This window comes from Scyliorhinus canicula, chromosome 21 (assembly GCF_902713615.1).
Source record: "Scyliorhinus canicula chromosome 21, sScyCan1.1, whole genome shotgun sequence".
Taxonomy (NCBI): Eukaryota; Metazoa; Chordata; class Chondrichthyes; order Carcharhiniformes; family Scyliorhinidae; genus Scyliorhinus; species Scyliorhinus canicula.
The window spans coordinates 16,693,162-16,837,340 of NC_052166.1; the positions used below are offsets into that span (position 1 = coordinate 16,693,162).

At 48.8% G+C, this 144,179-nt stretch overlaps 2 protein-coding genes across 6 annotated transcripts in view; both read right to left on the bottom strand.

Annotated features, from left to right (window-relative positions):
• Positions 1-2,443: 2,443 nt before the first annotated feature.
• On the bottom strand, positions 2,444-80,427 carry alad (aminolevulinate dehydratase). The gene is made up of 12 exons (XM_038782232.1): positions 80,277-80,427; positions 69,420-69,563; positions 69,152-69,202; positions 58,528-58,624; positions 52,689-52,824; positions 51,579-51,662; positions 48,469-48,557; positions 43,908-43,963; positions 39,022-39,109; positions 29,834-29,920; positions 16,813-16,942; positions 2,444-3,119 (listed from the first exon to the last, which is right to left on the bottom strand). Exons 2-12 carry the CDS (start codon positions 69,533-69,535, stop codon positions 3,058-3,060), a joined length of 996 nt encoding a protein of 331 aa, XP_038638160.1. The 5' UTR covers positions 69,536-69,563; positions 80,277-80,427; the 3' UTR covers positions 2,444-3,057.
• A 14,271-nt stretch (positions 80,428-94,698) lies between these two features.
• Positions 94,699-144,179, bottom strand: part of ndor1 (NADPH dependent diflavin oxidoreductase 1) — a 67,875-nt gene continuing 18,394 nt past the window's right edge. For 4 of the 5 annotated variants that reach the window (XM_038781614.1, XM_038781617.1, XM_038781615.1 and 1 more), the window contains 10 exons: positions 142,693-142,794; positions 136,459-136,668; positions 130,998-131,119; positions 127,304-127,524; positions 126,066-126,173; positions 111,989-112,103; positions 103,535-103,681; positions 101,809-101,927; positions 100,325-100,419; positions 94,699-95,122 (listed from right to left, as the gene is read on the bottom strand). In XM_038781614.1, the coding sequence (XP_038637542.1) occupies positions 94,978-95,122; positions 100,325-100,419; positions 101,809-101,927; positions 103,535-103,681; positions 111,989-112,103; positions 126,066-126,173; positions 127,304-127,524; positions 130,998-131,119; positions 136,459-136,668; positions 142,693-142,794 (1,384 nt within the window). In that variant the 3' untranslated portion in view covers positions 94,699-94,977. The remainder of the gene's footprint in view (positions 95,123-100,324; positions 100,420-101,808; positions 101,928-103,534; positions 103,682-111,988; positions 112,104-126,065; positions 126,174-127,303; positions 127,525-130,997; positions 131,120-136,458; positions 136,669-142,692; positions 142,795-144,179) is intronic. The other variant, XM_038781618.1, reaches the window with a different exon arrangement.

Below are 144,179 nucleotides of genomic sequence, written 5' to 3' on the forward strand. Positions count from 1 at the left end.
TTCATTTCTTTCTATTATTATTAGGGCAGTACGGTAGCATTGTGGATAGCACAATTGCTTCACAGCTCCAGGGTCCCAGGTTCCATTCCGGCTTGGGTCACTGTCTGTGCGGAGTCTGCACATCCTCCCCGTGTGTGCGTGGGTTTCCTCCGGGTGCTCCGATTTCCTCCCACAGTCCAAAGGTGTGCAGGTTAGGTGGATGGCCATGATAAATTGCCCTTAGTGTCCAAAATTGCCCTTAGTGTTGGGTGGGGTTACTGGGTTATGGGGATAGGGTGGAGGTGTTGACCTTGGGTAGGGTGCTCTTTCCAAGAGCCGGTGCAGATTTGATGGGCCGAATGGCCTCCTTCTGCACTGTAAATTCTGTAAATTACATCTTTAATGTAGTCAGTATGGTTGGGCAAGCATAACCTTTCCCTTTGAAATCCATGTTTTATTATATTTTCAGTTTTTAGATATTTTTTCTATTACATTGTCTCCTACCATCAACTGGAAGCCTCATGGTCTTTATCACCTGGACATGTTCTATCTCCCATTTTATAGACATGAATTACATTAGCTGTCTACCAGTCTTCTGGCAGTATTCTATTTTCTATTAAATTTATATGGAGCAATACCTTTCTTACCTGTTTACTATTTTTTTTAATACGCAGGGACGCAATCCGTCCTGACTGAGGTATTTTTTCCTTTCCAGTTATCAACTAGCTTTCCCTTTCCATCTTAAATGTCATTCTCTCTTTTTTGATATCTTCTTGTAATGTCATATTCGCCCAGTTAAGTTTTCAGTAAATACTGAAATAAGAAATATTTCTGAAAATACTTGTCAGTCAGGCAGCATCTATGGAGAAAGAGACAGAATTAACATTCCAGGCCCACGACTTTTTGGCAGAACTGGAAAATGTTAGAGGTGTGACAGGTTTTTAGCACTGATCCAAAGTGGATGAAGTAGAAGGAAGGTCTGTAACTGGGGTCAAAGCAGAAGATTATATGACAGAACCAAGGCAAAGGGGGTTAAAACATAAAAGGATTCAAGGAGTTTTAAATGTAAAAAACAGAATTGTTACCATCAACTACTCCAACTGTGCAGTGGATAGTTATGATTTGTTGAACTCAATATTCAGTCCAGAAGGCTGTAAAGTGTCTAATTGAGAGAGAAGGTACTGTTCCACAAGCTTACATTCAGCTTAACTGGAAGAGTGAAGGAGACCAAGGGCAGAGTGTGAGAGTGGGGCTGATAATGGGAAGAGAGGACATAGAAAGGAATTTATCCCTCTCCCACTTTTGCTCCACTCCTACAGCCATGAGGACTGAAAAAAATGTCATCAGTCTCTGCAATTTGCACCCTTACTTCCTTCATAAACTTCGATGGAACCTATTTGGACGAGGTGAATTCTGCTTTTGAGCCCTGCCAACCTTCACTGTACCTCCCCTCTATCTATTTTTGTCCAACACTGTCTTCTCCTTTACAACTACATTGGCAGCATTCTTTTCTCTCGTGAAAAAATATCTCCTCATTGATGCCTAATCCTTTGACTTCCCTTTTATGATTGGTGCATTGATAAGACTTTTGTGTTTCAATTTATGTTACCCACTAATCTGTTCTCATACACTCTGTCTCCCCTTATTGCCATTTTTTAAAATCACCTCTGTACCTTCTTTATTTTGGTATATTTTCCCTGCCTTTTTGGCAAATTAGCTAGTCCCATTCCCTGCCCCATTCGCTGTAGTCCTGCAAAGGCTTTTGAAAACTATGATTGAATCTGACGCCGCCACACTCTCAGGCAGCACATTCTGGGTCTCGTCATTCGCTGCATAAAAAAGGTTTACCTCATTTCACTTTTGGAAATCACCTGAAATCTTTGTTTTCCAGTTCTCACCCATTCACCATTGACAACAGTTTCTCTCTGTCGATATATCCAGGCCCCTCTTGATTTTGAACACCTCAATCAAATCTCCTTCTCGAAGGGGAACAACCACAGCTTCTCTAACCTATCCATGTCTCTTATCTATTGAATCCCAACAATGCCGAAGGAGGCCATTCAGCCCATCAAGTCTACACTGACTGTCTGAAACCTAGGCCCACTCCCTTGCCCTATTCCCGCAACCCACCTAACTTGCAACCATTATCCCTGGAACGAATCTCATAAATCTTTTCTGCACCTTCTCCAAATCCATCCGAAGGCGTGGTCCAGAATTGGACACTATTCCACTCGAGGCCAAACCAATATTTTATAAAGATTCATTGTAAAAGCTGGCTGTAGTGTAACTAATCTGGGAGTGCATAATAATCCCATTGGATGATAAAATTGGTCACACTGTTTCCCTCCCCAAACATCCTAAAGAACTTTAAAAGGTTCCTCCCACACAAAAAATTACAGTTTCATGAATCGATAAGTTAACACAATGAAACTCAAAATAAGTGACTCATCCCAGCTCTACGAGGCAGAGTAAAAATAGCATTTATAGTTTCTTTTATTAAAACAGAAAATTCTATTTAATTTGCAATTGTTTATCGGGTTTTGCATTTCGATCACACGTACTATTGGTAATGTGTATTATAACACATCAAAAAGGCACATGGCAGCAGTGGTTACATTAAAATCCCTGTCGCATGATTTAATCACAAAGCTGTCAATTCATTCAGTTTAAGATCCCTGATGTTCTGTGTGTTTTCAATGCACAACAGATCCTTCACAACAATCAAACACTAAACAGAAATGCAGTTAATCAGCCGAAAAACTTTCAACCGCTCACTTCATTGACTTTCTCACTTTCTCTTCCACTCATACACATTATGGATCAAAATATCAGAAAGGTGCTAAATACTTCTGCATTTTTGGTCTAACACAGGAGTTCAGGTTTAAAAGCATGTATTTGGATTAATATCAGCTATGGTACCGGTTAAAAACATGAGAGCAAGAGGGGGTGGGGAGCAGAATGAACAGGAATGGGGTGAATTGGAGGGGGGGAATGGGCCCAACAGGAGAAGGGAGATCTACCGAATTGGTTTAAAATTCTTCATCACCCTGCGTGTTGTGTGTCCCAAATGGAACGGCATCAAATATCCTTCAGCCATTTCAGGATCTGTGGCACATAGTACGTGATGATTATATCAGCACCTGCAAGCAAAATAAACATTACACAAGCATATTACTATTATATTTAAATAAACACTGAATTGGGGGACAAAATTCTCCAAAAAGAGCCACTTGCCAGCGCACATCTACCTGTGCTCAATCTTCCTTGCACTGGCAATAATTTTCATTTCCTCACAGGAGAGGTGCCGGAGGACTGGAGATTAGCCAATGTGGTCTCATTATTCAAGAAGGGAGGAGGGGATGAACCAGGAAACTACAGGCCAGTCAGTCTAACCTCAATGGTGGGGAAAGTATTGGAAGCAATTCTGAGAGACAGAATTAATCTGCATTTGGAGCGGCAGGGATTAATCAAGAACAGTCAGCATGGTTTTGTTAAGGGGAGGTCATATCTGACCAATTTGATTGAATTTTTCGAAGAGGTGACCAGGCGTGTAGATGAGGTAAACGCATTTGACGTGGCCTTCCTTCAGCAAGACTTTTGATAATTTTATTTATTTTTTAATAATCTTTATTGTCACAAGGCTTAATTAACAGTACAGTGTTAAATGAAGTTACTGTGAAAAGCCCCTCATCGCCAAATTCCGGCGCCTGTTCGGGGACACAGAGGGAGGGCAGCACGGTAGCATGGTGGAGCAGCACGGTAGCATGGTGGTTAGCATAAATGCTTCACAGCTCCAGGGTCCCAGGTTCAATTCCCGGCTGGGTCACTGTCTGTGCGGAGTCTGCACGTCCTCCCCGTGTGTGCGTGTGTTTCCTCCGGGTGCTCCGGTTTCCTCCCACAGTCCAAAGATGTGCGGGTTAGGTGGATTGGCCATGCTAAATTGCCCTTAGTGTCCTAAAATTAAGGTTAATTTAGGGGGGGGTTACTGGTATAGGGTGGATATGTTAGGCTTGAGTAGGGTGATCATTGCTCGGCACAACATCGAGGGCCGAAGGGCCTGTTCTGTGCTGTACTGTTCTATGTTCTATGTTCTAATTCAGAATGTCCAATTCACCTAACAGCACGTCTTTCGAGACTTATGGGAGGAAACCGGACTCCACGTTGACAGTGACCCAAGCCGGGAATCAAACCTGTGACCCTGGTGCTGTGAAGCAAAAATGCTAACCACTGTGCGACCATGTCACCCATATGGTTCTACAAGGGAGAGTGATAGCGGAGGAAAGAGCCCATGGGATCCAGGAAATTTGGCAAATTGGATCCAGAATTGGCAGGAAGCAGAGCGTGATGGTCGAGGGGATCTTTTCTGTCTGGAAGTCTGTACCCAGTGGGGAACTGCAGGGATCAGTGTAGGGGCCCTCGCTGTTTGTAGTTTATATAAATAAACCATGGCTCAGGGACACTGTGGTTAGCACTGCTGCCTCCCAGCACCAGGGACCCGGGTTCAATTCCAGCCTTGAGTGATTGTTTGGAGTTTGCACTTTCTCCCCGTGTCTGCGTAGGTTTCCTCTGGGTGCTCCGGTTTCCTCCCACATTCTAAAGATGTGCAGGTTAGGCGATTGGCCATGCTAAATTGGCCATAGCGTCCAAAGATATGCAAGTCAGATGGGGTTATGGGGTTACAGGGATAGAACGTGGGTGTGGGCCTAGGTAGGGTGCTCTTTCAGAGGGTCGGTGCAGACTCAATGGGCCGAAAGGCCTCCTTCTGCACTGTAGGAATTCTATGGTTCTCGGGAACTAATTAGAACCTCCATAAAATATCCTCAAGAAAGAGCAAATACAAATGCCCTACAGATGGTCATACCTGAGCTAGTTCCTATTGCAATATCCACCTGGGTCAGTCCCCAATAGAATGTCCCACCTGGGCCAGTCCCCAATAGAATGTCCCCCTGGGCCAGTCCCCAATAGAATGTCCCCCCGGGCCAGTCCCCAATAGAATGTCCCACCTGGGCCAGTCCCCAATCGAATGTCCCACCGGGGCCAGTCCCCAATAGAATTTCCCACCTGGGCCAGTCCCCAATAGAATGTCCCACCTGGACCAGTCCCCAATAGAATGTCCCACCTGGGCCAGTCCCCAATAGAATGTCCCCCTGGGCCAGTCCCCAATAGAATGTCCCACCTGGGCCAGTCCCCAATAGAATGTCCCACCTGAGCCAGTCCCCAATAGAATGTCCCACCTGGGCCAGTCCCTAATAGAATGTCCCACCTGGGCCAGTCCCCAATAGGATGTCCCACCTGGGCCAGTCCCCAATAGGATGTCCCACCTGGGCCAGTCCCCAGTAGAATGTCCCACCTGGGCCAGTCCCCAATAGAATGTCCCGCCTGGGTCAGTCCCCAATCGAATGTCCCACCTGGGCCAGTCCCCAATAGAATGTCCTCCTGGGCCAGTCCCCAATAGAATTTCCCTCCTGGGCCAGTCCCCAATAGAATTTCCCACCTGGGCCAGTCCCCAATAGAATGTCCCCCTGGGCCAGTCCCCAATAGAATGTCCCACCTGGGCCAGTCCCCAATAGAATGTCCCCCTGGGCCAGTCCCCAATAGAATGTCCCCCTGGGCCAGTCCCCAATAGAATTTCCCACCTGGGCCAGTCCCCAATAGAATTTCCCACCTGGGCCAATCCCCAATAGAATGTTCCACCTGGGCCAGTCCCCAATAGAATTTCCCACCTGGGCCAGTCCCCAATAGAATGTCCCCCTGGGCCAGTCCCCAATAGAATGTCCCACCTGGACCAGTCCCCAATAGAAATTCCCACCTGGGCCAGTCCCCAATAGAATTTCCCACCTGGGCCAGTCCCCAATAAAATGTCCCACCTAGATCATAGAATTTACAATGCAGAAGGAGGCCATTCGACCCATCAAGTCTGCCCGGCTCTTGAAAAGAGCACCCTACCCAAGGTTAACATCTCCACCCTATCCCCATAACCCAGTAACCCCACCCAACACTAAGGGCAATTTTGGACACTAAGGGCAATTTATCATGGCCAATCCACCTAACCTGCACATCTTTGGACTGTGGGAGGAAACCGGAGCTCCCGGAGGAAACCCACGCACACACGGGGAAGATGTGCAGACTCCACACAGACAGTGACCCAAGCTGGAATCGAACCTGGGACCCTGGAGCTGTGACGCAATTGCGCTATCCACAATGCTACCATGCTGCCCAGTCCCCAATAGAATGTCCCCCTGGGCCAGTCCCCAATAGAATTTCCCACCTGGGCCAGTCCCCAATAGAATGTCCCCCTGGGCCAGTCCCCAATAGAATGTCCCACCTGGGTCAGTCCCCAATAGAATGTCCCCCTGGGCCAGTCCCCAATAGAATGTCCCACCTGGGTCAGTCCCCAATAGAATGTCCCCCTGGGCCAGTCCCCAATAGAATGTCCCACCTGGGCCAGTCCCCAATAGAATGTCCCACCTGGGCCAGTCCCCAATAGAATGTCCCCCTGGGCCAGTCCCCAATAGAATGTCCCCCTGGGCCAGTCCTCAATTGAATTTCCCACCTGGGCCAGTCCCCAGTAGAATGTCCCCCTGGGCCAGTCCCCAATAGAATGTACCACCTGGGTCAGTCCCCAATAGAATGTCCCCCTGGGCCAGTCCTTAATAGAATGTCCCACCTGGACCAGTCCCCAATAGAATGTCCCACCTGGGCCAGTCCCCAATAGAATGTCCCACCTGGGCCAGTCCCCAATAGAATTTCCCACCTGGGCCAGCCCCCAATAGAATTTCCCATCTGGGCCAGCCCCCAATAGAATGTCCCACCTGGGCCAGTCCCCAATAGAATTTCCCACCTGGGCCAGTCCCCAATAGAATGTCCCACCTGGGCCAGTCCCTAATAGAATGTCCCACCTGGACCAGTCCCTAATAGAATGTCCCCCTGGGCCAGTCCCCAATAGAATTTCCCACCTGGGCCAGTCCCCAATAGAATGTCCCACCTGGGCCTGTCCCTAATAGAATGTCCCACCTGGGCCAGTCCCCAATAGAATGTCCCCCTGGGCCAGTCCCCAATAGAATGTCCTACCTGGGCCAGTCCCCAATAGAATGTCCCCCTGGGCCAGTCCCCAATAGAATGTCCCGACTGGGCAAGTGCCCAATAGAATGTCCCCCTGGGCCAGTCCCCAATAGAATGTCCCCCTGGGTCAGTCCCCAGTAGAATGTCCCACCTGGGCCAGTCCCCAATAGAATATGTCCCTGGGCCAGTCCCCAATAGAATGTCCCCCTGGGCCAGTCCCCAATAGAATGTCCCCCTGGGCCAGTCCCCAATCGAATGTCCCACATCGGCCAGTCCCCAATAGAATGTCCCACCTGGGCCAGTCCCCAATAGAATGTCCCACCTGGGCCAGTCCCCAATAGAATTTCCCACCTGGGTCAGTCCCCAATAGAATTTCCCACCTGGACCAGTCCCCAATAGAATGTCCCACCTGGGCCAGTCCCCAATAGAATGTCCCCCTGGGCCAGTCCCCAATAGAATGTCCCACCTGAGCCAGTCCCCAATAGAATGTCCCACCTGGGCCAGTCCCCAATAGAATGTCCCACCTGGGCCAGTCCCCAATAGGATGTCCCACCTGGGCCACTCCCCAATAGGATGTCCCACCTGGGCCAGTCCCCAATAGAATGCCCCCCTGGGCCAGTCCCCAATAGAATGTCCCCCTGGGCCAGTCCCCAATAGAATGTCCCCCTGGGCCAGTCCCCAATAGAATGTCCCACCTGGGCCAGTCCCCAATAGAATGTCCCACCTGGGCCAGTCTCCAATAGAATATTCCACCTGGGCCAGACCCCAATAGAATGTCCTCCTGGGCCAGTCCCCAATAGAATGTACTCCTGGGCCAGTCCCCAATAGAATGTCCCCCTGGGCCAGTCCCCAATAGAATTTCCCACCTGGGCCAGTCCCCAATAGAATTTCCCACCTGGGCCAGTCCCCAATAGAATGTCCCACCTGGGTCAGTCCCCAATCGAATGTCCCACCTGGGCCAGTCCCCAATACAATTTCCCACCTGGGCCAGTCCCCAATAGAATGTCCACCTGGGCCAGTCCCCAATAGAATGTCCCACCTGGGCCAGTCCCCAATAGAATGTCCCCCTGGGCCAGTCCCCAATAGAATGTCCTCCTGGGCCAGTCCCCAATAGAATGTCCCCCTGGGCCAGTCCCCAATAGAATTTCCCACCTGGGCCAGTCCCCAATAGAATTTCCCACCTGGGCCAATCCCCAATAGAATGTTCCACCTGGGCCAGTCCCCAATAGAATGTCCTCCTGGGCCAGTCCCCAATAGAATGTCCCAACTGGGCCAGTCCCCAATAGAATTTCCCACCTGGGCCAATCCCCAATAGAATGTTCCACCTGGGCCAGTCCCCAATAGAATTTCCCACCTGGGCCAGTCCCCAATAAAATGTCCCACCTAGATCATAGAATTTACAATGCAGAAGGAGGCCATTCGACCCATCAAGTCTGCCCGGCTCTTGAAAAGAGCACCCTACCCAAGGTTAACATCTCCACCCTATCCCCATAACCCAGTAACCCCACCCAACACTAAGGGCAATTTTGGACACTAAGGGCAATTTATCATGGCCAATCCACCTAACCTGCACATCTTTGGACTGTGGGAGGAAACCGGAGCTCCCGGAGGAAACCCACGCACACACGGGGAAGATGTGCAGACTCCACACAGACAGTGACCCAAGCTGGAATCGAACCTGGGACCCTGGAGCTGTGACGCAATTGCGCTATCCACAATGCTACCATGCTGGCCAGTCCCCAATAGAATGTCCCCCTGGGCCAGTCCCCAATAGAATTTCCCACCTGGGCCAGTCCCCAGTAGAATGTCCCCCTGGGCCAGTCCCCAATAGAATGTACCACCTGGGTCAGTCCCCAATAGAATGTCCCCCTGGGCCAGTCCTTAATAGAATGTCCCACCTGGACCAGTCCCCAATAGAATGTCCCACCTGGGCCAGTCCCCAATAGAATGTCCCACCTGGGCCAGTCCCCAATAGAATTTCCCACCTGGGCCAGACCCCAATAGAATTTCCCACCTGGGCCAGCCCCCAATAGAATTTCCCACCTGGGCCAGTCCCCAATAGAATGTCCCACCTGGGCCAGTCCCTAATAGAATGTCCCACCTGGGCCAGTCCCCAATAGAATGTCCCCCTGGGCCAGTCCCCAATAGAATGTCCCGACTGGGCAAGTCCCCAATAGAATGTCCCCCTGGGTCAGTCCCCAGTAGAATGTCCCACCTGGGCCAGTCCCCAATAGAATGTCCCACCTGGGCCAGTCCCCAATAGAATGTCCCACCTGGGCCAGTCCCCAATAGAATGTCCACCTGGGCCAGTCCCCAATAGGATGTCCCACCTGGGCCAGTCCCCAATAGGATGTCCCACCTGGGCCAGTCCCCAATAGAATGTCCCACCTGGGTCAGTCCCCAATCGAATGTCCCACCTGGGCCAGTCCCCAATAGAATGTCCCACCTGGGCAGGTCCCCAATAGAATGTCCCCCTGGGCCAGTCCCCAATAGAATGTCCCACCTGGGCCAGTCCCCAATAGAATGTCCCCCTGGGCCAGTCCCCAATAGAATGTCCCACCTGGGCCAGTCTCCAATAGAATGTCCCCCTGGGCCAGTCCCCAATAGAATGTCCCACCTGGGTCAGTCCCCAATAGGATGTCCCACCTGGGCCAGTCCCCAATAGGATGTCCCACCTGGGCCAGTCCCCAATAGAATGTCCCCCGGGGCCAGTCCCCAATAGAATGTCCCACCTGGGCCAGTCTCCAATAGAATGTCCCCCTGGGCCAGTCCCCAATAGAATATCCCACCTGGGCCAGTCCCCAATAGGATGTCCCACCTGGGCCAGTCCCCAATAGAATGTCCCACCTGGGCCAGTCTCCAATAGAATGTCCCCCTGGGCCAGTCCCCAATAGAATGTCCCACCTGGGCCAGTCCCCAATAGAATGTCCCACCTGGGCCAGTCCCCAATAGAATGTCCCCCTGGGCCAGTCCCCAATAGGATGTCCCACCTGGGCCAGTCTCCAATAGAATGTCCCCCTGGGCCAGTCCCCAATAGAATGTCCCACCTGGGCCAGTCCCCAATAGAATGTCCCCCTGGGCCAGTCCCCAATAGGATGTCCCACCTGGGCCAGTCCCCAATAGAATGTCCCACCTGGGTCAGTCCCCAATCGAATGTCCCACCTGGGCCAGTCCCCAATAGAATGTCCCACCTGGGCCAGTCCCCAATAGAATGTCCCCCTGGGCCAGTCCCCAATAGAATGTCCGCCTGGGCCAGTCCCCAATAGAATGTCCTCCTGGGCCAGTCCCCAATAGAATGTCCCCCTGGGCCAGACCCCAATAGAATTTCCCACCTGGGCCAGTCCCCAATAGAATTTCCCACCTGGGCCAGTCCCCAATAGAATGTCCCCCTGGGCCAGTCCCCAATAGAATGTCCCACCTGGGCCAGTCCCCAATAGAATGTCCCCCTGGGCCAGTCCCCAATAGAATGTCCCCCTGGGCCAGTCCCCAATAGAATTTCCCACCTGGGCCAGTCCCCAATAGAATTTCCCACCTGGGCCAGTCCCCAATAGAATGTTCCACCTGGGCCAGTCCCCAATAGAATGTCCCCCTGGGCCAGTCCCCAATAGAATGTCCCACCTGGGCCAGTCCCCAATAGAATTTCCCACCTGGGCCAGTCCCCAATAGAATGTCCCACCTAGATCATAGAATTTACAGTGCAGAAGGAGGCCATTCGGCCCATCAAGTCTGCCCGGCTCTTGGAAAGAGCACCCTAACCAAGGTTAACACCTCCACCCTATCCCCATAACCCAGTAACCCCACCCAACATTAAGGGCAATTTTGGACACTAAGGGCTATTTATCATGGCCAATCCACCTAACCTGCACATCATTGGACTGTGGGAGGAAACCGGAGCTCCCGGAGGAAACCCACGCACACACGGGGAAGATGTGCAGACTCCACACAGACAATGACCCAAGCTGGAATCGAACCTGGGACCCTGGAGCTGTGAAGCAATTGCGCTATCCACAATGCTACCATGCTGCCAGTCCCCAATAGAATGTCCCCCTGGGCCAGTCCCCAATAAAATGTCCCACCTGGGCATGTCGCTAATAGAATGTCCCACCTGGGTCAGTCCCCAATAGAATGTCCCCCTGGGCCAGTCCTCAATAGAATTTCCCACCTGGGCCAGTCCCCAGTAGAATGTCCCCCTGGGCCAGTCCCCAATAGAATGTCCCACCTGGGTCAGTCCCCAATAGAATGTCCCCCTGGGCCAGTCCTCAATAGAATGTCCCACCTGGACCAGTCCCCAATAGAATGTCCCACCTGGGTCAGTCCCCAATAGAATGTCCCCGTGGGCCAGTCCCCAATAGAATGTCCCACCTGGGCCAGTCCCCAATAGAATTTCCCACCTGGGCCAGTCCCCAATAGAATGTCCCCCTGGGCCAGTCCCCAATAGAATGTCCCACCTGGGCCAGTCCCCAATAGAATGTCCCACCTGGGCCAGTCCCCAATAGAATTTCCCACCTGGGCCAGTCCCCAATAGAATTTCCCACCTGGGCCAGTCCCCAATAGAATGTCCCCCTGGGCCAGTCCCCAATAGAATGTCCCACCTGGGCCAGTCCCCAATAGAATGTCCCACCTGGGCCAGTCCCCAATAGAATGTCCCACCTGGGCCAGTCCCCAATAGAATGTCCCACCTGGGCCAGTCCCTAATAGAATGTCCCACCTGGGCCAGTCCCCAATAGAATGTCCCACCTGGGCCAGTCCCCAATAGAATGTCCCACCTGGGCCAGTCCCCAATAGAATTTCCCACCTGGGCCAGTCCCCAATAGAATGTCCTACCTGGGCCAGTCCCCAATAGAATGTCCTACCTGGGCCAGTCCCCAATAGAATGTTCCCCTGGGCCAGTCCCCAATAGAATTTCCCACATGGACCAGTCCCCAATAGAATGTCCCCCTGGGCCAGTCCCCAATAGAATGTCCCCCTGGGCCAGTCCCCAATAGAATGTCCCCCTGGGCCAGTCCCCAATAAAATGTCCCACCTAGATCATAGAATTTACAGTGCAGAAGGAGGCCATTCGGCCCATCAAGTCTGCCCGGCTCTGGGAAAGAGCACCCTACCCAAGGTTAACACCTCCACCCTATCCCCATAACCCAGTAACCCCACCCAACACTAAGGGCAATTTTGGACACTAAGGGCAATTTATCATGGCCAATCCACCTAACCTGCACATCTTTGGACTGTGGGAGGAAACCGGAGCTCCCGGAGGAAACCCACGCACACACGGGGAAGATGTGCAGACTCCACACAGACAGTGACCCAAGCTGGAATCGAACCTGGGACCCTGGAGCTGTGAAGCAATTGCGCTATCCACAATGCTACCATGCTGCCCAGTCCCCAATAGAATGTCCCCCTGGGCCAGTCCCCAATAGAATTTCCCACCTGGGCCAGTCCCCAATAGAATGTCCCCCTGGGCCAGTCCCCAATAGAATGTCCCACCTGGGTCAGTCCCCAATAGAATGTCCCCCTGGGCCAGCCCCCAATAGAATGTCCCCCTAGGCCAGTCCTCAATAGAATTTCCCACCTGGGCCAGTCCCCAATAGAATGTCCCACCTGTGCCAGTCCCCAATAGAATTTCCCACCTGGGCCAGTCCCCAATAGAATGTCCCCCTGGGCCAGTCCCCAATAGAATGTCCCACCTGGGCCAGTCCCCAATAGAATGTCCCCCTGGGCCAGTCCCCAATAGAATGTCGCACCTAGATCATAGAATTTACAGTGCAGAAGGAGGCCATTCGGCCCATCAAGTCTGCCCAGCTCTTGGAAAGAGCACCCTACCCAAGGTTAACACCTCCACCCTATCCCCATAACCCAGTAACCCCACCCAACACTAAGGGCAATTTTGGACACTAAGGGCAATTTATCATGGCCAATCCACCTAACCTGCACATCTTTGGACTGTGGGAGGAAACCGGAGCTCCCGGAAGAAACCCACGCACACACGGGTAAGATGTGCAGACTCCGCACAGACCGTGACCCAAGCTGGAATCGAACCTGGGACTCTGGAGCTGTGAAGCAATTGCGCTATCCACAATGCTACCTTGCTGCCCGGTCCCCAATAGAATTTCCCACCTGAGCCAGTCCCCAATAGAATTTCCAACCTGGGCCAGTCCCCAATAGAATGTCCCACCTGGGCCAGTCCCCAATAGAATGTCCCACCTGGGCCAGTCCCCAATAGAATGTCCTCCTGGGCCAGTCCCCAATAGAATGTCCCACCTGGGCCAGTCCCCAATAGAATGTCCCACCTGGGCCAGTCCCCAATAGAATGTCCCACCTGGGCCAGTCCCCAATAGAATGTCCCACCTGGGTCAGTCCCCAATAGAATGTCCCACCTGGGCCAGTCCCCAATAGAATTTCCCACCTGGGCCAGTCCCCAATAGAATTTCCCACCTGGGCCAGTCCCCAATAGAATGTCCTCCTGGGCCAGTCCCCAATAGAATGTCCTCCTGGGCCAGTCCCCAATAGAATGTCCCCCTGGGCCAGTTCCCTGAGGAATGTATCGCCTGGAGCACCAGTGGCGGCTATATGCTGATCAGTCGCACAGAGGGTGGCTCCTGCTTGAAGGTGTTAGTCCTTTCTGCCCCTCTTTGGTTGGAAATTATGTGAAATAGGTGGTGGGAATTGAATTTTCTTCTGAGGTGGAATGTCGAAGGGTGCTGGAGACACAGGTGCGGCAGATGGTTTACTGGGCAAAGGCAGGGCAGACGGGAGTGGGTGGCCATTTTGGGTGGGCTGGATAGTACGGGAAAATGGGGACAGAGATAGTTTTTTGATGGATTGGGATGGCGGATTCAAATAGTACGAGGGGTGGTGGGTCAGAAACCCGCGGTGAGGACAGTGACTTGGAACATGCGGCTTTGAATGGGCCAGTGATGCTACTTAGCTTGTTTGCACATTTGAAAAGTTTGACAGCAGAGGTACTGTTTCTTCAGGAGACACACTTGCAGGTTAAAGACCAGGTGAGGTTGAGAAAGGGGTGGGTGAGACAGAAATTTCATTCAGATTCGATTCGAAGTTGAGAGGGGTTGTTATTCTATTTACTAAAAGATTGACGTTTGTGATGGCTATGGAGGTCTGGGGACCAGGGGGTCAGTTTGTGATGGTCAGCAGGGGGAATCGATAGTTCTAGTAAATGTTTATGCTGTTATGGGCCAGGGTTTAGAGAACCCGAAACTGTATGGAGTTCACCTGACCCACAACCTTTATTAGATTGTGGTATGGGGAGCACACAACCTACTCTACAGGTGTGGTACAGCAGAAATGGAAAAGTATTTTTTAAAGCAAAACAATGTTTATTCTATGAACTCAAGTTAACCTTTTTAAAACATAGTGACCATCTTAGCAACTATTAATTCAAATACAACTCCCAAAGACTACAATGCTAAGTAATCCTTAATAAATTCCCAAACAACATTCAGAAGATAAAAGACCCTTTTAACACAGAGATCAGGTTTAAATTCACTACTGAGAGCAGTTACCACTTTGAAAACCCCAAAAGAACATTCATAAGCTTGCAGAGATTCATACACATCCTGCTGTGGTTTCAGCTTTTCCAAAACTAAAATGAAACCAAACCCACCCTGCATCAAAAAGCCTAAAACAAAGTCAAAAGTTGACAGACAGCCCAGCTCCACCCACTCTCTGACATCACTGCAGTAATAAATACCCATTTCTTAAAGGTACTGTCACATGACAATGCACCTAATTGGGATGGCATTGAGTTTGTTAAGTGGATGCTGGCAGACATGGCAGATCTGGACTCACATAAATTAATAATGGCGGGGGAGGGCGGGATTTCAACTACATTTTAGATCCCCAGTTGGACTGGTCGAGCCCAAGGACACTGGGTAGGTCAGGAATGGCGACGAAACTGGGGGTGTTTGTGGAACATGAGGGGCTGGATCCTTGGAGGTTTAGGCATCCGGTCGGGAGGGAGTTTTCCTACTTCTCCCATGTGCATCAGGTGTACTCCCGTATAGATTATTTTGTGGTGGGAAATTCAATTCTCCCGAGGATAGCAGGCAGAATATGAAGCAATCGTGGTTTCAGACCACACACCACATTTCTGGATATGAAGCTTGGCGTGGGCCAGACACAGGGACCCTCATGGAGGATGGACTTGGCGTTACGAACAGTTTTATAGAAAGATTACTTTAGTAATTAAGGAGTATATAGAGTTTAACCAGAATGGGGAGGTCTCGCCCTCCACATTTTGGGAGGCGTTGAAGGCAGTGGTATGGGGATGAAGTGATCTCGTACAAGGTCCACAGAGATAAGGTGTCGAGGACAGAGAGGCAGCGATTGGTGGGTGCAATTTTGGAAGTTGACAGCAGCACTCTACGGCCCTGACCAACAACCAAAGAGCTCTTAGCGGAGCAGAAGAAGTTGCAAGGGGTATTTGATTTGTTGACGATAAAGATAGTGGTCCAGCTTCGGGAGCGAGGGGGTTTCTGTATGAGTATGGGGAGAAGACCAGCTGCCTGTTGGTACACCAATTGAGACAACAAGCGGTTGGGTGGGAGATAGTACAAGTGAGGGATGAGGGGGTTGAATTGGTGACAATGCCGAAGAGAATTAATAAAACATTTGAGACATTTTATAGGAAACTGTATAAGTCTGAGCCTTGGGGGAAGGGGGGCAGAGATGGGGCGGTTTTTGGATGGGCTGGCTTTCCCGGAGGTTGTGAAGGAGAAGGGGCAGGGATTGGAGGTGTCTTTGAGGCTACAGGAAGTTATGGAAGTGATTGGGTTGATGCAGTTAGGGAAGCTGCCTGGGCCAGATGGCTTCCCAATCGACTTTTAGAAACAGTTTGCGGTAGAATTGGCCCTGCATCTCCAAGAGATGTTTTCCGACTCTTTGGCGTGGGGGGAGCTGCCAGCCATGTTGACTCAGACATCGATTTAGTTCATCCTCAAGAAGGTTGAGGACCCGGTGGAGTGTGGGTCATATAGGCCCATTCTCCCTATTAAACACAGATGTGGCTAAGGTATTGGCGAGGCGGTTGGAGGGGTGTCTGCTGGAGGTGGTGTCAGAGGATCAGACATATTTTGTGAAGGGAAGGCAGCTGTCGAGCAATATTAGCCGATTATTGAATGTGGTTCTGACAGCGAGGGGTCAGGTGCCGAAGGTTATTGTGTCCATGGATGCGGAGAAGGCGTTTGATAGGGTAGAGTGGATCAATATGTTTCAGGTTCTGGGGAGATTCAGGTTTTGGCCCAAGTTTATTTAATAGGTGCGATTGTTACATGCGGCCCCTCCGGCTAGCATTAGGCCAAATTCAATTAGTTTGGGAGATTTCGAGTTACACAGGGGTACAAGGCAGGGGTGCCCATTATCCACACTTCAGTTTGTGCTGGCTATCAAACCCTTGGCTATTGCATCCCAGGCATTCGGGGAGTGTTCAGCTTTTGTAAGGGGGGGGGGGGGGGGCAGGGAGTATGGTCTCGCTGTATTCAGATGACTTGTTGCTGTACTTTTCCAATCCAGATGCAGAAGCAGAGCCACAAGGGGGTCCCAACATCCACACTGGGTGACCAAAGATCAGGGGTGTCAAAGGCAACGGCAAAATTACTCACTCTCCCTATACACCCAGTGTATAGTCTTCTTCAGGACTTGGTGCTGCAGGCTGCTTGCTGTGAATTGCAGGATCTACGGACAGAATGCTGGAACCTGGTTTCATGCAAGGGATTAACAGACTGGAAAAAGGGCTGGTTGTTTGGTTAAGAGTGTTACCTGCTCTCCTGAAGCTGGTCAGAGCTTCCATGACAGCTGTCCTAAGGTCAAACGCTCCAGCCTGGGCCCCATGCCACAGCATCGCAAACTCTCCTGAGACATGGTAAATTGCCAGCGGATGTGAGGGGTGCTGAAAGGAGAGAGAGTAGAGAGAGAGTTGACAAACTGCTGAACACAAAGCATTCAGTAACGGCCCTAAATTATTAAATTAGAACATAGAACAGTACAGCACAGAACAGGCCCTTCGGCCCTCGATGTTGTGCCGAGCAATGATCACCCTACTCAAACCCACGTATCCACCCTATACCCGTAACCCAACAACCCCACCCCCTCCTTAACCTTACTTTTTAGGACACTACGGGTAATTTATCATGGCCAATCCACCTAACCCGCACATCTTTGGACTGTGGGAGGAAACCGGAGCACCCGGAGGAAACCCACGCACACACGGGGAGGACGTGCAGACTCCACACAGACAGTGACCCAGCCGGAAACCGAACCTGGGACCCTGGAGCTGTGAAGTATTTATGCTAACCACCATGCTACCGTGCTGCCCCTTTATAAATTCTTATAAAGTCTCTCGACATTCTGATGCATTGTGCGCTTCATATCTCAGGAGTCGTACTGAACCTCACTAACAGTCAGTGATATTGTTTTGGGGTAGAGATGACGGAAGACCATTAGAATACGTAGGCAGGAGATTGGGAATATAACTCCAATGACACCTCACCATGATAGGAAGACTCCCTCTTTCAGTGAGCTGACATAACACGTCACACAGAAACCAAATCCAAATATACTCTTCTGCTCCAATAAGATCCAAGAAAACAAGACCCAATATTTCACAGCCAGCAAGGTAACAGCCATTGAAGATGAGCCCTTCCTTGCTGTATCCAAACCATTGTGCCACGCAGCTTGTAAAAAATTAAAGTCAAAATATCTTGGCACATCTGCATCAAAGATTTGAAGATGCTTTCAATATCAGTGATGCAAGAGTTTGTCAACCAGATAGCTGTGGCCTTAACACATACAATCCTTTGTATATAATATGTAGAGCATAGAATTTTGAATCACTCATGCACCAGCGGCTTAATATACGATTGTTGGCGCCTGTGGTACCAGCACCTCACACGTTTAGTTCCACAGCATGGGTCCATTGTCAACAGAGAGGCCCAAAATCCTATAAACACAGCCCACTGTCAACAGTAAGAAGTCTTACAACACCAGGTTAAAGTCCAACAGGTTTGTTTCAAACACGAGCTTTCGGAGCACGGCTCCTTCTTCAGGTGAATGGAAAGGCTTGTTCCAGAAATGTTTATATAGACACAGTCAGAGATGCCCCGGAATGCGAGCACCTGCAGGCAATCAAATCATCAAAGATGCAGAGAGAGAGGTAACTCCAGGTTAAAGAGGTGTGAATTGTCCCAAGCCAGTTCAGTCGGTAGGCCTCTGCAAGTCCAGGCTTGTTGGTGGGGGCCGAATGTAATGCGACATGAATCCCAGATCCCGGTTGAGTCCGCATTCATGCGTGCGGAACTTAGCTATAAGTTTTTGCTCAGCAATTTTGCGTTGTCGCGTCTCCTGAAGGCCTCCTTGTAGAATGCTGACCCGGAGATCAGAGGCTGAATGTCCTTGACTGCTGAAGTGTTCCCCAACTGGAAGGGAACAGTCCTGCCTGTTGATAGTCGCACGATGCCCGTTTATTCGTTGTCGCAGTGTCTGCATGGTCTCGCCAATGTACCACGCTTCGGGACATCCTTTCCTGCAGCGTATGAGGTAGACTACATTGGTCGAGTCGCACGAGTATGCGCCGCGTACCTGGTGGGTGGTGTTTCCACGTGTAATGGTGGTGTCCATGTCGATGATCTGGCATGTCTTGCAGAGATTACCCTGGCAGGGTTTTGTGGTGTTGTGGTTGCTGTTCTGAAGGCTGGGTAATTTGCTGCAAACAATGGTTTGTTTGAGGTTGCGCGGTTGTTTGAAGGCCAGTAGTGGGGGTGTGGGGATGACCTTGGCAAGATGTCCATCCTCGCTGATGATGTGTTGGAGGCTGCGAAGAAGATGTCGTAGTTTCTCCGCCCCAGGAAAGTACTGGACGACGAAGGGTACTCTGTCAGTGGTGTCCCGTGTTTGTCTTCTGAGGAGGTCGGTGCGGTTTTTTGCTGTGGCGCGGTGGAACTGTCGATCAATGAGTCGAGCGCCATATCCCGTTCGTACGAGGGCATCTTTCAGCATCTGTAGGTGTCTGTTGCGCTCCTCCTTGTCTGAGCAGATCCTGTGTATACGGAGGGCTTGTCCATAGGGGATGGCTTCTTTAATGTGTTTCGGGTGAAAGCTGGAGAAGTGGAGCATCGTGAGATTATCTGTGGGCTTGCGGTAAAGCGAGGTGCTGAGGTGACCGTCCTTGATGGAGACGAGTGTGTCCAAGAATGGAACTGAATTTGGAGAATAGTCCATGGTGAGTTTGATGGTGGGATGGAACTTATTGATGTCATCGTGTAGTCGTTTCAGTGATGTCTCGCCGTGGGTCCAAAGGAAAAAAATGTCATCGATGTATCTGGTGTATAGCATCGGTTGAAAGTCCTGTGTGGTGAGGAAAGCCTGTTCAACAGAGCAACTCCAAACCCTATAAACTCAGCCCACTGTTAACAGAGCAACTCCAAACCCTATAAACTCAGCCCACAGTCAATGGAAAGGCCCCAAACCCAATAAATGCATCCCACTGTCAACTGAGCAAGCCCAAACCCTATAAACCCAGCCCACTGACAGCAGAGTGACCACAAACCCTATAAACCCAGCCCACTGTCAATGGAGAGGCCCCAAACCCAATAAATGCAGCCCACTGTCAACTGAGCAACTCCAAACCCTATAAACCCAGCCCAGTCAGCAGAGTGACCACAAACCCTACAAACACAGCCCACTGTCAATGGAGAGGCCCCAAACCCAATAAATGCACCCCACTGTCAACAGAACAACCCCAAATCAGATAAACTCAGCCCACTGTCAACAGAAAGGCTCCAAACCCTATAAACCCAGCCCACTGACAATGGAGAGGCCCCAAACCCAATAAATGCCGTCCACTGTCAACAGAGCAAGCCCAAACCCTATAAACACAGCCCACTGTCAACAGAAAGGCCCAAACCCTATAAATACAGCCCACTGTCAACAGAGAGGCCCCAAACCCTATAAACGCAGCCCACTGTCAACAGTGACCAAACCCTATAAACACAGCCAACTGTCAATGGAGAGGCCCCAAACCCTATAAACACAACCCACTGTCAACAGAGAGGCCCCAAACCCTATAAACACAGCCCACTGTCAACAGAGAGGCCCCAAACCCTATAAACACAGCCCACTGTCAACAGAGAGGCCCCAAACCCTATAAACACAGCCCACTGTCAACAGAGCAACACCAAACCCTATACAATGCAGCCCCACTGTGAACAAAGAGGCCCCAAACCCTATAAACTCAGCCCACAGTCAATAGGGCAACTCCAAACCCTATAAACACAGCCCACTGTCAACGGAGGGACCCGAAACCCTATAAACTCAGCCCACAGTCGATAGGGCAACTCCAAACCCTATAAACACAGCCCCACTGTCACCAGAGCAACCCCAAACCCTAGAAATGCAGCCCACTGTCAACAGAGCAACCCCAAATCAGATAAACTCAGCCCACTGTCAACAGAGTGACCAAACCCTATTAACACAGCCCACTGTCAACAGAGCAACTTCAAACCCTATAAACCCAGCCCACTGTCAACAGAGAGGCCCCAAACCCTATAAACGCAGCCCACTGTCAACAGCGAGGCCCCAAACCCTATAAACGCAGCCTACTGTCAACAGAGAGGCCCCAAACCCTATAAACACAGCCCACTGTCAACGGAGGGGCCCCAAACCCTATAAACACAGCGCACAGTCGATAGGGCAACTCCAAACCCTATAAACACAGCCTACTGTCAACAGAGAGGCCCCAAACCCTATAAACACAGCCCACTGTCAACAGAGAGGCCCCAACCCCTATAAACACAGCCCACTGTCAACGGTGGGGCCCCAAACCCTATAAACGCAGCCCACAGTCGATAGGGCAACTCCAAACCCTATAAACACAACCCACTGTCAACAGAGAGGCCCCAAACCCTATAAACACAGTCCACTGTCAACAGAGAGGCCCCAAACCCTATAAACACAGCCCACTGTCAACAGAAAGGCCCCAAACCCTATAAACACAGCCCACTGTCAACAGAGAGGCCCCAAACCCTATAAACACAGACTACTGTCAACAGAGAGGCCCCAAACCCTATAAACTCAGCCCACTGTCAATGGAGAGGCCCCAAACCCTATAAACACAGCCCACTGTCAATGGAGAGGCCCCAAACCCTATAAACACAGCCCACTGTCAACAGAGAGGCCCCAAACCCTATAAACTCAGCCCACTGTCAACAGAGAGGCCCCAAACCCTATAAACACAGCCCACTGTCACCAGAGCAACCCCAAACCCTATAAATGCAGCCCACTGTCAACGGAGGGGCCCCAAACCCTATAAACGCAGCCCACTGTCACCAGAGCAACCCCAAATCAGATAAACTCAGCCCACTGTCAACAGAGTGACCAAACCCTAGAAACACAGCCCACTGTCAACAGAGCAACTTCAAACCCTATAAACCCAGCCCACTGTCAACAGAGAGGCCCCAAACCCTATAAACGCAGCCTACTGTCAACAGAGAGGCCCCAAACCCTATAAACACAGCCCACTGTCAACGGAGGGGCCCCAGACCCCATAAACTCAGCGCACAGTCGATAGGGCAACTCCAAACCCTATAAACACAGCCCACTGTCAACAGAGAGGCCCCAAACCCGATCAACACAGCCCACTGTCAACGGAGGGGCCCCAACCCCTATAAACACAGCCCACTGTCAACAGAGAGGCCCCAAACCCTATAAACACAACCCACTGTCAACAGAGAGGCCCCAAACCCTATAAACACAGCCCACTGTCAACAGAGAGGCCCCAAACCCTATAAACTCAGCCCACTGTCAACAGAAAGGCCCCAAACCCTATAAACACAGCCCACTGTCAACAGAGAGGCCCCAAACCCTATAAACACAGACCACTGTCAACAGAGAGGCCCCAAACCCTATAAACACAGACTACTGTCAACAGAGAGGCCCCAAACCCAATAAACTCAGCCCACTGTCAATGGAGAGGCCCCAAACCCTATAAACACAGCCCACTGTCAATGGAGAGGCCCCAAACCCTATAAACTCAGCCCACTGTCAACAGAGAGGCCCCAAACCCTATAAACTCAGCCCACTGTCAACAGAGAGGCCCCAATCCCTATAAACACAGCCCACTGTCACCAGAGCAACCCCAAACCCTATAAATGCAGCCCACTGTCAACGGAGGGGCCCCAAAACCTATAAACGCAGCCCACTGTCAACGGAGGGGCCCCAAACCCTATAAACGCAGCCCACTGTCAACAGAGCAACCCCAAATCAGATAAACTCAGCCCACTGTCAACAGAGTGACCAAACCCTAGAAACACAGCCCACTGTCAACAGAGCAACTTCAAACCCTATAAACCCAGCCCACTGTCAACAGAGAGGCCCCAAACCCTATAAACGCAGCCTACTGTCAACAGAGAGGCCCCAAACCCTATAAACACAGCCCACTGTCAACGGAGGGGCCCCAGACCCCATAAACTCAGCGCACAGTCGATAGGGCAACTCCAAACCCTATAAACACAGCCCACTGTCAACAGAGGCCCCAAACCCTATCAACACAGCCCACTGTCAACGGAGGGGCCCCAAACCCTATAAACGCAGCCCACAGTCGATAGGGCAACTCCAAACCCAATAAACACAGCCCACTGTCAACAGAAAGGCCCCAAACCCTATAAACACAGCCCACTGTCAACAGAGAGGCCCCAAACCCTATAAACACAGCCCACTGTCAACAGAGAGGCCCCAAACCCTATAAACACAGCCCACTGTCAACAGAGAGGCCCCAAACCCTATAAACTCAGCCCACTGTCAACAGAAAGGCCCCAAATCCTATAAACACAGCCCACTGTCAACAGAGAGGCCCCAACCCCTATAAACACAGCCCACTGTCAACAGAGAGGCCCCGGGACTTCCGGTGTGCAGCATGACGTGAGTGAGCACACAGTGGCAGCTCCTGCCCAAGGTTACAGAAAAGAGCTCTTTTTTGGGCGGCATGGGTTGGAATTTCGATGAAAAGCCGTTGGTGAATGTTCAAGGAGTACTTTCCCCCAGGAATAGTATGTTTCTGGGTTATCAGACCCTCAGAAACAGAGCAAGATTGGGTGGAAGCAGCAGCAAACAAGAGCCTCTACAAGCAGGCAGGCGGGGGAAGGGCCAGCTCAGATTTCTCAAGCTGACTTGAGGGCCTTTATGAAAGCTGAATTCTAGCAGCAGTCGACGCTGTCCCGACGAATCCCGGTGGGGGAAGGTGTCTAGAGGAGCATTCCCCATAATTTATGGTGCTCACCCGGAGGGGGGCAAAGGAAAAAGCTGCAGCAGCTCCCCAAGAAAAGCAGGGGAAGAAAGACAAAATGGCGGCCGGCGGAACACCCGAGGACTGGTGGAAGTGGGCGCAGGAGCCTCTCTTCTGCGCTGTTTTGCGGAGCTGAAGGCTGAGTTGCTGGACTCCCTGAATGCGACTACCAACAAGCTGCTTGAGACCCAGACGGCCCAGGGAGTGTCCATTCGGGAGTTGCAGCAGCAGGCCGCTGAGAGGGAGGAGGAGGCCGTGGTCCTCGTGGGGAAAGTGGAGTTGCACGAGGCACTTCACAAAAAGTGGCAAGACCGCTTGGAGGAGCTGGACGTTCGCACGAGGCGAAAGAATTTGAGGATCCTGGGCCTGGCGGAGGGGTTGGAGGGGTCGGATCTCCCGTCGTATGTGACCACAATGTTGAGCTCGTTGATGGGAGCGGGGTCCTTTCATTTGCCCCTGGAGCTTGAGGGAGCTCACAGAGTGCTGGCCAGGAGGCCTAAGGCAAATGAGCCCCCACGGGCGGTGCTGGTGCGGTTCCATCGGTTTAGTGACCGGGAGTGTGTGCTGCGCTGGGCCAAGAAAGAGAGGAGCAGCAAGTGGGAGAATTCGGTGGTGCGAATCTACCAGGACTGGAGTGCGGAGGTGGCAAAGCGGCGGGCCGGGTTCAACCGGACGAAGGCGGTGCTTCATGCAAAGCAGGTCAGATTTGGAATGCTGCAGCCTGTGCGTCTGTGGGTGACATATAAGGACCGGCACCACTACTTCGAGTCCCCGGAGGAGACGTGGGCCTTTGTACAGGCGGAGAAGCTGGACTCGAACTAGGGTCTGGGGACACACTATAGCCGTTGCTGTTTTCTCTGTTGCTGTTCTTCAATTTTGACAGGTGTTATTCTTATGCTGGTTTTCTTTTTGCTCTGTTTCCGGGTGGGTTTGTCTGTTGGGTATGGGTGTGGGGTATGTGGGGAACGTTGGGGGTATGTGCTTTATATGTTCTCTTCTGTACGGGGCTGGGGGTTGGGGTGAAAATGGCGGGAGCTGCCGGGTCAGCAGAAGTCAGCTGACTCACGGAAGTACCATGGAGGGTGCGTCGCGGCTAGGAGGGGTCCTAGCCTGGGGGGGTGGGGGGGATACCGGGTTGCTGCTGGAATGGCCAGGAAGGAGCTGGTGTGGGCTGGGGGGGTAGAGGAGAGGCGTTATCGCCATGGGGAACGGGTCAGGCGGGGCGAGCTGGCCTGGGGCGAGCAGTCGATAAGCTATGGCTAGCCGGCAGGGGAGAGGGGCAGGTTGCCCTCTGATCCGGCTGATTACCTGGAACGTGAGGGGACTGAATGGGCCGGTTAAGAGAACTAGGGTATTTTCTCATCTGAAGGGGCTGAAGGCGGACGTGGCTATGCTCCAGGAGACCCACTTGAAGGTGGCGGACCAGGTTCGTCTGAGGAAGGGGTGGGTGGGGCAGGTTTTTCACTCAGGATTGGATGCGAAGAACCGGGGGGTGGCGATTCTGGTGGGGAAGAGGGTGGCGTTCGAGGCGGCTGAGGTGGTGTCGGACAAGGAGGGCAGATATATTATGGTGAAGGGTAGGCTGCAAGGAGAGAAGGTGGTGCTGGTTAATGTATATGCCCCGAATTGGGATGATGCCGGCTTCATGAGGCGCTTGTTGGGCCGCATTCCGGACCTGGAGGCGGGGGGCCTGATCATGGGGGGAGACTTTAACACAGTGCTGGATCCCCCACTGGACCGGTCCAGTTCAAGGACGGGTAGGAGACCGGCGGCGGCCAAAGTGCTGAGGGGGTTTATGAACCAGATGGGAGGGGTGGATCCCTGGAGGTTTGGGAGGCCGAGAGCGCGGGAGTATTCCTTTTTCTCCCATGTCCATAGGGTTTATTCCCGAATAGATTTTTTCGTCCTGAGCAGGGGATTGATCCCGAAGGTGCAGGATGCCGAGTATTCGGCCATAGCGATTTCAGACCATGCTCCGCACTGGGTTGATCTGGAGATGGGGGAGGCACGGGACCAGCGCCCGCTCTGGCGCCTGGATGTGGGGATGCTGGCTGATGAGGTGGTGTGTAGGAGGGTCCGGGGAAGTATTGAGGGGTATCTGGATACCAACGACACGGGGGAGGTCCGGGTGGGGATGGTCTGGGAGGCTCTGAAAGCAGTGATCCGGGGGGAGCTGATCTCCATCCGGGCCCATAGGGAAAGGAGGGAGAGGAAGGAGAGGGAGAGACTGGTGAGGGAGCTCCTGGATGTGGACAGGAGATACGCAGAGGCACCGAAGGAGGGGTTGCTGGGGGAACGGCGTAGTTTTCAGGCCAAATTTGACTTGTTGACCACCAGAAAGGCGGAGACACAGTGTAGGAGTGCACAGGGCGCGGTATACGAGTATGGGGAGAAGGCGAGCAGGATGTTGGCGCATCAGCTCCGCAGGCGAGATGCGGCTAGGGAAATTGGTGGAGTGACGGATAGGGGTGGGAATGTAGTGCAGAAGGGGACAGAAGTAAATGGGGTCTTTAGGGACTTCTACGAGGAACTGTACCGGTCAGAACCTCCGATGGGGAGAGGGGGGATGGAGAGCTTCATGAACAGGCTATGTTTCCCAAGGGTTCAAGAGGAGCTGGTAGAGGGGCTGGGGGCGCCGATAGAGTTGGAGGAGCTAGTCAGGGGGATTGGACAAATGCAGTCAGGTAAGGCGCCGGGGCCGGACGGGTTCCCGGTGGAATTTTATAAAAAGTATGCGGATCTGGTGGGCCCCGTGTTGGTGCGAGCCTTCAATGAGGCATGGGAGGGGGGGGCTTTGCCCCCGACGATGTCGCGGGCACTGATCTCTCTGATCCTGAAGCGGGATAAGGACCCCTTGCAGTGTGGATCATACAGGCCTATCTCACTCCTCAATGTTGACGCTAAGTTGCTGGCGAAGATCATGGCCACCAGGATAGAGGACTGTGTGCCAGGGGTGATACACGAGGATCAGACAGGATTTGTCAAGGGACGGCAGCTCAACACGAATGTGCGGAGACTGCTAAATGTTATTATGATGCCGGCAGTGGAGGGGGAGGCGGAGATAGTGGTGGCGCTGGATGCGGAGAAAGCATTTGATAGAGTTGAGTGGGGGTACCTGTGGGAGGTGCTGGAGCGGTTTGGATTCGGGGAGGGATTCATCAAATGGGTGAGGCTGCTCTACGCGGCTCCGATGGCAAGTGTAGTTACCAATGGAAGGAGATCGGAGTACTTTAGGCTCTACCGTGGGACCAGGCAGGGGTGCCCCCTGTCCACCTTGCTCTTTGCACTGGCGATTGAACCTTTGGCTATGGCGTTGAGGGAGTCAGGGAGATGGAGGGGTCTGGTGCGGGGTGGGGAGGAACATCGTGTATCGCTGTATGCGGACGACCTGCTGTTGTATGTGGCGGATCCAGAAGGGGGAATGCCGGGGGTGATGGAGCTGTTAGCGGAATTTGGGGGCTTCTCGGGCTATAAGTTAAATTTAGGCAAGAGTGAGGTATTTGTAGTACACCCAGGTGATCAGGAGGAGGGAATTGGGAGACTCCCATTTAAGAGGGCAGTGAAGAGTTTCAGATACCTGGGGGTGCAGGTGGCCAGGAGTTGGGGGACTCTCCATAAGCTTAATTTTACCAGGCTGGTGGAGCAGATGGAGGAGGAATTTAAAAGGTGGGACATGGTACCGCTATCGTTGGCGGGTAGAGTGCAGTCCGTCAAAATGACGGTTCTCCCGAGGTTCTTGTTCCTTTTTCAGTGTTTGCCCATCTTTATCCCTAGGGCCTTTTTTAGAAGGGTGACTAGCAGCATCATGAGCTTTGTTTGGGCGCATGGGACCCCGAGGGTGAAGAGGGTCTTCTTGGAGCGGGGTAGAGATGGGGGGGGGGGGGCTGGCGTTACCCAATCTCTCGGGGTATTATTGGGCGGCCAATGTGTCGATGGTGCGCAAGTGGATAATGGAGGGGGAGGGGGCAGCATGGAAACGGATGGAGAGGGCGTCCTGTGGAGATACAAGCCTGGGGGCCCTGGTAACGGCGCCGTGGCCGCTCCCTCCTACGAGGTATACCACGAGTCCGGTGGTGGCGGCTACCCTCAAGATTTGGGGGCAGTGGAGGCGACATAGGGGAGAAGTGGGGGGCTCGATGGAGGCTCCGTTAAGGGGGAACCATAGGTTCGTCCCGGGGAACATTGATGGGGGATTTCAGGGTTGGCACAGAGCGGGCATCAGACAGCTGAGGGACCTGTTTATTGATGGGAGGTTTGCGAGCCTGGGGGAGTTGGAGGAGAAATTTGGGCTCCCCCCGGGGAACATGTTCAGGTATCTGCAGGTAAAGGCATTTGCTAGACTGCAGGTGGAGGGATTCCCTTCGCTTCCCGCGAGGGGGGTGAGTGACAGGGTGCTTTCGGGGGTTTGGGTCGGAGAGGGGAAGATATCTGATATCTATAAGGTTATGCAGGAGGTGGAGGAGGCGTCAGTAGAGGAGCTGAAAGCTAAGTGGGAGGGGGAACTGGGGGAACAGATCGAAGACGGGACATGGGCTGATGCCCTGGAGAGGGTTAATTCTTCCTCCTCGTGTGCGCGGCTTAGCCTCATCCAATTCAAGGTGCTGCACCGGGCCCACATGACTGGGACGAGGATGAGTAGGTTCTCTGGGGGTGAAGACAGGTGTGTCAGGTGCTCGGGGAGTCCAGCGAACCATGCCCATATGTTCTGGGCATGCCCGGCACTGGAGGAGTTCTGGAGGATGGTGTCGAGGGTGGTGGGATCCAGGGTCAAGCCAGGATGGGGACTCGCGATTTTTGGGGTTGGGGTGGAGCCGGGAGTGCAGGAGGCGAAAGAGGCCGGTGTGCTGTCCTTTGCGTCCCTAGTAGCCCGGCGAAGGATCTTGCTACAGTGGAAGGACGCGAGGCCCCCAAGCGTGGAGACCTGGATCAATGACATGGCGGGTTTCATTAAGCTCGAGAAGGTCAAATTCGCCCTGAGAGGGTCGGTACAAGGGTTCTTTAGGCGGTGGCAACCTTTTCTCGACTTTCTGGCTCAACGATAGGGTACAGGGACAGTAGCAGCAGCAACCCAGGGGGGAAAAGGGGGGAGGGGGGAGGGGGGAGGGGGGAGGGGGGGAGGGAAAAGGGGGGAGGGGGGAGGGAAAAGGGGGGAGGGGGGAGGGAAAAGGGGGGAGGGGGGAGGGAAAAGGGGGGAGGGAAAAGGGGGGGAGGGAAAAGGGGGGAGGGAAAAGGGGGGAGGGAAAAGGGGGGAGGGAAAAGGGGGGGGGCGGACAATGACTATGTTTGTTTATTTAATTTTAATTTATTTTTAAGTTCTTTTGTTGTTCATTGGGGTTGGGGGGTGGGGGGATGTGATACATACGGTCTGGGGGTGTTACAGTTATTATGGGTTATTTTGTTGCATTTCATTGTTTGTCGTTATGTTTTATATTTTCTGTAAAAAATTCCAATAAAAATTATATTTTAAAAAATTTTTAAAAACAGAGAGGCCCCAAACCCTATAAACTCAGCCCACTGTCAATGGAGAGGCCCCAAACCCTATAAACACAGCCCACTGTCAATGGAGAGGCCCCAAACCCTATAAACACAGCCCACTGTCAACAGAGAGGCCCCAAACCCTATAAACTCAGCCCACTGTCAACAGAGAGGCCCCAAACCCTATAAACTCAGCCCACTGTCAACAGAGAGGCCCCAAACCCTATAAACACAGCCCACTGTCAATGGAGAGGCCCCAAACCCTATAAACTCAGCCCACTGTCAACAGAGAGGCCCCAAACCCTATAAATGCAGCCCACTGTCAATGGAGAGGCCCCAAACCCTATAAACACAGCCGACTGTCAACAGAACAACTTCAAACCCTATAAACTCAGCCCACTGTCAACAGGGGATCCCAAATCCTATAAACTCAGCCCACTGTCAACAGGGGATCCCAAATCCTATAAACTCAGCCCACTGTCAATGGAGAGGCCCCAAACCCTATAAATACAGCCCACTGTCAACAGAGAGGCCCCAAACCCTATAAACACAGCCCACTGTCAATGGAGAGGCCCCAAACCCTATAAACACAGCCCACTGTCAATGGAGAGGCCCCAAACCCTATAAATACTGCCCACTGTCAATGGAGAGGCCCCAAACCCTATAAACACAGCCCACTGTCAACAGAGAGGCCCCAAACCCTATAAATACAGCCCACTGTCAACAGAGAGGCCCCCAAACCCTATAAACACAGCCCACTGTTAACAGAGAGGCCCTAAACCCTATAAATACAGCCCACTGTCAACAGAACAACTTCAAACCCTATAAACTCAGCCCACTGTCAACAGGGGATCCCAAATCCTATAAACACAGCCCACTGTCAACAGGGGATCCCAAATCCTATAAACAGAAACCACCGTCAGCAAGGTGTTTTCAAAGCCTATAAACACAGTTTTCAGACTGCACAAAGTACGGCCACCAGTCACCTGCACCACAGCTAACAGGAAGAGGGAGTGTTCACAAACTTACTTTGTTTTTCACTTCGCGGACAAGGTCCAGATATGGCATTCCCGGTTTTACCATCAGCATGTCCGCTCCCTCACGCACATCACGGTCCTACACCAAGAGAGCAATCAGTTAATTTCAACAATGTACTGACACACAGAGAGACTCACACCTTTTAGGTAAACAAAGGCAGTTTTAATGGATTTATATTTGCATTGATAAACATTAGAAATAATGTATAGTTTAAGTGGGTTTAATTTAATGTGTCTGTGCTTGGAAGGATAAAACCCATCATTAGATTCATGCTGTACAAAGGTGTTTATACTCATGGGGGTTGGTTTCTATTGTGCTTAGAAAGGGTTACGACATGAAGATTAAATAGAACAGGCAGGGGTTGCTTAGCAACTAGAGGTCTCTCTCTCTCTCTCTCTCTCTCTCTCTGAACCTACATAGTGAATGAGTCTACAACCTGGATCTGATAGCTTAGTTTGAAGGAAGGCCTCCTTAAAGACAACCAGCTGAAACAGACTCTTTTTCATTTGACTTATTACTTTCACTCCTCTTCGTTTGTCTGTCTCGTGTGTTTTTTGCGTGCATGTGTAGAGGGTGAGAGCAAGTTAAAGTGGGGAATTAGGAATCAGTTAATAGTTAACCAGTTATATATGCTGCACATTTCATTATGTTCCTTGCTATAAATTAAAAGTAATTGTCAATGCCAGATTCATCAGTCACATTCACAAGACAGCCCCGAACGTCACCCAAGCACAACGCAATGCCATTCGCACTCTCAAGACCAACCGCAACATCGTAATCAAACCAGCAGACAAAAGAGGGGCCACCGTCATACTGAACAGAACAGACTACTGCAAAGAAGTGTACCGACAACTCAACAACCAGGAACACTACAGACAGTTACCCTCAGATCCGACCAAGGAACACACTCGCCAACTCAATAGACTGATCAAGACCTTGGATCCAGACCTTCGGAGCACCCTACGTGCTCTCATCCCACGCATTCCCCGCGTTGGAGATCTTTACTGCCTCCCGAAAATACACAAGGCCAACACACCAGGCCGTCCTATCGCATCAGGCAATGGGACCCTGTGTGAGAACCTCTCTGGCTGTATCGATGGCACCTTGAAACCCATTGTACAAGGAATGCCCAGCTTCTGTCACGACACAATGGACTTCCTACAGAAACTCAGCACCCATGGACCAGTTGAACCAGGAACATTCCTCGTCACAATAGACGTCTCGGCACTCTACACCAGCAACCCCCATGACAACGGCAACAGCCTCAGTACTCAACACCGAAAACGCAATTCTGCAACTCATCCGCTTTGTTCTGGATCACAACATCTTCACCTTCGACAACAAGTTCTTCATCCAGACGCACGGAACAGCCATGGGGACCACATTCGCACCCCAATATGCCAACATCTTCATGCACAAGTTTGAACAAGACCTCCTCACCGCACAACCAACGTTATATACCAGATACATCAATGACATTTTTTTCTATTGGATCCACGGCGAAGAATCACTGAAACGACTACACAATGACATCAATAATCCATCCCACCATCAGACTCACCATGGACTACTTTCTAAAATAGGTTGCATTCTTGGACACACTCATCTCCATCAAGGACGGTCACCTCGGGACTTCGCTTTACCGCAAGCCCACGGATAACCTCACGATGCTCCACTTCTCCAGCTTTCACCCGAAACACATTAAAGAAGCCATCCCCTGAGGACAAGCCCTCCGTATACACAGCATCTGCTCAGACGAGGAGGAGCGTAACAGATATCTATAGATGCTGAAAGATGCCCTTGTACGAACGGGATATGGCGCTCAACTCATCGATCGGCAGTTCCAATGCGCCACAGCAAAACACCGCACCGACCTCCTCAGAAGACAAACACGGGACACAACCGACTGAGTACCCTTCGTCGTCCAGTATTTCCCCGGAGCGGAGAAACTACGACATCTTCTTCGCAGCCTTCAACACTTCATCAATGAAGATGAACATCTTGCCAAGGTCATCCCCACACCCCCACTACTTGCCTTCAAACAACCGCGCAACCTCAAACAAACCATTGTTTGCAACAAACTACCCAGCCTTCAGAACAACGACCTCAACACCACACAACCATGCCATGGCAATCTCTGCAAGACGTGCCAGATCATCGATATGGGTATCAACATTACACGTGAGATACCACCCACCAGATACACGGTACATACTCGTGCGACTCGGCCAATGGTGTCTACCTAATACGCTACAGGAAAGGATGTCCCGAAGCGTGGTACATTGGCAAAACCATGCAGACGCTGCGACAACGGATGAACAGACATCTTGCCAAGGTCATCCAGAAACGTTCCCTTCCAATCGGGGAACACTTCAGCGTTCCCTTCCAATCGGGGAACACTTCAGCAGTCAAGGGCATTCAGCCTCTGATCTCCGGGTAAGCGTTCTCCAAGGTGGCCTTCAGGACACGCGACAACGGAAAATCGCCAGGCAGAAACGTATAGCCAAGTTCCGCACACATGAGTACTGACTCAACCGGGACCTTGGATTCATGTCGTATTACATTCATCCCCCACCATCTGGCCTGGGCTTGCGAAATCCTACCAACTGTCCTGGCTTGAGACAATTCACACCTCTTTAACCTGGGGTTACCCCTATCTCTGGATCTGTAAAGACTTAATCACCTGCAAATGTTCACATTCTAAGCATCGTCTTGCATCTTTGACTTTGTCTATATATATGTTTCTGGAACATACCTCTTCATTCACCTGAGGAAGGAGCAGTGCTCCGAAAGCTAGTGTTTGAAACAAACCTGTTGGATTTTAACCTGGTGTTGTAAGACTTCTTACTATGTTTTAATCGACTGGGTTTAAGGGAACAGAGACCAAGGTATTGTTCCGAAGAATTCAAGGAAGAATATGCAAAGTGTTCTGTTAAAGAGAAAATTGCAGTAACCAGATTTAAAGTGGGACAGCAGCCGTCAAAAGTCAATCAAACATTTGATGCCATTTAAATACAGTCTGGGGATTGAGAGTTACAGCAATTGTGAGCAGTTTGCATAGCAGTTAAGACAAAGAAATCCGGTCGGTGCTAAATCCTGGACTGGATTTACTGTTAAAAGTGGAGCGGAAGTTTTGTTTAAAAGTGTCACTCTGAGCTTGTACCAGTCCCACTTGACCCGGAGGCGCAACACAGGTGAAATTATATTTAATTTAAAATGCCCAATAAACTACAGTCACTATGTAACTTTCACACAAGTAACCTTTTATTATTGTTACACCACCCTGTGAAAGTGGGCAGTCAATTCCAGTCATCTTGTGTGCCTAAAAGGGATTTTGTGATAATGAGACCATTGTAGATTAAGATGTACTTTGTAATCCGTGTTAATCCTAAAACCTGTGTAATTGTAAAGCTAAGGGGGAGTAATTAGATATTGCATCATAATCCAATTTTATCATGTTTAATAAAATGTTTTTTTTTCTTGTTGTTAAAACTAATTAGCAGTCCCATGACTCTGTTCCCTGATGTTTTATTTACAAAAAGTAGAAGTTAGTCTCTTGAGCCAGGGTTCCATTCTAGGATCGTCCTGCCCAGTTATAACATCAACTGGGGTCCGTAACACACCCCAACTGTGCACAATCCCAATAACCAGCGTGAGCCATGGATTACTGCCCTATCCGCAATAACCTTTAACATCACCATGACACTCAGCATCAACAGCACTCTATCCTAGAAGGCCCTCAGCTAGCTCAGCACAACGTTATATATCCATTTCGACAGCCTGGTCTATTGATCCTCTCATTTATTTGTTCCCGGGGGAGATCTTGGCAGGATTGGCATTGCCTATCCTAAGCTGCCCTGAAAGGGGATGGTGGTCTTTGTTTGTATAGCAGAATGGTTTCAGAGGGTATGACGAGACACTGTGCTGAAAACTCCAGATTTCTTTCATTCGTAAATAATTGCTTTTGTGCACATTCCTTTCCCCAGGCTCGGTCTACAACCTGCCATGGTGGAATCTAAAAACAAAGTCCAAGCGACGACACCAGAAGACCCGTTAACATGTGTGTAACTTGACAAAAATACAGAAACCATGACTACAATTCACACAGTAACCTTCCCCAACTGCACCCTGCGCACTAACATTCTTCCCCACCGCCCCCCACCCCAGCACAAACTCCCTGCAACTAATTTAAATATTAATTGTAAGGATGTTTGTGTTACTGACAAGGCTGCCATATGTTGCAAAACTGTATTTAACCGCAGAGAGGGTATTGGGACCTTGTTCACGCAGCCCTGCTTTGTGTGGTGAAGGTGCTCCTCCCACAACGTCAACTGGCCAGTGTTGGCACAGACGTGGCACAGACGTGGCACAGATGTGGCAGGGCTCTTCTCATACCGTCTGAGATTGTACCATTGCCTAAAAAGGGAGGAATTGTTAATCAAAGTAATCACAGGCCAGTTAGCTTAACTTTGGTTGTGGACAAGTTAGAATTATAGAATCCATACAGTGCAGACAGGGGAATGGGACAACTCATCGCCGCCGACTCGTCGCCAGCCCAACTCATCGCCAGCCCAACTCATCGCCAGCCCAACTCATCGCCAGCCCAACTCATCGCCAGCCCAACTCATCGCCAGCCCAACTCATCGCCAGCCCAACTCATCGCCAGCCCAACTCATCGCCAGCCCAACTCATCGCCAGCCCAACTCATCGCCAGCCCAACTCATCGCCAGCCCAACTCATCGCCAGCCCAGAGGCTTTTTCAGCCCATCGAGTCTGCACCGGCCCTCTGAAAGAGACCCTACCTAAGCTCACGCCCCCACCCTATACTCATAACCCAGTAACCCCAACTAAACCTTTTGGGCACTAAGGGGTAATTTAGCATGGCCAGTCCACCTAACGTTCACATCTTTGGACTGTGGGAGGAAACCGGAGGAAACCCACACAGACACAGGGAAAACGTGCAAACTCCACACAGACAGTCACCAAAGGTCGGAATTGAACCAGGGTCCCTGGCGCAGTGAGGAACCAACTCTGAGGAATAGTATAAACCTTCATTAATCAGGCAAAGTCAGTATGGATTTATTCAGGTCGCCCTACTCAAACTTGCTTGAATTGTTTGAAGTGGTGACAAGTGGGGCTGATGCAAAGTAAATGGCTTCTGCATTTTTTAATTCATTCATGGGATGTGGGCGTCGCTGGCTGGACCAGCATTTATTGCATTTAGGAGTCAGCCGGGTAGGGATGACAGATTTCCTTTCCTAAAGGACATTTGTAATGTTTACATTTGTAAACCGGATGTTTTTTACAACAATCGACAATGGTTTTTATGGCCATCATTGGACTTTTAATTCCAGATTTTTATTGAATTCAAATTTCACCATCTGCCGTGGAGGGATTTGAACCTGCGTCCCCAGAGATTTACCCTGAGTGTCTGGATTACTAGTCCAGTGGCAATGCAGGTCAACAAAATAAAAGCCCTCGGGACCCAAGGAAAGGGGTAAATTAAATGCAAAATTGGCTTTGTGGCAAAAAGCAACGGCTAGACGGATGTGTTTGCCACTGGAAGGCTCTTTCCAGTGGGGTTCTGCAGCACTCAGTAACTTGCTTTTAGTGATGATTTTAACTCAAATGTAGGGGACAAGCTTCAGACTGCAGGAAGAATAGACATTGGACTACTGGAAAATGTGGCTGGAGAAGTAATAATAGGAAACAAAGAAATGGCAAAGGAACTAAATAGTTACTTTGCATCAGTCTTCACGGTGGAAGACACCAGTGGGATGCTCGAGCTCCAGGAGAATCATGGGGCAGAGGTGAGTGCAGTGGCCATCACTAAGGAGAAGGTCTGGGGAAAACTGAAAGGTGGACTATACCCCAGGGTTCTTAAAGAGATGGCTGAGGAGATCGTGGAGGCATTGGTGGTGATTTTTCAGGAATCACTAGAGTCAAGAAGGGTCCCAGAGGACTGGAAAGTGGCTAGTGTAACACCGCTGTTTAAGAAGGGAGGGAGGCAGAAGACTGGCAATTATAGGCCGGTTAGCCTGACTTTGGTCACTGGTAAGATTTTAGAGTCTGTTATTAAAGATGAGATCGCGAGTACTTCGAAGTGCGTAATAAAATGGGACTGAGTCAGCACGGCTTTGTCAAAGGGAGGTCATGTCTGAAAAATCTGTTAGAGTTCTTTGAAGAAGTAACAAGGAAGTTAGACAAAGGAGGACCAGTGGATGTGATTTATTTAGATTTCCAGAAGACCTTCAACAAGGTGCCGCATAGGAGACTGTTAAATAAGTTAAGAGCCCATGGTGTTAAGGGTCAGATCCTGGCATGGATAGAGGATTGGCTGACTGGCAGAAAGTGGGGATAAAGGGGTCTTTGTCAGGATGGCAGCCGGTGACTAGTGGTGTGCGTCTGGGGGTCTGCGCTGGGACCGCAACTTTTCACAATATACATGAATGATCTGGAAGAAGGAACTGAAGGCACTGTTGCTAAGTTTTCAGATGATACAAAGATCTGTAGATGGGCAGGTAGTATTGAGGAAGCAGGGGGGCTGTAGAAGGATTTGGACAGGCTAGGAGAGTGGGCAAAGAAGTGGCAGATGGAATACAATGTGGAATAGTGTGAGGTTATGCATTTTGGAAGGAGAAATGTAGGCATAGACTATTTTCTAAATGGGGAAATGTTTAGGAAATCAGAAGCACAAAGGGACTTGGGAGTCCTTGGGCGCGATTCTCCGCAAATGCGGCGAATCGTAAAGGCTGCCGTGAAACGTGGGACCCGATTCTCCCCCCCCGGGCGGGGCTAGCAGGGGGGCCCCGTGAAGCACGGCATCGCGGACTTAGCGACCGTCGCTAAGTCCGCACGGCAAGCGTCACGCCGGCTGACGCGCATGATGATGTCAGCCGCGCATGCGCGGGTTGGACGGCTCCAACTCGCGCATGCGCGGGGGGGTCATCTCCAGTTTTGGGCCCATATCCAAGGATGGATGTGATGGCCTTAGAAAGAGTCCAGAGGAGGTTTATAAGAATGATCCCTGGAATGAAGAGCTTGTCGTATGAGGAACAGTTGAGGACTCTGGGTCTGTACGGGCGGCACGGTAGCACAGTGGTTAGCACTATTGCTTCACAGTGCCAGGGTCCCTGGTTCGATGCCAGGCTTGGGTCATTGTCTTTGTGGAGTATGTACGTTCTCCCCGTGTCTGGGTGGGTTTCCTCCGGGTGCTCCGGTTTCCTCCCACAAGTTCCGAAAGACGTGCTGTCTGGTAATTTGGACATAAAATGCTGGGTTGTTCATGGGGATGGGGCGAATGTATATGATTGTTAATATTATTGTTATTTTCGGTATTTTACTAAGGTGCGTTATTGTTGTATAAAATCAAAATTTCTCAATAAAAATTATTTAAAAAAAGAAAAAGGTAATTTGGACATTCTGAATTCTCCCTATGTGTACCCAAACAGGCGCCGGAATGTGGCAACAAGGGGCTTTTCACAGTAACTTAATTGCAGTGTTATTGTAAGCCTGCTTGTGACAATAAAGATTATTGTATTATTATATACTCGTTGGAGTTTAGAAGGATAAGGGGGGATCTTATTGAAACTTACAAGTTACTGCGAGGCCTGGATAGAGTGGACGTGGAGAGGATGTTTCCACTTGGAGGAAAAACTAGAAGCAGAGGACACAATCTCAGACTAAAGGGACGATCCTTTAAAACAGAGATGAGAAGGAATTTCTTCAGCCAGAGGATGGTGGAATCTGTGGAACTCTTTACCTCACAAGGCTGTGGAGGCCAAATCACCGAGTGTCTTTCAGACAGAGATAGATAGATTCTTGATTAATAAGGGGATCAGGGGTTATGGGGAAAAGGCAGGAGAATGGGGATGAGAAAAATATCAGCCACGATTGAATGGCGGAGCAGACTCGATGGGCCGAGTGGCCTAATTCTGCTCCCATGTCATATGGTCTCAGATACAGATGGGCTGATCAGTTGGGCAGAAAGTGAAAAATGGGATTCAATCTGGAGAATTGCGAAGTAATGCACTTTGGAAGATGCTGCACAGCAATTGGAAGACACAATATAAAAGGGGAGGATACAGAGTCACGTGGAGGAATAGAGGAAGCTTGGAGTGCATGTCCACAGAGCCTCACAAGTAGCAGGATATGTCAATTAGGAGGTTATCATAGAATTTACAGTGCAGAAGGAGGCCATTCAGCCCATCGAGTCTGCACCGGCTCCTGGAAAGAGCACCCTACCCAAGGTCAACACCTCCCCCTATCCCAACAACCCAGCAACCCCACCCAACACTAAGGGCAATTTTGGACGCTAAGGGCAAATTATCATGGCCAACCCACCTAACCTGCACATCTTTGGACTGTGGGAGGAAACCGGAGCACCCGGAGGAAACCCACGCAGACAGGGGGAGGATGTGCAGACTCCGCACAGACAGTGACCCAAGCCGGAATCGAACCTGGGACCCTGGAGCTGTGAAGCCATTGTGCTAGCCACAATGCTACCGTGCTGCCCACGGTTAAGAAGGCATATGGTGTGATTTCCTTTGTTTCTTGAGGCATAGACTATAAGAGCAGGGAGACCACACTTGAAGTGTACAAAACACCAGTTAGATCACAGCTGGAGTACTGCGTACAGTTCTGGTCACCTCATTTTGGGGTTGCATCAGAGAGAATACGGAGATTACTGAGGATATTTGCCAGGTCTGGAAAGCTTTAGTTACGAAGATCAATTGGATAGACTGAGATTTTCTTTAGAACAGAGGGGGTTGAAGAGTGACTTAACTGAAATGGACAGAATTATGAGGGGTCTGGACAGAGTAAATAGGGGCAAACCTTAGCAGAGAAACAACAGGACAGCAATTTACAGCATTGGGTTGAAGAATTGGAGGAGAGATGAGGGAACATTTTCCACCAGAGGGTGGAATCTGAAATTCACTGCTTGAAAGAAGCTGAAACTCTCGCCAGATTTAAAATATACTTGGGTGCGTCCTTACTTGAAGAGCTGTGAGCCGCAGGGCTCGGGATTTGAGTGCAGGACGGTAGGATTGGATTGGGAAAGTTTTCATCGACTGACACAGATTCAATGGGCTGAATGCCATAAATTTTCAATGATTCTGCTCCAACTTCGAAACTCAGCTTGTGCTATGGCTGCTCGAACTACATGGACACAGACTTACCACAGCTCGTATCGCCAACCCTCTGGCACCTGGCGGCAGTTGGTAACATCTCCGATCTCCAAAGGCCGGCTTTGACTGGGCTGCATCACTGATGGAAAAGGACATTGAATTAAACAGCGTCTACAGCAAAATAATAGGCCATTCAAACCAATTGTCAATGTCTGCACAAAGCTCCTCGAACACTCATCGCGCCTTCCCATACGTTCCTCACATCCCTGTATTCCCGGTATGCCCTGTATTCCCTGTGCTCCTTGAGTGCATCAACCGAACCATCAATGTGGAAATGCTAACCTGCTTCATTCAGTCCATGTGCCAGCAGCTCCCACACACACATCCTTACTGTGAAACCCCCCCCCCCCCCCCGCAGCACCCAGACCTCGCCGCGGCACCCTGACCTCCCCGCAGCACCCTAACCTCCCCGCAGCACCCTGACCCCCCCCAGCACCCTGACCTCCCCGCAGCACCCTGACCTCCCCGCAGCACCCTGACCCCCCCCCCCGCAGCACCCTGACCCCCCCGCAGCAGCCTGACCCCCCCCCCCCACGGCACCCTCATCCCCCCAGCACCCTGACCTCCCCGCAGCACCCTAACCTCCCCGCAGCACCCTGACCCCCCCCAGCACCCTGACCTCCCCGCAGCACCCTGACCTCCCCGCAGCACCCTGACCCCCCCCCGCAGCACCCTGACCCCCCCCCGCAGCAACCTGACCCCACCCCCCCCCCCGCGGCACCCTGACCCCCCCAGCACCCTGACCTCCCCGCAGCACCCTGACCTCCCCGCAGCACCCTGACCACCCCCCCGCAGCACCCTGACCACTCCCCCGCAGCACCCTGACCCTCCCCCGCAGCACCCTGACCTCCCCGCAGCACCCTGACCTCCCCGCAGCACCCTGACCACCCCGCAGCACCCTGACCACCCCCCCGCAGCACCCTGACCTCCCCGCAGCACCCTGACCTCCCCGCAGCACCCTGACCTCCCCGCAGCACCCTGACCCCCCCCCGCAGCACCCTGACCACCCCCCCGCAGCACCCTGACCCCTCCCCCCCCCGCGGCACCCTGACCCCCCCAGCACCCTGACCTCCCCGCAGCACCCTGACCACCCCCCCGCAGCACCCTGACCACTCCCCCGCAGCACCCTGACCCCTCCCCCCGCAGCACCCTGACCACTCCCCCGCAGCACCCTGACCCCCCCAGCACCCTGACCTCCCGCAGCACCCTGACCACCCCCCCGCAGCACCCTGACCACTCCCCCGCAGCACCCTGACCCTCCCCCTCAGCAGCCTGACCCCCCCGCAGCACCCTGACCCTCCCCCGCAGCACCCTGACCCTCCCCCTCAGCACCCTGACCCCCCTGCAGCACCCTGACCCTCCCCCGCAGCACCCTGACCCTCCCCCGCAGCACCCTGACCTCCCCGCAGCACCCTGACCTCCCCGCAGCACCCTGACCCCCCCTCCCCGCAGCACCCTGACCCCCCTGCAGCACCCTGACCCCACCCACAGCACCCTGACCCCCCCCCGCAGCACCCTGACCCCCCCCGCAGCACCCTGACCCTCCCTGCAGCACCCTGACCTCCCCGCAGCACCCTGACCCCCCCTCCCCGCAGCACCCTGACCCTCCCCCGCAGCACCCTGACCCCACCCACAGCACCCTGACCCCACCCACAGCACCCTGACCCCCCCCACAGCACCCTGACCCTTCCTGCAGCACACTGACCCCCCCACAGCACCCTGACCCTCCCCCTCAGCAGCCTGACCCCCCCGCAGCACCCTGACCCCCCCGCAGCACCCTGACCACCCCACCACAGCACCCTGACCTCCCCCCGCAGCACCCTGACCCCCCCCCCCCCCCCCCCCCGCAGCACCCTGACCCCCCCCGCAGCACCCTGACCCCCCCCGCAGCACCCTGACCCCCCCCGCAGCACCCTGACCCCCCGCAGCACCCTGACCCCTCCCGCAGCACCCTGACCCCTCCCGCAGCACCCTGACCCCCCCCGCAGCACCCTGACCCCCCGCAGCACCCTGACCACTCCCGCAGCACCCTGACCCCTCCCCCCGCAGCACCCTGACCCCTCCCCCCGCAGCACCCTGACCCCTCCCGCAGCACCCTGACCCCTCCCGCAGCACCCTGACCCCCCCCGCAGCACCCTGACCCCCCGCAGCACCCTGACCACTCCCGCAGCACCCTGACCCCTCCCCCCGCAGCACCCTGACCCCTCCCCCCGCAGCACCCTGACCCTCCCCGCAGCACCCTGACCCTCCCCCGCAGCACCCTGACCTTCCCCCGCAGCACGCTGACCCTCTCCCGCAGCACCCTGACCCTCCCCGCAGCACCCTGACCCTCCCTGCAGCACCCTGACCCTCCCTGCAGCACCCTGACCCTCCCTGCAGCACCCTGACCCTCCCCCGCAGCACCCTGACCCTCCCCCTCAGCAGCCTGACCCCCCCGCAGCACCCTGACCCTCCCCCGCAGCACCCTGACCCTCCCCCTCAGCACCCTGACCCCCCTGCAGCACCCTGACCCTCCCCCGCAGCACCCTGACCCTCCCCCTCAGCACCCTGACCCCCCCGCAGCACCCTGACCCCCCCGCAGCATCCTGACCCTCCCCCTCAGCACCCTGACCCCCCTGCAGCACACTGACCCCCCCCAGCACCCTGACCACTCCCACAGCACCCTGACCCCTCCCCCCGCAGCACCCTGACCCTCCCCGCAGCACCCTGACCCCCCCCGCAGCACCCTGACCCCCCGCAGCACCCTGACCCCCCCCCGCAGCACCCTGACCCCCCCCGCAGCACCCTGACCCTCCCCGCAGCAGCCTGACCCTCCCCTCAGCACCCTGACCCTCCCCGCAGCACCCTGACCCGCCCGCAGCACCCTGACCCCCCCCCCGCAGCACCCTGACCCCCCCCGCAGCACCCTGACCCTCCCCGCAGCAGCCTGACCCTCCCCTCAGCACCCTGACCCTCCCCGCAGCACCCTGACCGCCCGCAGCACCCTGACCACTCCCGCAGCACCCTGACCCCTCCCCCCACAGCACCCTGACCCTCCCCGCAGCACCCTGACCCTCCCCGCAGCACCCTGACCCTCCCCGCAGCACCCTGACCCTCCCCGCAGCACCCTGACCCTCCCCGCAGCACCCTGTCCCCCCCGCAGCACCCTGACCTCCCCGCAGCACCCTGACCCTCCCGCAGCACCCTGACCTCCCCGCAGCACCCTGACCCTCTCCTGCAGCACCCTGACTCTCCCCGCAGCACCCTGACCCTCTCCTGCAGCACCCTGACCCTCCCCGCAGCACCCTGACCCTCCCCGCAGCACCCTGTCCCCCCCGCAGCACCCTGACCCTCTCCTGCAGCACCCTGACTCTCCCCTCAGCACCCTGACCCCCCCGCAGCACCCTGACCCTCCCCCCGCAGTACCCTGACCCCCCCCCGCAGCCCCCTGACCCCCCCGCAGCCCCCTGACCCTCCCCTCAGCACCCTGACCCTCCCCCCGCAGTACCCTGACCCCCGCAGAACCCTGACCCCCTCCCCTGCAGCACCCTGACCCTCCCCACTGCACCCTGACCCCTCCCCACTACACCCAGACGCTCCCCGCAGCACCCTGATCCCCCCCGCAGACCCCTGTCCCTCCTCGCAGCACCCTGACCCTCCCCGCAGCACCCTGATCCCCCCCCGCAGACCCCTGTCCCTCCTCGCAGCACCCTGACCCTCCCCGCAGCACCCTGACCCCCCTGCAGCACCCTGACCATCCCTGCAGCACCCTGACCCTCCCCGCAGCACTCTGACCCCCCCCCCCGCAGCACCCTGACCCCCCCCCCGCAGCCCCCTGACCCCCCCGCAGCCCCCTGTACCTCCCTGCAGCACCCTGACACCCCCGCAGCATCCTGACTCCCCCCCGCAGCACCCTGACCCTCCCCGCAGCACCCTGACACCGCCCCCCCGCAGCACCCTGACCCCCCCGCAGCACCCTGACCCTCCCCGCAGCACCCTGACACCGCCCCCCCGCAGCACCCTGACACCCCCGCAGCACCCTGACCCCCCCGCCGCCCCGACCCCCCCCGCAGCCCCCTGTCCCTCCCTGCAGCACCCTGACCCCCCCCCCCCCCCCCCCCCCCCCCGCAAAGCACAGACTCTCCCAGACCCACATTGCAATACAGACCTGTGCAGATCCACACTGCAGCACACAGACCTACGCAGGCCTGCATTGCAGCACACAGACCTACGCAGGCCCGCATTGCAGCACACAGACCTACAACGGCCTGCATTGCAGCACACAGACCTACGCAGGCCCGCATTGCAGCACACAGACCTACGCAGGCCCGCATTGCAGCACACAGACCTACGCAGGCCCGCATTGCAGCACACAGACCTACGCAGGCCCGCATTGCAGCACACAGACCTACACAGGCCCGCATTGCAGCACACAGACCTATGCAGGCCCGCATTGCAACACACAGACCTACACAGACCTGCACTGCAGCGCACAAATCTACACAGACCCGCACTGCAGCGCACAGACCTACACAGACCCGCACTGCAGCGCACAGATCTACACAGACCCGCACTGCAGCACACAGATCTACACAGACCCGCACTGCAGCGCACAGACCTACACAGACCCGCACTGCAGCGCACAGACCCACACTGCAGCGCACAGATCTACACAGACCCGCACTGCAGCGCACAGACCTACACAGACCCGCACTGCAGCGCACAGATCTACACAGACCCGCACTGCAGCACACAGATCTACACAGACCCACACTGCAGCGCACACACCTACACATACCCGCACTGCAGCGCACACACCTACACATACCCGCACTGCAGCGCACAGATACACATCAACCTGCAGTAAACCACACAGATTTGAACATGCTGAAACTCACCGGAAAGGTCCGTAGAAACAGGAAGCAAATTTTGCGCTGTAGCTCAGCAATGCAACCTACAGGGGCAACACAACAGTGTTAAAGATCCATCCCCATTCACACAGCTTATAAACCCCAACACCTCACCTCAACTGAACCCCTTCTCACCTGACCTCCCCCCTCGTTCCCACCCTCATTATAGGCACATGGTAGCACAGTGGTTAGCACAGTTGCTTCACAGCACCAGGGTCCCGGGTTCAATGCCCGGCATGAGTCACTGTCTGTGCAGAGTCTGCACATTTTCCCCGTGTCTGCGTGGGTTTCCTCCGGACGCTCCGGTTTTCTCCCACAAGTTCCGAAAGTCATGCTTGTTAAGTGAATTGGACATTCTGAGTTGTCCCTCAGTGTTCTCCAACAGTCGCCTGAATGTGGCGACTAATGGATTTTCACAGTGGCTTCATTGCAGTGTTAATGTAAGCCTACTTGTGACACTAATAAAGATCATTATTGATATGTCTTGATCAGTGTACTAAATCTGACACAAACCAGAAGGCTGGAGTTTCGAACCTCGGTCTGTGCTGAGCTGTGTTGTCAGCCGGGGACACATTTGGGCATTAACACTCGGTTCAGTGTTCGGAAGAGGACACATTGGCCAGAATTACCGTCTCTCAGCCAATCAGATTTTGCAGGAACAAGCCCAGATGGGAACAATGGTTTCATCCCAATATCATAGCCAAACTGTATGCTTGAGAATCCATGATTACTTTCTGACATACTGGAGGGCTATTTTATTACAATCCCAGACCAGGCACAACAGTTGCTAGTGTAGAAGTCAATATTTTTCCTGCTTCTTGCCTGTGGTAGAAAGACTCAACAAAGTTTGTTCCGACAAAATAACTAGTCTTTATTTACGAAAAGACTGCATGCAGTATTGGCTGCAACTTGAGTTTAGAGAGCAGTTGTTACAAACTGCTCATTCCTCCTCAAGTCCGCGCTTACACAAAGAATCAGTTCAGTATTTATGCATTATCATTATTGCGTGGCTAGAGCTTATTCAGGAAATCGATCAGTAGTAGAAACATAAGCAATGTCAAAAATCATGGCTCAACCTGCTGACCTCCTCGAACTCTTTGTCTCATCACTCATACCGTTATCTTGTCCTTTGATAGAACATTAAAACGTTGGTGACTCCTTCATCCCTGACCTTATCTTGTCTTACCCATACAGCCCTGGGTCATGAGGAGTTAATCTTATCAGAATTTACAGAGGTCAGGCATTTTGGAATAGCTTGACCTTCTCTGATCTTATTCATGCTTTAAGTTATGCGGAGTCAGCCTTATCAGGTCTTACAGGGGTCTGGCATATTGGAATAGCTTGGTCAGCTTTTCTTACATTGTACCAAGTAGTTGACCAATTTTCCCATCATGCCATTACTTAATTCGTACAACTTCACACGAGGATACCGAACAGAAACCCCAATATTTTATTTCACTTGTAAGACAGTGAGGAAAGGATACCTCGCCCAAGGAGTGATTCCATGCACACACATAGGGATTATGGTACATTGAAACAAACTTTATTATCAACACAGAGTTACTCTAGCTTTAACAAGAAAATAGTTTACAATTACCAGTTAAACAATGCTTAAGAGTGAAATGAAACACACCTATCTTTTATCGCCACTCAAGCAAAACCCATCTCGGCTCAGAATCCACTTTTAAATACAGTTAACCAAACCGGGAATACTTGCTGTAAAGAGATGTCATGGATAAACTGCTTTAAGAGAGAGGTCCTTCAGGAACCAGCTTGCAAATTCTTGCCTGTGTCAAACTACTGTTTAACTTCCCAGCATTTGGCAAAAAGCTGCTTGCCTGTTCACGTCCCCAATCTAAACTGAACTGAAACTCAGCACTTGGCCGCCTCAGCCCCTGGCTCCTCCCATTAATTACATCATCCTACTAAAGCTAAACACAATGTCTCTAATTATCTACTCCCCAGGGTACCTTCTTTAAATAAACAAAATTCCATTCGCCCAACTTTTATGATGCTTTAACTATCCCTTTTGTAGTCACAAAGCCTGGCTCTCTTTCAAACCAGAACTTTTAAACACATGACTGCAGCAGTCACACACTAACCCAGACTTTTGACCCTTAATGCACGAAATACATATCATACAATATATCTGAAATTCCTACATTCATCACAGTGAATCTACCTCAATAAAAAGTATTGTGCTCAGGAGAGGAGACAACGACTTCCAGTGGCAGCCATGAGCTGAGTGGTCACATGAAAGGTGGCTCTTGTCTAAGAACTTTGACTGCGGCCTTTTAACCCAACAAACAGGCACCAAAAGTATCTATAATCCCTCGCTTTAACCCTGCATCGACCGGGCTTACAAGCAGGATGGGAAAGAACCGCACAGCCAAAAAGCCAGTAGAGACGAGGGGAGGGAAACCTCAACCTCGGAGCAGGGAACCACACGGAAAGACACAGAACCGGTGAGGGTTGACCCCGCAGAGCTCCCAGCGCAGACCCAGGCGCTGAGGGACAAGTTGGCAAGTTTCATCAGCTCCCAGCTCCAGGGACAGAGGGAGGAGATGAGAAAAGACCTCCTGGCAGCGGGCGAGAGGGCAGTGGAAGCTGCTATGCCCCCATACAGGAGGCAATGGGCGATATGGAGCAGAGGCTAGAGGTTCATGAAAATACAACAGCGGAACCCGAAAAAGCTGCCACCGACCAAGGGGACTGGAAACCAAGGGAACCGGATGCCAGCACTCGACACCAAGTTAGCGAGCCTGGCCAGAATCGACAACCAGGAGAACATATCAGGTCGGCAGAATCTGATAATGGTGGGGCTGACTGAGGGAATGGAGGAGGGAAACCCCACAGGACGCTGATCCGCGAGGATGGCTTCGTCAAGTGAGGGAGGTGGATCGCGCCCACAGGTCACCTCGGCAGTGGCCCAGCGCTGAGGAACCGCCGCGGGCGATAATCGTGCAGCTGCACAGGTGTCAAGACAAAGAGCAGATTCTGAGGAGGGTGAAGAGTGCGAGGGGGAGTAAGTGGGACGGACATTCCATCCGCTTGTGCCAGGACATTGGTGTCAACCTGGCCAAGCACCGGGTAGAACTCAATGGTGCCAACTCCGCACTGTACAAAAGTGGGGTACGGTTTAACCCTGCAAAGCTATGCGTCACATATCAGTGTAAAGAACACTACTTTGACGCCCCGGAGGAAGCCAACAAATTTGTCCAGAAAAATGGACTGGGCAAACAATAATAGCAGGCAAAGGACAGGACACGACAGAAAGAGATCAAGAGTGGCAGGGGAAAACACAAACAGAGATGCGAAGAGAGCAGGATGGGGGGGGGGGGGGGTGAGGTAATCAAGGGTTAAATAGGGGAAACCGACTGTTGGGGGAGCTGCTACACTAGCAAACAGGCTGGTGTATGGGAGTACAGCGAAGGAGGAGGCCACTGTGCGTCTTTCTGGAGGGAGGGAGTGCCTGGCAAAGGGCAAGGTAAATCAGAGCTTCAGGGGAAACAAAGGGTGAAAAGGCGGGTGGGGCGGTCGGGGAGGTAGAACTAGGAGGGGGGGGCACAAGGGTAGGGGGAGTTCAGGGGGAGAAGCAGAGGCGGGTAGGGGGAGCGGGGAGGGGAGCGGGTAGAGTGTTGGTTGCAACAGGTCAGAGGTGACGATGGCGAAAATGAGGAAGTAGTCAGGGACCATCTTGAATTGCCCATGAACAAGGGCAGGCCCAGATGAACAGGGCCCGGCTCACAGGGCGAGTATGGTTAACCCCACAAGAGGCGGGGTGGTGGGGGATCCATGGAGAAGACACCAGAGTCGATCGTCCCTCTGGACACTGAGAAAGCCTTCGATCGTGTAGAATGGAGATACCTCAGGAGGAACCGTACGGGGATGCTCCTGTACAGCACTCCTGCAGCAAGAGTATGGACGAATGCCAGAGCTCCGCGTACTTTCAGCTGCACAGAGGATCGAAGCAGTGATGCTCACTTTCCCCGCTCCTGTTTGCACTGGCAATCGAACCACTAGCCATCGCCCTCAGATCGGCGGAGTGTTGGACAGGCATTCGAAGAGGGGCAGAGAGCTTAGAATATCACTCTCTGTGGAAGACCTGAGAGGATAGACGCCACATTTGGGACATGGCGGGAGGACATAGGTGCACTGAGAGTGAAGAACATGTATGTGGACAACAGACTGGTAATCCTGGGGAAACTCTCAGAGAGGCTCCAACTCCCCAAAGAGAGCAAGCTCAGGTACCTGCCACTGCTCAACTTTCTCCCCAAGGAGACAAAAACATTTGATAACTTTGTTGATGTTGTCCCGGTGTGGATTATTCTTGTTATTTCTGTAGTGTTCTGCAAAGTTTGGACGTTAAGTGCAAAATGTCGATAAAAATATGTTTTTTTTAAAAAAGGACATTGAAGAAACAGCAGCGCAGATGGACAGACGTGAATCGTGTTTGGAACCTGCAACTCGCCAGGAGAGAAATCTCAGGAGAAATGTGTATACACAGATTAGATCTTACTCCAGTGCTCGTTGCCGAGGACAGTCTGACCTTGTTTCCCAGCTCATTGGCGATGAGAGCCTGTTTTATGGATCGAACTCTGCCATCCATCATATCTGAGGGAGCCACAATATGACATCCTGAAACAAAAACAAACGTATATTCTAAGTCACACGCAATGAGGAACGTTCCCATCGGAGGGTAGACTCAAAGAGAGACTTATCCATCCTTAGACTAACTGTTCAAAAAAAACAGGGATATCGAGGCTGCCTTGGGCAATCAGAAAGGAATGCGTAGACAATTGGAGGATTAGATCTTTATCCGAGTTCAGACAATCGAATTAAAATGTTTTAACAACTGGGCTTCTTTGTCCAATGAGACACAAGTTGAGTTCACTGGTGCTCATTGTGAACGAGGAATTTGGGCAACAGATTTACTTCCATTGAGATCCATCCAATCTCATTACATTGATGACCTTCAGCCATCTGGGAATGATCCTTGCCTGGTTTCCAGTACATTCTCTTAGAATTCAACCTCAATCCCTCCTCCCTACAGGAGGCAGGCTCAGTTCCAAATGTCAAATGATGCGGTCTAAAGACATTTGTGATGTCCAGTCTTCATTAGAGAGGGGAGACCCTGGCCTCTGCTTGTCTGGGCTGGACAAGCAGACAAGTGTGACGTTAATCAGACGTCCACACAGAAATGGGATGTTTAGGTTGTGGTCATGTGAACACGTAAAGCTCTCAGTAGCTTTATGTTCCTTCACTCGTTTAACTACAAAACCCTTTCCCTTTGCTTGGGACGATATTTTTTATTTCTCTCAGAGGATCGGGAGTCTGTGGAATTCCCTTTCCCAGAAAGCAGTGGAGGCCGGGTCTGTCAAATCCCCACAATGCAGGAGGCCATTCGGTGCCAGAGGTTTGGAGAATGGAAACTTTCAAGATGGTTGTAAGGATGAAACCACTGGCCAGACAGTTTAACCTCACTGGGAAAGCTTTGAGAAACAATCATCTGGGCAAAATTACCCACTGGAGTGGAGTTCCCACCACCAGGAGCTGTTGGCCAATCAAACAGCCTCAATTGTCGCACCAATGTGTGAGCCTCCTGGCACCTGCCCTGCTTTGGTAAAATTCCAGCAGGGATACAGGGATAGGAATGGTCCCACTGGCATGAGGCCCAATTTTCAGTCAACCTCCACCCCCATCGGCCTGGAAGTGCGCCCCCAGAGGGTTGGAACAATTACGGTCCGTGTGGTCCTTGGAACGTATCATTCTTTCAAACCTTTTAGTCCCTCGTTACTGTAATTTTACTGATCGGTTTTGGTGAGTCCCTGTCCCCGATATGTTTCCTTCGAACGTCTGACATGCTGATGTCTCCCTCTACAGCAAAAATGACGTTAATTAATCTTTCAGTCGGTCGGCCATTTCCTTATTTTCATGGGCAATGTCTCAGCTACCAGATTTCAAGAGGCCCACATTATTCCTGAACACTTTTCCGCATGTAATTGTGAAAATATTATGTTGAGTTTGATATCCTTTGCAAGTTTCTTTACATGGCCCTATTTTGTAGCCCTTGCTATCTCCTTTGTCACCCTCTGCTATTCTCTGTTTCTTTCTCAGTTTACTGTGGGTAGTCTCTATCTCACTGCATTAATGTCAGACTTACCGAAATCTAGAATCTTGGTGATTTTTATTTCTTTCAAGTACACACTGAATCTAATCATGTTATGAAGGCTGGCAGACATCATCCGAGTTTCGAGGGACTGATGACAATTATTCTCATTATTAGATAAACGTTCACACACTGTTAGGCAGCTAACTAAATCTGACTTGTTAGTCAGTACTAAATCTAATATGGCATTTTCCGCTTGTTGGCTTTCGGTATATATTGATGTGGTGAATCAAATAATTCCTCATCCGGGAATTACACCAGCCACTGAAACAGCAAAAACAACGTGGCACATTCAGGAGGATCAAAATATCCTTCAGTCTTGTGCCTGCCGTACCTGTGCATTAGAATCAGGCACAGGGCTCTCCAATGTACTTAGATCTGGCAGCAGGCAGATAGGCTGAACATGGTCTCTACAATGGGACCATGTTTAATATCGTTCAGATAGGGAATTTTGATATGGTTGAAGTCAGCGTTTGGGCGACTGCTTGTGTTTTTCTGGTTTGGCATCGTTGTCAGTATCCAGCACAAAGTAAACGGCTGACTAGACTCAGGTAGAATCCCCTTTTGAACCAACTCAACATGAGCTTCATTCGCTCTCTGATGCCCGCCCTGCCAATTCCATTCCCCATGCCAGTCACTGGCTCTTTACATTCGCAGACAGGCTGAACTTTCACCCCCCCCCCCCTCGCCATGCACTTGGCCCATTTCATGTCCAGCAGACAGAGGTGAAGGGTCGTGTTTGATCACATTGTATTTGAATGATTGTTTTTATTTTGGTTGTGAATAGATTAACATCCGTGTGGTAGAGGAGGGATTTCCCGATTCCCCCATTCAATAGGAACGCAGGAGTCCAAACCGAGTGAAAGTAAGAACCAGTTTTATTTACAAACATTATATCTACACTCCCCAGTAAACCTCTGCCGGGTTCCCCTCTGGTCGGTGTCTTACTGGCCGACCTTATATACCCTAGGTAATTGAGATACCCCACCCCTAGCAGGGGAGCTCGTACTCCGCAAGGAGCACAGGGAAGGCAAGCATTCCTACCCCATAGACCCAGTGCGGGATATTATACCCCACACTCTAAACTTACCCTTCTTATAAAAGTATAAGGCAGCACGGTAGCATAGTGATTAGCACTCTTGCTTCACAGCTCCAGGGTCCCAGGTTCGATTCCCGGCTTGGGTCACTGTCTGTGCAGAGTCTGCACGTTCTCTGCGTGGGTTTCCTCCGGGTGCTCCGGTTTCCTCCCACAGACCAAAGATGTGTGGGTTCGGTGGATTGGCCATGCTAAATTGCCCTTAGTGTCCAGAAAGGTAGGTGGAGTTACTGGGTGCAGGGTTAGGGTGGAGGCATGGGCTTAAGTAGGGTGCTCTTTCCAAGGGCCGGTGCAGACTCGATGGGCCGAATGGCCTCCTTTTGCACTGTAAATTCTATAATTCATTGATTCTATAGCTGATGGAGAGCTTTCTGCCCCCAGTTTCTGCACTCACCTGCCTTGGCATAGGCCAGTGCCACCTCCATCAGTCTCTGGCAGCTCGCTTCAACGTTGACTGTCTCATCCTCCCGGAGTATTCCTAGAAAAAAAATACAGACATTACCCCCAAGTCCAGTGCCCATTTATTGGTTGTTACCCCCAGGTCCAATGCCCATTACCTGTTGTTACCCCCCAGGTCCAGTGCCCGTTATCTGTTGTTACCCCCTAGGTCTAGTGCCCATTACCTGTTGTTACCCCCTAGGTCCAGTGCCCATTACCTGTTGTTACCCCCTAGGTCCAGTGCCCATTATCTGTTCTTACCCCCCCAGATCCAGAGCCCATTACCTGTTGTTCCCTACCCCCCCCCCCCCCCCCCCCCCCCCCAAATAGGTCCAGTGCCCATTATCTGTTCTTACCCCCCCAGATCCAGAGCCCATTACCTGTTGTTCCCCCCCCCCCCCCCCCCCCCCAATAGTGCCCATTACCTGCCTGTTTCCCGTGGTGGCCAGTTGGAGCCTAGAATCTGCTTTCATAAGGGGTCCACAGAGGCCTTGTCAGGCAAAGTTGACAATTTAATCTGAGGTTTCATTAAAGAGCAGAAGGTGCAGGAGTTGCTCCTCTCGGTTTCAGAGGGAAACCTTCAGGCCACACACCCACTCCTCAACGCTGTACAACTGCAGCCACTCTCTGACCCACGCACATCTCCAACCTTCACCGCCAAGGAGGACAATGTTGCATAGAAACCCCACCAGCTTCATATTCCCTCCAAGCCCCTAACCATCCTGACTTGGAAACATATTGGCCATTCCTTCACTGTAACTGGGTCAAAATCCTGAAATTCCCTCCCTAACAGCACTATGGGTGTATCTACTCCTCAGGGAGCGCAGCAGTTAAAGAAGCAGCTCACCACAGCCCTCTCAAGGGCAATTAGAGATGGGTAATAAATCCCCTCACCACCCACCCCTCACCCTCTCATCCAACCTTCTGTCTCTGGACACTTGAAACATCCCATTTTATAAACTAGAAACTAGAGATGGGATGTAGGAGGGGCTTGTGGAGGGTGGGGGGGGGGGGGGGGGGGAGGGGTCAGCGCTACCGACAGTTTTAACCTTCCATGTTTGCTTACCACAGTGTCCATGGGAAGTGTATGGGCAGAGGCAGACATCGCAGGCAATTAGTAATGTTGGGAACGTCTTTCGCAGCTTTTTAATGGCCAGGATGGCTGGATTATCCTCCGAGTCTGCTCCAGACCCTCTCTCATCCTGTCAGAGAAAACACAGCCGTTTGAGACCAACTGTGAGCAAATCACTCGCTTCAATTGATTGCCCAGTGCCCTCAATCATTGTATTCCCAATTCAGCACAAAATTGCTGTTGAATTAAATGATCCATAAGACGTAGGAGAAGAAGGAGGCCGTTCGGCCCATCGAGTCTGCTCTGCCATTCAATGAGATCATGACTGATCTGATATAGGCCGACTCTACTTTCCCGCCTTATACCCCCTCATTCTCGATTCCCTTACTAATTAGAAACCTGTCTATCTCAGCCTTGAACACACTCAACAACCCGTCTCTACAACCCTCTGCTGTAAAGAATTCCACAGATTCACTACGGTCTGAGAGAAGAAATTCCTCTTCATCTCTGTCTTAAATGGGAAATCCCTTACTCTCATACTTTTTCTCACCCACACACACCCATACACAGCCGAGCTCCCTCTACATTGTCCTACAGAATCACTGAACTGTTACCCCACAGACGGAGGCCATTCGGCCCATCGTGTTTGCTCCGAATGAGCATTTCTCCGAACGAGCAACTCACCTGGTTCCATTCCCTCGCCTTCCCCCCATAACCCTGCACATTCTTCCTTTTCAGAAAACTGTCTCATTCCCTTTGGAATGCCTCGACTGAACCTGCCTCCACCACACTCAGCAATGTATTCCAGAACTTAACCATTCACTCCCTGAAAATGTTTTTCTCTCAATTCGCTTTTGCTTCTTTTGCAAATTACTTCAAACCTCTGCCCTCGCGTTCGTGAGCACAAACTATTCTATTCTGTCCAGCCCCTTCATGCTTTTGAACATCTCTATCAAATCCCAACTTAGCCTTCTTCGATCCAAGGAAAACAGTTCCATCCTCTCAAATCTATCCTCATAACTGAAATTTCTCATCCCTGGAACCATCCTTGTAAATCTCTTCTGGGTGGGCAGCACGGCGGCACAGTGGTTAGCACTGCTGCCTCACAGTGCCAGGGACCCTGATTTAATTCTGCCCTTGGGTCACTGTCTATGCGGAATCAGCACATTGGCTTCCGGTGGCGGCCATAGAGTGGGTGGTCGCATATTTGGCAGCTCCCGCTCGTGGTGGTCTTTCTGTGGCCTTTACGACGGTCTGCCGCAGGAATTTGTAGGAAAAAGGTGCAGAAGTGAGAGCAGAAGAGAGTGACCCCTAGTTTATGGAACTGTGGCCCAGAAGTGACCGGAAAAAAGCGAGCCTGTTGGTTGAGGCAAGTGAAGTGCGGACAACGCAGGCAGAGATGGCGGGTGTGCAGGGTCTGACCCTGCCGGCCCAGTGGTCGATGGACCAGTTGGTGAGCTTCCTGAATGAGAAGTTCACCCAACAGCGGAAGGAAAGTGCGGAGGACCCAGCCCGGTCGGTGGACTTGCTTAAGGCAGCACAGGGGGCAGCAGGATAGCATAGTGGTTAGCACAGTTGCTTCACAGCTCCAGGGTCCCAGGTTCGATTTCCAGCTAGGGGTGCTAGAGGAGAAATTTGGGTTACCTCCCGGGAATACTTTTAGGTACATGCAAGTGAGGGCGTTTGTGAGACGGCAGGTGAGGGAATTTCCACGGTGCTATGTCTTTTCGTCCGACGTCATTTCGTCCAACGACACTTCGTCCACGTCTTTTGGTCCAACGTCTTTTGGTTCTACGTCTTTTTGTCCGATGATTTTTTTCGTCAAAGACTTTTTGTGACTTGTTACGTTTTTTTGTCGGATGATTTTTTTTGTCAAAGACTTTTTGTAACTTGACTTTTTGTAACTTGCTTATTAGTACTCCACTCCACTCCCCACATTAACTTTTTGTAAATAGAAATCTTCTCTAATGCACATAGCAAGGTATAATATGCAATAAAGGATTTTACTTGCATTTTATCAATTTCTTGCATTTTAGCAATTAAATTCACTTGCTGTATTGTACTTGCATTTTATCAATTAAATGGTTTTATACGGAGTTAATTTGTAATTGGATAATTGGACAAAAAGACGTTGGACCAAAAGACGTGGACGAAGTGTCGTTGGACGAAGTGACGTCGGACGAAAAGACGCGACATGATTTCCGCTGCTCCCAGCACGAAGGATTCAGGACAAGGTGATTTTGGGCGTATGGGTAGGAGAAGGCAAGGTCTCGGTGATCTATCAGGAACTGCAGGAAGTGGAGGAGGCCTCAGTGGAGGAGTTAAAGGGCAAGTGGGAGGAGGAGGTCGGGGAGGAGCTCGATAAGGATCTGTGGGCTGATGCCCTCAGTAGGGTTAATTCCTCCTCCTCTTGCGCCACGCTCAGCCTAATACAGTTCAAAGTTGTTCATAGGGCGCATATGACGGGGGCGAGGATGAGTAGGTTTTTTGGGGTGGAGGACAGGTGTGGGAGGTGCTCGGGGAGCCCAGCAAATGACGCCCATATGTTCTGGACTTGCAAGGCGCTGGAGTAGTTCTGGAGGGGCTTTGTGAGGACTGTGTCCAAAGTGGTGAACACCCGGGTCAAGCCGAGCTGGGGGATAGCATTATTCTGGGTATCGGACGAGCCGGCAGTGCAGGAGCCGAAAGGGGCCGGTGTTCTGGCCTTTGCCTGGTAGCCCGGCGGAGGATCCTACTAATGTGGAGGGATGCGAAGCCCCCAAGCGTGGAAGCTTGGATTAACGATATGGCAGGGTTCATCAAGCTGGAAAGGATAAAGTTTGCCTTGCGAGGGTCTGTGCAGGGGTTCTCCAGGCGGCGGCAACCGTTCCTAAACTTTCCCGCGGAACGTTAGGTGGAGGTCAACAGCAGCAGCAACCCGGGGGGGGGGGGGGGGGGGGGGGGGGGGGGGGGGGGGCATGTTTACTGGCATGTTTATTTGTTAAATGGGGGTTATTGTATTTAGAGAACCTGCCTCTGGGGCCTCCGCATACCTCCTATCGATCTGTAGTATCTCTTTTACCAGCTGGTCCATCTCTGCCCTGTCCACCGTATCGAGATCAGCTCCCCTCTAACCACCGCCTTCAATGCCTCCCAGACCACCGCTGCTAAAATTTCCCCTGTGTCATTGACCTCCAGGTAATTCTGAATACATTTCCTCAACCGCCCGCACACCTCTTCGCCCGCTAAGAGTCCCATGCCTAACCTCCAGTGCGGGCGCTGATTACTGTCTTTACTAAGCTGTAGGTCAACCCAGGGCAGAGCATGGTCTGAGATTGTGATCGCCAAGTACCCCGTGTCCACCACCCCCGTCAGTAAAGCCCTGCTCAGAATGAAGAAATCGATCCGGGAGTACACTTTATGCACGTGTGAGTAGAGGAGAACTCCTTCACCCTTGGCTGCCCAAATCTCCATGGGTCCACCCCTGCATCTGCTCCATGAACCCTTTTAACTCCTTAGCCATTGGCACCTGCCCGTTTTTGAGCTTGACCGGTCTAAACCAGGGTCAATAACTGTATTGAAGTCCCCTCCCATGACCAGCTTATCCAAATCCAGGTCCGGTATCTTCCCCAACATCCTCTTTATAAACTCCACATCGTCCCAGTTTGGCGTGTATACATTTACCAATACCACCTGCACCCCCTCCAATTTCCCACTGACCATAATGTACCGGCTATCCGCATCTGAAACTATTCTACCTGCCTCAAACACCACTCACTTGTTGATCAGGGTCGTGACCCCTCTGGTCTTTTGAGTTCAGTCCCGAGTGGAAATCCTGTCCGCCCCAACCTTTCCTTAACCTAATCTGATTAGCTACTCTAAGGTGCGTCTCCTGCAGCATTACCACATCCGCCTTCAGTCCTCTCATTTGCGAACACACGTGCCCTCTTCACCGGCCCATTGAGCCTTCTGACATTCCAGGTGATCAGTCTAGTTGGGGCGCTCATCGACCCCCCCCCCCCCCTCGCCGATCAGTCATCCCCTCTCTTGGGCCAGTCACCAGCCCGCGTCTCCACCGGCCCACCCCCAGGCAGCCTCCCCCCCTCCCCCGATCTCCTCTCTGTCCCTCAGCAACAGTCCCTCCCTCGTCAGCAGAACATCCACCCACCCCAGTAACAGCACTAAATAAATCAACCCGTTGAACATCCCCCACTACGCTTCCGTAAGCTAGCCCGCCCAGCTAGCTTGGTAGCCCTCACCCCTGGCGCCAGACAATCTCCCACCTATTATCCCTTCCCCACCCCCACCCCACCCAGCTCATACATACATATTCAAATGAAAAACAATCCCAACACAATTGTCCGACAGAGATGGAAAAAAAACCCTAGTTGAACTGAAACAAAGGAAAAGGTCAAGCAAAAGATCCAGCATCTGAAAGCCTCCATCCCCCAACAGTGCAAATACAAACTTTTACCTCACTCAGCTCTGCAGCTGGTCCCAGATCCATACAGCAGGCATTACAAATAATGTCCGGGGAAAAAAAACAAGAAACAAAAAACTTTTTCTTTGCAAAATATAAACGCTACAGCCAAATTCCAAGTTCAAAGTTCTCAGTCCAACACCAGTCCTTTCCTTTTCACGAAGTCCAGCACTTCCTCTGGCGACTTGAAATAGGAATGTTGTTCCTCGTACGTGACCCAGAGGCGGGCCGGGTATAACAGCCCAAACTTCACCTTTTTCTTGAAAAGGGTCCGCCTGATCTGATTGAATCCCGCTCTTCTCCAGGCCACCTCCGCACGCAGGTCTTGATAGATCCGTAGGATGCTGTTGTCCCATTTGCAGCTCCGTGTCATTTGCAGCTCCGGGGGGGGGGGGGGGGGGGGGGGGGGGGGGGGGGGGGGGTCTCCCATTCACGGCATCCTCGCGAGTGCTCTGTGAGCCCTGTCCACCTCCAAGGGCCGGGAGAATGCCCAATCCCCAGCAGCTTCTCTAACATGGCCGCTATATATGCCCCAGCGTCCGCTCCTTCGGATCCCTCCGGGAGCCCAACGATCCTCAGGCTCTGCCGGCGGGACCTATTCTCTAGGTCCTCCACCTTCTCCAGGAGCCTTTTCTGCTGGTCTCTCAGCATCCCCACCTCCAACTCCACCACAGTTTGATGTTCCTCCTGCTCAGCCAGCGCCTTCTCCACCTTCTGGATCACCCGATCTTGGGCATCCAATCCACGTTCCTGCCGCGAAATTGCCTTTTAATCGGGTTCAAGCAGTCCTTGGCAAAGCCCTCCTGGATAACGTGCATCAACTGCTCCGACAGAGATGAGGGGTCGACAAGCCAGAGGTCCGATCCTCCGCCATACTTCTTCCCAGTGCAGCTTCAACCCAAGCCTTCACTGTCTTGCTGTTTCTGCCTTTACGAACACTTCTAGTCCTCCTCTCCATGCACCAATGTGGGAATTCAGTACACAATCGCCTCTGTCATCAATTTTTCAAGTTAAATCTGGTAGTTATGCTGTTTTTGATGCCTCCAGTTGCCCGTAGTAAATTACTTATGAATTATTTGTTGTAAAACACTTAAAAGAATGCATTGGTCTATGGAACAGCACTCAAATTATGTTTATTTAAGTTTTTATCGGGATGAAAGGTCTGTTGTCAGTGTTGTGACTGGGATCTTACTGTGTACCAATTGGCTACCACACAAACAGTGTTCTTTCTTTCTGGCTTCAGCAAGCTCTCAACAGGTCAAACTGTGATGTTAATAAAGAATTGCAGGTACACCGTACACAATGCAGTGTAAATCCGAGAGGTGCTTCCCCATCGCTACCTCAGCCTTAGTGGGTGGTTCTATAGAATCGTACCTTAGGGAGTTTGGCTGGAACTCCAAAGATCAACACGCAACCAAGGCCTTCATCCACAAGGGGTTTCAGCATCTCCTCCAGTTTATTGACACCGTACCTGGGAGACGAGCACACAGCGAAACTGAGAAAAATACCTTCTAGCACACCAGGCCCACACCCAACACACCAGCCCTCAAACAAAGTGGGAAATGGATACATAGAAACACAGAATTCCAGTTTAATCCCGGCCCAGGTCACTGTCTGTGTAGAGTTTGCACATTCTCCCTGTGTGTCTCACCCCCACAACCCAAAAGATGATGTGCAGGGTAGCTGAATTGGCCACTCAAAATTGCCCCTTAATTTGAAAAAAAGAATTGGTACACTAAATGTATAAAAATACGAAACCACAGAACCGAAGGAGGCCATGCAACCCATCGACTCTGCACCAACCCTCGGAAAGAGCACACTACCTAGGTTCGTTCCCCAAATCCACATAACATCTTTGGACTGTTGGAGGAAACCAGAGCATCCGAGGGAACCTTCATAGTCATGAGTAGAAAGTGCAAACTCCACACAGACAGTCACCCTAGGCCAGAATTGAACCCGGGTCCCTGGATCTGTGAGGTAGCAGTGCTAACCACTGTGCCGAACCATACTGGACAGCCATCCCACTTAAGGTGAAGGAACCTAGACATAATTAATATTAGTGAAACAGACGTCCGGTGGCTTTCGCGAGCAAGTCGCCGCATTGAGAGGAGTTCCCACTGGTGGCCACTGTTTGTGGCGCTTTTTGGGGTTTCCCCGTTTTTTCGCTCTCCCCTCCGATTTTCGTCGGCCTTTGGGGTGTCAAGCCCGGCCAGTTTAAGGACCGGCGAGGAACCCCGCGTGATTGTCGGGCAGTCGGAGCTGAGGCGTCGGAACCGGGGCGTGTGACATTTGGAGCAGCGGGGTAGAGCCAAACGGAGGGGAATTTTTTTATTAAACAAAAAAATGTTTTTTTTTTGAAGGAAAGTTTTTATTTAAAGAAAAAAGAAAAATAATAAGTCGTTAAAGAATGCAAAAAGCAGCGGTGAAGGGATGAAACACGGGTTTGCCGTCGAATGAGAGGACCCGCAAAAGCGCTGACAGGATGGCGGATGCCGGACTGCATGTTGGGGCCGCACTGCTTACGGTGGAGAAGATGACCGAGGTGATGGCTGTGGAGCTGGAAAAGCTGTTTGCGAGGCACATGGAGGCGTTGAGGAAGGAGATGGCGGTCGCATTGAAGTCATTATTGGAGGACGCAATCGTCCTGGTGCGGGCGTATGTAGCAAAAACATTGGCCGAGGTGAGAGAGCTGGGCGAGAAGATGAAGGAAGTGGAGGTGGCCGTGACGCAGCCCAGCGACCAGCTCACCTCGATGGCGAGGTCAACAGAGGACGCCGAGCAAAGCTCGAGGACTTGGAGGAGGCACAATCTGAGAATTGTGGGCTTGCCTGAAGGGACAGAGGGCTCGAGGCCAACAGAGTACTTCACTAAGATGCTGGTGGAGTTGATGGGCAGGGTGAGAACCCCTCCCGGTATGAGCTGGACCGAGCTCATCGGTCGTTAAGGCTGAAGCCCAAAGTAATGAACCGCCAAGAGCAGTAATTATCTGCTTCCATAAATACCGCATGAAGAAGAAGGTGTTAAGCTGGGCGAAGCAGAAGCGTGAGGTGCAGTGGAATGGTCCTAGAGTTCGGATTTACCAGCTCTTGACGGTGGAGTTGGCAAAGAGTCGAGCGGCGCTCGGCCGAGTGAAGGCGGCACTGTACGACAATTTGGTATGGTATACGCGAGAAGCTGAGGGTGACATATAATGCCAAAGATTTTTATTTTGAAACAGTGGAGGTGGCTGTAGCGTTCGTGAAGGCAGAAAGCTGTGGACAGACGTGAGGAGTGGAGCTGGGAGACTGTGGACTATGATTGGGGAGCTGGAAAGTGGATAAATGTTATAACTTTTGTTTCATTGACATGTATTGTAATTTACTTCACTTCACTTTGTTATAGAGTTCAAGTTATTGTTTGGGTTGATTGGCATTCTTTGTTGTGACGGTTATATGTTATTTACGTGAATTGTATGGGTTGGATTATTGTCTTTTCTTTGGGACTGGGTGGGAGGGGATGGTATGCCTTTGGTGGGGGGGGCGGCGCTAGCTAACTAACTAAAGTCAGCTAGTGAACCAAGTTGAGGTGAGAGGAGGGCTGTGGACATTGGAGTCTGGTTAGCACGTTTCGATGGGCCTACGAGGCGAACAAAGCCGGGGGGGGGCATGGGGCAGGGCCCGGTGTTATGATGATGGTGGATAAGAAGGGGGCGGGGTGAGAGAACCCCAGTTAGGATAGTCACGTGGAACGTGAGGGGGTTAGGAGGTGCAGTCAAGAGGTCAAGGGTGCTTGCGCATCTTATAAATTTGAAAGCTGATGTAGCAATGCTGCAGGAGACTCACTTGAGGGTGAAAGACGAGGTGAGACTTAATAAGGGCTGGGTTAGTCAGGTGTTTCACTCTGGATTTGACGGAATGGCTCGAAGTGTTGCGGTAATGGTCAGCAAAAGAGTATGGTTCCAGATGGAGAATGTGGTTGCAGATCAGGGGGGTAGATATTGTGATTGTGACAGGGGTGCTAGGGGGAGGCTAGTGGCGCATTTAAGTATATATGGTCCCAATTGGAACGATACGGGATTCGCAAAGAGGGTGTTTGGGGCCACTTGGCTTGGACACTGGGGGGGGGCCCTCCACTGGTGCAATATTTCTAGTTTAGTGGGGAGAGTGAAAGCTGATCTGGCAAGGTGGGATGGTCTCCCTCTGTCACTGGCAGGTCGGGTACAGGCGGTTAAAATGAATGTGTTGCCGCGATTCCTGTTTATTTTCCAATGCCTGCCAATTTTCCTGCCAAAGGTATTTTTTAGAGAGATTGAAACAATGATTACCTCGTTCATATGGGGAGGGAAGGTGGCCAAGTTAGAAAGGTGCTGCTTCTGTAGGCAGGCAGGGAGTTTGGGTCTCCCGATCTTGATGTATTATTACTGGGCGGCGAATGTGGAGAAGGTGCGGAGCTGGGTCAGAGGGACTGATTCCCAGTGGGTCAGGATGGAGGAGAGTTTGTGCAGGGGGTCGGGACTGAGGGCGCTAGCGACAACGCCGCTCCCGATGGCCCCGGGGAAATACTCAGGGAGTCCGGTAATAATAGCTTCATTGAGAATTTGGAGGCAGTTTCGCCAACACTTCGGGTTGGGTGCAGGGTCAAGGGAAATGCCGATTCGGGGGAAACCACAGATTTGAGCCAGAGAAGTGGGATGGAAATTTTTGGAAATGGGAGGAGAAGGGGATTAAAACACTGAAAGATTTGTTTCTTAGGGGTCAGTTTGCAGGATTGAAGGAGCTGGGAGTGAGGTATGGGCTGGAGCAGGAGGAAATGTTTAGATACATGCAGGTTCGAGATTTTGCCAGGAAGGAGATACCAAGCTTCCCGGAGGAACTGGCTTCCACATTGCTGAAGGAGGTGCTGACGACAAGGGGACTGGAGAAGGGGGTAGTGTCAGCGGTTTACGGAGCTATTTTGGAAGAGGAGAAGGTACCACTGGAAGGGATCAAAGCAAAGTGGGAGGAAGAGTTGGGAGAGGGTATGGAGGAGGGGTTCTGGTGTGAGGTCCTCCGGAGAGTGAACGCCTCCACCTCGTGCGCGAGGTGTTATATATATCCATATACATAGATACATAGCAGATAGGAGCAGGAGGAGGCCTTTTGGCCCTTCGAGCCTGCTCCGCCATTCATCACGATCATGGCTGATCATCCAACTCAATAGCCTAATCCTGCTTCCTCCCCATAGCCTTTGATCCCATTCTCCACAAGTGCTACATCCAGCCACCTCTTGAATATATTCAAAGTTTTAGCATCAACTACTTCCTGTGGTAATGAATTCCACAGGCTCACCATTTTTTGTGAGAAGAAATGTCTCCTTATCGCTGTCCAAAATGGTTTACCCTGAATCCTCAGGCTGTGGCCCCCTGGTTCTGGACACACCCATCATTGGTAACATATCTTCCCTGCATCTACCCTGTCTAGTCCTGTAAGAATTTTATAAGTCTCTCTGAGATCCCCCCTCATTCTTCTGAACTCCAGCGAGAACAATCCCAACCTAGTCAATCTCTCCTTATATGACAGTCCCGCCATCCCTGGAATAATTCTGGTAAACCTTCGCTGCACTCCCTCGAGAGCAAGAACATCCTTCCTCAGAGAAAGAGACCAAAACTGCACACAATACTCCCAAGTGTGGGCTCACCAAGGCCCTGTACAATTGCAGCAACACATCCCTGCTTCTATACTCAACACCTCTTGCAATGAAGGCCAACAAAGGCCTTCTTTACCGCCTGCTGCACCTGCATGCTTACCTTCAGCGAATGGTGCACAAGGACATCCAGGTCCCGCTGCACACTCCCCTCTCCCAATTTACAACCATTCAGGTAGTAATCTGCATTCCTGTTTTTGCTTCCAAAATTAATAACCTCACACTTCTCCAAATTATACTGCATCTGCCATTGATTTGCCCACTCGCCCAACCTGTCCAGATCTTGCTGTAGGATCCCTGCATCCTCGTCACAATTCACCCTCCCACCTAATTATGGTCATCTGCAAACTTTGAGATGTTACATTTTATTCCCTCATCCAAATCATTAATATATATTGTGAATAGCTGGGGTCCCAGCACCAATCCCTGTGGTACCCCACTGGTTACTGCCTGCCAATTTGAAAAAGGACCCATTAATCCTTAATGGGGCAGCACGGTAGCATGGTGGTTAGCATAAATGCTTCACAGCTCCAGGGTCCCAGGTTCGATTCCCGGCTGGGTCACTGTCTGTGCGGAGTCTGCATGTCCTCCCCGTGTGTGCGTGGGTTTCCTCCGGGTGCTCCGGTTTCCTCCCACAGTCCAAAGATGTGCGGGTTAGGTGGATTGGCCATGCTAAATTGCCCGTAGTGTCCTAAAAAGTAAGGTTAGGGGGAGGTTGTTGGGTTACGGGTATAGGGTGGATACGTGGGTTTGAGTAGGGTGATCATTGCTCGGCACAACATCGTGGGCCGAAGGGCCTGTTCTGTGCTGTACTGTTCTATGTTCTATGTTCTAATCCCTACTCTTTGTTTCCTCTCTGCCAACCAGTTTTCTATCCACCTCAATACATTTCCCCCAATCTCATGCACTTTAGTTTTGCACAATAATCTCTTATGCTGGACTTTGTCAAACGCCTTCTGAAAGTCCAAATATACCACATCGACTGGCTCCCCCTTATCGACTGTACTGGTTATCTCTTCAAAGAGGTTGGGGCTGATATAGCTAAAGGTGGGATACAGAGCACACCTCACAAGGGCGAGGATTAGCTGGCTTTTTGAAGGAGTAGAAGATGCGTGTGAACATTGCTGGGCGGGGGGAGGTCATATCACGTTCACATGTTTTGGTCCTGTCCAAAGCTGGAGGATTACTGGAAGGAGGTTTTTAGGGTCATCTCTAAAGTGATGCATGTGAAACTGGACCCGGGCCCTCGGGAGGCCATATTCGGGGTGTCGGACCAGCCGGGGTTGGAAACAGGTACGGAGGCAGATGTTGTAGCCTTCGCCTCGTTGATTGCCCGAAGGCAGATCCTGTTGGGATGGAGAGCAGCCACTCCACCCAGTGCTCTGGTGTGGTGGGGGGACCTGTTGGAATTCTTGACTCTTGAGAAGGTTAAGTTTGAACTGAGGGGAGGATGGAGGGGTTCTACAATTCGTGGGGGTTATTCATTATGCGCTTTCAAGAACTGGATAACATCGAACATTAGTTGGGGGGGGAGGGGGACTGTCTGTGTTAATGGTGACTAGGGGTGATTCCTGATTCCTTCTTGTTAACATGCGGACCAATGTTTGGGGGTTTGCTGGGAGGATGGGATCATTGTTGTTGATATGGGGATTGGCATTATATTCGTTACTGGTTATTGTTTATTGTTGGTAGGCGCAAATTTGGGAGAAAATGTGAAAAAGGAGGAGAATAAAAATATTTTGAAAAAAAAAATTAGTAAAACCAAACTATGAGAGAAATAAATGGGATTAAAAGCTGAAAAATTCCTTGGGCTTGATGATCTAAATCCACGGATTCTGTGGAGTGAATGCACCGTTTGTAATCCGCCCAAACTCCTGGGTTTCTGGAATGGTCCCAGTGCATTGGAAGGTAGCAAATGTACCACATTTCAAAAGGGAAACCAGCGAACTAAAGGCCAGTTCACCAAAGGCTGGAATTCATCTAGTTTTATTCATTCATGGGACGTGGGTGCCACCGGCTGGGCCAGAGCATTTATTGCCAATCGCTAATTCCCCTTGAACAGAGTGGAAAGTTCAGCCATTTCAGAGGGTATTTAACAGTGAACCACATTGCTGTGGGTTTAGAGTTACATGTCGTCCAGACCAGGTCAAGATGGCAGATTAGAGTTTAGAAGTTTAGAAGGGTCAGAGGCAACTTGATCGAAACACAAGATCCTGAGGGGTATTGACAGGGTGAATGTGGAGAGGATGGTTCCTCTTGTGAAAGAATCTAGAACTCGGGGATCACTGTTTAAGCTGGGATTCTCCAACCGCCGTTTTTCAGCGCTGGTAGGATTTCCGCCACGCCGGTCGGGAGCCGTTGACAGCGGTAATCCTCCGGGACCCGATGGGCCGAATGGCCGACGGGTTTGGCCCAGTCCCGTCAACGTGGATGGGGAGGGGGGGGGGGGGGGAGATCCAACCCCGGGGTGAGGCCCCCACGGTGGCCTGGCCCGCAATTGGGGCCTACCGATTGGCGGGCGGGCTGGTTCCGTAGGGGCCTACTTTACGCCGCGCCGGACCCATGTAGAGCTCCTCCATATTGCCCGGGGGCCGGCGCGGAGAATGGAACCCCCGCGCATACACAGAAATACACCGGCCGAGATCACGCCGGCCGTTCCGCGCATGCGCAGACTCGCGTGGGCCATGCCCCGCTGGCTGGAGCTGCGGGGACCAGTCTGGCGGCAACCTAGCCCCCTAGAAAGGTGAGAAATGCTCACTTTCGGGGGCCATTGACTCCGGAGTCGTTGCCACCGATTTTCCCGCTGGCGTGGGGACATAGCCCCATTTTTAGAGAATCCCTCCCAAGGGGTGACTCATTTAAGATAGAACATAGGACAGTACAGCACAGAACAGGCCCTTCGGCCCTCGATGTCGTGCCGGGCAATGATCACCCCACTCAAACCCACGTATCCACCCTATACCCCCCCCCCCTTAACCTAACCTTTTTTTTAGGGCACTACGGGCAATTTAGCATGGCCAATCCACCTAACCCGCACATCTTTGGACTGTGGGAGGAAACCGGAGCACCCGGAGGAAATCCACGCACACACGGGGAGGACGTGCAGACTCCGCACAGACAGTGACTCATGCCGGGAATCGAACCTGGGACCCTGGAGCTGTGAAGCATTCATGCTAACCACCATACTACCGTGCCGCCCACCTTTCTTTTCGAAGAGCCGGTGCAGACTCGATGGGCCGAATGGCCTCCTTCTGCACTGTAGTTTCTATGATTCTCTCAAAATTGATTTAGGTTACTGAACTACCCAGAAATGGAGATGAAAAGAATTTCTTTCTTTCAGAGGATTGTGAGTCTCTGGAACTCTGTTCCTCAAAAGGGAGTGGAAGCAGAACCTTTGAATATTTTAAGGTAAGGGTGGATAGATTCTTGATAAACAAAGGGGTGACAGGTTTGCTGCACCAGAATATTCAATTGGCTATGAGCTGCGAGGTTGCGGCAATGGGTTCAGGTTGGTATTGTATTTTTTGTAATATAAATTTAGAGTACCCAATTATTTTTTTCTAATTAAGGGGCAATTTAGCGCGGCCAATCCACCTACCCTGCACATCTTTGGGTTGTGGGGGTGAGACCCACACAGACATGGGGAGAATATGCAAACTCCACACGGACAGTGACCCAGGACTAGGATCCTAACAGGGTCCTCGGCGCCGTGAGGCCGCAGTGAGGTTGATATTGAAAGCTTGTCACTAAAAGGGGCAGGTTGTTACTCAAACACTTCACTTTTACCCTTCTGGCCAGACTTTCCCCAGGAGAGGAAGGTGGAGTTCCCCAGGAATAGCAAGGGAGAGGAGTTTACCTGGGATATTGAGGGGGGGCTAACACTAACAGGAATAGAGGGAGGGGGGGGGGGGGGGGGGGAGGGGGGGGAATCATCCAGCTCTGTGCAAAGAACAATTGAAATATTGAAACTATTTCACCGTAAGTTTCAATCTCTCACGGTAGCACAGCGGTTAGCACAGTTGCTTCACAGCTCCACCGTCCCAGGTTTGATTCCCGGCTTGGGTCACTGTCTGTGCGGAGGCTGCACATTCTCCCCGTGTGTGCGTGGGTTACCTCTGGGTGCTCCGGTTTCCTCCCACAGTCCAAAGATGTGCAGTTAAGGTGGATTGGCCATGATAAATTGCCCTTAGTGTCCAAAATGGTGAGGTGGGAAGATCTTACGAGGAAAGGTTGAGGGACATGAGGTTGTTTTCGTTAGAGAGAAGAAGGTTAAGAGGTGACTTAATTGAGGCATACAAGATGATCAGAGGATTAGATAGGGGGACAGTGAGAGCCTTTTTCCTCGGATGGTGATTTCCAGCACGAGGGGACATAGCTTTAAATTGAGGGGAGATAGATATAGGGCAGATAGATCAGAGGTAGGTTCTTTACTCAGAGTAGTAAGGGCGTGGAATGCCCTGCCTGCAACAGTAGTGGACTCGCCAACAGTAAGGGCATTTAAATGGTCACTGGATAAACATATGGATGATAAGGGAAGTGTAGATGGGCTTTAGAGGGGTTTCACAGGTCAGCGCAACATCGAGGGCCAAAGGGCCTGTTCTGCGCTGTATTGTTTTATGTTCTATGTGGGGTTACAGGGATAAAGTGGAGGCATGGACTTGGGTGCTCTTTCGAAGAGCCGGTGCAGACTCGAATGGCCGAATGGCCTCCTTCTGCACTGTAGTTTCTATGATTCTCTCAAAATTGATTTAGGTTACTGAACTACCCAGAAATAGCCCAAAACTGGAACTAGAATTATTGAAATTGAAAACCGCTTATTGTCACGAGTAGGCTTCAATGAAGTTACTGTGAAAAGCCCCTAGTCGCCACATTCCGGCGCCTGTCCGGGGAGGCTGGTACGGGAATCGAACCGTGCTGCTGGCCTGCCTTGGTCTGCTTTAAAAGCCAGCGATTTAGCCCAGCGAGAAAGGCGCAAGATCACAGTGAACACAATCCCTCTCAATCTGCATCTTGGCCACACATCACTTTACCCCAGCTTGGGGTGGGCAGGGTGTACTGCCAGATCACATTGCTATCAGGAAACATCAGTGTCACATCAGAAGCAATTAATGCAAACAATCTAGTTCTGGAGATCAGGATAAGGCTCCCCAGCCGCGTGGTTACGGTGACTGAGAGGAATGAAGCTCTGCTTTCTGACAGGCCACATCTATCTGCAGCCAGCAGCATCCACACGAGTGCGGGAGCCTCCAGTGTGAAGGTATATCAACTGGCATACAGGGACAGCAGCTGGGACAGCTTCATACACCCTGCTGCTTGATTGATCCAACGAATGTTAGTACACCATGAGCCCCCAATCCCGACAGGTTTTCACAAGCTCACTGAGCAGTAATACATCAAATACAAGAATAAGCAGCAGACCACTTTCAGAGTAAAAACAGGCAAATCCCATTGCTCCCTGACTCATGCCAAAGTTGCACACAGCTCACCAAACTCCGAGATATCAAACATCAATCAAAATGCCTCGTGGAATGTTAATTTTCATATCTCAAGGACTGGAATATAAAGGGGAGGATGTTATGCCACAGCTACACACACAGCTTCTGCATTGTAAATTCTATGAAATCTATGAAATCCAAATCCCTGGTTATACCACATTTGGAGCGGCAGTGAGAAAGTTATGAGATAAGTGAACGCGGGGAGGCCCGGGGGGGCAAGGTGAGAAAAATATCAGCCATGAACTGAATGGTGGAGCAGACTCGATGGGCCGAGTGGCCTAATTCTGCTTCTATGTCTTACGGTCTAAGGTGGGGGAGAGGCGCAGGGGTGAATGTGAGGAGAGGGTGTGACGGGAGGGTTAGCAAGATTTATTCCCTGTGTTCCAAGACGTTTTCCAGGAATCAGGCGCAGATAGTTAATTACCAAATGTCAGGATCCTTTGCTCTGACAGGCCTGGTTCAGAAAAAAACCCTCCCTGGATAGCTGAGGTCCAACATCCCAAGATCTCCTCCAGATTATATACTGTACTAAAGAAATTTCCATCTTTTGAATTGGAAACTGTTGAAAGAGTTAGCGAGGAACAAATAGTGACTCGTCACCTTGTGGAAAGATGTTAATTTAGCAACAATCCCCAAGACAAGTTTTTTAAAACTGCAGTTTCCCTTCATATAATTTTCAGGGGAACATCTTTAATCTTCGACGCTCTGAAGAAACATCATTCCATTCATCAAGGCTTCTGCCATCTGGGCTGTTGAGATCACCAACCCTCCCACACTTTGAACTTCCCTCTCCTTCCCCTCATCCCCCATCCTGGAAAGCTATGTAGAAGACAGTTTCCTACCTGGCTTGTCCCGGAAGACTGACAATCGGTTCGATGGCATTGATGTCATCCCTGAAACAGATAGGTAGTAAATGTCAGATAGACAATGTGACAGTGCCCTGGACCTCAGTTGCCTGGAACTCAGGACCAATTGCAGCATCAACACTACCAATGGAACAGCAGGTTTGCTTTATAATTCCATGTGAATAGTTGCCTCGCTCCCGTTTCTTCTTTTATGATAGAAATTTCAGGATCACACTCCTTCCCACTCCCTTCCACCCTCACTTACGTTACAAATATTGGATAGATGAGGTTGTTAGCGTTGAAGGTGGAGGCACAGCTCTGCCAGGCACGGAGCAGGGGATGCGAGTAGCCGCTGTGCAGGAGGGATTCTATCTCCATCATCCTGAAACTCAGGTGAAAAGTCAGGAACCTACAAATACAGCAAAACAGAATGAGAAAACTCGACAGAGCCCAGACACACTGGAATTCAGATCAGAAAACCTAGGTCTCTTAAACTCCTCAGCAAAAAGCAGCCCAGTAATCAGGAACGTCATCAATCCACCCCACCCCACCTCACCCTGCCTTCAATGCCACTCCCACTCCTTCCCTCGTCTGGACATTTCCTTCTCGACTGTGACTGAACATTTCACATGATTAGGACTGTAACCTTAAAAGCTTGCTTTCAGATTTGATTAATGCTGACGAGATGTAATTCCTTGCTCATCGCGGAGGGCACATTCTTTCCAGATGCCAGCTCATAAAATGACCAGAATGTAATTTCTCGCTATGTTTATGGGCTCCTGTTGACCTCAGGATTACAGGTTCAGTGGCAGAGCCCTGTGCTCCTCACACACACACACACAGAGCTGAGTTTGCTCAGGCCCAGCCCTGTCAGGGTAAAGAATCCTCAGAGATGGTCATTAACCCTATCAACTGCAGCAGGCTCTTAATTCCCTGGAAACCGCCAAAGATTTCTGTGCAGCAAAGAAGCATTTTGTACCAGAAACACGTCTGTACAATCTGCCAAATCTTTGAAAAAGTCTATCAGACGGTAGGGGACTTGCCACTTTCTACCCAAACTGGACCAGCCCGGTTTGTAAAAGAATATGCAGTGATTGACAACCTTGACAGCATTCGTCAAATCTGGCAGCAAGGGTATCTCAGCGCAGGGAATCGATAGTAATGAAATCGGCTGTTTAGTCCTTTATCAAAAGCAGTCCCCTTCCAGATCTAATATAAAACTTGCTGAGAGGGACATGTTGCTGAAGCTTTTCATCTTGTACTCATCAGGACAAACACAAGAATTCCACATTTCTTCAGCACATTAGGTTGGGAACTGGATCGAGGCTGCTGCCGATCCAGGGGGGAGCCATGGATTTGAGCCGGGGAGGATGGATGCAAGGTTTCGGTGATGGGAAAAGAAAGGGGTAAAGGAGATGAAGGACTTGATTTTGGAGGGGCGGTTTGCAGGCTTGGAGGAGTCGAGGGGGAAGATTAGGTTTCCGCGGGAGGAGGGTTCCGGGTGCGGGACTTTGCAAAAATAGGTCTTTCCGACTTTTCCGATAGCGCTGCCTCCTTGTTGTTGGTAGTGCTGTTGGTAATGGGGTTGGAGCGTGGGGTCGTCTGGGCGGCTTATGGGAGGATTTTGGAGGAGGATAAGGTGTCCGTGGAGGGGGTTAAGGCCAAGTGGGAGGAGGGGTTGGGGATGGCACTGGAGGAGGGACTGTGGTGGGAGTTGCTGCGGAAGGCGAATGCCTCAACCTTGTGCGCAATGCTGGGTTTGATACAGTTGAAGGTGGTGCATAAGGCACATTTGACAAAGTCTTCTTTTTTTTTAAATAATTTTTACAAAATATTAACAACAAATTATATATTAACAACTGAGAAAAACCAAAGAGAACAAACCTTCCCCCCCCCCCCCCCCCCCGTAAATACAAAACAAAGAGCATATGTACACGTCCCTTCAACCCTAACCACCGATACGACCCCCCCCCCAACCCACCCACCCACCGGCTGCTGCTGCTGCTGGCCTCTTTCTCTATCGTTCTGCGAGGAAATCTAGAAAAGGCTGCCACCGCCTGAAAAACACCTGAACTTTGCCTTAGGGCAAAGTTCATCCTTTCCAATTTGATAAACCCTGCCATATCATTAATCCAGGCCTCCACGCTTGGGGGCCTCGCATCCTTCCACTGAAGAAGAATCCTCCGCCGGGCTACGAGGGACGCAAAGGCCAGAACACCGGCCTCTTTCGCCTCTGCAACGCCGAATATCGTGAGCCCCCAGCCAGGATTGACCCTGGATCCTACCACCTTCGACACCGTGCTCGTTACCCCCTTCCAAAATTCCCCCAGCGCTGGGCATACCCAGAACATATGGGCATGATTCGCTGGGCTCCCTGAGCACCTATTGCACCTGTACTCGCCCCCAAAGAACCGACTCATCCTCGTCCCGGTCATATGAGCCCTATGTAGCACCTTGAACTGTGTGAGGCTAAGAAGAGGAGGAGTTCACCCTTTCCAGGGCATCCGCCCACGTCCCCTTTTCAATCTCCTCACCCAGCTCCTCTTCCCATTTACCCTTTAGCTCCTCGACCGAGGCCTCGTCCATCTCCTGCATCACTTGATATATTTCCGAAATCTTCCCCTCTCCAACCCACACCCCGAGAGCACCCTGTCCTGGACTCCACGCGGGGGCAACAGCGGTAACCCCGTCTTGCCGCATGGCAAACGCCATTACCTGCATGTATCTGAAGATGTTCCCCGGGGGGAACCCGAACTTCCCCTCTAGCTCACTCAGGCTAGCAAACCTCCCATCTAAAAACAGGTCCCCCAACCTCCTAATACCCGCCCTGTGCCAACCCAGGAACCCACCGTTAATATTCCCCGGGACAAACCGATGGTTCCCCCGTATCAGGGACATCATCGAGGCCCCCACCTCCCCCCTGTGCCGTCTCCATTGCCCCCAAATTTTGAGGGTAGCCGCCACCACTGGGCTCGTGGTATACCTCGTAGGAGGGAGTGGCACCGTCACCAGCGCCTCCAGGCTCGTGCCCACACAGGACGCCATCTCCATCCTCTTCCATGCTGCCCCCTCCCCGTCCATCACCCACTTATGCACCATCGCTGCGTTAGCAGCCCAATAGTACCCACAGAGGTTGGGCAGCGCCAGCCCCCCCCTATTCCTGCCCCAAGAACACCCTTCTCACCCTCGGGGTCCCATGCGCCCACACAAACCCCGTAATGATCCTGTTGACCCTTCTTAAAAAAGGACCCCCCAGCTCCTGGCCACCTGGACTCCCAAGTACCTAAAACTCCTCTCCGCCCTTTTTAGTGGGAGCTTACCAATCCCTTCCTCCTGGTCCCCCGGATGCACGACAAACAGCTCGCTCTTCCCCAGGTTGAGTTTGTATCCTGAAAACTCCCCAAATTCCCTAAGGATCTTCATCACCTCTGGCATTCCCCCCACCGGGTCCGCCACATACAACAATACATCATCGGCATAGAGCGACACACGGTGCTCCTCCCCCCCCTCGCGCCAGTCCCCTCCAGTTCCTCGACTCCCTCAACGCCATGGCCAGGGGCTCAATTGCTAACGCAAAAAGCAGGGGGGACAGGGGACACCCCTGCGTCGTCCCTCGATATAACCGAAAATACTCCGATCTCCTCCTATTCGTGGTCACGCTCGCCATCGGGGCCTCATATATTAGCCTCACCCATCTGAAAAACCCCTCCCCAAACCCAAACCTTTCCAGCACCTCCCACAAGTACACCCACCCGACCCTGTCAAAGGCCTTCTCCGCATCTAGCGCCACCACTATCTCCGCCTCCCCTTCCACCGCCGGCATCATTATAATGTTCAAGAGCCTCCGTATATTAGTGTTCAGCTGCCTCCCCTTCACAAACCCCGTTTGATCCTCGTGGATAACCTGCGGCACACAATCTTCAATCCTCGTGGCTAAGACCTTCGCCATCAGTTTGGCGTCTACATTTAACAGTGACATCGGCCTGTATGACCCACACTGCAGGGGGTCCTTGTCCCGCTTAAGGATCAAGGAAATCAGCGCCCGTGACATAGTCGGGGGCAAAGCGCCCCCCCCCCCCCCCCCCCCCCCCCCCCCACCACCCCCACCTCGTTGAAGGTCCTAACCAACAGGGGGCCCAACAGGTCTGCATACATCTTATAGAATTCGACCGGGAACCCATCCGGCCCCGGCTCCTTCCCCGACTGCATGCTCCCAATCCCTTTGACCAGCTCCTCGAGCTCAATCGGCGCCCCCAGTCCCTCCACCTGCCCCTCCTCCACCCTCGGGAATCGCAGCCGGTCCAAGAAGCGCCCCACTCCCCCCCCTCCGCTGGGGGTTCAGACCGATACAGTTCCTCATAGAAGTCCCTGAAGACCCCATTGATGTCTACCCCCCTTCGCACCACATTTCCTCCCCTATCCTTAACTCCACCAATCTCCCTAGCCGCATCCCGCTTGCGGAGTTGGTGCGCCAGCATCCTACTCGCCTTCTCCCCATATTCATACACCGCTCCCTGTGCCTTCCTCCACTGAGCCTCCGCCTTTCTAGTGGTCAGCAGGTCAAACTTGGCCTGAAGACTACACCGCTCCCTCAGCAATCCCTCCTCCGGAGCCTCCGCGTATCTCCTGTCCACCCTCACCAGCTCCCCCACCAACCTCTCCCTCTCTCGCCACTCCCTCCTCTCCCTATGGGTTCGAATGGAGATCAACTCCCCTCTGACCACCGCCTTCAGTGTCTCCCAGACCGTCCCCACTCGGACCTCCCCATTATCATTAGCCTCCAGGTACCTCATGATACCTCCTCGAACCCGCCCGCTCACCTCCTCATCTGTCAACAGCCCCGCCTCCAAGCGCCAGAGCGGGCGCTGGTCCCTCTCCTCCCCCAGCTCGAGGTCCACCCAATGCGGGGCATGATCTGAAATGGCTATCGCCGAATATTCGGCGTCCTCCACCCTCGGAATCAGTGCCCTACTCATAATGAAAAAGTCGATCCGGGAATAGGCCTTGTGCACATGGGAGAAGTATGAAAACTCCCTGGCCATCGGCCTCGCAAACCTCCAAGGATCCACCCCTCCCATCTGATCCATAAACCCCTCAACACATTGGCCGCCGCTGGCCTCCTACCATTCCTGGACCTGGATCGATCCAGTGTAGGGTCCAACACTGTATTAAAATCCCCCCCCCATTATCAGGCCCCCGGTCTCCAGATCTGGAATATGGCCCAACATGCGCCGCATAAAACCCGCATCGTCCCAGTTCGGGGCGTATACGTTGACCAACACCACCCGCTCCCCCTGCAGCTTGCCGCTCACCATCACATACCTCCCGCCGCTGTCCGCCACCACATTCAACGCCTCAAACGACACCCTCTTCCCCACCAGAATCGCCACCCCTCGATTTTTTGCATCCAGCCCTGAATGAAACACTTGGCCTACCCATCCCTTCCTCAATCTAACCTGGTCCGCCACCTTCAGGTGTGTCTCCTGGAGCATGGCCACGTCCGCCTTCAGCCCCTTCAGGTGCGCGAACACGCGGGCCCGTTTGGTCGGCCCATTCAGTCCCTTCACATTCCAGGTTATCAGCTGGATCAGGGGGCTCCCTGCCCCCCTCCCCCACCGACTAGCCATAACCCTTCCCCTGCCCGCCACTGGCCAGCGCCCCCCGCTAGGCCCGTTCCCCACGGCGGCAAACCCCCGACCCGACCCCCTCTGCATACTCCAGCTCCTTCCTGGCCATTCCAGCAGCAGCCCGGTACCCCCCCCCCCCCCCCCTCCCAAGCTAGGGCCCCCCCCTAGCCGCGTTACTCCCTCCATAGTACTCCCATAAGCCAGCTGACTCCTGCTGACCCCAGCAACTCCCACCACTCCTCCGACCCCTCCCAACGTGGGGCTGCCCCTCCTCCCCAGTGCCCACGAGCAGGCTCTCCTCCTCCCCCTCCTGCTCTCACACGGGGAAAAAAGCCTGCGCTACCGGCTCCGACTCCGCCCCCCTCAGCGCGGGAAAAAGCCCGCGCTTTCCACCTGCCCGACCCCGCCACCTCTAAAACAACACCCATTGTCGACCCCATCCCCCCGCGGGGCCCCAGCCCCCCTTCCCACCATCAGCTCCCCACACAGCCAGTCTGCCTCCCTCCTCGAGCCCATCCGCCGAGCCCACGCAAAAAGACAGTGCCCCACCCTCCCTGAAAACAACATAGAACCAGCATTTAACAGAAAACCCCACCTCAAAAGATAACACAGTTACACAGAGCCCCCCCCACCCAACCCTCAGTTTAAGTCAAACTTCTCGGCCTGCACAAAGGCCCACGCCTCCTCCGGGGACTCGAAGTAGAAGTGCCGGTCCCTGTAGGTGACCCACAAACGCACCGGTGGCAGCATGCCGAACTTCACTCCTTTTCGATGTAGCACCGCCTTCGTCCAGTTGTACCTGGCCCTCCGCTTAGCCACCTCCGCACTCCAGTCCTGGTAGATCCGCACCACCGCGTTCTCCCACCTGCTACTCCGCTCCTTCTTGGCCCACCTGAGCACAAACCCCCGGTCAGCAAACCGGTGAAACCGCACCAGCACCGCCCGTGGCGGCTCATTCGGCTTTTGCCTTCTTGCAAGAATTCTGTGGGCCCTCTCCAACTCCATGGGCCCCTGGAAGGACCCAGCTCCCATCAGCGAGTTCAGCATGACGACCTCGTAGGCCCCCAAGTCTGAACCCTCCAGGTCCTCCGGGAGGCCCAAGATCCGCAAATTTTTCCGCCTCGACCGGTTCTCCAGCTCCTCGAACCGCTCCTGCCACTTTTTATGGAGCGTCTTATGCACCTTTGCCACGAGGGCCGAGGCCTCATCCTCTCTTTTAGAGGCCTGTTGTAGGATCTCCCGAATTGCCACCCCCTGGGCAGTCTGAGTCTCCAGCAGCTTGTCGATGCTCTAGCAGCTCCGCTTTGAGCTCCCGGAAGCAGCGCTGGAGAGTCTCCTGCTGCTCCTGCGCCCACTGCCTCCATGCCTCCTGGTCTCCGCCGGCCGCCAACTTGTGCCTCTTCCCCCGTTTTTGCTTTGGCGCTGCCACCGCTATTTTAATCGCCCCACTCCTGGTCCAGGCCATATACCGCTGGGAGAACGTTGTTATCACCTTCCCACGTCGGGAGCCATCAAAAAAGTGCTGCTGGGGGCCCTAAAAAGAGCCCACAGGTCCGTTCCTGGCAGGAGCTGCCGAACGTGCGGCTTAGCTCCGCATAGCCACAACCGGAAGTCCCGCATTTGACACAGTCAAGGATAAGCTGGCTATTTGAGGGGTAGAGGATACTTGTGAATGGTGTGGGAGGGGCCTGGCTAATTCTGTGCACGTTTGTATCCTGCCCGTTTCAGCACCATGTCAGCAGTCTGCCATATGGATTTGGAGCCGGGTCCCTTGGAGGCCATATTCGGGGTGCCGGACCTGCTGGAGTTGCAGACGGAAGTGGGGCCCGATATTTCAGCCTTTGCCTGGTTGATGGCTCGCAGACAGGTTCAGTTGGAGGTCAGTTTCACCCACCTGTGCCTTGGCGGGGCTGGGGGATTGAATAGCGATCTTGCATCCTGAGAAGGTGAAATTTGTCCTGAGGGCGGCAAATGAGGGTTTCCACAAGAGATGGGGTTTGTTTACTTTGTATTTCGGGGAGCTCGTTACCGCCAACTATCCGGGGGAGGGGGGGGGGGGGGGGGGGGGGGGTGTTGGTGCAGCGTTCATTGTATTGGGGGGTGTAATAGAACATAGAACAGTACAGCACAGAACAGGCCCTTCGGCCCTCAATGTTGTGCCGAGCCATGATCACCCTACTCAAACCCACGTATCCACCCTATACCCGTAACCCAACAACCCCCACCTTAACCTTACTTTTATTAGGACACTACGGGCAATTTAGCATGGCCAATCCACCTAACCCGCACATCTTTGGACTGTGGGAGGAAACCGGAGCACCCGGAGGAAACCCATGCACACAGGGGGAGGACGTGCAGACTCCACACAGACAGTGACCCAGCCGGGAATCGAACCTGGGACCCTGGAGCTGTGAAGCATTTATGCTAACCACCATGCTACCCTGCTGCCCCAATGTAATGTTTTTGTTTTGTTAAATGTAAAAATGCTAAAAAGTCTGAATCAAAATATTTTTTTAAAAAAGAATTCCAAATTTCAAACAGTCACAATTTACACTACAGGAGAAAAGGGGGCTGATTGGTGGCAAGTCAACTTTGATTGGCTCAGGAGTTGCCACGGGGAAACCAGCGGGGATCTATTAAAGAAAGGTGCCAGGCTTGAACATATTCTTTTTGTTTCTAAATAGAGTTAATGAACCTCAAGATTATCTTAACATGGTTGTTAGTTTTTTTTTTATTCATTTACGGGATGTGGGCATCACTGCCTAAACCAGCATTTATTGCCCATCCCTAGTTGCCCTTCAGAGGCTGGTGTTAAGTTGCCTTTTGAACTGCTGCAGTCTCCGAGCTGTAGGTATACCCACTGTGCTGTTAGGGAGGGAATTCCAGGATTTTGCCCCAGCAACACATGAGGAACGGCGACATATTTCCAAGCCAGGGTGGTGAGTGACTTGGAGGGGAACCTCCAGGTGGTGGGTTTCCCAGGTATCTGCTGCTCTTGTCCTTCGAGATGGTAGTGGTCGTGGGTTTGGAAAGTGCTGACTAAGGAAACTTGATGAGCTACTGTAGTGCATCTTGGAGATGGTACACACGGCTGCCACTGTTCGTCGGTGGTGGAGAGGTCGAACGTTTGTGGAAGGGGGAGCAATCAAGGGGGCTGTTTTGTCCTGGATAGTGTCGACCTATTTGAGTCTTGTCGGAGTGGCAAGACATGTGGATGGTTTTACATCACACTCCCGACCTGTTCCTTGTAGATGGTGGACAGTTCTTTGGGGGGGGGGGGGGGGGGGGGGGGGGGGGGGGGGGGGGGGTCAGCAGGTGAGTTAGTCACCATAGCTTTCCTAGACTTTGACTTTTCCTTGGAGCCACAGTATTAATATGGCTCGTCCAGTTCAGTTTGTGATCAATGATAACCCCCAGGATGTTGAATGTGGATATTCAGCGATGGTAATGCCATTGAATGTCAAGGGGCGATGGTTAGATCCACTCTTGTAAGAGATGGTCATTGCCTGGCACTTGCGTGGTACAAGTTGCGTGGTAACTTGTCACTTGTCAGCCCAAACCTGGATATTGTCCAGGTCATGCTGCATTTGGACATGGACTCCTCCATTATCTGAGGAGTCACGAATTGTGTTGAACATTGGGCAGCCATCCGCAAACATCCCCACTTCTGGCCTTATGATGGAAGGGAGGTCATTGATGAAGCAGCTGAAGATGGTTGGGACTAAGACACTCCCCTGAGGAACTCCTGCAGTGATGTCCTGGAGCTGAGATGATTGACTTCCACAACCACACCTATCTTCCTTTGTGCCAGTTAAGACTCCAACCAGCGGAGAGTATAACTATTAGCACACTCAAGGTTGTTCAGCAAGTGATGCCTAGTCATGGAATCACATCTAACAGTAGATGTTCTAGGTTCTAATTTACCAGCCTCCGCCATGCAGCTGATTATAGAAAAGTCTCTGAGACCCTATCCAATACAGAATCTGGGAGCAATCACCAATCAATACTCCAACATGCGGGGTGGGTGTATTGAATTGGGCACCATACCCCATCGACTGGTCGCTGTAATTAGTCTCTGTACCCAGTTCACTATTAGTTATTAAAGCAGAAAATGCTGCAAATATTCAGCATGTCTGGCAGCATCAAAGAAACAGAGTTAATGTTTCAGGTCAGAGTTCTGATGAAAAGTTGGAGACATGAAGCATTAACTCTGTTTTCTCTCTCCACAAATACTGCCTGTGTGTATCTCCAGCAAACACATTTTAATTTGGATTTCGTATCCACAATCTTTTGCTTTGGCTTTTCCCCATTTTTATTGTAGTCAGTTACACATTCTGAACCTGCTCCCTATTGGTTACTGTAGTTAGTTCCAAACTCTGAACCTGCTACCTATTGGATACTGTAGTTAGTTACAAACTCTAAACATGCTCCTGATTGTAACAAATTATGATAACCAAACTCTTAACCTGCGCCCGATTGATTACTGTGGTTAGTTAGAAACACTGAACCTGCTCCCTATTGGTTATTGTAGTTATGTGCAAACTCTGAACCTGCTCCCTATTGGTTATATTAGTTAGTTACAAACTCTGAACCTGCTACATATTACATTAGTTAGTTACAAACTCTGGAACTGCTCCCTTTTGGTTACTGTAGTTTGTTACAAACACTAAACCTGTGCCCTATTGGTTTTGGTAGTTAGTTACAAACTCTGATCCCAGCTCCCTATTGGTTACTGTAGTTAATTACACATTCTGAACCTGCTCCCTATTGGTTCTGTAGTTAGTTACAAACTCACAACCCAGCTCCCTAATGGTTACTATAGTTAGTTAGACTCTGAATGTGCTCCCTACTGGTTATTATAGTTAGTTACAAACTTGCAATCCAGCTCCCTATTGATTACTGCAGTTAGTTACAAACTCTCAACCCGGCTCCCTATTGGTTACTGTAGTTAGTTACAAACTCTGAACCTGCTCCCCATTGGTTCCTGTAGTTAGTTACTAACTCTGAACCTGTTCCCTATTGGTTACTGTAGTTAGTTACAAACTCTCAACCTAGCTCCTATTGGTTACTCTTGTTAGCTACAAACTCTCACCCCAGCTCCCTATTGGTTACTGCAGTTAGTTACAAACTCACAAACAAGCTCCCTATTGGTTACTGTAGTTAGTTACAAATTCTCAACCCAGCTCCCTATTGGTTTGTTGCAAACTCTGAACTTGCTCCATATTGGTTACTATAACAAATTCCCAACCCAGCTCCCTATTGGTTACTGTAGTTAGTTACAAACTCCCAACCCAGCTCCCTATTGGTTGCTGTAATTAGTTACAAACTCTCTACCCAGCTCCCTATTGGTTACTGTCGTTAGTTACAAACTCTCAGCCAAGCTCCCTATTGGTGACTGCAGTTAGTTACAAATTCTGAACTTGCTCCCTATTTGTGAATTGTCCTTTTGTTTTGTAAACACTCTGATGAATGATTTATTTATTTCACTCTCTCACCTCCACTGTCTGGTCCTCCTCAGCCGCAGTGAATTAACCCGGAAGCAGAGTCGCAGACCCCGCCCACAGCGCTGTTTAATTTTTTGTGAATGGAGTGCGTGACAGAGCGGACTCGGTGATTGGCTCAGTGCGACAATGGCTGGAGCGCGCAGACAAGAGCGCAGCAAATCAGTGTGGCGGAGACGAGGAGACTGTGCGGAGGGCGGGGCTTGGATCGTGAGCGGGGCCTGGATAGAAGGCGGAGCCCAGGCTCAGCTGGTTTGAGGCGCCAGGTCCTAGTGCGCATGGGCACCCACTGAACCCTCCCGGATTGGCCTGGAGTTTCCAGGAATTACAGATTAATCTCCAGGATCTTGCTGTGAGCAACCCTGGAGAAAAAATATTGCGACATAGAAAAAAAATTGCCAATTTCTTTTAACATATCTCTTACGTATAAAATATTGAAAATCGGAAATGGCTGTTTGCCAGAGAGTCAAGCAACAACCAATCGGGTAATGAATCTTTCAGAACGTTCACAAGGATGAACGTGTTGGCGACTCATGGCTGCACCATGGGGCCAAGTCATCTGATTAAACCTCCAAGAATAGACTTAACCACAGTTGGCAACACCACCTTTTGTGAACTGGAGGAATTTTCCTGATCCATGATTTGATTTCAGAATGATAAAAGTTCTGGTTAACACAAGTCAGGCTTGTCTCTCATAGAGACAATATGCAATATTGTACATAGTCCATCACTAAGACCACCATCTAGTACTTCAGTAACAATGACAATGCCAAGTCTCAAAATTTTACAGCACAGAGAGAGGCCCTTTAGCGTTTAGCCCATTGTGTCTATGTTGGCCATCAAGCACCTATCCTCATCCCATTTTCCAGCACTTGGTCCATGGCCTTATTTACTGTGGTGTTTCCAGTGATTATCCAAATACTTCTTAAATGTTGTGAGGGTTCCCGCCTCTACCACTTTCTCAGGCAGGGAGTCCCAGATTCCCACCACCCATTGGGTGAAAAGGTTTTTCCCCAAATCCCCTCTAAGCCTCCTGTCCCTTACCTTAAATCTATTCCGCCTGGTTATTGACCCCTCAACTAAGGGGGAAAGTTTCTTCCTATCCACCCTATGTCCCTCATTATTTTGTACACCTCAATCAGGTCCCCTCCTCAGCCTTCTCTGCTCCAAGGAAAACAACCCCAGCCTAACCAGCCTCTCTTCATAGCTGAAACGCTCCAGCCCAGAGAGCATCCTGGTGAATCTCCTCTGCACCCTCTCCAGTGCAATCACATCCTTCCTATAGTGTGGCCACCAGAATTGTACACTGTACTCTAGCTGTGGCCTAACTAGCATTTTATACAGCTCCATCATAACCTCGCTGCTTTTATTTTCTATGCCTCGGCTAATAAAGGCAAGGATACCACATGCTTTCTCCACTTTATCGACCTGTCCTACTGTTTTCAGGGACCTATGGACATGCATGTTAAGTAATGGGTTAAGAGACATTGCAATTAGTTGTCTCATTTATATTAAGTGTTCAATGATTGACATTGATATGTAAAGGGGCTTCAGGTGGCCTCTGGATCTGGTGATGTGTAGAGTTCTGTGCAGAGTCAGTTGCAACAAATAAAAGTGCGTTGGCGAAAAAGTAGCAGAACTTTTGCCTCTTCATACCACAGCATTTAATACATCTGACAATGCATCCCAAGGTCCCTCTGGCCCTCTATACTTCCTAGTATCCTACCATTCATTACATACTCCCTTGCCTTGTTAGTCCTCCCAAAATGCATCACCTCACACTATTCAGGGTTAAATTCTATTTGCCACTGTTCTGCCCATCAGGCCAGCCTGTCTATATTGTTCCGTATCCTAAGGCTTTCCTCCTCACTATTTACCACACCATCTGTGAACTTACTGATCATACTACCCACACTCCTGTCCAGATCATTAATGTACTCTACAAACAGCAAGGGACCCAGTACCAATCCCTGCAGTACACCACTGGTCACAGGCTTCCAGTCACAAAAACAACCTTCAATCAACATCCTCTGCCTCCAGTCACTAAACCAATTTTGGATCGAATTTGCAAATTGTCCTTGATCCCATGGGCCCTTACCTTCTTGATAAGTCCCATACGGGACCTTGTCAAAGCCTTACTGAAGTCCATGTGCACAATAGTAGAGAAATGTTTTTTTGAAGGGATTGAAGGTGGAAAAATCTCCAGGGTTTGATAATCATCATCCAAGAAGTACCCCTAGAAATAGTAGATCCATTGGCAGTCATTTTCCAAAATTTCTTTGGACTCTGGAGTGGTTCCTTTCGATTGGAGGGTAGCAAATATAACCCACTATTCATCAAAGGAGGTAGAGAGAAAACAGGGAACTATACACCAGTTAGCCTAACGTTGGTAGTAGGGAAGTTGCTAGCGTCCATTATCAAAGATTTCATAGCACAGCATTTGGAACACAGTGGTATAATCAGCCAAAGTCAGCAAGAATTTACAAAAGGGAAATCATGCTTGACAAATATGCTGGAATTCGTTGAAGATGTAATTAGTAGAGTTGACCAGGGAGACCTGATGGATGTGTTTTATTTAGAATTTCAGAAGGCTTTCAACAAGGTCTCACATAGCAGATTGCTATATAAAGTTAAAGCGCATGGAATTGTGGAGTGTGTCTTCATAGAATTTACAGTGCAGAAGGAAGCCATTTGGCCCATCGAGTCTGCACCGGCTCTTGGAAAGAGCACCCTACCCAAGGTCAACTCCGCCCTATCCCCATAACCCAGTAACCCCACCCAACACTAAGGGCAATTTTGGACACTAAGGGCAATTTATCAGGGCCAATCCACCTAACCTGCACATCTTTGGACTGTGGGAGAAAACCGGAGCACCCGGAGGAAACCCACACAGACACGGGGAGGATGTGCAGACTCCGCACAGACAGTGACCCAAGCCGGAATCGAACCTGGGACCCTGGAGCTGTGAAGTAATTGTGCTATCCACAATGCTACCGTGCTGCCCATCTTGAGATGGATAAAAATTTGGTTAGCAGGCAGGAAGCAAAAAGTTGGAATAAATGTGTCATTTTCCAATTGGCAGGCAGTGACGAGTGGGTTACCGCAAAGATCTGTGCCAGGACCCCAACTGTTCACATTATATATTAATGAGATGGATGAGGGAATTAAATGTAATGTCTCAAATTTGCAGATGATACAAAGTTGCATGCGAGGGTGAACTGTGAGGATGCAGAGATGCTTCAGTGGGATTTGGACAAGCTGAGTGGCATATTCATGACAGATGCAGTATAATGTGGATAAATGTGAGGTTATCCACATTGATAGCAAAAATAAGGCGGCAGATTATTATTTTAATGGGTGTAAATTGAGAGGAGTGGATACTCAGCGAGACCTTGGTGAATCAGCCATTAAAAGTAAGCATGTACAGCAGATATATGTTGGCCTTCAAAGCGAGAGGATTTGAGTATAAGAATAGGGATGTTTTACTACAATTATATAGGGCATTGGTGAGGCCACATCTGGAGTATTGTGTGCAATTTCAGTGTCCTTATTTGAGGAAGGATGTTAATGCTGTGGCGGGAGTGCAGCAAAGGTTTAGCAGGCCGATTCCTAGGTTGGCAGAACTGTCATGAGGAGATTGGTTAGGATTATATTCATTGGAGTTTAGAAGAGTGAGAGCGGATCTCATAGAAACTTACAAAATTCTAACAGGATTAGACGGGGTAGATTCAGAAAGAATGTTCCTGGTGATGGGGTAGTCCAGAACTAGTGGTCATCGTTTGAAGATAAGGGGTAAACCTTTAGGACTAAGGTGAGGAGAAATTTCTTCATCCAAAGCGTGGTGAATCTGTGGGACTCACTCCCACAGGAAGTAGTTGAGGCCAAAATATTGTGTCATTTCAAGAAGGAATTAGATATAGCTCGAGGCTAAGGGATCAAGGGAAATGGGGAAGTGGGATCAGAGTATTGAACTTGATGATCACCATGAATGGCTCAGCAGACTCGAAGGGCCAAATGGCCTCCTCCAGCTTCTATTTTCTATGTATGTTTCTATGTACATCAACTGCACTGCCCTCATCTATACAGTCACCTCCTTGAAAAATTCAGTCAAATTTTAAAGTCATGATCTCCCCTTGACAAAGCTATGCTGATTATCCTTGATTAATCCTTGCCTCTCGAAGTGGAGATTAATTCTGTCCCTCAGAATTTTTTCCAAAAATTTCCCTACAACTGACTCACTGGCCAGTAATTACCTGTTTTTGCCTTACTTCCCTTCTTGAATAACGGTACCACATTAGCTGTCCACCAATCCTCTGGCACCTCATCTGTAGCCATGGAGGATCGAAAATTAATGTCAGAGCCCCTGCCAGAGTCCCGTACCAGCCTCCCCGGACAGGCGCCGGAATGTGGCGACTAGGGGCTTTTCACAGTAACTTCATTGAAACCTAAGCGATTTTCATTTCATTTCATTTCAATCCCCTCTCTTGCCTCACACAGCAGTCGGGATACATCTCATCTGGGCCTGGGTCTTTACTGTTATGGGCCAGGGTTGAGAGAAACCCAAAGTGTATCCTAGAGTTCACCTGACCCAACTTTGAATAGATTGTGGTTATGGGGAGCACTCTGCAGGTGTGATGCAACTCTACAGTACCTTTAAATTAAAACACTGTTTATTTATGAAACCAGTTTATAAACACTTTCTAAACCCACAGTAAACATCTTAGCAACTATCAACTCAAATACTCACCCCAAAGAATACAGTACTCTATAAGTAACCCTTAATCTTTCCTTGCAAGATCCATCAGACAAATACGCTCTTCAACATAGAGCAGTTATCACTTTTAAATTAGCAAATGATTTGAATTAATTCCTTTCATGCAAAAAGAAATCAGAACGAAACTAAACACACCCAGTAGCTGTTAGCTCAAAGCGAAAGTAAAACAAACAGACTGCCCAGCTCCACCCACACTCCGACATTATTCACTTCTAATCCCGCTGTTGGAACCAACAATTCTACGGACACGTGCTTGTAGGATTAGAATAGCGGTTTTAATATACTCACAACAGAGCCAGCCTATCAGCCATTGAACTTTCGGTGAACTGGCCGGCTGACCATGTGGCACTGATCTTTATACAGCAGCTCCCGGGGGAGGAGTCCTGGGCAGAGCCAAGGGAGAAGCCCCGTACAACTCGAGCATTCCTAGAGCTACTCCCCTGGAGGACAGGTAGTGCAACTGCACTTACAATATAGACACATGTATATACAGATTACAATCCGGTGTGAATCACATTCACCACACCCGCTAAACCTCTTCCATCTCAATGCTAATGTTCAATTCCTGTACCAGCCTCCCCGATCAGGCGCCGGAATGTCCATCTTTGTCCTTTTGTGTCCTTATATCTTACCGTGTTATGGTCACTATCACCAAAATGCTCCCCACTGACACTTCTACCACCTAAAATTAGGTCAAGTACCCTACCTAAATCTAGGGCAAGTACCACTCCCTCTCTTGTAGGACCTTCTTGTGTTGGCTCAAAAAGTTCTTCTGGATGCCATTTAAGCATTCCGCCGACTCCAAGCTCTGTCTATCCCAATTAATATTGGGGAAGTTGAAATCCCCTAATATTACCCTATTATTTTTACACTTCTCCTGAGATTTGCCTTCATATCTGCTCTTCTATCTCTCCCTTTTGATTTGAGGGCCTATAGAACACTCCCAGTTCCACCCATATGGCCTCACTTGAGAATCCAGCTAAGATATCATCCCTCTTCATTGCAATAATTGACTCCTTGATCAATATTACACCACCTCCATTTGTACGCACCCCCCTGTCTCACCTGTAGATTCTCCACCCGGAATATTGAGCTGCCAATCCTGCTCCTCCCCAATTATGTTTCTGTGATAGCAATAATATCACTCCCATGCGTTAATCAACACCCTCAGTTCATCGGCCTTACTCATAAGACTCTTGTATTAAAATAAATGCCACCCAGCCTTACCATATTCCCTTGTGCCTTAATGTGTCTATCTTTACTCTGCCTTACAGTGGAAAAATTGAAGTACTGGAATCCTCACCTAAGCCTCTTTGCCACCTGATTCATCTATTCCATTCCCCTGATGGCTGATCTCTCATCTTCCAACAGCCATAACCTCAAAGTCACCCAAAAATCTGCAGTCTTTCTGCTAACTTGCACCAAATTCCATTCCCCATCACTCCTGGTCTCACTGACCTACATTAGCCCCCAATCCAGAAATAGACTGTCACAATCTTGTGTGTTCAAATCCATCCATTGTCTCATTGAAACATGGAATATTGCAGCATAAAAAGTCATTCAGCCCATTGTGGCTGTCCTGGATTTTCAATCCAGCTGTCCAATTTATTCCAATCCCCAGCTCTTTCCACAGTGTACCTCAATTTATCCACTCAATTTATCAGTTCAAGTTATTGCTAACTCTGTTGTCCGCTCTCTTTCAGACAGTACATTTCAGATCATAACAACACACTATATTGATTGATTTGTCAAATCACTTTAAATCTGTACCCTCTGGTAACCAACTTCTCCCATTAGAAGCAGCTTCCATTGGAAGCAGCTTCTTTCTATATTCTATCAAAACCATTCATGATCTTGAACCCCCTCCATCAAACCTCCACATAATATTTTATGTTCCAACGAGAAAGGTCAGTTTCCCCACATACCTGGTCTCAGATCCCAGGCACCAGTCAAATAAGTCCTCTCTGCGCCCTCTCCAAAGCCTTGACGTCCGTGTGGTGCCCAGACGTGTCCGCGGTACTCCAGTCGGGGCCCATGTGGTGTTTTATACAGGTTTGCGGTAACTTCCTTAGTTTTCTACTTCCCATCTCTATCTCTAAATCAAGGAACCCGAGGGCCTTTGCACCAGGTTTCTCAACTAATCCGGACACCTGCATAGACTTGTGTACATGCATCTCCAGGACTTGTGTACATGCACCTCCAGGACTTGTGTACATGCACCTCCAGGACTTGCTGTTCCTGCAGCCTTTTAAAATAACACTTTTTAAGTTTATGATGCCTCTCCTCATTCTTTCTACTTCACTGTGGTAAATATCTTCTCATAATTTGAGCAGTTTGTCAGCGTCCTTCTGAAGTGTCCATCAATTCTGACCTCTGGGAGACAATCCGAAAAGCAACCATTTCCCATTCATCCTGTTCCTGAGCATATTTCATATTCAAGCAGCCAATGCCTCTTTAATCTCATGCCCTTCAGTTTTGTGAACAAGTCTATAACGTGCTCCCATATTAGACGCCTTTTGAAACTTCATAAGAACACAAATTTCACGACCCTCATCAAACCTCTTTGTTACTTCACCAAAGAATTGGTTCAAGCGTCAAACGTCATTCGCCTTTAAGAACTCTGTGCTGGCTTTCACTTATTGACGCACATTTTCCACGGCCAATTGATTTTCTCCCAGGTTATTCACTCTGAATGTTTTCCTTCCACTGTTAAGTTTTCTGGCCTGTAGCTGCCAGGATTTGAACAGGAGGCTGTTACATATGCAGTCCTCCAAGACTCAAGTTCCCATATTTAATGACAATTTTGGCTGGTTCCCCATCAATAGGAAGAAGTGTTTCCCCTTGGTGGAGGGATCGGTGACCCGGGGCAGAGATTTAAGGTCAGGAGGGGATGGAAGGGAAAACATTTTTACCCAGAGGGTGGTGGGAGTCTGGAACTCGCTGCCTGAAAGGGTGGTGGAGGCAGAGACCCTCATAGCATTTAAAAGTATTTAGATGAGCACTTGTCTATGGGCCAAGTGCTGGAAAATGGGATTCGAATAGGTGGTTGTTTTCAACTGGTGCAGACTCAATGGCCCGAAGGGCCTTTTCGGTGCTGTATGACTCTATGAGCAACATCCACTCCATGTCACACGGGTGCGTCCCAATCAGGCCAGATGACTTTGCTACTTTCGCCTTTGCCCCTCCTAACTGCAAAAATGTGACAAACTCAACAAGGAAACAGACCCCTTGGCCCAGCAGATTTATATGTTTCTTCATCTAATCCTAGTGGAAAAATAAGATAGAGCAGGTTGTTACGACACCCTGGGTGAGTGCGATCAGCTCCAGCCCCACAGACCCCGGAGTCCCAACGTAAGTGAATTATCCAATAATTTGCGTTTTCCTGAGATTTTTAACCCGACTGCTCCAATGTGTTACAGACGCCAGATTTATAAGTAAAACATTAACAAACTGTTTATTTATAACAAGAGTAAAAGATGAACATATAAAGGAAATAATTGGAATTATGGTCCGCTAGTCTACCTATTCCTAAATCCACGTCCCACCCTCCACCCAGACACACAAAACAGACACACGGTGACGAGATAGGAATGGGGTTAGAATAACAGGAACTGAAGTATAAGGCTTGAGTTGAATCTTCGCTGTTGCGGTTGTGGCCTCTGCAGGCACCAGTCTTCTCCGAATGCAACTCTCTGGGGAATTGGTTCATACAAGAGATTCAGGTCAGTGCATTCTGACCTTCGACCACCAGATGGAGCTCCCATCACTCCGATATATTACTGGAGCTTTATACCTAAAGAATCATAGACTTATCCATTTGCCTGATCTTTGTGCAGAAACACCTGCTGTATTGTGAAGAGGGTTCTCAGTTTGGGTTCTTCCCAGCCATTCAGACAGAGGATTAAATAATCAACGGCCTGGTAAGAAACTGCTGCAATCTTTCACTCCAGAGGTTCCCTTCACAGTTCTGACTGCTGTCTGCCTTTTAAATAGGAGTGCCTTCACGGGGCTAGCAGCCTTTTAAATCAGAGAGAGAATCTTTCAGCTGCTTCCTGCCTGAATCTCTTCTCACAGAATTCAGGACAAAATGTAATTCTTCACCTGACCTGCCATTTCTTCCATTCAGAAAATTCCAAATGGCTTCACCAATCACAAGTAACAGCAGGAGATGGCTCAGAATTTCAGATTCACCGATTCGCTGCTGACATCATGGGCTCTGCCACAGAACCTAAAGGGGAAGTCTTGGCTAGTCCATCAGATCAGGGGTGTTTTGGTTTGTCTAAAGTCTGTAGTTTGAGCAGACGTCTTATGTGGCAGCAGCTAGCAAGAACTGTAGATTAAAGGCAGCCAGCAAGGCAGGGATTAAGAAAGGAAACACAGAAGATTTTAGAAGAGTATCCTAACAATGTAAACACATGGCTGGAGAGATGGTGCCTGAGGAAGGGATGCTTTGGGCATTGGGGTCTGTTTGGAGTAGGGGTGGGGAGGGAGGAAGCGGGGGTGGAACCTGTACAACATTGGATGGGTTACATTGCAACATGGCCACGTTGACACCTTATTTTTTAGCTATGCCTGGTGTTGCTTCTGCCATGCCCTCCTGCACTCTTCATTGAACCAGGGTTGACCCCCTGGCTTGGTGGTATGGAAGATTGGGCGAAATGCCAGACCATGTGGTTGTGGTTGAGTATAATTCTGCAGATTGTGGTAGAGTACAATTCTGCTCTGCTGATGGCCCACAGCACCTCATGGATGCCCAGTCTTCAGTTGCTAGATCGGTTTGAAATCTAGCCAACTTAGCAGTGCCACGCAACATTGAGGGTATCCTCAACGTGAAGACGGCACTTTGTCTCCACAAGGGCTGTGCGATGATCACTCCTACCGATAGAATCATAGATAGATGCATCTGCAGCAGGCAGGTTGGTGAGGATAAGGTCAACTATGTTTTCCCTCTTGTTGGTTCCCTCATCACCTGTTGCAGACGCAGCCCAGCAGTTACGCCCTTTAAGACTCGCCAGCTCAGTCAGTAGTGTTGCTGCTGAGCCACTCTTGGTGACGAACATCGAAGAACCCCACCCAAAGTACATTCTGCACCTATACTACACTCAGTGCTTTCCACGAACAGGAATGTGGCAACTTCATTTGAAGCCTATTTGTGACAATAAGCGATTTACATTTTTTTAAATTTCAAGTGGTATTCAACATGGATGAATATTGATTCATCAGCTGATAGTGGATGGTATGTATATTCAGCAGGTTTCCTTGCCCAAGTTAGGCCTGATGCCATGAGTCTTTATGGGGTCCGGAGTAGATGTTGACAACTCCCAGGGCAATCTCCTCCCAATTGTATACCACTGTGCCACTGGTACATTGTCTGTAAGGTATAAATCATGAGTTCTATGTCAGGCTGTTGCTCCCAATTGTGGCACAAGGCCCCAGAGGTAAGGAGGACTTTGCCGCGTCAACAGGATCGAGTTCATTTCCAGTGCCTAGGTCAATGTCAGGTCCTCCATCCCTTATGGATACAACTGAGCGACTTGCTAGGCCATTTGAAGAGCGAACCACATTGCTGTTGGTCTGGAGTCACATGTCGGCCACAAAGGACATTAGTGAACCAGATTTCGTTGTTATCATTAGACTTTAATTACAGGTTTTTATTGAATTCAAATTTCATCAACTGGCCATGGTGGGATTTGAACCTGGGTCATGGATTACCTGTGACAATTCCACAACATCACGCCGACTTGTTTTTGCTGAAAAGTGAGACATGTTGCTGAAGCTTTTCATCTTGCACTCATCAGAACTAACACAAGAATTCCAAATTTCAAACAATCACAAATCAGGTCACAGGAGAAAGGTTACTGATTGGTTGGCAATTTGACTCAGATTGTGTTTTTCCTACCACCAACGTTAAAAAACATGGAAACGTAGGAGCAGCTCGTTCATTATGATCATCCAACTCAGTGACCTGTTCCCATTCCCCCCCCCCCCCCCCCCCCCCCCCCCCATAACCATTGATCTCTTTCACCCCAAGATCTATAGCTAATTCCTTCTTGAAAAACAGACAATGTTTTGGCCTCAACTCTTTCCGTGGTAGCAAATTCCACAGGCTTACCGCTCATAGAATTTACAGTGCAGAAGGAGGCCATTCAGCCCATAGAGTCTGCACTGGCCCTTGGAAAGAGCACCTACTTAAGCCTACGCCTCAATCTATCCCCGTAACCCCACCTAACCTTTTGGACTCTAGGGAGAATTTAACTAATCTACCTAACCTGCACAGCTTTTGCCTCTGGGAGGAAACCGGAGCACCCGGAGGAAACCCACGCAGAAACGGGCGGAAAGTGCAAACTCCACACACACTGTCACCCAAAGCCGGAATTGAACCTGGGTCTCATGAGCTGTGAGGAAGCAGTGCTAACCACTGAGCCATCATGTCGCCTTGGGTGAAGAAATTTCTTATTTCAGCCTTAAATGGACTACCCTGTATCCTTAGACTGTGACCCCTGGTTCTGGACTTCACCGTCACCAGGAACATCCTTCCTGCATCTACTCTGTCTAGTTCTGGCTGGTTGAAGTTTATAGGTTTCTATGAGATCACCCCTCATTCTCCAAAACTCCAGTGAATGTAATCCTAACCAATTCAATCTCCCTTCATACATCAGTCCCACCACCTCAGGAATCAGTCTTGTAAACCTTTGTTGCACTCCCTCCATCGCAAGAACATCTTTCCTCAGATAAGGTGGCCAAAACTGCATACAATATTTCAGATGTGGCCTCACCAAGGCATCCCTGCTCCTGTACTCAAATCCTCTCGCTGTGAAAGGCAGCATACCATTTGTCTTCAATACCGCCTGCTGTACCTGCACGCTTACTGTCAGCGACTGGTATACAAGGACACCCAGGTCTCGTTACACATTCCCCTCTCTCAATCTATAGCCATTCAAATAATAATCTGCCTCCCTGGTTTTGCTATCAAAGTGGATAACTTCACGTTTACCCACATTATACTTCATCTGCCATTCATTTGCTCACTCACTCAACTTGTCAAAATCACACTGAAGGATCTCTGCATCCTCCTCACAGCTCACCCTCCCACCCAGCTTTGTATCCTCTGAAAATTTGGAGATGTTACATTTTGTTCCCTCATCTGAATCATTAATATGCATTGTGAATAGCTGAGGTCCTGGCATTGATCCTTGCGGTACCCCATTAGTCACTTATTGCCACTTGGAAAATGCCCCGTTTACTTCTACTCTATTTCCTGCCAACCAGGTTTCTATCCATCTCAATACACTACCTCCAATCCCATGAGCTTTAATTTTACATGTTAATCTCTTATGTGGGACTTTGTCCAAAGCCTTTTGAAAGTCAAAATAAAGCACATCCACTGGCTCCCCCTCATCAACTCTATTTGTTACATCCTCGAAGAATTCTAGCTGATTTGTCAACCATTATTTTCCTTTCACAAATCCAGACTGACTCTGTCCGATCCAGCCTCTGTTTTCTGAGGGCTCTGCTTTTAAATGTTTTATAAGGGACTCTAGCATTTTCCCCACTAGCAAAGTCAGGCTGACTGGTCTATAATTCCCTGTTTTCTCCCTACCTGCCTTTTTAAATAGTGGGGTTACATTAGCTATTCCCGAATCTGAAGAAACTCTTCCAGAGTCAAGTTATTGAGCTGGAATTTCCCCAACCTTTCATAAGAACATAAGAACTAGGAGCAGGAGTAGGCCATCTGGCCCCTCAAGCCTGCTCCGCCATTCAATGAGATCATGGCTGATCTTTTGTGGACTCAGCTCCACTTTCCGGCCCGAACACCATAACCCTTAATCCCTTTATTCTTCAAAAAACTATCTATCTTTACCTTAAAAACATGTAATGAAGGAGCCTCAACTGTTTCATTGTGCAAGGAATTCCATAGATTCACAACCCTTTGGGTGAAGAAGTTCCTCCTAAACTCAGTCCTAAATCTACTTCCCCTTACTTTGAGGCTATGCCCCCTAGTTCTGCTTTCACCCGCCAGTGGAAACAACCTGCCCGCATCTATCCTATCTATTCCCTTCATAATTTTAAATGTTTCTATAAGATCCCCCCTCATCCTTCTAAATTCCAACGAGTACAGTCCCAGTCTACTCAACCTCGCCTCATAATCCAACCCCTTCAGCTCTCCCTTCTGAAATATCGGAGATGCATTAGCTCTGGCACTATTTCCATTTTTAATAAATTCTAGAAGGATTACCGCACAATACAGATGAAGATCACAATTTGATCTGTTATGTCTGTGACAGCTCTCCGAGTGCAACAAAGTCAGTCCCATTCCCCTATCTCTGCAAACCCTTTCTCTTCAGATAAGTATCCAATTCCTTTTGGAAAGCTACGACTGATTCTGCCTTCACCACACTCTCAGGCAGTATATTCCAGATACTAACCACACGCTGCGTGAAATAATCTTTCCTCCAGTTGCCTCTGCCGTTTTTGCTACTCACCCAAATCAGTATTCTCTGGTTCTCAGCGCTTTCATGGATGGCAGATTTATTTATATATATATATAAGAACATAAGAACTAGGAGCAGGAGTAGGCCATCTGGCCCCTCGAGCCTGCTCCGCCATTCAATTAGATCATGGCTGATCTTTTGTGGTGTGTAATACCACCTCTGCTATCTCTTCCCTAACTTCCAGTGTGTGTGGATGTATCTATTCAGACTAGGGGTTACATTCACTTGTGACAGCTTGATTTTTCTATCAATTATCTCTCCCTTATTCTGATGTTGTGTCCACCAAGTCAGTTTCCCTTGTAAATACTAACAGACATTGTTCCTGCCATTTGGTACCATTATGGGAGACTTTATTGCTTGATTCCCTTATTGCCTTTATCCTCCGCCTGATTTTTCACGTGTTATTTAGGTGTTTTGGAATCCCTTAATATTATTTTTATCTTCCTCAATAATTTAATTCTGTCATTTCTATTTGGCTTCTAACTTTTGTTTTAACCTATTCCCCCCAAACTTTTCTTATTCCCTTTTGTTGTTAAATCCTTTGGTGTCTGTGTATTTGATAAATGACCTTTCTTTACGTTCAATTTCACCCTCACCTTTTGATTTATCTATGGTGTGTCATTACAGGCTAGATTATGTCTTGGATTCTATTATCATGCCCCTCGGATGCCCCACCAGCAACTGTTAACTCACACTCACCAGCTCACTTTTCAGGATACCTTTCAGCCAGTCTGCCTGGAGCAGTGACATCCTCCGCAAGTAAAAACTTTTTCACCTAGAGGGTGCTGGAACTCTCTGTCTGAAAGGATGGTAGAGTTTCCTCACAACACTTCAGAAGCATTTAGATAAGCATTTGAAATGCGATAGCATACAAGACTACGGCCAAGCGATGGAAAATGGGATTAGAATAAGTAGGTGTTTGATGGCCGGCACAGACCCAATGGGCTGAGGGGCATCTGGCTGTGCTGTAAAACTCCGAGTCCATGCTCTGCAGCTCCTCTGGGAGTATTCTTTCAAACTCACCATCCTCCAACGACTCAAACCCCATCAGCAGTAACATGTAGCTTGTTGTAGGTCCAGGTTTACCTCTTGCTCAGCACCAACATCACACACACACAAAGGAAATAGATCTCAATTTCCAGCCCAGTGCTATCTTTCTCCATTTTATTTAATAAAATTGTAACCTTTAGTGTCCTCACAGCTGATTCTGAGTAAAAAGTGATTTGCTGGGACAATCTTGCGAATGATAAATTATAATTCGGCATACAATCGCAGCTCAGTGGCAGAGCGAGCAGTCAGATAAGCTAACCCAGGGCTGAGTGCCATGTAATCGGACTGCACTCGCTATTGCCTCATTCCAGGACGGGCAGAATGCGCTGTCTGGGCTCCGGGCCCGGTGTAACTGACAGGCTGCTACATTCCAGGATACTCAGGACCAAGTCTCCGTCTGGAATCGACCGCATCGGTCCAGCTCTACAAGAAGGTGTTCGGACTCCGCTTCAGAAAGACCACCCTCGGACTGGAAGATAGATTTCAGGGAATCTGTGACCTGCGTTGGCATCATCTTAGCATTGCTACGGGAGGGAACAAATAGAATGATATAGTCTCAACAAACGGTTGGAGAACAGCAAAAGTATCACAAACAATAAGGCACTAACAAATCCAATGGGAAATTCAAGAGAACCAGCATTTCCCTGAGCGCAGTTAGAATGTGGAACTCACCACCACAGGAAGTAGTCGAGGTGAGTAGCAAATAGATTTACGGGGAAGTCCGAAAAACTGAAGGCGATGAGGGAGAAAGGAAGAAGGATATACTCCTCACACACTGAAGCAGTCTGTGTCAACATGCAGCAAGACCTGGACAATATCCAGGCTTGGATTGGCAAGTGGCACAAATGTTACTTGTCACTTAAGTGCCAGGCAATGACCATCTCCAACAAGAGAGAACCCAACCACCGTCCCTTGACATTCAATGGTGTTACCATTGCTGAGTCCCTACAATCAACATCCTGGGTTTACCATTGACCAGAAATTGAACTGGACTAGCCATATTAATACTGTGGCTACCAAATAATTCACCTCCTGACTCACCAACGCCTGTCCACCATCCACAAGGCACAAATCAGGAGTGCAATGGAATACTCTCCACTTGTAGCACCAACATCACTCAGGAAGCTGAACATCATCCAGGACAAAGCAGCCCCACTTGATCGGCACCCCCCTTTACCACCTTTAACATGCACTCCCTCCATCCCCGACACACAATAAAGGCTGGGTGTACCATCTACAAGATGCACTGCAGGAATTCACCAAAGTTTCTTTGACAGCACCTTCCAAACCCACAACCACTACTGTCTAGAAGGACTGGCTTTGAAAGCAGACCAAGGCAGGCCAGCAGCACGGTTCAATTCCCGTACCAGCCTCCCCAAACAGTCGCCGGAATGTGGCGACTAGGGACCTTTCACAGTAACTTCATTTGAAGTCTACTTGTGACAATAAACAATTTTCATTTCATTTCAGCAGAAACCTGGGAACATCATCATCTGAAAGTTCCCCTCCAAGTCACTCACCATCTTGACTTGGAAATACATCACTATCCCTAGGGTCAGGATCCTGGAACTCCCTTCCTAACAGCGCTGTGGGTGTACCGACACCTCATGGACTGCAACGATCAAGTAGGCAGCTCACCACCACCTTTAGGGCAATTAGGGATGGTTAATATATGCTGATCTAGCCAGCAATATCCATACTCTATGAAAATAATTTAAAAATAGATGAAATATAGTGGGAGGATGTTCATGTGGAGTATCAAACCCGGCATGGAGCTATTGTGCAGAATGGCCTGGCTGTGGTGTAAATACTTTGTAACCTTTAAGGTAATAATTCACCCCAACATAGCATCTCCTCAAAGATTATAAGGATCATGAACTCCTCGGTGACGGACATTTTTGACAGCATTAGGAGTGAAGTTTTCCATCTCGCCCGTTACGGCAAGTGCCTGACCATCAGTACCTGGGAGATCCAGAGAGCTGTGTGACTATTGTTGCCCGGAGATGTGATCGGAAGAGGGAAAAGGTCAGTAACAAAGTACACTCCACAGTAAAACCCCACAACAGACTAAAACAAAACACAAAATCTGAGCTGAGACGTGCCAACATTGGGGATGTAAATGGAGAGGTCAATGTTGGAACACAGACCTAACTAGGACATAGAACATAGAACATAGAACAGTACAGCACAGAACAGGCCCTTCGGCCCTCGATGTTGTGCCGAGCAATGATCACCCTACTTAAACCCACGTAACCCGTATACCCGTAACCCAACAATCCCCCCATTAACCTTACACTACGGGCAATTTAGCATGGCCAATCCACCTAACCCGCACATCTTTGGACTGTGGGAGGAAACCGGAGCACTCGGAGGAAACCCACGCACACACGGGGAGGACGTGCAGACTCCACACAGACAGTGACCCAGCCAGGAATCGAACCTGGGACCCTGGAGCTGTGAAGCATTGATGCTAACCACCATGCTACCGTGTATGCCCCTAGTTAGGACATAGTTAGGACTCTATGAACCTGGGTTAATGGCACACTTCCCACTCTTCCAATGCATCCAAAATGTGTTGTCCCAAGTCTTTGGGTTCCTTGGTAATATGAAGCTTAATCAGGTTGACTCAAATGTCACTATTAATTGTTCTTTATATTAGTGTTAGCATCGCACCTGCGGGAGATGTTCACAGACTCGCTAGCTAGGGTCACGTTGCCACCCACGTTAGCACAGGCCTCAATCTCGTTGATACCTAAGAAAGACAAAGACCCAATGGAATGTGGGTCATACAGACCCATATCTCTGCTGAATGCAGACGCCAAAATACTGGCCAAAATCCTAGCCAAAAGGCTAGAAGACTGTGTACCTGAGGTGGTCACAGAGGACCAGACGGGCTTTGTCAAAGGTAGACAGCTGACCGCGAACATCAGGCGCCTGCTGAACGTGATAATGACCCCCTCCGGGGAGAGAACACAAGAGGTGATCGTCTCTCTGGACACAGAAAAGGCCTTCGACAGAGTCGAGTGGAAATACCTCATAGAGGTACTGGAGCGGTTCGGGCTTGGAACAGGGTTCACCGCTTTGGTAAAGCTCCTGTACAACGCTCCCATGGCGAGTGTACAGACCAACAATACCAACTCCCAATACTTCCAGCTGCACAGGGGCACCAGACAAGGATGCCCACTGTCCCCGCTGCTGTTCGCACTAGCAATTGAACCGCTAGCAATCGCGCTCAGGGCAGCAAAAAATTGGAGGGGGATCCGAAGGGGAGGTAGAGAGCACAGAGTCTCACTCTATGCGGATGATCTGCTCCTCTATATCTCGGACCCACAAAGCAGCATGGACGGAATCATCGCGCTCCTGAAAGAGTTTGGAGCCTTCTCGGGCTACAAACTCAACATGAGCAAAAGTGAGATCTTCCCAGTACACCCGCAAGGGGGGGGCAGCACTAAAGGGGCTGCCGTTCAAACAAGCCCGACATAAATTCCGCTACCTGGGGATCCAAATAGCCCATGACTGGAAAGGGATCCACAAATGGAACCTCACCAGCCTGACGGAGGAAGTTAAAAAGGACCTGCAAAGATGGAACACACTCCCGCTCTCCCTCGCGGGGAGAGTTCAGACGATCAAAATGAACGTACTGCCCAGGTTCCTCTTCCTGTTTAGATCCATTCCGATCTACATCCCCAAGGCCTTTTTCAAAGCGCTGGACAAACTCATCATGGCGTTCGTATGGGGGGGTAAAAATGCTAGGATCACAAAGAAGGTCTTACAAAAAACAAAAACCAGGGGAGGGTTAGCCCTCCCGAATCTACAATTCTACCACTGGGCAGCAACAGCCGAGCGAGTAAGGGGATGGATCCAGGAGCCAGAAGCTGAGTGGGTGCGTGCGGAGGAGGCCTCCTGCATGGGAACCTCCCTCCGGGCCCTCGCCACGGCAGCACTCCCATCCCCACCCAAAAAACACTCCAGCAGCCCAGTGGTGACAGCCACCCTCCAATCCTGGAACCAACTGCGGCAGCAACTTGGCCTGACCAAAATGTCGAACAGGGCTCCCATCTGCAACAACCATAGGTTCAAACCAGCACTGACCGACGCCACCTTCAAAAGGTGGAGGCAGGACGGGGGGACACTGACAGTCAGGGACCTATACACGGACGACAGGATCGCAACACTGGACAAACTGACAGAGAAATTTCAGCTAGCTGGGGGGAACGAGCTACGGTACCTGCAGCTCAAAAACTTCCTACGAAAGGAGACAAGGACGTACCCACAACCGCCACGACAGACACTACTGGAAGACCTACTGGACGCAAGTATCCTAGAGAAAGGGAACTGTAGTGACATGTATGACCGACTGGTAGATAGGGACGACACCGTACTGGACGCAACAAAGAGGAAATGGGAGGACGACCTGGGGATGGAGATAGGGTGGGGACTCTGGAGCGAAGCACTGCATAGGGTCAACTCCACCTCCACGTGCGCAAGGCTCAGCCTGACGCAACTAAAAGTGGTACATAGAGCCCACTTAACAAGAACCCGTATGAGTAGGTTCTTCCCGGAGGTGGAAGACAGATGTGAACGGTGCCAAAGAGGCCCGGCCAACCACGCCCACATGTTCTGGTCTTGCCCCAGACTCGTGGAGTACTGGACAGCCTTCTTCGAGGTAATGTCCAAAGTGGTGGGAGTGAGGGTGGAGCCATGCCCGATAGTGGCGGTCTTCGGGGTTTCAGAACAGCCAGATCTATTCCTGGGGAGGAGGGCGGACGCCCTTGCCTTTGCCTCCCTGATCGCCCGCCGTAGAATCCTGTTTGGCTGGCGGTCAGCAGCACCGCCCAGAGCTGCGGACTGGCTGTCCGACCTCTCGGAATCTCTCCAAATGGAGAAAATCAAATTTGCCATCCGAGGGTCGGACGACGGCTTCCACAGAACGTGGGAGCCATTCATGCAACTGTTCCGGGACCTATTTGTGGCCAATGTACAAGAGGAAGAATAGTCGGGGGAAAGTAGCGGGAGGGGGGCGGGGGGGGCTACAGGTTCGTTACGGGGGTTCGATGGCTAGCTAAGGCCCAAAACCAAACTAAATAAACATGTTGAGGGGGGGGGGGGGGGGGGGGCGCAGTTACTACTACGAAGATGCTTACCTGTAAATATGTATGTTAATTTTTGCGTGTTTTTTTTTTCTCTCTCCTAACAATTTGTAATTTGTTCAATATAAAATATGAAAACTGAATAAAAACATTTATAAAAAAAAATATTAGTGTTAGCATTTAGCCTCTATTAAGTAACAAAGTATGTGAAATCTTAATAAAGTCACAAGATTCTACAATGATAACTTCTGCCCATGTGAACCGAGATCAGTCCTTACAGCACCAGCAGATTCCATCAGTCGGCATCTGCTTTTTTGAGAGATGTTACCAGGAGCTCAGGAAGAAAAGTCTCTCCCCGCCAAGGCATCAAAAACAGTGAGACTGCTGCCTCCGGTTCCACTGGAAACCAGTGCAAAGCCTCCAGCTCATGGACAGGCAGAAGTTGCTGATGTTAATGAAGGCAGTTTGACCCATCTTGAACCTTGTAACTTGAATATGTGGCCACCAGGAACTACGAACAACATGGGGGAATAAAATTCATCTTGTGCAGGACATAAACTAACCAGCAGCAAAAAAACAGCCCACTGTCCACATGGGAGAGAACATCACCAATGTCACCATCACTGCCAAACTCACCCTGCGATGTAGAAATATGCCTGTTCCTTCTGAATTAGGTTCCAGATAAGAGGTCCTTTCTCCTTTATCCGATGTTGGACATAGATTTTATCCTCCTACGTTAAAACCACACACACAGTGCAGCTGTTATTTTAAATAAGAAACGGAAACACAACAGCAAAAGGTGAAAAACATCATAACATGAGACAGGGACAACCCTGCACAGTTTGGTCCAGAGCTCTCATTGTCTGATTTGGTTCGTTTCTTTGGCTCTTTCTCACTTGTCAGCCGTGACATAGTGGGTAGCACTCTTGTCTGAGTCAGAAGATTGTAGATGCAAGTCACACTCCAGTGCAGAATTGAAGGGGTGCTGCACTGTCAGAAGTGCTGTTTTTTCAGATGAAGCATTGCCAGTCTCTTACACGGGTGTAAAAAATCCCGAGGTCACTATTTCGAATAAGAGCTATCCCTGGGTCTCCTGACAAATGATTATCTCTAAGCCAACATTATTAAAACAGTTCATCTGGTCATTTAGTTTATTGCTGGCTGTGGAACTCGCTGTTTCCTCTACATTACCTCCTAGAATCCCTACAGTGCAGAAGGAGGCCATTCGGCCCATCGGGTCTGCACCGACCCTCTGAAAGAGTACTTCACCTAAGTTCGCTCACCCCCCCTCCCCATCCCATTAACCCCTGAATCTAGCCGACACATCTTTTGGGACACTAAGGGGCAATTGATCATGGTCAATCCACCTAAAATGCACATCTTTGGACTGTGGGAGAAAACCGGAGCACCCGGCGGAAATCCATGCAGACACGGGGAGAACGGACAATTCCACACATAAGACAGTCACCCGAGGCCCGGAATTGAACCCAGGTTACCGGAGCTGTGAGGCAGTAGTGCTAACCACTGTGCAACCATGCCGCCCAATGACGAAGCCTTCACAAGGCCTCAATGAGATTCAGTACAGGTCTCAACCTGTGGGAGTTCAACTGAGGCCTGCCAAGGCTGTGATGGGTGAAACATCACAGGGAACCCCAGGGGCTGATGCCACCTCTCACCCTATCGACATAGTCACCTTGACAGAGAGTGGAGACAACTCCCTATAAACCAAAACTCTTAAAAGTTCAGCTCACATCTTGGAATGGTCCCTCCAACCTCAGGAATTTTAGGGCATTGGAATCAGGCTGCAACTGGGAATTCTGTTATTTTCTAAAATAATTCCAGTAGACTTTCCTTTCCTTTACTCTGAAATCCCCTTTTTATAAATTATGTGGGTTTTGCAAATCAGATCTTGGTAGATTTATTAACAGAAACATGTTGGCAAGTGCAGAAGTGACTCACGAATCAAGAATCAGAGAGTGCCAACAACAGGGGGTTTCTTGAACAAAGGTATGGGTGGAGTCCATATTTAAAGGGTGATGATTTCCACCATCTCTATGCCAGTCACAAAACAGCAAGCCCAGTCTCCAGCTCTCCCCCCGGCCCTGTTACACACTCCTTACCTGGTCTCGGGAGAAGGCTGTGAATAGGGTCAGGACACCCTCCTGATTCAGCTCCTCCCACTCCTTCCGGCAAAAGAAATCCTTTGACTTCCCACGGCAGCCAAAGAAGAGGTAGTTGCCTAATAGTGGAAAGCAGAGTGTCACAATGTGAGATTCTGTCACCATTCCCAGGGCCACTATAATCTGCTCCCAATGATTTGAATGTGTGTCTGGGGGCCATTCATTCCCCAAGCAGCCCTCAATGATGAAGGGTGACATTTAGACTTGAAACGTTAACTCAGTTTCTCTCTCCACAGATGCTGCCAGGTCTGCTGAGTATTTTCAGCGAACGTGCTGGGTTTGAGCAGCCAGGCAGGCGAGAGGGAGGAGGTTTAAATATGGAACGTGCAATTGTTCTGTACGGACTTCATTCGTTAATAAGGTCTCAGCATTCAAAGAACAAAGAAAATTACAGCACAGGAACAGGCCCTTTGGCCCTCCCAGCCTGCGCCGATCCAGATCCTTTATCTAAACCTGTCTCCTATTCAGAAGACAACAAACACTTTACTGTTGCCCAATTTCTTTAATCTTTGCAAATCTTAAGGGATTGCCTTTGAGGATCAACACGAACCATCCCATGTGGGTCAGGTAACCGGTTGTAGGCTGCAAGCACGGAGAGGGAGAGGCTCTGTCATTAGGCATTGAAGTGGGCGAAGGAATGTGTTTATTTGCGTTGTGGAACGTGAGAAATTATTGAACTGATTGTGGTGAATGTAAGAACGTTGTGATTGGGGACTAAAGCAAATTATTAACTCCACTAAACAGCATTGCTTTTAATATTCACTTGGTGATTTGAAGCGACTTTGCTCAGGACACGGAGACTGTCCCAGAGTAGGGGAGAGTTTCCTTGTTACATTCCCAGCTCTGGCTACCATGTGAGAAAACGCAGGGCACTGGGTCACACAAACACCTGTGTCTCAGAAGGTTGTGGGTACTAACCCCACGCCACAGACTAGAGTACCATATCTTTTTTTTAATAAATTTTTTTTTGTTTAATTTTAGAGTACCCAATTATTTTTTCCAATTAAGGGGCAATTTAGTGTGGCCAATCCACCTACTCTGCACATTTTTGGGTTGTGGGGGCGAAACCCACGCAGACACGGGGAGAATGTGCAAACTCCACACGGACAGTGACCCAGAGCCGGGATCAAACCTGGGACCTCAGTGCCGTGAGGCAGCTGTGCTAACCACTAGGCCACCGTGCTGCCTTAGAGTGCCATATCTAGGCTGACCCACTGAAGGAGGCCCTGCACTGATGGAGAGACTGTCGTTTGGCTGAAATGTTAAAACCGAGACCCCTGTGTTCTCTCAGACAGCCAAAAGATTCCTTGGCACCAATCGGAGTACAGGTCGGGTTTTCTTGGGTGTCCCGGTCAATATTTATCTCTCAATCAACACGTAACATCACAACAAAAACAAACTGATTTTTATGGCCGTTTCGCTTTGTGGGATCTTGCTGTGCACAGATTGGCTGCCGTATTCCTTACATTACACGTTGTTACACTTCAGAAGTACTGCACTGCCTGTAAGGTGCTTTGGGACATCCTGAAGTTGTGGAAAGAGATGCATGAATGAAAATTATTTTTTTTGCCTACGAACAAGCAACCAGGCATTTCGAATATTGCAGAGCAGAATTGACACCGGCCACTTAACCAACAAAATGTGCTTTGAGCCAATAACCTCTGACCTTTCTTTCCCTCCACAACACGTTCCTGTATTACTGCTCGGAATGGCGCCACCCCTGTGCCGGGTCCAACCATTATAACAGGGATTTTGGTGTCTGTGGGAAATTGCAGCATCCCCTTCTTCACCCACAGTGGCACATGTACAGCACCTGCAGGTGGAATTGAAGGAGAGTGAGTCACAACAATGAGTCTTTCCAAAGGAAGTCTGTGAAGGAGGGTGAGGATTTCAGATCTCATCAGGCAACGCCAACAAACACAGTCCCCCAAAACCAGAAGAATAAAGCACAGCAAGATACATTGAAGTCAGGAATGTTAGCGTGAGAGAGCAGTGTGAATTTCTGCTCCGAGCCTTTATGAAGCCCCGAAACCCAGGATAAAACATTTTGTGAAAACCATACAGGAAGCAGAGTTTAACATTTTAAATAGTTTTCTCTGCCAGATATGAAGAAGGTATTTTGGCACATGTCAATAGAAGATGGTTGACCATTCCAAAAAGCCAGTTGGTGAAGGATAGAATTGGAGCCAATATTTCTGCACTTCTAAATATATATATATATATATATATATATAATAGAGAGAGAGAGAGAGTTGCTCCTAATCCAGCAACCAGTTTTCGTCTGTGTCTATTTATACCTCTTTTGTAAACCCATTACCAATTAAGTGCCCCCATTTGAAAGGGTAGCAAAAACAAACAAGTCAACAACTTGAAATTTTGAAGGAAACTTAATAACTGGAATTAAAATGACATTCCCAGGGTTAATATGCACAGGCACACAAGTGAATCTCCAGTGAAGGCCCACCACCTGCATGCAGTTAAACACAATACATAATAATGAACATATCTATGGCTAAAAAAGATGGTCATATTAGACAATGGAACACGGTATTGATAACGATACGGGCCCTGTTGCTGTGGACTTTCAGTAATCTGTTTGAGGAATGAAAGGTTATAAAATGCCCAGTGAGTTAAACTCAAAGATGTACGGGTCACATGCTGAAACTTGATGATTTATGTGAAAAGTTATAACTGTGAAGGTATATGGATAATGAAATGATCATAAAGAAGGAGCAAACCCCTTAGTGTCTGACACTTCAGGACGACAGGTACAGAATCTGAAACCAATCGAGCGTCTCAGACATCATAATACAGTCACCGATTTAGATCAGAATAGGTCAGGCAGGCCTGTGTTGACTGTCTATTAATGTACTGCCCAATTAAATTCACATGAGCTCCTGACTAATATCGTAATTTGTTGAACTAACGTCTCATTAAGTTCATTAAAACCAGGACAACATTTAGCTCAATATTGTCACATAACAAATCAAAAGGTCTGAGAATAAATTCAACTGCACCACTTAATCATTGTTCACCCACACTAATCTCTGCTGGAGTGTGAGACAGGATTTTCACTGAGAGGCAGCTATAGAGATCATAGATTGTAGTATATATATATATCTGTTGCAGTAATGTTATTCAAAATCCTGGTTTAAATTAAAAGCACACTCTGTGACTGTAAAAGGTGCAATTAAAATGTTGTAAAAGTAAGATCAACATTCATTCCAACCATTTAATTCTTTACCTATATAAGGCCGAATGGAATTTTGTTATGATTGCTGGAGATTCCCCGGATCATTTGGGACATTGTGTTTAGATTTTGGTAAGCAAGGCAGGGGAAATGAGTGGGATAAAGATGATGTAATTTATGAGAGGAGCCAGGTCTGTAGCAGGCAGTTTAGCTTTTAGTCTGCCAAAAGACATGCAGCTGGCGTCCGAAAGGGTTTTTCTCTCTCTCCAAGCAGTCTTTCCAATAAATTTCTAAACAGGGGACAGCAAGTATCCCTGTGCTTGCTAACTTCATTTATAAGCGGCGTTTGACCTGTGATATGTTCTGCTTGATTGGAGATATAGAAGGCATCAGTTACAAGTAAATATGTTTCCTTTTAGTGTTAAGAATTGTTTAACTGTTAATTGTAAGCTATTTTCTATGATGTTAATGTAAACGTTTGTTTTAATATAACATCCCTATTGGTCAGTGGACTCACTCCTGGAGCGAAGTATTCTTTCCTCACAGTTTAAAAAATTCAAATAAGTATTTAGGGTTCTTGTCCATTATCCTAACAAACGTTAGGGTCTGGTCCGGGATCTTAACACACTGCTGACAAGAGATCCAGTGAGACAAGCAATGCAAGCAGCATCACTTCCCCCTCACACAAAAATAGAAAAGTGTCAAAATCCAGGGAAAAGAGAGATGCTTTTCGTTGGCACTATTTCACTATTTTTCAGTTATTGTGATACTGTGTTCTGTGCTTTTATGGGAAGCTCCGGGGTAGCACTCTCACCTGACTCAGTAGGTTGTGAATTTGAGTTCCAGGTTGCCAATCTAGGCTGGCAGTCTAGTGTCATATTGAGGAGGAGCTGTCCTGTCAGAGGTGATGCCTTTCTAATTAACATGGTCTGTCCTTTCAAGAGGATATAAAAGATTTGATGGCATTATTTCCCAAGAGCAAGAAAATTCTCCCCAATAACCTGGCCAACATTCATCCCTCAACCAGCAACACTTTAAAAACAGGCCAAAGACTTCCAGTGGCGGCTATGAAGGAGTAAGTCGCACATTTGGTGGCTCCCGCTCGGGTCGGACTTTTGGACCTTTTCCCCCGATTGTCTACCGGACTTGAACTGTAAAACTGTCGACAGACGCGATTGTTACTGAATTCCCACATCGGTGCATGGAGAAAAGGACTAGAAGTGCTTGTAAAGGCAGAAACAGAAAGACAGAGAAGGCTTGGGCTGAAGCTGCAGCGGGAGACAGCATGGCAGAGGACCGGACCTCTGGTTTGTCGACCCAGCGGTCAACGGAGCAGCTGATGCAAGTTATTCAGGAAGGCTTTGCTAAGCAGTAACGGGACTGCTTGGACCCGATAAAAGAGTCGATTGAGCGGCTGGAGCTTAGATTGGACGCCCAAGATCGGGTGATCCAGAAGGTGGAGAAGGCGCTGGCTGAGCAGGAGGAACATCAAACTGCGATGGAGCTGGAGGTGGGGATGCTGAGAGACCAGCAGAAAAGGCTCCTGGAGAAGGTGGAGGACCTAGAGAATAGGTCCCGCCGGCATAACTTGAGAATCGTTGGGCTCCCGGTGAGGTCCGAAGGAGCAGACGCTGGGGCAGACATCGCAGATATGTTTGAGAAGCTGCTGGGGGATGGGGCATTCCCCCGACCCTTGGGAGGTGGACAGGGCTCACAGAGCGCTCACGAGGAAGCCGCAAATGGGAGAGCCCCCGAGGGCAATGGTGGTGCAATTCCACAGGATAAGGGGCGCATTCTACAGTGGGCCAAGCAGACACGGAGCTGTAAGTGGGACAACAGCATCCTGCGGGTTTACCAAGACCTGAGTGTGGAGGTGGCCAGGAGAAGAGCAAGCATCAACCAGGTTAGGTTGATCCTTTTTAAGAAAGGAGGGGGGGGTCACAATAGGTGGGACTATCCGGCGCCAGTGATGGGGGCCACTAAACTAGCTGGGTGATCTAGCTCTCGGAAGCTCAGTTCGGCGAAGGAGGGGGGCAGTGAGCCCCCCCCCCCAACTAGGCTGATCACCTGGAATGTTCACGAGTTAAATGGGCCGGTCAAGAGGGCACGTGTGTTCGCGCATGTTAGGGGACTGAAGGCGGACGTGGTAATGCTGCAGGAGACGCATCTTAGAGTAACTGACCAGATTTGATTGAGGAAAGGCTGAGTCAGTCAGGTCTTTCACTCGAGACTGGATTCAAAGACTAGAGGGATTGCGATCCTGATCAATATGAGGGTGGTGTTTGAGGCGGGTAGAATAGTCTCGGAGGTGGGAGGTCGGTACATTATGGTCAGTGGGAAGCTGGAGGGGGTGCAGGTGGTATTAGTAAATGTGTATGCACCAAATTGTGATGATATGGAGTTTATAAATAGGATGCTGGGGAAGATACCGGACATGGACTCGCACAGGTTGGTCATGGGAGGGGACTTCAACACAGTTATTGACCCTTGGGAGGGGGTGGGGGGGTGGATCCATGGAGATTTGGGCAGCCGACGGTGAAGGAGTTCTCTTTCTACTCACACGTGCATAAAGTGAACTCCCGGATCGATTTCTTCATTTTGAGCAGGGCGTTACTGGCAGGGGTGGTGGACATGGGGTACTCAGCGATCACAATCTTAGACCATGCTCCGCACTGGGTTGAGCTGCAGGTTAGAAAGACAGTAACCAGCACCCGCACTGGATATCCCTGTTGAATGTGGACACCAAACTGCTGGCCAAAGTTTTGTCCTCTAGGATTGAGAATTATGTTCTGTACTTTATTGGGGAGGACCAGGCGGGGTCTGTTAAGGGTAGGCAGTTGGTGGCCAATGTAAGAAGGCTGTTAAATGTGATCATGATGCCCCCGGAAGGTAGGGAGGTGGAGGTAGTGATCGCAATGGATGCAGAAAAGACTTTTGATCGGGTAGAATGGGATTATCTGTGGGAGGTGCTATGCAGACGACCTGTTTCTGCATGTATCGGACCCATTAGAGGGGATGGAAGAAATCATGAGGATTCTCGGGGAATTTGGCCGGTTTTCGGGGTATAAGCTACATATGGGGAAAAGTGAGATGTTTGCGTCCAGGCGAGGGGACAGGAGAGGCGATTGGGGGGGCTGCTGTTTAGATTAGTAGGGGGAAGCTTTAGGTACCTAGGCATTAAACTGGCGCGGGAATGGAACTAAATAAATTAAATCTGGCCCGACTAGTAGACCAAATGAAGGACGATTTTCGGAGATGGGACGCACTCCCATTGTCATTAGCTGGGAAGGTGCAGACGGTGAAGATGACGGTCCTCCCGAGATTCCTGTTCATGTTTCAATGTCTCCCCATCTTTATTTCGCGGTCCTTTTTTAAACAGGTCAACAAAGTGATCACTGGCTTTGTTTGGGCGGGCAAGGTAAGGAAGGTAATGCTTGAGCGGAGTCGGGGAGAGGGCTGGCTGGCACTGCCAAATTTTAGTAACTATTACTTGGCGGCGAATTTAGCCATGATCAGGAAGTGGGTGGTGGGGGAGGGGTCGGCATGGGAGCGTATGGAGGGGGCGTCATGCAAGGGCACCAGTTTGGGGGCGTTGGTAACTGCGCCTCTGCCGTTTCCGACGGCACGTTACTCCACCAGCCCCGTGGTGGTGTCGGCCCTGAGAGTCTGGGGGCATTGGAGGGGACATGTGGGAGCAGAGAGAGCATCGGTCTGGTCCCCAATCTGTAATAATCACCGGTTTGCCCCGGGAAGTATGGATGGGGGTTCCGGATATGGCGGAGAGCAGGGATTGAGAGGATGGGGGATATGTTTATAGAGGGGAGCTTTCCGAGTATGAGGGCACTGGAGGACAGGTTTTGGTTGGCGAGGGGAAACAAATTCAGGTATCTGCAGGCGCGGGACTTCCCACGTAAACAGGAGTCAACTTTCCCGCTCCTACCTCTAAGGGGGTTTCAGGACAGTGTAGTTTCCAGAGGGTGGGTAGGAGAAGCGAGCGTCTCGGACATTTACAAGGAACTTATAGGGTCAGAGGAGACGCAGACCGAGGAGCTGAAGCGCAAGTGGGAGGAGGAGCTGGGAGGAGAGATAGAGGATGGTCTATGGGCGGACGCGTTGAATAGAGTCAACACATCCGCAACATGTGCCAGGCTCAGCCTGATACTATTTAAGGTCGTTCACCGGGCTCACATGACAGTGGCCTGGATGAGCAGATTCTTTGGGCTGGAAGACAGGTGTGCAAAATGTGCTGGAGGGCCAGCGAACCATGTCCACATGTTCTGGGCATGACCGAAGCTGAGGGGATTTTGGCAGGGGTTTGCAGATGTCATGTCAACGGTGTTTAAAACAAGGGTGGCACTGAGTCCAGAGGTGGCGATTTTCAGGGTGTCGGAAGACCCGGGAATCCAGGAGAAAGAGGCAGACGTTCTGGCCTTTGCTTCCCTGGTAGCCCGGAGACGGATACTATTAGCTTGCAGGGACTCAAAGCCCCTGAAGTCGGAGACCTGGCTATCGGACATGGCTAGCTTTCTCTGTTTCGAGGAAATCAAGTTCGCCTTGAGAGGGTCACTGTTAGGGTTCGCCCGGAGGTGGCAACCGTTCATCGACTTCTTCGGGGAAAATTAATCGTCAGCAGAAGGGGGGTTAATTTAGCTTAGAGTAGGCGGTTAATAAATGGTGGGACCTGTAAGGGAGGGAGAAGGCTTTTGCACTATGTTTAGTTTCATGTACATTGTTTATTGTGTTGTTGTTATAATACCAAAGAATACCTCAATAAAATGTTTATTAAAAAAAACAGGCCAGTTGGTCAAATATCGTATTGGGACTTGCTGTTGTAAATCCTACATTACAGCAGTGACTGCACTCAAAAACATTTCATTGGCTGTAAAATGGGACATCCTGGGGACATGAAAGGTGCTATATTAATACAAGCTTTTCGAGTTTTCTGCCACTGGTTAGAAATGACCCAGGGGCAGGTGTATTACTGTTAGGATACCGGAGCAGACTCCAACTTTTGTTAGGGTACCGGACAAAAATCCCAAACATTTTTTTCAAATTTGGAAAACTGTGAGGAAAGGATACTTCATCTAGGAGTGATAACTCTGATCAATAGGTATCTTTTATGTTAAAACAAATTTTAATTTAAACACAGAATTAACCACATTAACATCAAAGAAATAGCTTTCCAATTATCAGTTAAACATGATGTGCGGCTCATGGCCAGGGACAGATGCTTGTTTGTCTCATCTTCAGGCGGGAAGGAGGCGGATAAGCAGAGGCAGCGTTAGGGGCAGTGGGGAGGCTTCACAAACACCAAGTGGAGGCCTCAAAGCTAAAACAAGAAATTACCGCTCCCGGGTTTGCACCGAGCGGGAAGGTTTTCCTGCAGAGCCTTTCCCCAGTTAACCACCACCATCCTTATAAGGTAAAATCCCCTAGTCGCCACACTCTGACGTACCTACCTCTTCTGGAACCTACCTCTTCATTCACCTGAGGAAGGAGTAGTGCTCCGAAAGCTAGTGATTTGAAACAAACCTGTTGGACTTTAACCTGGTGTTGTAAGACTTCTTACTGTGATCAGTTAACAGTTCTTAAACACAGGAAAAACTTAAAACTTACTATCTACACCTGCTACTAACTCCAATTAAGCAACCCAATACAGTTCAAATGCCACTTATAAATAAAGTTAACAGATTATTTGCTTGTTTGTGCAGACCTTAGGAGTTAATTTCAAGGGCAAATTCAGTACACTTTTGCTCAACCTAGCAGCATTTAGCAAAACTGCTGTTCAACTTAAAAATGTTCTGTCTTGTCACGCTCAAATCCTATGGCAAACTGCAAAACTAGAGACAGACCTGGCCCCTTCCATCAATTACATCATCTGTATCCCACTAAGGTGTCACATATCCCGCAACCCCTCATAAATGATCTACTCTCCAGGGAATCTCCAGCAATCATGACAATGTTCCATATGTATATACGTATATCTATTTGTAAACAAGTAACATGGTTAGAGTAAATCAGGAAGTCACCTTTTACGACTTCTTAATTGCAGCTTTAGCAGACACACAGTCTGGATACCTCAACATAGGTCTGTCATGATCTTACTGCAGCAAATATATATTAACCAGGCTTTTAAAAATCCTTACTGCAACAAGTATAAAATACAATATATATACCAATTTCTTACATTCATCGCGATTACATGGGTCTCATGAACTCATGAGACAATGTGAAGGCCACTGACTACCCACCAGTTCCAACACCAACTACAAATAAAGAGGATTTGGCTGACAGCCAGTGACAATGGGCATTATATACAATCAATTACCATAGAGAAAGATTCCAGGCTCTTTAGGAGAGACACTGAATCCCCAGTGACAGACAGCATTGTCAGAGATGGAGCTTTTGAGGAGGTTTCAAAAGTAGACAGAAAGAATGAGAACACAGAGGGAGAAATTCCGGGAATGATTTCCCTCATGTAATTCCACTCCTTTCTGATAGGCGTCAGTGACAGCTTGTCTGTCAGGCGGCTGTGACCCAACTGCCTGTATCCTAATCTTCAATGTCCCACTTGCCCATTAGCCCAGTCCTCACTGTATCCTCCACTCAATCTCTGTACAGACGGTCCTCAGACTCGAGGCACTATTGTTTCCTGAAAAAAAGCGTCTTCTGCCAAAACATTGCAAGTTGGAATCAATTTTCCCACAGGAGCAATTTACAAATCAGGGATTAGTTCTGGAACCATGCAAACCCTCACAGGAAATACCCACATCCCGAAAAACAAACTCATAAATTGGTGTGCACAGTTCCAGCATCCACCCTCTATTGCTTCCTGTCTGCAACCAACTGAGCAAGAGGCCGAGAATCAGCCTTCAAACACGGCCAATGATCATGGGTTCAAGAATCAAGGGATCGATAGACGGGACTTACTCTGCAGAGGGTTCTGTGATGCTAGCCAGTTGGAACACAGGCCACAGCGAGGCTTCTTCAACTTGGTCCTGTACTGAACAACAGCCATCAGAATCTGAATCTGACTGGGATAAGCCTGGGAAGCAGAAAGCAGACTAAGAATTTTGTATTCATATTGATTGCCATCCACCATTTGATTGTTCCAGAGATCACTACGAAGGGGTGTAGGGGTGTTTCATCCAGCACCCCCAGCATGGAAACCTGGATGATCGTGGGACGTGACTCGACTTTTGGAGAAGGGCAATCAGCCAAAGTTACAGTCCCTGCATTTCTGATAACTATAATATCCCTCATTTACAAGAGCCATTGCCACTCGTCAACACCTAATACTCAGGCTGCAATACGTTACATCAAACTAACAAATGAGCATTTGTGGAAAATAATCCAGGGGAAGGAATCAGTGTAGAGACAGGAAAAGGAATTAAGCCAGGGAAGTTTACATTTCATTGCTTCCGATCACTTGTTGGAAGGACAGACCCGGGTGAAACAAGAGTGGGCTCAGCTGGGATATTCTCCAAAGACAAACACATTGCCAGCCCACACTGGATGTTATACAATCTGTAGGCTCTCTCTGTTGGACATCACAAATGACGAAAAGCTGCTTAATCGAGCTTGGAAACATTGCTGATCCCGTGGAATCTGTACCTCAGGAAGAGTCACTGTATTTAGCACAGGCTGGATGATGGAGGAAGTGGAAACAATAGGGGAAAAAGTGTGACAGAATTCAACTCTATTGTCGTGTTTGAGCTTCACACAAGGCATTTGGATCCATGAGGGCTGCTCTGTGTGTCACAGATCCAGACCACACTTTGTGATCAAACACGCGACAACATACCAATATCATACAAGCAGGAGACAGAGAATGTTTCCCACAGTCCAGCCTCTCATTTATGCTGGCAGGAGACAGTAGTTGCTGTTAAGCATGTGGAGCGTTTCAGCTCTGGTGGTAAATTAACACTCATTAGGGAACAACACTGTAAAAAAACATTTAGAATTTATGAAAGATGTGACTTGGAAATCGAATCATTATAATGCTGTGTCATCACAGGAAAACCAACGGAACGGCAGAGATAAAAGGGAGCGAGAAAGAGCGAGTCTGAGAGCAGAGTGCTGGCTTGGAGTTTGGAGATCCTACGGTGACATCAGAATTCAAAGATTAAGAGGGGTGAGTGGAAACAGCTGTTTAGGTGAGTACAGGTAAGTATTACTACGTTTATTGCTTATAGTTGACAAGGTCTATATTTTGTGGTCTATCATTTGTATGGGTTATATTCTGTTGTAACAAGGACCAGGAGTAATTGCTATTATTTGATTTTAATTATCTTCCAAAAGGTTTAATTTAAAGGGGTAAGTCATGGCAGGAGAGTTCCAAGCATCAGTGTGCTCCTCCTGCACTATGTGGTGTTAGATGTTTAGCTGCTGTTGTATAAAGAGTCAAAGATTCTGCTCCTTTTCACAAACATCTCTATTTCACTTTAACAGACTCTGCACAAGACTCTATCATCACATTACCTGACACAAAGGCCAACTGAAGCCCCTTTACATATCAGTGACAATTAAGAAGCAAATGAGACAACTAATTGGAATGTCTCTTAACCCATTACTTAAGTCTCTCCTTCCTTGGAGAAAAATATAATTAGGTGAAAACAAAATTACAAGAAACTCAAAAACACACACACAATTTCCCCCCTTCTTTTTTTCATTTTTGGAAGAAGAAAAGTCATAGAAACAGGCACCCTTCATTAACAATATCCAGAAGTTTCTGTGAACTCGCCCCTCTTTTTGTAAAACAGTCTGACAATTGAGAGCTACTGTCGATCCATTTAATTTTTGCTATTTCCCCCCTGTTCAACATCTGCTTCAAACTTGCCATGTCTATCCTTAACCTTTTCTAATTTACGCTTTTTGTGGAGTGCACATTTCCCACAGGGATTTATTGTCAATGTGACATTCAATAGGTATATCACCCAAATCCCCTAATCCCATGGTTTCTGTCAATATCTGAGATAAAAAAAGGCCATATCTATCGCCTCTACAAGACTTAACGTCTCAGCAGCCAAAGTGCTTTTGACCACTCTCCTTATTTTCTTTGTTTCCCACACAAGAGGGCAATATTTACCATTGTTCCCCTAAAGAAAAATTATAAAACCTCAAGCGCTTGAAACCCCATCACATAAATTTGCATAGAACACATCACTATAAACTATGAGTTTCAAATGCCCACGGTACACTCCTGCATTTTTAGTTTGACCAACACTTTATTTTCTCTTATTATGTCTTCCACTTTGGGATCATTTTTGTACTCAACTCTAAGACATCAAAACTCACATCCGGTCTAGTCTGTCCACCTAACCAATTCAGTTGCCCAATTAAACTTCGCTGTTGCTCTTTTTCCATCTTTGAAACCATTGCGTCTTCTTGTGAAACACGGCCACGACTAATTGCTATTGGGCTGATGCTTTCCAAATAAGATTGCTGACGTAAAGTTTCCCCTAACTTAGTCTGTCCGATTTCCAGTCCAATATATTTAAATACACCGGAAGCCTGACTTCCAACCCTGACTTCCTCAAACCAGAAATCACGATAGCTTCAAAATCACAAGTTCCAACCCACAAAAAAATCATTGACATGCATTATAAAAATGCCAGAAAGATTTCCTTTATAGTGCCAGTAAAACATTGCCAGATCTGCTTTCAACTGGCAACAGTCTAATTTTAACAAAACTGACCTTACCGAAAAATACCAGACTCTAGATGCATCATTGAATTCATACACATATTTGTTCAACTTCCAGAGCACCCCTTCTGTGTTAGTTGCGTCTTTAGGAGGACGGAGAAAAATGTCTCCCTGGAGCTGATGCCTCTGCAAAAAGCTTTTATATCTATAGATTTGCATTCCCATGCCTTTGTGGCTAATAGAGCCAAAAAGATCTTTAAAATAACCTTTCCAGCCGTAGGAACCTACCCTTAAATCCTGATCTTCTAAGTTTTCTTCAAATCCCCTTGCCACAAGCCTGGCCTTTGCCTTATAAGTTCCATCTGGAAGAACCTTCTCCGCCAAATCCACCTATGGGATAGAGCTCTTTGTCCCCTATCCGGTACTTCCGTATATACCCCAAATTCACTCCAACTGTGCAGTTCTTGCTGTTTGGCATCTTTGATAACTTTTTCATCTAATTTATTGGAAGCCACCACAATCTCACGTGCATGTGGGCTTCTACTCCTATTAGTATTCGTAGTCTGGCTCATGCTCACAGACCTTGATAAATTACGTCCCCTTTCCTGCCTCGTATCTCGTTCTGTACTGCTACTGCTTGGTCTTTGCCTTCTGCTGTGGGATGCCCTTTCAATAGTTCTCGACCTTTTACTGCGGACCTGTTCACTATCCGATGTACTACCTGAACTGGCACTGTGTTTCTGTGCCCTCCATTTTTGAACTTTGTGTTCCCAATCCATTGTCTTGACTCCCTCCGCTGAATGCTGTACATTCAACCAATGTTTATACTTTCCAGTGGCCTTCCCTGCTCTACTAATAACAGTTGCATCCTTCCATTCACTAGACCCTTCAGGCAAGTATGTCACTTTTGTACCAACTTTTGACAGTTGTCTTTTCAGAAAAATGGCCTGTTCTAATTCATCAGAAGTGTTGTGTTCCTCTACAGAAACCCTGTCTATATCAGTTAACTGGTCCTCATAGTTCTGTATGGTTCCTCGTCATGTCTGTCTGCTCTGTCTAAATTTGAAAATTTGTCATCTGTACCTATTATCCTTGATGAATGTATCCTAACAGTTTGATTGCCACGTTGCAAAATAATTGTTTTTCCATCTATGCCTATGATCTTCCATGGGCCTTTCCATTCATTAAAATTTTCTCTCTTGGAGTATACTAAGTCTCCTTGCTAAAAAACGGTATTTGATGGTCGTACATTATGCCTTAGAGCACTATTAAATGAAAATCGCTTATTGTCACGAGTAGGCTTCAATGAAGTTACTGTGAAAAGCCCCTAGTCGCAACATTCCGGTGCCTGTTCGGGGAGGCTAGTACAGGAATTGAACCGTGCCGCTGGCCTGCCTCGGTCTACTTTCAAAGCCAGCGATTTTGCCCTGTGCTAAACCAGCCTCTCTACGAATTCTTTCAGAGACATCTGCTTCCAAAAAGGCATTGCTACTGCTATGTAATGCATTTGAATGCTCAACAAAGGCAGAGCTAATTGTAGTCCCTTCCCAAACTGGAGCTGGTCATCCAAAATGGACGGAATTTTAGGATTTCTACCAAACCCTAATTGATAGGGACTATAGCCCCCAACCATCTGCAATGAATTATTTGCATGTACCGCCCATGCTAAAGCTGAATTTAGCTTGCAGTTTGGTCTATCTGCCAATATTTTCTGGAGCATGTCATCAATTACAGCATGGTTTCTTTAACAGATGCCATTAAGAAATGGGCTTTCCGCAGCCGTATTCATAACTGTGATATTCACGTTTTCACACATATCCCTCAACTCATTATTAGCAAATTCTCCCCTATTGTCCGTAAGAAATTTTGCGAGTGGGCCCATTCCTGTCCCTATCCATTTTTCCACAATTTGATCCAGAATTACTCTCTTTTCTTTACATATTACATAGAACAGCACAGCACAGAACAGGCCCTTCGGCCCTCAATGTTGTGCCGAGCAATGATCACCCTACTCAAACCCACATATCCACCCTATACCCGTAACCCAACAACTCCCCCCGCCTTAACCTTACTTTTTAGGATACTACGGGCAATTTAGCATGGCCAATCCACCTAACCCGCACATCTTTGGACTGTGGGAGGAAACCGGAGCACCCGGAGGAAACCCACGCACACACGGGGAGGACGTGCAGACTCCACACTTCGTGTAATTGTTGATTGACTAAATCTGGATGCTAAATCTACAAAATAAATATATTATTGGCTTTATCCCAGACCTTAAGGTCCATGACCACAATGTCGTTAAAACCCCTGGCCAAAGGTAGGGTTACTATTGGTCGTGCTGGTGTCCTTCTGTACTTCCTATAAACTTCACAGCGATCACTAACCTGTTCTATCAGTTTAGTATAGTATTACCCCTGCATCCTTTAATAAATTTTTCAGCCTCCGAGGAGACGGATGTGCAAATTGCCTATGCAGTTTTAATACAACAAGCTTTTTATCAGCTAAAGTCCCATTTTCAACTGCCATAAACAACTCTACTTGAAGTATTATTTGTCAGTAATGGAATACAATCGTGTCCCGACTGTGTCAATTGTAAGTCCACCATCTTTCCAAAAACTATTGCCTTATCCTGTTCCATATCCAGTTTCATGTGTGCTTTCTTCATCAACGGTCTGCTCAGGAGCAAAGGTATCTCACTTGATACAATATCTGTGCTAATGAAATGATGCACTCCGGCAATATTGCAAGGGATCACCACTCTTTTCAGCGACTTCAGAGGGGCAGTATTTGCCAGAGTGGTTGCAGAGGGTTTAACTAAAAAAGCAGGGACATTGGAACCTATGGAAGGAGTCAAAGGACCAGGAAACACAGACAAAAACAAAAGTCAGAATGGGAATAAAAAAAGTGATAGGCAGAGAAATCAAGGGCCAAAATCAAACAGGACCACAGCAAAAAATAATGAGAATGGGACAAGGAATGTTAAAAAGACATGTCTCAGGCTTTGTTCCTTAATGCACGGAGCATTTGCGATAAAGTGGATAAATTAATCGCACAAATAGATGCAGAGAGATATGATATAGTCAAAATTACAGAGACATGGCTGCAGGGTGACCAGGGATGGGAACTGATCATCCAAGGGTATTCAGTATTTAGGAAGGACAGGGAAAAATGAAAAGGTGGAAGAATTGCATAGCTGGTTAAAGAGAAAATTAACACAATAGTGAGGAAGGATATCAGTTCCAACAGTGTGCAGTCTGTATGGGTAGAGCTAAGAAACACCAAGGGGCGAAAAGGTATGTGGGGGTTGTATATAGACCTCCAAACTGCAGTGGTGATGTTGGGGGTGGCAATCAACAGGAAATGTAGAAACTCACGCGATAAAGGAACATTTGTAATTATGGATGACTTTAATCTGCATATAGAACATAGAACGATACAGCGCAGTACAGGCCCTTCGGCCCTCGATGTTGCACCGACATGGGAAAAAACTAAAGGCCATCTAACCTACACTATGCCATTATCATCCATATGCTTATCCAATAAATTTTTAAATGCCCTCAATGTTGGCGAGTTCACTGCTGTTGCAGATAGGGCCCCCACGGCCTCACCACTCTTTGCGTAAAAATCCCACCTCTGACCTCTGTCCTATACCTATTACCCCTCAATTTAAGGCGATGTCCCCTCGTGCTAGCCACCTCCATCCGCGGGAGAAGGCTCTCGCTGTCCACCCTATCTAACCCTCTGATCATTTTGTATGCCTCTATTAAGTCACCTCTTAACCTTCTTCTCTCTAACGAAAACAACCTCAAGTCCATCAGCCTTTCCTCATAAGATTTTCCCTCCATACCAGGCAACATCCTGGTAAATCTCCTCTGCACCCGTTCCAAAGCTTCCACGTCCTTCCTATAATGAGGCGACCAGAACTGTACGCAATACTCCAAATGCGGCCGTACTAGAGTTTTGTACAACTGCAACATGACCTCATGGCTCCAAAACTCAATCCCTCTACCAATAAAGGCCAACACACCATAGGCCTTCTTCACAACCCTATCAACCTGGGTGGCACTTTCAGGGATCTATGTACATGGACACCGAGATCCCTCTGCTCATCCACACTACCAAGAATTTTACCATTAGCCAAATATTCCGCATTCCTGTTATTCTTTCCAAAGTGAATCACCTCACACTTCTCCACATTAAACTCCATTTGCCACCTCTCAGCCCAGCTCTGCAGCTTATCTCTGTAACCTGCAACATCCTTCCGCACTGTCTACAACTCCACCGACTTTAGTGTCGTCTGCAAATTTACTCACCCATCCTTCTGTGCCCTCCTCTAGGTCATTTATAAAAATGACAAACAGCAACGGCCCCAGAACAGATCCTTGTGGTACGCCACTCGTAACTGAACTCCATTCTGAACATTTCCCATCAACTACCACTCTCTGTCTTCTTTCAACTAGCCAATTTCTGATCCACATCTCTAAATCACCCTCAATCCCCAGCCTCCGTATTTTCTGCAATAGCCGACCGTGGGGAACCTTATCAAACGCTTTACTGAAATCCATATACACCACATCAACTGCTCTACCCTCGTCTACCTGTTCAGTCACCTTCTCAAAGAACTCGATAAGGTTTGTGAGGCATGACCTACCCTTCACAAAACCATGCTGACTATCCCTAATCACATTATTCCTATCTAGATGATTATAAATCGTATCTTTTATAATCCTCTCCAAGACTTTACCCACCACAGACGTTAGGCTCACCGGCCTATAGTTACCGGGGTTATCTCTACTCCCCTTCTTGAACAAAGGGACCACATTTGCTATCCTCCAGTCCTCTGGCACTATTCCTGTAGCCAATGATGACCTAAAAATCAAAGGCAAAGGCTCAGCAATCTCTTCCCTGGCTTCCCAGAGAATCCTAGGATAAATCCCATCAGGCCCCGGGGACTTATCTATTTTCACCTTGTCCAGAATTGCCAACACTTCTTCCCTACGCACCTCAATGCCATCTATTTTAATAGCCTGGGTCTCAGCATTCTCCTCCACAATATTATCTTTTTCCTGAGTGAATACTGACGAAAAGTATTCATTTAGTATCTCGCTTATCTCCTCAGCCTCCACACACAACTTCCCACCACTGTCCTTGACTGGCCCTACTCTTACCCTAGTCATTCTTTTATTCCTGACATACCTATAGAAAGCTTTTGGGTTTTCCTTGATCCTACCCGCCAAAGACTTCTCATGTCCCCTCCTTGCTTGTCTTAGCTCTCTCTTTAGATCCTTCCTCGCTTTCTTGTAACTATCAAGCGCCCCAACTGAAACTTCACGCCTCATCTTCACATAGGCCTCCTTCTTCCTCTTAACAAGAGATTCCACTTCTTTGGTAAACCACGGTTCCCTCGCTCGACCCCTTCCTCCCTGCCTGACTGGTACGTACTTATCAAGAACATGCAATAGCTGTTCCTTGAACAAGCTCCACATATCCAGTGTGCCCAACCCTTGCAGCCTACTTCTCCAACCTACACATCCTAAGCCATGTCTAATGGCATCATAATTGCCCTTCCCCCAGCTATAACTCTTGCCCTGCGGGGTATACTTATCCCTTTCCATCACTAACGTAAAGGTCACCGAATTGTGGTCACTGTTTCCAAAGTGCTCACCTGCCTCCAGATCTAACACCTGGCCTGGTTCATTAACCAAAACCAAATCCAATGTGGCCTCGCCTCTTGTTGGCCTGTCAATATATTGTGTCAGGAAACCCTCCTGCACATATTGTACAAAGAACGACCCATCTAATGTACTCGAACTATATCTTTTCCAGTCAATATTTGGAAAGTTAAAGTCTCCCATAACAACTACTCTGTTACTTTCGCTCTTTTCCAGAATCATCTTCGCCATCCTTTCCTCTACATCCCTAGAACTATTAGGTGGCCTATAGAAAACTCCCAACAGGGTGACCTCTCCTTTCCTGTTTCTAACCTCAGCCCATACTACCTCGGAAGAAGAGTCCCCATCTAGCATCCTTTCCGCCACCGTAATACTGTCCTTGACTAGCAGCGCCACACCTCCCCCTCTTTTGCCCCCTTTTCTGAGCTTACTAAAACACCTAAACCCCGGAACCTGCAACAACCATTCCTGTCCCTGCTCTATCCATGTCTCTGAAATGGCCACAACATCAAAGTCCCAGGTACCAACCCATGCTGGCAGTTCCCCTACCTTATTTCGTATACTCCTGGCATTGAAGTAGACACACTTCAAACCACCGACCTGAACACTGGCACCCTCCTGCGAAGTCAAATCTGTGCTCCTGACCTCTATACTCTCAATCTCCCGTACCCCAAAACTACAATCCAGGTTCCCATGCCCCCGCTGAATTAGTTTAAACCCCCCCCAAAGAGCACTAACAAATCTCCCCCCCCAGGATATTGGTGCCCCTCAGGTTCAGATGTAGACCATCCTGTCTATAGAGGTCCCACCTTCCCCTGAAAGAGCCCCAGTTATCCAGAAATCTGAATCCCTCCCGCCTGCACCATCCCTGTAGCCACGTGTTTCTAGATTGGGCAAATCAAATTAGTAACAATACCGTAGAGTGTATCTGAGATGGTTTTCTGGAATAATACGTTAAATAACCAACTAGAGAATAGACCAACCTAGAATGGGTATTGTGTGACGATAAAGGAAGAATTGGCAACCTAGTTGTGTGAGACTCCTTGGCGATGAGCGACCATAATATGATGAAATTCATCATCAAGCTGGAGAATTACATAGTTGATTCTGAAACTAAGATCCTGAATGTAAATACAGGAAACTATGATGGTATGAGGCAAGAGGCACAAGTTGGCCATGATGGATTGGGGAACATTACTTAAAGGAATGACGGTGGATAGGCAATAGCAAATATTCAAAGAGCATATGGGTGAACTGCAACAATTGTTTATCCCTGCCTGGTACAAAAATAAAATGGGAATGGTGTCCAAACCATGGCTTACAAGGGAAAATAGAGATAGTATTAGATCCAAGGAAGAGGCATATAAATTGGCCAGAGAAAAACAGCAGACCTGAGGATTGGGAGAGGTTTACAATTCAGCAAAGGAGAAGCAAGGGATTGCTTAAGAAGGGGAAAATAGAGTATGAGAGTAAACTTGCAGGGGACATCAAAACTGACTGTATAAACGTCTATAGGTATGTGAAGAGAAAACGATTGCTGAAGACAAATGTAGGTCCCTTAAGTCAGAAACAGGTGTAAGGATCCTCCTGTTTAAATCCTGCTTGTTCCTCCTTTATTTTATGTTTTTGTTATTTACAATTTTTATCCATGGATGATTAATGGGCCTGTGACTTTAATGCAGCCTTTAGCTTTAATTAAATCAGCAGAGATCAGTGACGACTTAGTTTGACTGACTTGCCTGGCAGCCAATGAAGCTGGAAGAAGCATCTCTGATTATCTCTCTCTGCTGTGATGAAATCTCTCTGGAAATCCAGTGCAAGAACTCTTCTCTTTCTCCAGCAAGGATGGATTCATTTTTTGAAACTGCAAAGGATTAAGATTAAAACTTGGGCCGGGAGCTGGGTTTGATGCGAGACAAAGGGTCTTAAGAGAGAAGTAGACTCAAGAGTGGATCTTTGAGTTGAAGACCCAGTTTAATAAAGGCTAAAGTGTCTCTCCAGAGGAAATCCTACTGCATGGGAGTGCTGAATGAATGTTCCTGCAAGAAGACCATCACCAACTGTACACCGGTGGCTTTGATCACTCAGCGTGCTGGGAGGAAAGACTGCGGCAAAGAAACCAACAGCGAATGCAAGGACTCATTTTATTTTTATACCTTAATCCTTATTATTTTTATCTCTTTCCACCTCTGCGTTTGTTTGTCGTGTGTGTGTGTGTGTGTGGGTAGAGGATGGGACAGTTAAAGGGGGTAGCAGGTTAGTTTGCCGTTATTCTGTTGTAATTACAGTATATTTCATCTTTATTTCTGCTATAAATAACAGTAATTGTGCTTCAATTTACAAACCCGGTGACTAAATTATTGGGCAGCCAAGGGCCAAAGATTTCAGGAAATTTTATACGATTTATTGGTTAATTCACTTGTGTTGGGACCCACGGGAAATTGATGGGATCGAGGACCAATAAATCCCGATAGTCTACATCCCAGAGTGCTTAAAGAAGTGGCCTTAGAAAAAGTGATTTATTGGTGGTCATCTTCCAAATTCTATAGACTATGGAACAGTTCCTACAGATTAGAGGGTAGATAATGCAACCCTACTATTCAAAAAGGAAGGTAGACAGAAAACATGGAATGATTGACCTGAGGTCAATAGTGGGAAAATGATGGAGTCCATTATAAAAGATTTAATAGCAAAGCGTTTGGAAAACAGTGGCAGGATCGATCAGCGTGGATTTATGAAAGGGAAATTATGCTTGACAAATCAACTGGAATTCTTTGAAGATCCAACCAATAGAGTTGTCGACAGGGAGACGGTGGATGTGGTTTATTTGGACATTCATAAGGCTTTCGACAAAGTTCCACACAAACGATTAGTGTGTACAATTAAAGCGATTGGGGGTAGTGTATTGAGATGGATAGAAAACCGGTTTGCAGACAGGAAACAAACAGTGGGAATAAATGGGTCTTTTTTCAAATGGCAGACAATGACTAGTGGGGTACTGTTGGGACCCCAGATATTGACAATATAAATTAATGATTAAGATGAGGGAACGAAATGTAATATCTCCAAATTTGCAAATGACACAATGTGAGGTTAATCACTTTGATACCAAAAATAGAACGGTAGATTATCTGAATGGCTATAGATTGAGAGACAGGAATGTACAACGAGACCTGGGTGTCCCTGTTCACCAGTCACTTAAAGCATCCAAGTGCAGCAAGTAGTAAAGACGACAAATGATATGCTGGCCTTCATAGCGAGAGGATTTGAGTACAGGATCAGGGATGTTTTGCTGCAATTATACAGGGCCTTGGTGAGACCACACATGGAATATTATGTGGAGTTTGTACGAGGAGAAATTGAGTTGGTTTGGATTATATTCACTGGAGATAAGAATGAGGAGGCAATATCTCATAGAAACTTCTAAATTCTGACATCTACCATAGACGGGGTACATGCAGGAAGGATGATCCTCATGGTAGGATGGGGTGTCCAGAACCAGGGGTCAGAGTCTGAGGATACAGGATAAACGACCTAGAACTGAGAAGAGAGGAAATATCTTCACCCAGAGTGGCAAGCCTGTGGAATTTGTTACCACAGAAAGCAGTTGAGGTCAAAACAGTGTGTATTTTGAAGAAGGAGTTAGATATAGCTTTTGGGGCTAAGGGATAAGACCATAAGACCGAAAGACATAGAAGCATAATTCGGCCACTCAGCCCATCGAGTCTGCTCCGCCATTCAATCATGGCTGATATTTTTCTCATCCCCATTCTCCTGCCTTTTCCCCATAACCCCTGATCCCCTTATTAATCAAGAACCTATCTATCTCTGTCTTAAAGACACTCAGTAATTTCGCCTCCACAGCCTTGTGCGACAGAGTTCCATAGATTCACCATCCTCTGGCTGAAGAAATTCCTCCTCATCTCTGTTTTAAAGGGTCGACCCTTTAGCCTGAGATTGTGTCCTCTGGTTCTAGTTTTCCCTACAAGTGGAAACGTCCTCTCCAGGTCCACTCTATCCAGCCTCTCCACATCCACTCTATCCAGGCCGCACAGTATCCTGTAAGTTTCAATAAGATTCCCCCTTACCCTTCTAAACTCCAACGACTACAGACCCAGAGTCCTCAACCAGATCAAAGGATGTGAGGGGCGGGAGGAGGAAAGCAATAACAGGTTACTGAGTTGGATTATCAGCCATGATCATAATGAATGGCGGAGTAGGTTCAAAGGGCCAAATGGCCTAATCATGCTCCTATTTTCTAATTTACTATGTGTCATTATCAAGGCTAGCATTCGTTGGATTGGATTGGATTGGTTTATTGTCACGTGTACCGAGGTACAGTGAAAAGTATTTTTCTGCGAGCAGCTCAACAGATCATTAAGTACACGGGAAGAAAAGGGAAGAAAAAAAATACATAATAGGGCAACACAAGATATACAATGTAAAACACAAGATATACAATGTAAGCACAAGATAGTTCTTGTGCTATCCTTCTTTGCCCTGGAATAGTTAATATAAACAAGCATCTTGCTAGACATCTTCAGAAAAACAATCTCATTGGGACAGATGTCATATATAAGATTATAAGAGAAATGAGAGCAAGTTAGCCTTGCAGCCTCTCAGACCTGCTCTGTCAATCAATGGGAACATGGCTGACGTTCTACAGGAACGCCACTTCCCTGCCCTTTCTCCATATAGGCCCAGGCTGGGTAGGGGCAGCAAGTCTCCTTCCCCAGTGGACACTAGTGAACTTTCCAACAATCCAATAACTTCAGTCACTTTCACTAATATCAGCTTTTCACTTCCAGAATTATTGAACTGAAGTCAAATACTGAAACTGCCACATCAGTCCAGCAATAGAATCACTGCACTATCAAATACTTTTGCACTGTATGCTTATAGGGGCAGCACAATACCAGCGACCTAGGTTCGATTCCTGGCTTGGGTCACCAGCTGTGGGGCCTTTGCACGTTCTCCCTATGTCTGTGTGGGTTTCCTCCAGCTGCTCTGGTTTCCTCCCACAGTCCAAATATGTGCGGGTTAGGTGGATTAGCCATGATCAATGTGCGGGGTCACGGGGTTCGAACAAAGAAAAGTTCAGCACATGAACAGGCCCCTCAGCCCGCCAAGCCTGTGCCGACCACGCTGCCCGTCTAAACTAAAATCTTCTATACTTCCGGGTTCATATCCCTCTAATCCCATCCTATTCATGTATTTGTCCAGATGCCCCTAAAGCGTCACTATCGTCCCTGCTTCCACCACCTCCTCCGGCAGCAAGTTCCAGCCACCCACTACCCTCTGTGTAAAAACCTTGCCTCGAACATTTCCTCTAAACCTTGCCCCTCGCACCTTAAACCTATGCCCCCTAGTAATTGACCCCTCTACCCTGGGAAAAAGTCTCTGACTATCCATGCTGTCTATGCCCCTCATAATTTTGTAGACCTGTTAGGGTGGGGGAATGAGCCTAGTTAGAGAGCGCTTTCAGAGGGTCGGTGCAGAGTGGATGGACCGAAAGGCCTCCTCCTGTCGGGATTCTATGGGAAGCCACCTGATCTTCCATTCTGATAGTTTCAATAAGGGCAGCCTATATGAAAGGCCAGTTTGATGCCTGGACAGCAAGTTAAAAATCCACCCCATTGCAAACAAGAGTGTCTCAAATGTATACCATGAGGGAGTGGGGTCCTTACCAGCTGCGATGAAGCAATAGAGAATGCCCGTGGTCGGATTTCAGGAATGAGGTCGAAGAGGTAGTCAGGTGGAATGGCATAAGTTGTCATGGGAAAATCATACAGAATCTAGGAAAGAACACATGGATTTCAAAATTTTACAGAACTGAACACACACAGTGAGAGCAGAAACTAATATTGAATTAAAAGCACTGCTTTTGTCCTGAAGTTGCACTGCTGGGTTACAGCAGAATGCACCAAGAACCTTGTACTGTCGGGCCTCCCCAGGCTGTTCCTCCAAATGTCTTTGCTGATCCATTTTTAGATGAAGCTGCTGTTTCTAGCCATTTGTTTATGAGGAGGTAGTTGGGACAGGAACATCCCACTCCTTCTCCGATGTCTTCCCTTGGCTCTGGATAAGTGGCTGCCTTTGTCTTAAGCAGACATCCCCCCAAGCTCCTTCTTCCTCCGAAAGTATCCACCTCCTCTTACCTCAGAATAGATGGTCCCCAGTGCCACACTCCGAGACCAATGGCTGCCAAACTGCTCAAGGCACTCCTGCCCCAACTCGTGTGAATGATAATGTCCCCTTTGGGCAGTTTCTGTCCACAAGCACTTATAGACTTCATAACTTAGCCCTTAACCTTCAGATGCTTCCTATTTCTGTCATCTACTCCTGCTCGACAACCCTCCAAGGTATGTGCACTCCTCTAATTCTGGTGTATTGTGCATTCTCAGCTTTCTTCGTTCAGTCATTGGTGGCTGTGCCTTCAAACTGCTCATGTCTCAAGTATGGTGATATCCTGGTTGTAATTCACCAACTGACCACTAGGCGCCTCACTAGTATATGAGTGAATGTTAGAGTCAGGTGACCTCAGACTGGCTGGAGGGAGCTGCGGGAGAAATTGCTTGTGCAAATTGTTATTCATCTGTTGTGTTGTACATATTTGACCCACAGTTAAAGTTAATAAATTGTTTATAGCTTTAGCTACAAGTGTTCTTATAAATCAGGCCATCTGACAAGAACATTACACCAAGCTCTGGAAGTCCCTCCATACTTTTGTGTCTCTCTCCCTCTTATCTTTTAATAGGTTGCTTAAAATCTACTGCAGTGACCATGTTTTAGGTCACCCGCCATATTATCTCCTTATGTAGCTCAGTCCTGCATTCTGTTTGATAACACTCCTGTGAAGCTCACCGAGACAATTTACTCTATTCAAGGCATTATATAAAGGAGAATTCTCTCTCCTCTACCCTACCTCCAAGGTGGTCCTGCGAAGCCTGTTGCAGTAGCTGTACAACTCCTCCTGGCCCTCAGCTGAGCTGAATTCCTTTAGCTTCTCCTTCTCCATCTCATCAGGCGAGAAGTATGACAAGAGATCGAAGAAGGAGCGCCGGGGGACACAGTTAATATCCAGGTAGCGTTCCAACAGGTACTGAACTGTACAGGGTTGTGGCACTCGAGCAGGAAGCGGCGTTGCTGAACAGGGAATGTGTGGGATGTCAGTCACAGCAGCACAAGGTAAAAGGAAAATTCAAAGGCATGTTTGATTGCAATTGGCAAAGAAGCTGATCGCTCGTCATATCTTATTCCCCACAGACTGATTAAATCTCTTTTTGAGCTCCATACACAAATTGTCAAATAGGATTTTGACAAAAATGATATCTTGACACATGCACCAGGCAGCTTCTGATTCCAACAGAGTAAACCCCAGTTCAGGAGGAACAGTAAGTGTGGAGTGCGGGCCGATGGTATACAAGAAGCCAAACCATTGTTTTAGCTACATTTATTGTAACATCCTTGCTTTTGTACTCCATGCCTCTATTTATAAAGCCCAAGCTACTTTAGGCTCTATTAAACCCGTTCTCAACATGCCCCACCACCTTCGATGATTTATGCACATATAACCTCGGGTCACTCTGCCCCTTTAGAATAAAACCCTTTATGATTCTATGACTCTATTTGATGAGGGAAATTATTATTATATCGGAATCAATTTGAAATTAGTTTTAAAAAGCTTTACTTATCCAATAAATGCAGAAGGGGTTTAACACTTGTCATGTGAGAGTACCTTTAAGAAATGGGTGTTTAAGAAATGTACCTTTAAGAAATGGGTGTTTATCAGTGATGTCAGAGTGTAGGTGGAGCTGGGCTGTCTGTCAGCTTTTTACTTTTGTTTTAGGCTGTTTGCTGCAGGGTGTGTTTTAGTTTTGTTTTCAGTGTTGGAGCTGAAGCCAGACAGAGCAGGTGTACTGCTGATCTCTCTGCCATAAAAGGCTATCTCTTGATCATTTGGTGAATTCATAATTATAAATGTTCTCAGTAGTGAACGTAAACCTAATGTGCTTCTGTTAAAAGCTTTTCTTTTGTCTTCTGGATATTGTTTGGGAAGTTATTACGGATTACTTAGTGTTGTATTCTTTGAGAATTGTATTCAAATTGATGGTTGCTAAGATGTTCACTGGATGTTTCAAAAAGGTTAACTTGAGTTCATAGAATAAACATTGTTTTGCTTTAAAAAATACTTTTACATTTTTGCTGTACCACACCTGTAGAGTGGGCCATGTGCTCCCCGTACCACAATCTATTAAAAGTTGTGGGTCAGGTGAACTCCATGGTACACTTTGGGGTTCTCTAAACCCTGGCCCAGAACACACTTCTGTATCAATCTGTATTACACACACAAGTTGTTTTGCTGAAGCTGCCAATTGTAAGAAGACACCCCAAGGACACAATCTGCCATAGGACTAGTTCCCAGGCAGGGACTAGTCAGGTGTTATCTCTCAACGTCTATATAACAATGCGGGACAGTATACCATTTACCCTGTCTCCATGAATAATTGCGAGACAACAGAAATGTACCTTTATATCGATTGAATAGTTTAATTTTGACGTTTGATGTGATTGGTTAATAATTCTAATATACTTTGCATGATGTAAACCTTATTAATAGCCATGATTGGACATAGATAACTAGTAACAAGTGATTGGTATATGCTAAGTTCCATTTCAATTTAGCTGCAGGTCTCATTTCATACTCTCTCTCTGTCTCTCATTTATTTTATCACTTTTCTCTAAGCTTTCTATATTCTGCCTGGTTCTTAATCAAAGAATCAACCTGAAATCTGTCATACGTTCATTTTTTCTATTTCATCTTACTATGTCTTTCATCATTAAGGGAACTCTGGAACATTTTACCCTATTTTTTCCTCCTCTTGAAAATAAACCTTAACTGTAAGAGTTCACAGCGTTGGCTACAAACCAGACTAGAAACAGTTTAAGAATAAGAGGTTTCCCTTTTTAAGAAGGGTTGGGGAGAATTGTTTTCTCTTCAAGGTTTGTTACCCTGTGGAACTCTCTTCCCCAGAGAGCAGTGATGGTTTGGTCACTGAATTTATTCAAGGCAAAGTGAGGTTTTTGATAAACAAGGGAGTCAAGGCTTATGGAGGGCAGACAGGAAAATGGAGTTGTGGCCACAATCAGATCAGCCATGATCTTATCGAATGGCAGAGTCGGCCTGAATGGCCCACTCCTACTCCTGAATGCGTACTCTCATTCGACAGATCAGGAATTTTGAGGCTGAATTTAAATAGCTCAGGCCCCAGCACTGATCCTTCTGGCACTCCACTAGGCACAGCTGCCAACTTGTGAATGCCCCATTTATCCAAAGATGTTGGGTGGATTGGCCATGCTAAAATTGCCCTTTAGTGTCCGTGGATGTGCATGTTCGGTGGGGTTCCAGGGATAGCGCAGGGGAGTGGGCCTAGGTAGGGTGTTCTTTCAAAGGGTTGGTGCAGACTCGATGAGCCAAATAGTCTCCTTCAGCTCTGTAGGGATTCTATGGTTCTATCCCTATTCTTTGCTTCCTGTCCATTAACCAATCTTCTATCCATGTCACTATATTACCCCCAATTCCATGAGCTCTGATCTTCCCCATTAACCTTTTTGTGTGGCACCTTGTCAAATGCCTTTTGATGATCCAAGTATTCTGCATCTCCTAGTTCTCGTCTTCCCTACTTGTCACATCCTCAAATAACTCTTAACAAATTTGCCAAACATGATTTCCTTTCGATAAATCTATACTGGCATTGACTGATCTTACTATGATTTTTTAAGTCCATTGTTAAGATGTCTTTAACAATAAGTTCCAACATTTTCCCAATGACAGATATAAGGCCAATAGGCCTGTAGTCCTGTTTTCTCTTTCCCTACTTTCTTCAATCGCTGTGAGATATTTGACAACTTAAAAAACGGCTGGGACCATTCCAGAATCTAGATTATTACCTCTGCCACTGAAGGTGGATGTAAGTAATGTTTACATCCCTGTTTAGTCTGTTTATCTGTAAACAGTATATCTCAAAAACATATAACAGATTTCTTTGAAATTTGGTACACAGGTGGAGTACGATTCATGGAAGAACTGGTCAGTTTTTTTTGCAAAGTCGTAGATCTTTGGAATTGTTTTAAAAGGTCTGGTAAAATTGGAAAACAGAGCGAATTAACTTAGAATGTTGTGTTCCAGATTGTTTTAGAATAATACCGATTGTCTCAGCTTCTGTGGGGCAGATTGGTCAGCGCTGTCAAAATGTGAGCAGAGTTTTCAGAGCAGATTGTTGCGTGTAGATTGGGCCTAAAGCCATTGAGATAGAAGCGCTGAATAAAAATCTATTTCAGCTTTGTAGTTACAGCGTCAAGCAGGCAGGGAAAAGCCTTAACAAGGTAGAGCTGCAGAATTGCAATAACGTTGAGATAACATAATGTGACAAAGGTATGAGTTCCACTGAGTGCCCTCTTCACTTATTGATACATTTGATTGCAAGAATACTTGGTTAGCAGAGGGCTGCTTTATTTTTCAGAAGCTGTTCGTTATTTGAGTTAGGCTCTGTGAATAAATGTCACTTTTAACATTTACATTCAATACTAGCCAACAATTAGTGAAGAGGATATCCAACCTGCATCATTGGGTTTCAGCAAGAATGTTTTGTGTGGGTCGAGTCGAAGGAGCTGACAGAACTGGTCGACACTCTCATGTGAATTTCTGGGTTCAATCATGGCCACATCCCCTGCTGAGTACCTACAGGTCAACAGGAAAAAAATAACTGGAAGAGGATTCCAGGGCCAATGACGTAAATATATCCTAGCTTTGAAAACAAAATACACTGATGGGGTCTCAGGTGGAGGCCTCAGCTGGAGTATAATCTTGTTCTGGGCACCACACTTTAGAAAGGATGTCAAGAGCTTGGAGTGGGAGTGATAATGGTGCCATGGTTAAGGAATTTCAGTTATGTGGATAAAATGAGGAAGCCAGGGTTGTTCCCCTTGGAACAGTGAAGGTTAAGGCAAGATTTGATTGAGGTGTTCAAAATTACAAAGGGTTTTGGTACTTTCTGCCTATTTATTACGTTTCCAGTGTTGGTAACTGGAGGACACGGATTTATGATTATTGGCCAAAGAACTAAAGGTGAGAAATGGAGAAGTTTGTTCACATAGCGAGTAGTTCCAATCTAGAAGGCATTGCCTGAAAGAGCAGAGAAAGCATATTCAATAATAACTTCCAAAGTGAATTGGAGAAATACTTGAAGTGACAACAAGACGATGGGGTAAGAGACTGGCTATGGAACTGAAATAAAAACAGAATATGCTGCGCTCAGCAGGTCTGGCAGCATCCGTGGGGAGAAAAACAGATTATGTTTCAGGTCTGTGAATTTTCATCAGGACTAGGTAAAGTTAGAACGGTAACAGGCTTTAAGCAAGTGAAAGGATGGTGAAAAGGCTATGACTAGGCCAGAGGGTCAGTACTAAGGGAGCACTGCACTGTCAGAGGGTCAGTACTGAGGGAGCACTGCACTGTCAGAAAGTCAGTACTGAGGGAGAGCTGCACTGTCAGAGGGTCAGTATTGAGGGAGTGCCGCACTGTCAAAGGATCAGTACCGAGGAAGTGCTGCACTGTCGGAGGGTCAGTACTGAGGGAGTGCTGCACTGTCAGAAGGTCAGTAGTGAGGGAGTGCTGCACTGTCAGAGGGTCAGTACTGAGGGAGTGCTGCACTGTCAGAGGGTCAGTACTGAGGGAGCACTGCACTGTCAGAAGGTCAGTACTGAGGGAGAGCTGCACTGTCAGAGGGTCAGTACTGAGGAAGTGCCGCACTGTCAAAGGATCAGTACCGAGGAAGTGCTGCACTGTCGGAGGGTCAGTACTGAGGGAGTGCTGCACTGTCAGAGGGTCAGTACTGAGGGAGAGCTGCACTGTCAGAGGGTCAGTACTGAGGGATTGCTGAGGGAGTGCTGCACTGTCAGACGGTCAGTACTGAGGGAGCACTGCACTGTCAGAAGGTCAGTACTGAGGGAGAGCTGCACTGTCAAAGGGTCAGTATTGAGGGAGTGCCGCACTGTCAAAGGATCAGTACCGAGGAAGTGCTGCACTGTCGGAGGGTCAGTACTGAGGGAGTGCTGCACTGTCAGAAGGTCAGTAGTGAGGGAGTGCTGCACTGTCAGGTCAATATTGAGGGAGTGCTGCATTGTTAGAGTCAGTACTGAGGGAGTGCTGCATTGTCAGAGGGTCAATACTGAGGGATTGCTGAGGGAGTGCTGCACTGTCAGAGGGTCAGTACTGAGGGAGTGCTGCACTGTCAGAGGATCAGTACCGTGTCAGTGCTTCATTGTTGGGGGTCAGTACTGCAGGAGTGCTGAACTGTTGGAGGTTCAGTACTGAGGGAGTGCTGCACAGTCAGAGGATCAATATTGAGAGGACACTGCATTGTTGGGGGTCAGTACTGCAGAAGTGCTGAATTGTGTGGAGGTTCAGTACTGAGAGAGCGCTGCACAATCAGAGGATCAGAGGTGAGGGAGTGCTGCATTGTTGGACGGTGGTGGTGCAGGAATGATGAACTGTTGTGGGTCAGTACTGAGGGAGCGCTGTACTGCCGGAGGGTCAAGGCTGAAGGAATTTTGATTTGAAGGAGCGCTGTGCTCACGGATGGTCAATACCAAGGGAGCACCGTACTGTCAGCGAGTCAGTACAAAGAACAATACACCACAGGAACAGGCCCTTCGGCCCTCCAAGCCTGTACCAGTCATGTTACCAACCTTTGCCAAAACCCTCAGCACTTCCTTGTGCCGTATTCCTCTATACCCATCCTATCCATGTGTTTGTCAAGGTGCCTTTTGAACGCTGTTAATGTATCTGCTTCCACAACCTCCCTTGGCAACGCGTACTGAAGGCCTGCTCCTGAGGGTCAATATTGAGGGAGTACTGCACAGTCGGAGCATCAGTACTGTGGGAGCACTGCACTGGCAGAGGGCTAATACTGACTGGGTATTGCACTGTCTTAGGGACAGTACTGAGGGAGCGCCGCACTGTTGGAGGGTTAGTACTGAGGGAGCACTACATTGTTGGAGGGTCAGTACTGAAGAATTGCTGCACTGTCGGAGGGTCAATACTGTGGGAGGGCTGCACTATCAAAGGGTGAATACTAACACAGCATTGATGAAGGGTCAGTACTGATGGGGTGCTGCACTGTCAGGTGGTCAGTCCTGAGTGAAGCTGCACTGACAGACGGTCAGTACTGAGGGAGCATTGCGCTGACAGAGAGTCAGGACTAAGGGATTGCTGCACTGTGGGAATCATTACTGAGGGAATCATTACTGAGGGAGTGTTGAATTCAGCAAGGGTCAGTACTGAGGAAACACTGCGCTCACAGAGGGTCAGTAGTGAGGCAGTGCTACACTGTCAGAGCGTCAGTACTCAGGGAGCACTGCATTAACGGAGGGTCTGTGCTGAGGGAATGCTGCACTGATGCAGTGTCAGTACTGAGGGAGTGCTGCCCTCACGTAGGGTCAGTATTAAGGGAGCACTGCACCGACGGAGGGTCAGTGAGGAAGCACTGCACTGACAGGGGTCAGTACTGAACTGTCGGGGCGTCAGTACCAAGGGAGTGCCTCAGTGGAACTCTCCAGGTTTCTCAAGGAATCTTGAGCCTCTTTGCAAAAATAAAAATGAGTAGGCGTGGTTTGCACTGTCACTCTGGCGGGTGGGATCTCATAAAGATTGCATCTGGCTCCAAACAGATCAGGGCGCCATCCTGAAAGGGTTCCGTGACCTGTGCTGCAGCCAAATGGCCCCAGCCCATGTCACAGAGGCTCTCCCCCATCTAGCCTCCCCCCCCCCTCCTCCTCCAACATCAATCATCAGCACCCAGCCAGCCCCTTCAATCTCCGCTCTCCACCAGCATACCCACCATACATCAACACACCCTTCCCTGCATGGGGCTCCCACCAGGGTCTACCTCTGGCATTGCCTCCAGTACAGATTGGCACTGCCCAGTTGGGACTGCTGACTTGGCACTGACAACCTGGAAGTGTCAAACTGTGCAGGAGCAGTGCCCCGGGCATGTCCCTTTACACCCCCTCGGGGGCTAAACATATCTCTGGGCCCCTGGAGGGATCTCCTCGACTACCTTACACCTGGCCAAATGTGTTGTAAACCTCGTCGATGTATGAATGTTTAGTGAGGAAGGATAATTTGGTGGGGCGGGCCTCTAAGAGTATTAAAATGAATTCAAATTTACGAGATTCACGCCCACACTTGTGACGGTGGGGAAAATCAGGAATGGTGGGGAAAATCAGGAAAAACAATCTTTCCGGCAATGATCGCGTTTCCTGATTCTGGCACGCTGACAATCCCGCAGGGGCGAGTGCAGGCTCAGGGTTCCACCCATAGTGTCATGGCGGTCGGAAAGAATGGAATAAGTCCTTGATTAACATTAAGCTGGGGTATTAATATTAATCAGTAGCTGCTGGAAAGGATGCCATTGACATAACAGGTATCAGGCACTGGGATTCTCTGGGAAGCCAGGGAGGAGATTGCACAGCCGTTGTCCTTGATCTTTATGTCGTCTTTGTTGACAGGAATAGCGGAGTATAGCAAATGTTGTCCCCTTGTTCAAGAAGAGGAGTAGAGACAACCCTGGTAATTATAGACCTGTGAGCCTTACTTCGGTTGTGGGTAAAATGTTGGAAAAGGTTATGAGATAGGGTTTATAATCATCTCGAAAAGAACAAGTTGATTAGCGATACTCAACACGGTTTTGTGAAGGGTAGGTCATGCCTCACAAACCTTATTGAGTTTTTTCAGAAGGTGACCAAACAGGTGGATGAGGGTAAAGCAGTTGATGTGGTGTATATGGATTTCAGTAAGGCGTTTGATAAGGTTCCCCACGGTAGGCTATTGCAGAAAATACAGAAGTATGGGATTGAAGGTGATTTAGCAGTTTGGATCAGTAATTGGCTAGCTGAAAGACAGAGGGTGGTGGTTGATGGCAAATGTTCACCCTGGAGTTCAGTTACTAGTGGTGTACCACAAGGATCTGTTTTGGGGCCACTGCTGTTTGTCATTTTTATAAATGACCTGGAAGAGGGTGTAGAAGGATGGGTTAGTAAATTTGCAGATGACACAAAGGTCGGTGGAGTTGTGGATACCGCTGAAGGATGTTATAGGTTACAGAGGGACATAGATAAGCTGCAGAGCTGGGCTGAGAGGTGGCAGATGGAGTTTAATGCGGAAAAGTGTGAGGTGGTTCACTTTGGAAGGAGTAACAGGAATGCAGAGTACTGGGCTAATGGCAAGATTCTTGGTAGTGTAGATGAACAGAGAGATCTCGGCATCCAGGTACATAAATCCCTGAAAGCTGCCACCCAGGTTAATAGGGCTGTTAAGAAGGCATATGGTGTGCTAGCCTTTATCAGTAGGGGGATTGAGTTTCAGAGCCACAAGGTCATGCTGCAGCTGTACAAAACTCTGGTGCGGCCGCACCTGGAGTACTACGTGCAGTTCTGGTCACCACATTATAGGAAGGATGTGGAAGCTTTGGAAAGGATTCAGAGGAGATTTACTAGGATGTTGTCTGGTATGGAGGGAAGGTCTTACGAGGAAAGGCTCAGGGACTTGAGGTTGTTTTCGTTAGAGAGGAGAAGGCTGAGAGGTGACTTAATAGAGACATATACGATAGTCAGAGGGTTAGATAGGGTGGACAGTGAGAGTCTTTTTCCTCGGATGGTGATGACCAACACGAGGGGACATAGCTTTAAATTGAGGGGTGGTAGATATAGGACAGATGTCAGAGGCAGTTTCTTTACTCAGATAGTAGGGGTGTGGAACGCCCTGCCTGCAACAGTAGTAGACTCGCCAACTTTAAGGGCATTTAAGTGGTCACTGGATAGACATATGGAGGAAAATGGAATAGTGTAGGTCAGATAAGCTTCAGATGGTTTCACGGGTCGGCGCAACATCGAGGGCCGAAGGGCCCGTACTGAGCTGTAATGTTCTATGTTCTATGTATCTGATCAGTTTGCGAGGGGCTCTCGGCAGTGTTTTCAAGTTCAATTTGCTTGTCTGGATATAGATCAGACATTTCTTACTCAATGCCGGAGCCACTGATATCGAAAGTAATGAGCCGCACATCCTGAAAGTGAGTTTCATCTGTCACCCTTTCATTGAAAATCATCTGTGCTGGGAATGGGCAGAGCTGCGAGGGTGGACATTTAGTTTGTCTGTTTGTGTCACACGGTCCCACCGAGACACCGTTGGCTGCATCATCCTCAAATTGAAAGCTGTACTTGGATGGTAATCTACGCAAGGAATAAGACAAATCAGGTGATGCGCAAAGTACAGCATTACATGCACAAGAATGCAAATATCTATAACACATACAGGCTAAAGTAATTCCATTATAGAAATGAAATTGTAATGGAGTGTTATTATTATGCATCTTCTTATTTAAATCCATTGCTGATGGCATCAGCAAATGCTGTGACGTCATTAGTTATCGTTGTTGTTCCCGGTGTATATTTGTATTTAACTGCCCCTCATTCAAATTCTATTCTGTTACTATTATTTTAATGTTTAGCTACTGATCCTGTTTTTCAGTCCTTGCTGTATTTTAAACTTTGTCATTTCTATAAATTAAAGAAAATTAACTTTATTCATTAACTTTATTAACACGCATTTCGACTGCCTCTTTGTGGTCAAGTGACCACAGAAATCAATCCCATCTTCACTACCATCCCAGTCACACAGGCAATCCCACTGCCCTGCATGCCATCTGCCTTGCCGCTGTCCACCTGATGAAGTTCACCTGATGAACTCGGCTAAAAACTGTCATCTTAATTCTGTGCAGATTGATGCAATTGATACAATTAGCTCTGCTTTTGCTGAGCATTTAAATGCATTACATAGCAATAGAAACATTTTTTTTGAATCAGAAGTCTCTAAAAGAATTCGTAGAGGGGCTGGTTTAGCACAGAGCTAAATCGCTGGCTTTGAAAACAGACCAAGGCAGGTCAGCAGCCCGGTTCAATTCCCGTACCAGCCTCCCCGAACAGGTGCCGGAATGTGGCAACTAGGGGCTTTTCACAGTAACTTCGTTTGAAGCCTACTTGTGACAATAAGCGATTTTCATTTCATTTTCATGAAGAATAACAATTTGGGCTGTGTTCTGACCAGGCATGATGGTCAAGCATGGTTGCCGCTGAGTGGGTGGGTTTGAGCTAAATTCCCACTCCAGAGACTTCCATAATCCAGGCTGACACGGTGGCAAAGTGATTAACGCCAGGGATCCAAAGAACAAAGAGACAAAGAACAAACTCCTGTTCAACTCCGGCCTTGGGTGACTGTGGAGGTTGCATGTTCTCCCCATGTCTGCCTGGGTTTCCTCCCACAGTGCAAAGGTGTGCAGGTTAGGTGCTAACATTGCCCCTTGGTGTCCAGTGATGTGCAGGTTAGGTAGGGTTATGGGGTAGGGAGGGGCCTAGGTCGGGTGCTCTTTCAGTGGGTCGGTGCAGATTTGATGGGCTGAATGGCCTTCTGCGCTGCAAAGATTCTATGATTTCCAAGGGCAGGCTGCGTTATCTGCCATCCAGGGAAACGTAAAAGATTCAAAGGCACTATTTGGAAGAATAGTGCAGCATTCTGGCCCATATCTCTCCCTCAGTTATCATTAAAACAGATTTTCTGGTCATTTATTCAATTGCTGTTTCTGGGAGACTGATGTGTGCAGCTTGGCTCCTGCATTCCCCACGTTACTGTATTCTCAAATCACTTCACCAGCTGTAAAGTGCTTTGGAATAGAATTCCAAAAAAGTGTTGCGTAAAAGGAAAGTCTTGCTTTCCTCTCAAAACCAGACCAATAAACCAGGCCTTTGTGTACTGTTCTGAATCTCCAGCTCCATTCACACTCGCTTCCCTTTCTATATCTACCGACAAGGTGCTTTGAGACTTTGTTTTTGTAAAAGCTTCTACATAAATGCAAGATATTATTGCTTTGGGGCAGTCATGGACCCGGGTTCAATCCCGGCCCTGGGTTACTGTCCGTGCGGTAGAACATAGAACAGTACAGCACAGAACAGGCCCTTCGGCCCTCAATGTTGTGCCGAGCCACGATCACCCTACTCAAACCCACGTATCCACCCTATACCCGTAACCTAACAACCCCCCCCCTTAACCTTACTTTTATTAGGAAACTACGGGCAATTTAGCATGGCCAATCCACCTAACCCGCACATCTTTGGACTGTGGGAGGAAACCGGAGCACCCGGAGGAAACCCACGCACACACGGGGAGGACGTGCAGACTCCACACAGACAGTGACCCAGCTGGGAATCGAACCTGGGACCCTGGAGCTGTGAAGCATTTATGCTAACCATCATGCTACCCTGCTGCCCCTGTGTTTGCACATTCTCCATGTCTGCGTGGGTCTCACCCCCATAAAGCTGCACACAGTAGGTGAATTGGCCACGCTAAATTTCCCCTTCATTGGAAAAAAAAAATTGGGAACTCTAAATTTATAAAAACATATAATATTGCTGTGTTCTGCCACTCCCCCACCACACACACAGCATAGAATTACAGATAAACAGACCATTCAGCCCCACCCCTTCTACCTCATGTTCTTATCCAGCTTCCCCTTAATTGTTTCTGTTATTTGTTTCAGCCACTCCTTGTGATAATGCGTTCCAAGCTCTAACTTTTTTCTGGGTGAGCCCTTGGGGCTCTCAGTGGCCCGCTTCCAAGTCCCGTGCATAATGCAAGATACTGAGACAGAATAGACCCTCAGACTGAATATTTTTATAAAAATATATCCTCATGCCTAGTTCTTAATTCAAAACTGAACCTTGGCTGAACAAAGCCCATTAAGAGGCTGACCCTCTGTCTCTGTGTGTCTGTCTGTGACTCCATAACAAAAGAAGCCAGTGAGCAGTTTCAGAAAACTCACAGCTCGTTATCTCTGAGGAGGTACTATCGATGATCTGGGGACTCCACGGTCCTAACTTCAAAGGAAGCTACATTTAAGGTCTTTTGTATTTGATTCCCCAGGCTCACCAGCAGAAACAGAAAGATAACTAAGACGACAACCTCTCAAACATTCCTTTTAACCTACAATGGCAGTGACATTTAGCAGTCCTGGAGATGCAGATATGTTCCACACAATGCATAAACATCCTTTGCGAAGTTCTTGTGGAGAGATACAACTACATGACCCAAGTCTCTGGCTTCTTAAACAAGTTCATATCGCCTTGCTGAGCTGCACAGGACAGCTTGCTGCTTTAGCAGCTGACCAACAGGCCATACAGAATAGCTCTGGCCAGGATGGACAACGGGTCCCATCTATTCTTGCCTCTGCTGAAAGTTGTGCACAAACTGATTCATCTCTGCCTGTCTAGTGAAGTCAACAACACTAGAAAGGCAAATTTTCCATCACCACTTTTCAGCCTGTTGATCTTTGTGAAGGATTTCCATGCCGGACTTTAATTCTGGACCTCATATGAACCAACATTTATTTCCTCTGTGGTCTCTGTAATGTAAAACCCTCTTTTCTCTTTCCCTCTCTTTACTGTATGAGTATGGATGGGGATGTTATGGAGCCTCCGTTTTGCAGTTTTTGAATGTCTGCAATAAACTAACCTCCTGAACTCATCCTACCTCGAGTTTGCTCGGAGTTTATTAGTTGAATTAGATCACATAAAAATTGAGGGGTTGGTAAATATGCCACCACTTGTGAAAGGGAAAATAAATCCAAACACCTTTCTGTTTACAGGCAAGTGGTAAGAGGAACAATTCCCGTACCAGCCTCCCCAAACAGGCGCCGGAATGTGGCAACGAGGAGCTTTTCACAGTAACTTCATTGAAGCCTACTTGTGACAATAAGCGATTTTCATTTTCATTTCAGTGCTGCTTGAAGGGACCCCTGTTAGGCAATCATAATTAAATGAAAAGCAAGGAAATCTACTAATTGGGAATGTATTCTGGTAACTGGGAATGTATTCCGGTAATTGGGAATGGATTCCGGTAATTGGGCATGTATCCTGATAACTGAGAATGTATCATAGATTATCATAGAATTTACAGTGCAGAAGGAGGCCATTTAGCCCATCGAGTCTGCACCAGTTCTTGGAAAGAGCACCCTACCCGAGGTCAACACCTTCACCCTATCCCCATAACCCAGTAACCCAACACTAAGGGCAATTTATCATGGCCAGTCCACCTAACCTGCACATCTTTGGACTGTGGGAGGAAACCGGAGCACCCAGAGGAAACCCACGTACACACGGGGAGGATGTGCAGACTCCGCACAGACAGTGACCCAAGCCGGAATCGAACCTGGGACCCTGGAGCTGTGAAGCAATTGTGCTATCCACAATGCTACCGTGCTGCCCTTAATTCTGATAATTGGGAATATATTCTGGTAATTGGGAATGTATTCTGGTAGTTGGGAATGTATTCTGATAACTGGGAATGTATTCTGGTAGTTGTATGCTTAAAGAGAACCTATTTAAAATGGAAACTATAGTAGAGGCCAGCTGGTTGGGTTGGTGTAACTTGCGTTTTGATGTACTGGCCTTTGATTGTTCTTTGATGTTCCCGTACCAGCCTCCCCGAACAGGTGCCGGAATGTGGCGACTAGGGGCTTTTCACAGTAACTTCATTGAAACCTACTTGTGACAATAAGTGATTATTATGTCGTGGTAAGCTTAGCCACACTGTATACAGATGTTGGTAAGAATGTCAAAAGTTTAAGTAAAAATGTTAAAAGTTCATAGGAGAATTTCTAGGGAAAAAAGGAGGCTTATGGCAAATACAAGGGGTTCAAAACAGTGGATGCCCGCGAGGAGTATAGAAAGTGTGGGGTACTTAAATGAATTAAGAGCGCAAAGAGCAGCATGAAAACACACTGGCAGGCAAAATAAAGGAAATCCCAAGGTGTTTTATAATATATTAAGGGCAAGAGGTAACTAGGAAAAGATTGGGGCCCATTAGGGACCAAAGTGGCAATCTGTGTGTGGAGCCGAAAGACATGGGTGAGGTATTAAATGAATATTAAGAATTACTTCTGGCAAGTTAGTTCAGATAAAGGAAGATCAAAAGGGAAACCAGGATTTCAGGGGCAAACTAGCAGTTTTTGAGAATTCTGCCCATAGCAGGAAGCTGTATCAACTCCCAACAACCTGTGCTTTTAGGAAAGCATGTTTGGGAAACCAGCTGTTCTATCCTAAATTGGAAGTAACCTTGAAAGAGGTGCGTGGTGTGGTAACTATTGCTGGATTTTGTCTATAATTTTAAAACCTATGGGATGTTGTTTGAGGAGTTTAGCTCTCAAGTTAGGCAAACAGAGGGATTTAGAACTGGGTAAATTTAAAGATACTGTGTAGAGCCATTAATGTAGTTAAGTGTACTTATAGTTTGTTTTCCTGCATGTTTTATTGTTTAATAAACATTTATTTAGTTTAAAATCATCAGAAAATTGTCTGGCCTTCACTGGTCTTCACATCTTTCTTTGTGTAATACCAAATTGCAAAATACAAATTGCAAGCAGGCATTCAAGCTTCCCTTCTGGGACCTGTAATACCCTAGTATTTAACATCGGCTGTGATTTTAACACCCCCCCCCCCTTTTATCCATAACACTACAGCGACGCAAAATCACAGTATTGCAGGTGTGGGTAACAGAATCCTCCAAATGGCCCTTCGCCCACTGCAGTGTCATCATAGTCTTCTGCACCACCACCAATACCTGCTGCACAATATTAGATACTCTCTTCCTTTTAAAACCAAGGTGTACACAATCTGGATTCCCAGATTTGAGCAATGCACGCTTACCATCTGATCAAGCAACGTGCCCCCGACTTCACCATTTCCAAACTCTGCATCAAAGGATTTGCACAGCCTTGTCCTTGTGCAGAATGAGAAGTCGCGAGTATAGAGGCCCACATCCCTGCTATGACAGACTATCCTCTCCTATGACACATAGTAAAGCCCAATTGTGAGCAGGCAGTCCATAATGAGACAATGACTGGAGCAAGCAATTACGTTGCAAATGAGATCTTTGTGCATTGAGATGTAATGGAAAATGGGATTCTAAATTATGGAGATGCAAACAGAGCTATCTGAGTAAGATGCAGGTCGGGGAATACAGAGACAGTGGCTGGGGGAATTCACAATTGAGGTAAGAGAAGATCTGATTTTCCATGTGACTTTTCCTTATTTCACCCTTTAATTTGTTCCTAATGGTCCAACATTCGAACAAAAATCTCCTTGGTTTTGCATTGATGAAACACAAGACCAAGGCTCCTATGTCCCTCCTCGCATTGTTTTACTCACATGATATCATCACCAAGCACACTTAGCCCTGGTGGCAGGGGGTAGATATTCAAGGCTTGCTCCCAGAACTGCTTTAACCAGGGATCAATTACAGCATCAGGTCTGGACAGGAGAAAGAAGTTAAATTAAGATCAATATATCACTCTGGGGATAGCTCTGTAAACCAGAGGTGTCAAATTCAACTGATCCAAAGGGTCAAATTTCTTTGATGAAAGTAGCTACCAACATTGTTTTACAAACGAGATATCCTTAATGATAATGAGGCCCAGATATTCCAGTTTTATGAAGTTTAATAAGCCGAGTATGTGAATTACAACAGCAAATAAACATACCAAAATATTTAATCAAACACAGAATACATGACCAATTTAACGTATTAACCAATACGTAGCTAGCCTGTGTACTTGCCATATATATCAACGTGACGTGTTTCATAGTGTTTTTAATGTTATATTCTCTGGTACCTGATACTGTTTGCAAACATATTAAGCATAAAGGCTTTCCACTTGCTTCAGCAAAATAAAACTTTCCATTGTCTAAAAATGCAAGGCATTGTTTATCTATTTTTCTCTTCGTAGACATGGTTAAGTACATTTTAATAAACTTTAAATATATTCAAGAGGCGGCTAAACACAGCACTTGGGGAGAATGGGATCAAAGGCTATGGGGAGAAAGCAGGATTAGGCTGTTGAGTTGGATGATCAGCCATGATCGTGATGAATGGCGGAGCAGGCTCGAAGGGCCAAAAGGCCTCCTGCTCCTATCTGCTATGTATCTATGTATTACAAATACAAGTAAACCATCTACATATGTACAAATGCTCTTACTGATTAGAAGCATGCCCAAGACAGTTCTGTTTAAAAACTGCATGTGCGCCTGTGCCTACAAAGTTAGTTAAATTGCATAGTAGCAAACCATCATTAATATTTTTACCTGTAAAATTTATCTTCATTTTATAAATGTTTGGCAGGCCACAAGGTGACCTTACACAGGCCCAATGTGGCCTCTAAGCAGTAGTCTATACACCCCTTCTGCAAACTGTTCTGGTGTGAGGGTTTCATCAGAAAACAGAACAAATTATATTAAATGGACAGGTTTAATTAAATAGGACAATGATAGGAGGTAAGGCCCATGTGTCTACTGATGAACACAACTCAGATGGGGCTCAGCAGTTCATGTGAGGAAGAATGGAGCAAGCTGCAGGCAGGAATCTAATCAACGATGCAGAATACTGGTTAAGATAGCAGGTTATAAGGGCAGCATGGTGGCGCAGTGGGTTAGCACTGCGGCCTCACGGAGCTGAGGTCCCAGGTTCGAATCCCGGCCCTGGGTCACTGTACGTGTGGAGTTTGCACATTCTCCCCGTGTTTGCGTGGGTTTCGCCCCCACAACCCAAAGATGTGCAGGGTAGGTGGATTGGCCACTCTAAATTGCCCCTTAATTGGAAAAATGATTGGGTACACTAAATTTATTTAAAAAAAGAAGAT

Bases quoted from the DNA above. Each gene is read 5' to 3' on its own strand.
- alad (XM_038782232.1), bottom strand. From the start codon at position 69,535: ATGATGGAGATAGAATCCCTCCTGCACAGCGGCTACTCGCATCCCCTG. The intron at 39,110-43,907 runs GTGAGTTTCAGC...CTTTTCCATCAG, and splicing joins TGTTTCTACGGACCTTTCCG to TGATGCAGCCCAGTCAAAGC. The intron at 3,120-16,812 runs GTAACACTCTTA...TTTTGCTTGCAG, and splicing joins GACCAGCTTCAGGAGAGCAG to GTGCTGATATAATCATCACG.